Below are 127,317 nucleotides of genomic sequence, written 5' to 3'. Positions count from 1 at the left end.
GCTAAGGGGGTTTTCACAGGTGTGCTAACAGTTAGCACCACTTTGTGAATAAAGCCCTAGGTGTGGAATACTCAACACAAGACATGGCCAAGGTAAGAAAGGCTGAAAAACGGCCACCACTGAACAAGACACACAAGCTGAAATGTCAAGACTGGACCAAGAAATATCTCAAGACTGATTTTTCTAAGGTTTTATGGACTGATGAAATGAGAGTGAGTCTTGATGGGCCAGATGGATGGGCCCGTGGCTGAGTTGGTAAAGGGCAGAGAGCTCCAGTCCGACTCAGACGCCAGCAAGGTGGAGGTGGAGTACTAGTTTGGGCTGATATCATCAAAGATGAGCTTGTGGGGCCTTTTTGGGTTGAGGATGGAGTCAAGCTCAACTCCCAGTCCTACTGCCAGTTTCTGGAAGGCACTTTCTTCAAGCAGTGGTACAGGAAGAAGTCTGCATCCTTCAAGAAAAACATGATTTTCATGCAGGACAATGCTCCATCACATGTGTCCAAGTACTCCACAGCGTGGCTGGCAAAAAAGGGTATAAAAGAATAAAAACTAATGACATGGCCTCCTTGTTCACCTGAGAACCTGTGGTCCATCATAAAATGTGAGATTTACAAGGAGGGAAAACAGTACACCTCTCTGAACAGTGTCTGGGAGGCTGTGGTTGCTGCTGCACGCAATGTTGATGGTTAACAGATCAAAACACTGTCAGAATCCATGGATGGTGTAACGATCGGTGTAACACAGAGAGGATCTGATTATCGGTGATCTGCAGTATCACCGACAATACATATATATACCCTATTATAGATGATCTGCAGTATCACCGATAATCAGAAATATCTCTAACCTCTGGACACCTGAGTAATATGAGTGTTTGGTGCAACAGTAATACTTTGAGGAGAGCACCCCTATAGAGGGTGCAAGGCAGTAGGAGATACTGTCCAAAAAGCAGGTTCCTTCCACTGGTCTGAGGCTCCCCAAGGGGTGGACCCAGGCTGAGAGTAGGAAGGACCAGAGTGTGAGTGACACCAAAGGAGAAGTGTCACTGACAGGTCTGTGAACTATCCCAAAAGAGGGGAGATAGTTCTCGAGGTCGGACAGGCCAGGTCGGCAACAGACAGACAGATCAGATACAGAGACAGGAGACAGATACGTAATCCTAAGACAAGCAGGGTTCAGCAACAGAGTATCAGATATAGCGAAGTACCAAATCAGAGTTCAAGAGAGTGGTCAGGAAAGCAGGAAGTCATAACATTGCCTAGTCTGAGGTGTGAGCTCCGTGATCATCAACACCCTGGAACTAGTCTGATATATAACAGGATGGTAATACAGTTCCCTAGTCTTGGGTGTGAGTTCCTTGATCATCAACACCCTGGAACTAGTCTGATATATAACAGGATGGTAATACAGTTCCCTAGTCTTGGGTGTGAGTTCCTTAATCATCAACACCCTGGAACTAGTCTGAAGTATAACAGAATAACAATAACACAGATACTGACAAAAAGGTCTGAGTGCTACCACGTAGTGATCGCAACGGCAGACACCAGAGAAGTGACCAGCACCCAGTATATATACTATAGCGCTCTCCAGCGCCTCCCCTAAGTGCTGGACCAATCAGGAATGGTTGAATTGTCAGCTGACCGGCTTGGTCAGCTGACACCCTTCTGGCTGTCATAAAAGTTCTGCCTCTCCACGCGCGCGCGCGTCCTTCTGAATCTGTGCGGACCATCAGTCCCAGCCACACCAGACATGTGTTGCAATGTATCCGCTGTGCAGGGCGCGGAACCAGCCGCACCGCTATCCGAGCATGCGGCGGTTTCTCCTCGTTCAGCCGTGCTGACAGATGTAGGCCTATGCGTGCAAACCGCCACGTCAGATGCGGAATCCGCCGCTTTGGACGCGGAATCAGCCGCCTTGCTCGTAGCACCTGCGGCGGCTTTTCCGCGTTTTCTCACAGATGGCAGGCTTTTGAGTGTCCTTGCAAAGAAAGGTGGCTATATTGGTCACTGATTTGTTTTTGAATGTCAGAAATGTATATTTGTGAATGTTGAGATGTTATATTGGTTTCACTGGTAAAAATAAATAATTGAAATGGGTATATATTTGTTTGTTGTTAAGTTGCCTAATAATTATGCACAGTAATAGTCACCTGCACACACAGATATCCCCCTAAAATAGCTAAAACTAAAAACAAACTAAAAACTACTTATAAAAATATTCAGCTTTGATATTAATGAGTTTTTTTGGGTTCATTGAGAACATGGTTGTTGTTCAATAATAAAATTATTCCTCAAAAATACCACTTGCCTAATAATTCTGCACTCCCTGTATTGCACCGCTGACACGTTGCTTGCACACTCCGCTACACAAGCCAGGGGACACAGGTAGTGAGTGCACTCTGCATACCATGTTGCAGGGGATGTGGGGCATGGATACAGCAGGGAGGCAGCTGGTAAGATAAGGATCACTAGTGCACAATCCTTATGCTCCTCTGCCAGTAACAAAACCTGCTCCCCCATCCATTCTGCACCACTGACTCACATATAAGCCGAGTGGGTAACTTTTCAGCACATTTTCTGTGATGAAAAATTAGGCTTATATGCGAGTACATACAGTAAGGGCTGGGGCACACCGAGCGGGTTTTTATGCTTTTTTGCGTACACTTGGTCAATGTATCTCAATGGGGTGGGTCACACAGAGCAGGAGGCGTTTTGCTGAAACGCATACTCCCGGGGTGAGGCATTTTTTGGATTGCGGAGGCGTTTCTGCCTCCAATGTAAAGTATAGGAAAAACGCAAACCGCTCTGAAAAATGGCAGTTCAGAGCGGTTTTGCAGGCGTTTTTGTTACAGTAGCTGTTCAGTAACAGCTTTACTGTAACAATACATGAAATCTACTACACCAAAAACACTTCACAAAACCGCAAAATGCTAGGTGAAACGCTACAGAAAAATAAGAAAAAGCGTTTCAAAATCTGCTAGCATTTTGCGGATCTGCTAGCGGGTTTTGGTGTGCACCGGGCCTAAGTCTTTAATTTTTGATTTTTGGGGGAAGTACCATCCTTCCTGGAGAAACGTATGCCCCTTCTTCACTAAGCTCTTATCTCAACTTTTCAAAATCAGGTGCTAGAGGCTGTAAACCGTATATATAATTTGTTGAGGGCAGAGCTTACCTCAGGATGTGAGAAATTCAAATGTTACTTGTATGGTGTGCACCATGGCTTCCTAGACACACCAAATCTGATTTGAGTATGCGAACAAGTACTTGTTGGTCCTTCAGGATACCATTTCTAAAGCTGGTATTTATAGTCTGATCATACTATGTGACATCCTGTAGTAAAAGTGATATGTTGGCTGCCATATTTCCCTAAATGCTAATTGCCTGGCTATCCCACTTATCTTTCTGGTTTCATTAATGTCTGCATTAAACAAATGTATGCAGTAAGTGTGGAAAGACTTTAGTCAGAGCACCTGATCTGCATACTTGTTTTGGGTCTGTGGCCTAAAATGCAGCCAGGTAGTTGGCATTGTTTAAAGGGAACCTTAACTGAGTTAAAAAAAAACGTTTCACTTACCCAGGGCTTCCCCCAGCCCCCTGCAGACGTCCAGTGCCTGCGCGGTCACTCGCCAATGGCTCAGTTTTGTTTTCGGCGACTGTTTAGTCATCAAGCAGTGCGCCTGCGCGGCTCTGGCTGCTCGCATCCTCGATCACGCTCCCGTCCCTGTAGCCGTCTTACTACGTACATACTACGTATGTACGTAGTACACGTTCTGCAAAGGTGCAAGACGGCTACAGCTACTGGAGCACAATCGAGGGTAAGTGCAGCCATAGCCCTGTAGGCATACTACTAAAAACGAAACTGAGCCACAGTGGGGGACCGGATGATTGGTGAGTGACGGTGTGGGCGCAGGACTGCTGCAGGGGGTTGGGGGATGCCCCGGGTAAGTACATTTTTTTTTTTACTCCGTTAAGGTTCCCTATAAAGGAAATAAATACTGCAGCCTCTGTTATCCTTTCACTTCATGACCTACTAAATTATAAAATAAAACAAAAAAAACAGACATCAGGGCTAGCACTGCGTAGTCCAGCACAGCTGTGCATGTCTTGCCTTCCTCCCACCGATATATTCCGTAGTATATGGTTATGTCAAGGCTCCTCCCCTTCCACACACTCGCCGTATTGGAGCTATGACTACAGCTCTTATCCTGCATCCAAAAGTCCTAGCTTCCATTAATGCTAAGCCGTGCAATACATGTCTGCACCATTTCATGATTCTCTGTAGGGTCTGACATAATGCTAACATGTCATTTGGGTACCTGGGGGAAAAGGATGTGCATACCTTTTACTACAGCAAATAATAGCAGAAGTAGGTAAGATTGGCAGGGCGGTACTGAACAAGTCAGCACTAGTACTACTGTCTGCTTTATGTATTAACATTTAGCATGGGTTAAAGTGCTTTATTAGTCAAGTAGTACCTGGGATGACAATGGAAGAAACCATATTATAGGGCCACCCTGTGTACTGTGCCTGGAGTACATTGTCCCAGTCTATCAAAGCAGCCCTATATATGTTTTGTTTACATTACACATAGACTCTATGGCAGGGATGGCTAGCCTTGGCACTACAGCTAAGACAAAACTACAAATCCCATCATGCCTCTGCCTCCCTGAGTAATGCTTAGAGCTTTCAGAGTATTGCAATGCCTCATGGGATTTGTAGTTCAACCACAGCTGGAGTGCCAAGGTTAGCCATCACTGCTCTATAGCAAGGACACTGACAACGGAGGATACATATTTCCATACTTACCTCCTGCAATAAGTAATTGTTTCTAAACCGCACCCCCTTGTCTAATTGCCATTGCAGTGGAAGCATTCATTTCAGGTGTGTTACTCGGCCTCACCCTCTTGTGGGAGTTCCCATACATGACAATCCAGGACTGTCACTGTATGCGCAGGTAGAGTTGGGCGAACTGTTAGCGCAACTGCAGCCGAACTGTTCGGCTGCCCAACCTGTCATGTGGCTGTGGCTCTTACTACTTCCGGGTCGCAATGACCCGGAGTAGTACGTCTGCGCTGGCCCGGCGGAGCGCGTCCTAGATCGCGCTCCCATTGCCGGGCACTCTCTGCGCATGTGTGTGACGTCACTCATGACGTCACACACATGCGCAGAGAGTGCCCGGCAACGGGAGCGTGATCTAGGACGCGCTCCGCCGGGCCAGCGCAGACGTACTACTCCGGGTCATTGCGACCCAGAAGTAGTAAGAGCCACAGCCACATGACAGGTTGGGCAGCCGAACAGTTCGGCTGCAGTTGCGCTAACAGTTCGCCCAACTCTATGCGCAGGCACTGAATGGCCATGGAAAAGAACCTTCTGGCAAGAGGTGGCCAGAACTGACAGGGGATGAAAGTACGGCTATTCACACTTTTGGGATAAATGTCACCCAAATTGATCTTTCATGATGGCTCTGAGAGATAGTTTACCTACGATCAGTGTACAGATGTGGGGATAATGAGCAAGAGGAACTACAATAGCAGTCTGCTAAGTATTATCCAACTTGTTGAGTCAGGAATGGATTGAGAAGAGATGGAGCTCTAGGCAAGATATCAGTTTTTGCCCACCGTTGATGGTCGTCTGGCTTTTTTTTGGTATGATTTAGTGGGGGGCTAGCATCCACCAGACCCCTAGACTCTCTCCAGGCCCTAGGCAACTTCCTAGAATAGCCTTGCAGATGATCTGGCTCTGCTGGTGGCATTGGACCATGAATGTCTAGAAATGTTTTTTTTTAAATGTCCTACCCTTAACTTGATTGTACACCTGAACTGAGAGGGATATGGAGGCTGACATATTTATTTCATTTTAAACAATGCAGATTGCCTGGCTGTCCTGTTGAGCTTGTTTCTGATACTCTTAGACATAGACCCCAAAACAAGCACTGAAGTCCGAATGGATTAACTGCATGCTTGTTTCAGGTACTCACTATGAGATCAGCTAGGCTGCCAGGCAACTGGTATTGTTTAAAAGGAAACAAATATGGCCGCCTCCATATTCCTCTCGCTTCAGTTGTACTTTCGGTGTAAATGGTCAATTAGGCCAATGAGAAAATTTGGTGGACTAATTATATGTATTTCGTAGAGGAAGTAAGTGATTCTTTTTGCAGTTGGGAATCCGTTTTCCGAATCTGTCCATGTAGCTGTATTTGGAAGAAACATGATTATCCTTTATTTAGAGAGCAACAACATAATACATATTACTGTACATGAAATAAGGAGTCAATTACAAACTTTAGATAGAATCACAAAGACATGACGCAGAGGGAATGCCCAATTCCTGCAGATAAGCTTACAATCTGAGCGTTTGCCTGTTTATGGTTGAAGCAAACATTTTGAAAACTGTCCCACCGCAAGAAAAGAATCAGTTTGTCTGCCTTTGGAAATTAGTGATAGCGTTATGGCAGTGATCTGCAAACTTGGCTCTCCAGCTGTTAAGAAACTACAAGTCTCACACTGCATTTGCCTTCATGAACCATGACTGTGGCTGTCAGACTCCTGCAATGCATTGTGGGACTTGTAGTGCCTTAAAGGGACTCGGAGCAGTGATTAAAAACAAAATCTGAACTTTCCTGGGGCTTTCTCCAGCCCACCGTAGGTTGTGAGGTCCCTCTGCATCCTTCTGGCTCCTCTCCCGGTCCCTCCGCGTCCTTCTGGCTCCTCTCCCGGTCCCTCCGCAGAAATGGCACCCGGCGACACCGGGACCGAGTGTTGGGCTCCCTCTTCCTGAAAGATGACGTTAGTCGTCATCACGGCGGCCGCCTCGCGTCATCACGGCGGCTGGCGTGATGACGACCAACATCATCTTTCAGGAAGAGGGAGCCCGACACTCGGTCCCAGTGTCGCCGGGAGCCGCCGGGTGTCATTTCTGCGGAGGTACCGGGAGAGGAGCCAGAAGGACGCCGAGGGACTTCCCGACCTACGGTGGGCTGGAGAAAGCCCCAGGTAAGTTCAGATTTTGTTTTTAATCACTGCTCGGAGTCCCTTTCACAGCTGGGGAGCCAAGTTTGCAAATCACTGTGTTATAGCATGAGGAACAAACAGTCTCAACCATCATTCAATGCACTGACTTTTTTTCAATACAAAGGCTCAATGTTGGACCAGGCTGCAGACTGAAGGTAGCAATACACCTAGCCTAATCAAATCTGATTAGAGATATGTGAGCTGTCCATCCACCACAGGGCAATCCCTGGTCGATTTCAGCATGAAATCTCTCAGGAATCGTCTGAGTCCACCGCAATGGTGTATAGCACGTGGCGCGTGTGACATCATACACCCACCACACCGGCTGTGTGTATATCGATAATGGAGGAGCGGGGGATTCCGAAGACGGATGGGCACTGTGCGGTGGGCGACACAGGAGAGGCAATATATAAATACCCACACGGGGGGTACATTTATACACTGGGGAACAGTGCCCGGGGGTTTTGTCGCATTCGGCCCGATATCGCTCGCCGTTATCGTTGCGCACCTGATCGACCATGACAGCCCGACATCTTGCAGCATGTCTGATTGATACATGCGCCCAACTACGGCATCGTCGATCGGGCATGCACTTGGCTGCATGGTTTTCATAAGAAATATCAAATCAGATAGTCGATCGACTGCCAAGTCGAGAGATGTATGGCCACGTAAAGGTGCCTTCTCTGTGTGGGCGATAAGGACAAATATAATTACAGACGTACCGGTATATTTAACGGAATAGAAAAGACAGCATTTATGAGCATATAAGTACATGGTAACCTGCATTACTATGAACTGGCATGAGCTGGCTAGTGTTTGTTTCTTGTATCTCTTGGTTTCACCCAAAACTTTCCTTCAAAACACACAGATCAATAGATGGTCACTGCTTTTTAGATGGGTGCTTTGATAAGGTAACCAAAACAAACGCCTTGCCCCTAGGGGAATCCTCTGTACATCTTCTGTGTGAGAGGTAAAATGAACATGGACTCCCCTAACACACTGGAGCCATAGGGACCTAACATAACAGACTACAGACATTTGTCTGGTCCTTCTGTTCCCTGTGGGCTAACAGACAAGAGATCTAGGTAGAGATCTTGTAGAGGCAACTGAAATGGTCAGTACAAGAGATAACCATCACCCAAGCCAGGAGATGTGTACAGCTTCTGTGGGCATATCAGATAACAGCAGGCATAGAGTGGGTGAAGTTGTCTGCATTCTGACAAGGGCAGCTAAACATTTCTGTTAATTACACAAATACAGGGCCAGTGCATCCCTAAAAAAGAAAGTGTAATCGCAAACGCTCAGCGCTTTTTGAAGTGATTTTTCAAGGCGATTCTCGGCATGTGCCTAGCAAATTTTTTTCTATTTATACCTAGCGATTTTGGGAGCGTCTTTGTGTACCATTTCTCTTTTTTATGTACAGTACAGCTGCTAGTGTACTGGGTTTGTAACAAAAAATGCTTGGAAAATCGCTCTGATCTAGTGGTTTTCAGATTGATTTTCCACATTCCTGTACTTAACATTGAGGCTGAATCGCCTCACAAATCAGCCTTTTTCCACTGCACAGCTGAATTGCAAAATCGCAAGTGATTTTTAAATTACTAGAGTTGCTACTTTATCATAGAAATCATGAGAAGTATTTCCCACTATAATGATTCTATTTGTAAATCACAAATCGCTTTCTGGAGCGATTAAAAGGGATGATGCAATGCAATCGAATTACAAAATTAATGAAAAAACGCTGGCGTTTTGTGATTGCGATTGCTAGTGGAAAAGGGCCCAATGCTGCAGGACCCATGTTTGCGTTTGGCAAAAAAATCACATCGCTCTGGTGTGCTCCATCCCATTCAGATACATTAGCCAAGAACTTTTTAAAGCGCTAGCGTTTCTAAAAGCACTCAGAAACGCTCTTGGTGTGCCCACACAAAGACTTGGATAAAGAAGGACTGCAATAGGAAGGGCAATATACCTATTACTCAGTGCTTGGCATACGGCCGACCGCATCAGAAACTGGCTGGTATTGTTTAGCTTCCTGAAACAACTAAGCAAAAATGTCAATAAAGCAGTAGGAACTGATTCTGCATAATCCATACATGGTCAGGTGACAGTTGATCATCTTTGGACCACTCCAGTGAAAAAAAAAGTAATCAGTTAAAATCTGACAGAACCCGACAGGTTTTGGACTAGTCCATCTCTTCATGAGGGTTTTGTGGCCATGACATCACACTGTGGGAGGGGTTTCACCACCAGCCATACAGATCCTCCTGATGATCTATTCGAGAAAAGGTAAAGATTTCTCATAGTAAAGGGGGTATCAGCTACTGATTGGGATGAAGTTCAATGCTTGGCTAAAGTTCCTCTTGAACAGAACAGCTTACTTTTTTTTTTTTTTTTTTTTTTTTTGCTGGAGTGGTCCTTTAAAGGGAACCTGAAGCAAGAGGTATATGGAGGCTGCCATACTTATTTCCTTTTAAACAATACCAGTTGCCTGGCAGCCCAGCTGATCTATTCGGCTGCAGTAGTGTCTGATTACATCAGAAACAAGCATGCAGCTAATCTTGTCAGATCTGACAACAATGTCGGAAACATCTGATCTGCAAATGCTTCATCGGGGTCCAAGGCTTAAAGTATTAGAGGATCAGCAAGACAGCCCTGTAATTGGTATTGCTTAAAAGGAAATAAATATGGCAGCCTCCATACCCCTCCGTTCAGTTGTCCTTTAACTGCTTACTTTTCTCGCTGGAGTGGTCCTTTAACTAGCTCTCACATTGGCAATAGTATTGGATCTCAGGAACGACTGAATCTTGACATCCAGAATATGGTAATGCCAGACCTCTATAAGTGAATATATATATATATATATATATATATATATATATATATATATATATATATATATATATATATATATACACACACACACATATATATATACACATACACTTATTCCAGAGCTGGATGCAACATTCCCATTACTTTGCAAGCACATGTCCATGTCCCATTCATTGTAACTGCAGAGATAACAGCAGAGCCCTTGCATGCATTTCCCCTGTGTCCAGCTGTACTCCATATTCAGGAGATGAAGGATGAGGCTCAGTTGCTATGCAGGACCATGAATCCAGTTATGCAGTGTGCTCAGCATAGCCAGGACATCCATGCCAGCTCCAGTGCCAGGGCGTATCTGTGACTCCAGTCCTGCTCTGGGATGCCAGCTCCTTCCCATGATACTGTGCCCACCAGTGCCAGTCCATATCCCGGATGCAGAGTGTCCTCCATGCCAGTCTGTCAGATGGTAAGTCCTGTCTGCCAGGCTGAGTGCCATGCTGAGTGTGCCAGTTGTGCCAGTTGCCGCTGTCAGAGCCGAATCACATCCTAGCAGTCATCTGACAGCGCTTCCCAGAAACACGATCCCCTTTGGAACGCTGCGCCGTTCTACCTGTTCAGGCAGCCAATCAGCGCTCAGCGGGGCGTCCCGCCCCCCCAGCGGGGGAAGCCAGCAGCCAATCAGCATCGCCTCAGCACCTAAACCTTCCTCTCAATCACAGCCAAGCTCAAAAAGCGAGAAAAGCCGACTAAACCCGTTTGTGCGCCCGGGCTCGCAATACCCAGGAGACAGATCTGTCCCAACTAGAAAGTCCAGTTCCGCCGACACGGCCGACATGACACAAGACTACGACAAGTAAGTGATCCGCGGCCAGCAGCGACAGGTGTGTGTCCGGCGTGCTGCCCCACGCCCGGTGTCCGCTGCTGCATCGCCGGGGAGAGCAGCTCACATATGTGCTGGTGCTGCTGCTGAACCTCACTGGGGGGCTGAGTGTAGGAGATCACTACTTACATACAGGTGCACCTGCTCATCTATCTATCTATCTATCTATCTATCTATCTATCTATCTATCTATCTATCTATCTATCCCCATTAATGGTACTATTCTTTTCTTTTTCATCAGATGTGATGTTTAGACACACTTTTTATGATCAAAAATTGATGTTAATTGATTATGTGGTCGATTGGAACAGAAAATGTAATCGACCAAGTTGTATTTTTTACGATCGTATCTGAAGAGAGAAAATACCCTAATTGGCCAGTTTATGGAAACAATCGATAATTACATTCTGATTACTTATGAGTATGTGGAAAGATCGCCTTTGATAAAAAAAAATGTACTGTTAATGGGCACTTTAAAACTGTCCTCCTTTTCACATCTGTACAATTTTCCTCCTCAGCACCATAGCAACAGAAATGGTACTAAAAAGTTGTAAGAAAAGTTTTTTTGTGAATTTGGGATACGTTCTTTTTGAGGGCTTGTTTGTTTGTTTGGTGGAAGTTGAGAAGGGAATTTTATTGAGAAATAATAAAATATAAATAAATCTGTGAGTTGTGAGAAAAATCAAGCGAAGAGTTTATTGAATCAGTTCAAGCGTAGGACCTTTTTGTGTATTGAAGCATTGATGATTTCATATTTTGCTTGGCACACTCCTGAAACCGCCAGCATTGTGTAATCGGTTCTGGTTGAGGCACAGTGTAGTCCCTTCAGCACTTGCAGTCATTCTGGATGGGAGATTGTGGCTGTGACACATGGGATGTGTTGTGCCCTGTTGTGTTCGATTCATGGGATTACCGTAGTGGAATTTGATTATTTGCACTGTTGTGGGAGGTCACTTTTTTTTATTTGTTCCTATAACTTTTTTTACTATTCATTTCTGTGCTTAAGTTTGTCTTTTTAATGTTTACGGAGGTTTAAAGTGTCTCTAAAGACGCCCACACACTCCAGACAACTGCACTAAACCTGTCAGAGGTGTGCTGTATTTTTTTATTTCACAAAGGGTGTGTAAACGTATGTCTATTTATTTTCCTACAAAACACGTTGCTGAACATACACTAGGTACTGACGCTGAAGTGTGCTCTTAATTTGCCGGGTGTGTGTATGTGGGGGTGTTTGTTAGCGCCTTTTATTTATCTAGGGTGCTCCGCTATACATTTTTTCATTTTTGTATAAACTTTATTTAAAAGGACCTATTTATATTAGAATCTGGATACATATATATTTGTACATAAATCAGTTTCCATTGTGAAGCAAGAAGACAGTTGAAGGTGGATGAAATCTGAGACTTGCAAGGCGTTGGTCATAGTGAAAAGAATTGTACTTGAACAATTAGTGTCTGCCATCAGTTCGCAGTCCCCCAAATCCTTAGAAACTGAAACAAACACAAGCAGGGAATTTTATGGGTCTCATTTAGCTATGAGCTTGCTTGCTCTATAGTGAGTCTAGTCTTGGCTCTTACACAAGGAAGTTCCCCTTTCCACCTTGCTGTGACCCACTGTGGCCAAAAGTCAGCGCTTTATTAAATTCAGCCACAGCTACACCTACACGCCTTTATAAAGGCTTTGCTACTCCCTGCCCATTAGTGACTCAGTCCTTGGGGTGGATGTCATTTTAAGCAGCTTGCATGAAACCTAATAATAAACCGCGCACTTTGTAGTGATGATGACTTTAAGTGGTTGTAAAACGCTCAGACGCCGGTTTGTGGGTAACTGTAATAAATTTTAGCAGCACAGGTAATACAAAGCCTGTCTATTAGTGGTCACTTGTGGCTTCTCACTACTTACTTTAGAGTGGATAGAGATGCTAACGTTCTGATAGTGCCTGGGCGATGCAGAAGTGTTAAGAGAGTAGCACTCAGAATCAAAGTTTTACAATTAAAAATAATATAACCTATAAAGGTGCTTATTAATGATACCATTTTTAGCGATCACTTTTTTTGATTAAATCATTCACATCAAATTGTATATAACTAGATGGACCCAATTGAGCATTATTGATAATTTTCTGGAAGAACTGTTTGACCAGCATGGCAGATCTTTTTAGGCCCACTAGGGCCGGTTCGCACTCGGAAACTCATTCGCCTAGTAACTACACTGTGCAAATTTTCAGAATTTGCATTTTGCGATTCCCATTTGGGGCAGTGAGAATGGAAATGCAATCATGGCTGAAATGCTGCATGCAGTGCGTTTGTGATTTTACACAAATCGCGAATGCTGTAGTGAGAATGGTCCCATGGGGATACATTGTACACTGTTCTTTGCTCATTGCCAGCGATCAGCAAAGCGACAACACACTGTAGAAAAGTTTTTTTTTTTTTTGTATGTATGTTTTTCTGCCCCAGCCTTGACAAAGGGGACCGGATAGGCCCCGAAATGCACGTGTGTACGGTCAGATGTATGTGTGTGATGGGACAATAAACTTGAACTGTTCCATACTGAAATCTGTGTGCAGATCCTTCCTGCGGGTATAAGGAAATAAATAATTTAGCCTCCATATCCCTCTCAGTTCAGGTGGTGTTCAACTATAGAATCATTTATAAGAACATAAGAGAAGTACGGTACTAAAAATAAAAATGTAACTTTTGTGAAATGGAGACCACTTATTTAAGTACTTTATCACTTATTACTGAAGTTGTTACTGTTTTATATAAGCAAGAAAAAAAACGTGAAGCATAAATATAAATGTAGGCAAAATAAATAGTAAAATGGTTCCGGACATATCAGAGGTTCCAGTTACAGCATAGTGGTAATATTTCAGGCACTTCTTCAATGATCTATGCCAGGGGTCCCCAAACTTTTTCGGTTAAGGGTCGGGTCAACATACTACAGACTGCTGGGGGGCCGGAACATACATAAAATGATGTTACATTACATTGGATCTAGGTATTGATTCCCCCAATCATGCCCGGAGGAGAACTCCCAGCAGCAGCCATTCAGTCATGTGGCCCCCGAAGAATGTCTTTGTGCACCAGACAGTGAAGCATTCCCAGGTGACAACCTGCTGTCTAGTTGGCCAGCAGTGTCATCTGACGCAGAATTGGATTGGAAGCCAGCGAATGACTGCTTGCTGGCTCCTACAATATGTGGATGGGTGACACTAGCACTGCTATTCTATATGCGGGACGCCAATATTTAAAGGTGCAGTGGGTCACCTCTATAAAATATACAATTTGTGTTTGGGGGCCAGTGAAAAAGCCTTGGGGGCTGCATTCGGCCCACGGGCCATAGTTTGAGGACCACTGATCAATGCAAATACCTCCAACTGTCAACCACTCAATGATGCATGAAGTGATGGCTGCAGAATGCAGCCTTTCTTGTCAGTGCTCCGGCCCACTCCAGACATCAAGGGGACATATGAGGAAGGGGCACATCATAAGTGGGTGGAGATTTCACTGGTCAGAATAACCCTCCCTACATCTGTCAATCACTGAGACAGCTAAACTGTCTCAACTGTCACCCCCTGAGGCTGTACCCGGCATTGCGGCCAAAAAGAGCGGACTGTGCAGGTTAACCATTCTTTTTCTTTTTTTAGCGACAATCATAGCAATGACCCCGGAAGGGTTATCAGGAGTTCAGCGTTAATTCATAATTGAGAATGATCAATTAGCTGCAAATAATTTCATGTAAATTACTGGTACATGCAGCTTGAAATTGGACCAATTAGAATGACTTCCTTTCAATTTTTATTGGTCCATAATAATTACATTACATTTGAATGCAAGCAGAAATTACTTGCGTCTCATTTATTTCCTTTTAAACAATGCAGATTGCCCGGCTGTCCTGCTGATCCTCTGCTTCTAATAGTTTTAGCCATAGACCCTGAACAGGCATGCAGATCAGATGTTTGAATGGATGTACAGCACGCTTGTTTCCGGTGTGTGATTCACACACTACTGATGCCAGGAAGATCAGCAGGACGGCCGGGCAACTGGTTTAAAAGGAAATCAGTATGGCAGCCTCCATATTCCTCAGTTCAAGTGGATACATAAATGAATAGCTACATAATAATAATAATAATAATAATAATAAAAAAAATAATAATAACCATACAAAAAAAATAAAATAATATTAATAATGGCGATTAATAAATAATCATCAGTCTGACACCTGATTTAGAGAAATAGTTGAATAACTGTGTATTTACATTGAGTATTAATGATATAATTTTTATAGACCCCACACACGCGTAAGCATGAAATCACCGCCGGGAGACTTGGGCTCAGGATACAGCCAATATACAGCTTATCCTGCTGCTGCACAAGTCCTGATGGTGGTAATTACTATTCCCCCTCCAGGTCCATGTGGATGGTGGGGAATGATGTATTTCGGCTTCCAGCTATTGCTGGTGCTTGAATTACAGTGTTTTAAAAGGAACTTCAGCTCTGTCTTCTGACGGCGCCTATTACGGTCAGTGGTGGTGCCGGTTGCGCCCAAATCTCCTGCGCTGTATTAAATGTGTTATACACACTACACACACTACACACACACGTACACTATTCTGGCTGTTGAACTACCCATTGCCGTTCACTAAGTGCCTTTAAAAATAAAACTCTGAGAACCCCCTGTGAGGAGATGGGCTACTCCAACACCTGTCAGATTGTACTGCCTACTGTAAGTGACTGCAACATAAGAGACCTAATTTATAGCTCATTTTACTCTGGGAGAAATGTACTTATTTATGTTTTTTCATTTGTTAAAAACACACATTTTTAAAATGTTTCACAATAGTGGTCCTTTAAATACTCAATCCAGTCACAGTACGTGATCAGTCCGACTGCTGTTGTCTCTGCTCTTCTTCGCCATTTAAAGAGAACCTGTAACAAAAAAAAGTTCCCCTGGGGGGTACTCACCTTGGGAGGGGGAAGCCTCAGGGTCCCAAAGGGGCTTTCCCTGTAGCTGCAGGCAGTCCAGCGCTGGCTCCCCTGAAGTGTCCCGGAATCCTCCCTCGACAAGCCTGCTAAGTGCTGATTTATTTACCTTTCTCGGCTCCAGCGGGGGCTCTGTTGCGGCTCTCCGCACGGAGATAGGCGAAAATAACGATCTCCGTCGGGTCTGCGCAGGCGCAGTAGAGTGGCCTGACAGCGATCGGCTATTTCTGCCTATATCCGTGTGGAGAGCCGATGCTGCGCTGGAGCCCGGGTGGTAAATATTTACGTCGGCGCCATTCCGGGAGGATTTTTGCTGCCGCCGTGGGACCGAGGAGGACTGGGGACGCCTCAATAGGATCCTGAGGCTTCCCCCACCCGAGGTGAGTTTTTAAAGTTACAGGTTTTCTTTAAAGCAAGAATATACAACTGAAATGCTGGTATAAGACGTTCGTGAATGGGTCAGTTAAAAAAAAAAAAAAAAAAAAAATTGCCTGTGCATTGAATTGGCTGTTTGAAATGAACATTAACTGAACATGTTGTTAGTAAATTGCCCCCAGAGATAATTTCTTCACATCCTGAAGTAACATAAAGTATCTTGTTGCTTATTCAGTTGGTTTGCCCTTTAATTTTCTCAACCTACAAGTGCTGTGTGTGGGAAAGGCGTCTCTGCCAAACTATAGCTTGACTTCAGCTCTTCAAATGATCGTTCTGGCTTCGTTTGCAGCTTTTAAGACAGCAGATTACCTCCAAGGCATTTCTGTATTTCAACTGAATGTTCCAGTGGGAGGGTGCAGTACATAAACACCTGTTCCTGCAGCACTACAGCAGCCTGTCCAGAGAAACTTTGCTACAAGTTAGTGACTAGGTTTCAGCAACCAGTTATACCCTGGAAGACAGTCTACTCTGAGGCCTGGAACCCACTAGAACTTTTTTTGGAGTGCTTTCAATCGCTAGTGATTTCCCTAAAGGCTCTGCCAATGTAAATGGATGGGACAGATTCCACTACAGCGATTTGTGATTAAGGAAATCTAAATCGCAGGACATGCAGCATTTTGGGAGTGTTTCCAAGCTAATGAATTGCATTGGAGCAGGGAAATTGCTCCCAAAATTGCTTGCAAAATGCTATCACAAATCCAGGGCTGTGGAGTCAGTACAAAAATCTTCCGACTCCAACTCTGACTCCTCAGTTTCTGAAACCACGACTCCGACTCCGGGTATCCAAAATTGCTCAGACTCCGATTCCTCGACTCCGACTCTTTAGTCTAATACTTAACAGGGCTGTGGATTTTGTACAAAAATAATGCGACTCCGACTCCTCAGTTTCTGAAACCACGACTCCGACTCCGGTGCCCAAAATTGCCCCGACTCCTCGACTCCAACTCCACAGCCCTGCACAAATCGCTAGCGATAGCGTTTTGCGCTTTCTAGTGGGTTCCAGGCCTGACAGTGTCTCAGCCAGTAGTGCCACTATGCCCTGGAAGATAATATAGTATTATTAAGGTGTTGGACTGGCCCATCACTTCATGGGGGATTCTCAGGGTTTTCTTTATTTCAAAAGTTCTTAGTGAATGGCAGTTGCTCAGTCCAACTGCCAAAAGTGTGTGTGTGTGTGTGTGTGTGTGTGTGTGGTGGGCATCATCTTTGCATAGATCGTTTCTAGGGACTGCTTTTGTGAAGGACAAATTTAAATCCTGTGAATCCCCCATGAAGAGATGGACGAGTCAAAAACATGTTGGTTCTGCCAGATTTCTACAAACTACTGCAAGTGACAGAAAACATAGTAGAAAAGTAACTTGTATCTCATTTTACTTTATTTTATTATACTTTTATTATTTTATTTAGAAACATTCATTTTTTTTTTTTTTTATTTTGTATTTGTTTACAATTTCTCACGATAGTGGTCCTAAGTGCTTAATTTTGATCTGCATTAATTTTCTCATTTGTGCTGTTAATCTTGAGCGGCGGTGAAGAGCAACTGTGTAGATTTTGGATTTTATCCATGTACCGTCGGCATTAACGTAGCTTTTCACAAATATTTGTTTTGAAGGGCTCCATATAGCACAGAGTTCCAGCTAAAAAAAAAAACATGACTTGACATGGTTTAGAGAGATTTGTTCCAGTTTTCGTTCCTGTTGGAGCTGCGGCTGGGAGGGTCAGTTTCCTACTGTCAGGTGACTAGTATTTAGTAATTCTCCGGGTAGCCTCATTAGTCTAAAATGACAGCTTAAAGAGCAATATTACAAAGTTGGCTTTAGATGTGCTACAGGGAGTCTAACCTGAGGAGGATACAGAATGTGCCCTTGTGCCAACTTCCTTTTCCATTTCTCCTTGGTGGAGTCTTGTGCTGATTCTCTGCCTATTGTCATTTGTCTTAAAGGACAACTGAAGTGAGAAGAATGTGGAGGTGGTCATAGGTATCTCCTTTTAAGCAATACCGGTTACCTGGCTATCCTGCTGTTCCTCTGCCTCTGATACTTTCAACCATAGACCGTGAACAAGCATGCAGCAGATCAGGTGTTTCTGACATTGTCAAATCTGACAAGATTAGCTGTATGCTTGTTGCTGGTGTGATTCAGACACTACTGTGGCCAAATAGATCACAGGGCTGCCAGGCAACCGGTATTGTTTAAGAGGATATAAAAATGGCAGCCTCCGTATTCTTTTCACTTCAGGTGGACTTTAAAGAGAATCTGTATTGTTAAAATCGCACAAAAGTAAACATACCAGTGCGTTAGGGGACATCTCCTATTACCCTCTGTCACAATTTCGCCGCTCCTCGAAGCATTAAAAGTGGTTAAAAACAGTTTTAAAAAGTTTTTTTATAAACAAACAAAATGGCCACCAAAACAGGAAGTAGGTTGATGTACAGTATGTCCACACATAGAAAATACATTCATACACAAGCAGGCTGTATACAGCATTCCTTTTGAATCTCAAGAGATCATTTGTGTGTTTCTTTCCCCCTGCATCTCTCATGCACTGAAGTTTCAGGCTGCTCGTTTCTTCCTGCAAACAGCTTTGCCCTTGTTTGTAATTCCTCAGTATGTGAAAGCCCAGCCAGCTCAGAGGATGATTTATCCAGCTTGTAAAAGATAAGAGAGAAGTGAGAAGCTGCCCTAATCTAAATAATACACAGGCAGTGTGCATAGAGGGACCTGGAAGGGGGAGTTCATATCAGAACCACAACACTGAAGAACTTGGCAGCCTTCCAGACACAGGCCGACAAGTCTGACAGGGGAAAGATACATTGATTTATTACAGAGACTGTGATAGTAGAAAGTGCTGCAGTAAGCCAGAACACATTAGAATAGCTTTTGGAACTTGTAGGATGATAAAAAACAGGATGCAATTTTTGTTACGGAGTTTCTTTAAGTCTGCTGGCTGCATTCTCCATGCAGGTGGACATCCAAAACTACTGGAGTCACAATATCAGCATGGCGGCTAACCAGGCATTAATAATAAAAAATTAAAATTAAAAAAAAATTATATGAAGTTGGCAGTCTAAGTAACTAGTGATGGTTAAGATGTGTATAATTTCAAGTTAATGCAGGATTATGCAAGTTCTAATTTCAAATGTATGCGGCTTTAAAATGGGCCAATCAAATTCTACCGTGCTGTGAGTTGATGGGTCTGTATTCAGTTTACATCTTAGTAGAATTATTTGAATTTCAACACTGCTCAAAAGTAACTCGGGGACTTGGAAGAGAAGCTGCCTCCAATAGCGTAGCTTAGGAGCTCTGGGCCCCGCTGTGAGTTTTACATTGGGCCCCTCAAGGGCTCTGTACATAACAAGTGATGTGCCCAAGCCCTCCAAGGACATCTGTAGTGTCAGAGAAGGCCCTGACACACCAATTGGCGTTTTGCAGGTGTTTTTTTTGTTGTTGTTGTTGTTGTTTTTTGTTTTTTTTTTTTAAAGCCTCCATTGACTTACTTTAAAAATCACGTGTTTTTTTTTTTTTTTTTTTTTTTTTTGAAGCATCTCGATCACAACAATTTTGCCACAATTTTATGTGAGTCAATGGAAGCGTTTTTTGAATGAAATCGACCCCCACAATGCTATTTGGTTGTGTCAGGGCCCAGAGATGTAGGATGGGGAGGAGAACAGTCTATTAATGGTCACAACCAGGGTTTTGGAGTCAGTACAAAAATCATCCAACTCCGACTCCTCAGTTTATGAAACCTCCAACTCCGACTCCAGGTACCCAAAATAGCTCTGACTCCTCGACTCGACTCCTTAGGCTTATACTTTTCCAGGGCTGTGGATTTTGTGCAAAAATCATCCGACTCCTCAATTTATGATACCTCCTCCAACTCCGACTCCAGGTACCCAAAATTACTCAGACTCCACAGCCCTGGTTACAACGAATCAAAGCATATATAAAGGTGAACATTACCAGCATAGCAACAATAAAGGGCTAATAAAATGGTTGAAGGAGGGCCCCTCTGGTCCAGGGGCCCTGGTGCGGTCGCATCCTCTGCACCCCCTATTGCTTCCTTGAGTGATTTCTCACATAAGTATTTCATTTCATGACGGATTCCTCTCGCAGAGGTCCTGTGAGATTATTTTATTACCTATAATGCTGAAGTAACTGCAGAAGAGTGTGTGAAATTCCCTTCTATTGTGCTGCTAAAAATGGAGATTTCAGGAGCAGAAATCCATTACGTCAGCAAAGCCTGGGGTCACTTCTGGCAAACACAAGCATTAAGCCCTTGCAGTGTTATAGTGGGATCACCTTCCCTTACATGTAAGCTATACCCTGGGCTTTATTTAGGCTGTATTCAATAGATATTGGATTGCATTGCAGTTGTAGTCCCAGAGAAGGAATGTCCCAGATACAGGCTGGGAAGACAGACGTATTCCAGTGTATGCTAAGGGCCCTTCTCCACTATGAAAGTCAGGTGTTTCTGACTGAAGTCTGACTGGGTTTGCTACATGCTTGCTTTAGGTGTGTGACTCTGAAGCTACTGCAGCCAAAGAGATCAGCAGCGCTGCCAGGCAACTGGTATTGTTGTAATAGGAAATAAGTATGGCACCCACCATATCCATCTCACTTCAGGTGTACGTTAAACATTCTATGTTTAGTGACTTACCACTAGTATTGCGTGCAATGTGTCTGTTGGTCTAAATGTGTGCCGGGGGTGCGCTTTTCTTCACATTACGTTCTGTTCACATTACACGCATTGCCGTCCATATTTCAGACACGCTTGAACATCAGAAGTGCATAGACTGCACTGTCTGTTCACGCTGCATGCGTTCCGTACCAGTGTTGTGCGCGAACACATGCTGCACGCATTTTTTGCCAAAATGTGCGGATCAGCCATGCAAAGCATGCAAAAGCAGATGGCGTACGATCACACGCATTGCGGTCCGACCGCACAGCCATCGCCGTCTGATGATGTGAACGAGGCCTCAGGCCCGGTTCACACTGGCAGAAGAAAAAGTCTGTTTGCGGATCCTAACAGAACGGATGCGAACAGATCCAGTGTTAGCCTATGGATCACCGTTCACATTGGTCTGTCAGAACAGATCCATTCAGCACAGTCCGCTGAACGGACTGCAAATTTGGTTTTGCTGCAAATTTTCCGGACCACTGAGCCCAGCAGAGCGGAAGCTGAAGCGCTGCATTGGGGGCAGTGAGAAACGGATGGGGAACTTTGGTGGACATGGGGAAACGGAACAGAAGCAGCTGAATGGCAACAGTGTGAAAACGTATCCGATCGACAGGTAATCAGATCTGTTTTCACAGATCCGTTTGCCACTTAATTGCCAGTGTGAACCGGGCCTCATTCATTCAAGTGTTTTTTTTGTTCTGGCTGAATTCAGAAACTAGACTGGGATTTGCAGCTAAAGTGAATATCCATCGATCTGTATTTGTGACCTGGAAGAGCATTGCTATTTTCTCTGGACCATGCTAGTGTCCTGTGTCAGCTTCCCCTGCAGTGTTTCCTGGACAAGCTTTATGACTGGCCTGGAGTTGCTGTTTAATGTTCTGCCCTGTTTGGCGCAGATTATCCAATGCTGATGGGAGATAGAGGTCCAGTGTGGATTGTGTATTAATTCCACTATCAGGGTCCTGTATCTTTCAGCTGCCTGACTTTTACTGCAGGGGCCTGCGCTATGTATTTGATGTGCAAATGAGCATGAAACCAATCACTCTGGTCGCTGAGCACAGTGCAGACTGGTCACAATACGATTTATACTGATAATCAGGCTTTTATATTGGTGAGTGCTACGGCACAACAGCACTGCATTGTTGGCTGTTTAGTATAAACAAGCTCTATTCGTTGCTTGGGGAAACTCTGAGTGGGAGGCACCCCGCTCCATAATGAAGCCAGTTTCTGCTGTCATTGTTTTTTCACCCCCTGAAACCCCTGAAACTATTGGCCCAAAAACCATTCAGGTTACTGTTGGCAGATTCTATATAGATCTCTTGCATATGTATGGAAATATCGCTGCACCTCCTTCCTTGGCCCAGAAGCACACTATACATGCCTTATTTAGGGTTGGAGAGTTTTAGGGGTTCAGCAATGCTGGCCCGGATTTTATTTGCCCACCTAAGTGTCAAATTCCCAATCGTGGATAATTGCAGAGCTTTGCTGCAGTTTAGGCGCAGGTTGTGGCTCTCATCTAGGGCGTTTTCTGACTTTTTTCAAGATTGCCCACAAAACGCTTGTGCAATGAATCTCTGAGAAGGTTCATATCGGCGTGTTTTGTCTGCTTTGCGCTCCGCAAAGCAGTGCCTGTACAATTTATTTATTTTGGAGTGATTTCGGTCTAAAGGAAGGTATAGGATGAGCACTAAACGTTTACAAAATTGCTTTGTGCAGCGATTTGCGTTCGCAATTTTTAAGAATAAATGTATTTTCCGGGTCAAAGAGTTCACTCCCTGACTGACATCAGGAAGTGGGAAAAAAACGGAATCTATCTGCAAAAGCGTTTTGCACAAAGTCGCAAAACAAAATCGCAGTGGAGCACCGAAAAGGGAAAAAACACGCAAAAAAACGAAAATCGCTGCCATCAGCAATTTCGTCTTAGATGTGAACAGAGCCTAAGGCTAGGTACACACCATACAATTTTCTGTTAGATTTTCTCTTAGATTTACCTGCCAGATAGCTTTTTTCCATGTTGTAGGTAAATCTAACAGAAGAATCTAACAGAAAATTGTATGGTGTGTACCTAGCATAAGGGCCCATTTACACTTAATCAGTTGGAGTGCGTTAGTACGCATTTTTTCCATAGTGCATTGTGAAAAAGATTTCAGTTAAAATGCGTTAAGTGTGACAGGTGCCATAGGAAAACATGGGCATTACTTTGAAAATCTTTCAGTTATAACTGAGAGCAACTGATTAAAGGGAATGTCCAAGCAAAATAAAAAAATGTGTTTCACTTACCTGGGGCTTCTGCCAGCCCCATGTAGCCATCCTGTGCCCTCGTAGTCACTCACTGCTGCTCCAGTCCCCTGCTGGCAGCTTTCTGACCTCGGAGGTCGGCAGGACGCATTGCGTACATTTTTACGCATTCCCGCTAATGCAGGAACATTAACACATACATTTTTACGCATTACTGGTTTAATTAATTACAGGATTAATTAATTACAGGATTACGCATTACTGGTTTAATTACAGGGCACAGGATGGCTGCATGGGGCTGGCAGAAGCCCCAGGTAAGTGAAACACATTTTTTTTATTTTGCTTGAACCTTCCCTTTAAGTGTAAACGGGGCCTTATACTGTTTTACTCCAAAAATAAGACCGTGTCTTGTATTAATTTTTGCTCCAATAGTTGTGCTAGGGCTTATTTTCAGGGGATGTCTTTCTATTTCAGGGGATGATTTCTATCTGGAAGTGTCTGTCAGCAGAGCATTTCCTGTTCCTTTGTACTGTGTTGTCCCTGCATTTGAAGGTATGCTGCTGTACTGATCAGTTACCTGCCCTTTCATCCCTGCACACAGCTGATAACCTTGCTGTGTGCTGAGATGACAGGACTGGTACCCAATCAGCACTGCACCGCTGTTGCCGCTTGCTTGCTGCCTCTTCCTCCTTTTTAACTTCGGCTAGGGCTTATTTTCTGGGTAGGGCTAATATTTCAAGCATGCTCAAACTTCCAGTTAGGGCTTATTTTCAGGGTAGGTCTTATTTTCAGGGAAAGAGGGTAGCTGAAGCTTGTATTGCAAAAGGAACACAGCATTTATGGATGATGTGTACATAGTGCTTGGATACGATGCCAGGGGTGAGAACCTCCAGAAGGCGGATATTATTAAAGGATACCTGAAGGGACTTCTCATTGCAATGTGGTAAGCTGCGTTATAAGACTTTATAACACAGCTCCGCAAATGTCCTACTGTGAACCTAGCCTAATACTTTTATCCATAGACCCCGAACAAGCATGCAGCAAATCAGGTATTTCTGACATTGTTGTCAGATCTGACAAGGTTAGCTGCATGCTTGTTTCTGGTGTGATTCAGACACAACTGCAGCCATATATCAGCAGGGATGCCAGGAAACTGGTATTGTTTTAAAAGGAAATAAATGTCTAACACCGAAAACAAGCATGCAGCTAATCTTGTTTCTTATCTACTGAATGCTTGTTCTAAGTGTATGGTTATAAGTATTAGGCAGAGGATCAGCAGGGCTGCTAGGCAACTGGTATTGCTTAACAGGACATAAGTGTCAGCCTCCATATCACTCTCACTTCAGTTGTCCTTTTAAGTACTCAACGCAGTGTTGGCTTTATAACTGACTAAGGCCTCTTTTCAGTTGGGCAGTTGATAGGCAGTGAAATGCCTCCTAAACTCATAACTGCTCACTGCTGTCTGGTAACTGCTCACTGGTGGCTGGCAACTGCTTGCTGAGCACACAGTTCAAATGTCTGTGGAAAACAGCCCTTATTTCTGAGAGGGTTCTGCCTGAATGCTTGACCTTGCAGTATACCTCTAGTGTAAACAAACATCTGAAAGGGGGGCACTTTGCTTTGATTATCTTTTAGAATGTAGCAGATCCTGCAGCCCTGGCCAGCAATGTGAGGCGACAGTCTGCATTGGTAAAACCATGTTATTTAGATATGCAGAATACGACAGAAACTGAGGCCTGGTGCACACCGAGCGGTTTTTGAAGCGATCCGCAAACCGCTTCCGCCTTGGAAAACTCTTGGCTGATGTATTTCAATGGGCTGGTGCACACCGGCTGTTTTTAGCAAACCGCAAACGTTGGTCCTGCAGCACTTTTGCGGTTTGCAGAAGCGTTTTTGCCTCAATGTAAAATATAGCAAAAGCTCAAACCGCTCTGGAAAACGCTAGATCACAGCGGTTTTCCAGGTGTTTTTGTTACATAAGCTGTTCAGTAACAGCTTTTACTGTAACAATATTTGTAATCTGCTACACAAAAAAACGCTCCAAAAAACGCCAGGCATGTTTAGAAAATGTCTCTAAACATGTCTAGAGTCGCTCTGAAATCTGCTCCAAAAACCTCTAACGTTTTGAGGATCTGCTAGAGGTTTTGGTGTGCACTGGGCCTGAGAGAGCGTTTAGTTCAGGTTTCGGAGAGAGGTATTGTTGCTGCCTAGATCATGAATAATGCAGACTAGATATGAGATTCTGATAGTTTTGATTTGATGCAAATTTATGTTGATTTAGGTTGATGCACATTAATGCATCTTGGAAGAGGACCAGTTAATCTGATGGTTTTGACAAGTTCTCTTCAATTTCTGTGCTGCTGCTGAAATGTGCCTAAAACTAGCGTAAATTGTAGATCAACTCAAAATTAACCTCTCATTGCTCAACTGTAAGGGCCCATTCACACTTGTGCGTTTTCAGAGCGATTTCAGCTTTGCTGAAAACCGCTAGCGATTTGAAAAACGTGTGCACAATGAAAGTGTATGTAAGTGTTCTCATCTAAGCGTTTAGCGATTTGCTCAAACGCGTTGCATGCAGCGTTTTTCTGAGCGATTCCGGAGTGATTAGTGTTTCAATAAAAGTATTTGAATTGAACTAGAAATCGCAAAACGCTAATCGCTGGAAAAACGCTCTCTATACAGTGAAAAATCGCTAGGAAAAAACGCCAGAAAAACGCTCAGCGTTTTGCGTTAGCGTTTAGCGATTTCTAGTGTGAATGGGCCCTAAGGCATGCACACTATGCCAGGACATGCTAATGTGCTCCAGTAGCTGTGCCTATCTCATCAAATCTAACAGACTTCTCCCTCATCTGCAGCTTAAAGGCCAACTCAGAAGATCAATCTAAACATACCACCTAATAGCATTAGATTATTTCTTTGCCAAGCTGCATACAAATCAGAGATGGGTTGAGGTGAAATTGGGCCCTAGGCAAGTAAAAACTTTCGGCCTACCCTTGATGGCCACTTTTTATTTCGGGTAAGATTTGAAGGGGGCTAACGTGAATTGGGCCCCTATTGTCTCTCTGGGTCCTAGGCAACTTGTGAATGATCCAGGTTTTAATAAAATCACTGTAAAATGTGCAACCACTTGGAATTATTTGCATTTTATTGACTTGCTCTAGTGGACTGCAGCTACAGCAGTGTCTCAAAATTGCTTGTGCTGTAGTAGCAGTGTTGAGTTAATTTTTAAGCAGGTGGCTCTATGCTCAGCACAACAGTGAGACCTGCTCCCCAGCTACAGCATACCTCCTCAAGCTTTTGTGAGTGATCCTGGGTCACGTGACTGGCTTTCACTGAGGGAATTTCACTGGAAGGTCTGCATCAAATATGAAAATGGTGGTCTGCTATACCCCTTTTACTGACCATGAAACATCTGGGAAGGTGAGCTAGGGCTTGATGCTAGCCATACATGAGACAACGGTGGCATGCACCATTTGAGGAAATGCCAACATAACTGCTGGAACCACAGCACTGTTGTGTTTGTACTTCTTGATGCAATAGTCGGTTACATGGTCATAGTTTTTCTCGACTACTATTCGATTCACTTTTACCTCTGTTCATGATCACGTCAATAAGATATTGAAAAACCAGCAAGTTTGTTCTTAGTGATGGAGTCTGACCCATGCTCGACCATTGTTTACTTCCTATTATGTAGTGCCAACATCTTCCACAGCGATGTACAGAGTATATTGTCTTGTCACTAACTGTCCCTCAGAGGGGCTCACAATCTAGTCCCTATCATATTCCTATGTATGTAGCATGTAGTGTATGTATCATAGTCTAGGGCCAATTTAAGGGGATGCCAATTAACATCAGTATGTTTTACGGATGTGGGAGGAAACTGGAGTGCCTGGAGGAAGCCCCCACATACAAACTCCATGCCGATAGTGCCCTGGCTGGTATTGGGAGGGACTCAGCGCTGCAAATCCAGAGTGCTTACCACTACGCCACTGTGTTATGTCCCCTCAGTAGTTCGCAGAGATCAGTTTTGTGCCTGTACAGTCCAGTGTATTTGTGCAGAGTGGAAATCGGCTGCAATAACAAAAACATGAAACCACAAGGCCCTTATCCACGCTGAAGTCCCAGTGCCCAGATTGCAGTGCTAGGATTGTGGCAGTTGCAGCTAAAGTCATGCACTGAGATGAGCCAGTGTACTCTACACTCGTCAGTCTGCTGGCAGCATTCACACCACAGACAGTCGTTTCTTTTGGGAGTTGCCTGAGACCTGGATTCTTCCCATCACCATAGAATAAATTAAGAGGGTTCAGCTAGTTTATCTTTTATTTTGTCAGTGATTAAATCAACTGATAAGCACAAACTATTTGAGGTTTATTAAAGAGTAAAGTCAGCGGAGGTAGCCGTACATTCAGAGCCTGAGCTTTTCTCCTAATGTGATCTTTACACAGCTTCTCAATAAAATGCCTTTAAGCTGCCACCAAGCAAGAAATACTCAGAGTAATTTTTTTCAGTACTTTTTGGTACCTTTTCAATCAGAGTACTGAAAAGTTATTTTAAACAGAAGATGAAAAATGATCTCTTAGGAGAATAAGTGAATTAGAATTGATTGTCTTTAAAACGGACCTGAACTCAGAACTTCCTCTGCTCTAAGGCCTAGTGCACACCAGAGCGGTTCGGCTGCAGTTTGCGATCTGCTTGCGGGTGCTGATCCGCTAGGGTAATGTATTTCAATGGGCTGGTGCACACCAGAGCGGGAGGCGTTTTGCAGAAACGCATACTCCCGGGCTGCTGCAGATTTTGGATTGCGGATGCGTTTCTGCCTCAATGTTAAGTATAGGAAAAACGCAAACCTCTCTGAAAAACGGCACTTCAGAGCGATTTGCCAGGCGTTTTTGTTACAGTAGCTGTTCAGTAACAGCTTTACTGTAACAATACATGAAATCTACTATACCAAAACCGCTACACAAAACCGCAAAACGCTAGCTGAAACGCTGCAGAAAAATAAGAAAAAGCGTTTCAAAATCTGTTAGCATTTTGCGGATCTGCTAGCGGTTTTTGGTGTGCACCGGGCCTCAAAGATGAGCAACATCATAATATCATTGAAAAATAACATTTCTTTGGTACAGCTGATACAAATCATGTAATAAATCAGCAGTGTGTCTACTTCCTGTTTCATGAAAGCAGACATAGGATTAACATCCGGTGTTTACAAATTAGCTGCTCTGCCCTGCCAGTCAGCTGACACAACTGAGGAATCAAATTACAACTTGTTCTTAGTCACAGATGAGGGGGAATTAGACAGGCTAAACTGTCTAAATACATACAGGGTGCTTTTCTATACATTTTCCTTTTTGTCCTGTGCAAGAGTTCAGGTCCACTTTAAAGTGAACCCGAGGTGAAAATAAATTGATGAGATAAACAATTGTATTTATCCTCCTACTCAAATGTATGTATGTATGTATGTCTATCTCTCTATCTCATGGTTTTATTTTATATTTAAACATTTACAAAACAGATTGAATGTGTTATTGTCGCTGCTCAATGACAGTCTATTAAGTGCCCCAGGGTTAACATACATGAACTGTTGACCTTTTTTCTATCTCTCCCCTTCCCTGAGAAGTTGTATTCTGCCAGGAAAACTTTTTTTTTTTTTTTTTTTTTTTTTTTTTTTTTTTATGGCTGTCATTTGCTTATCAGTGAGGCTTACTATATTACCGAAAAGACTGAGGTTGACGCTTGCATGCCTGAAAATTAACTTTCAGGTATCAAAAAAAAAAATAGCTTGGTGTATATACATATGTATATCTCATGTCCCGTGTTGCCTCGACTACACTTTAAAGGATACCCTAGCCGAAGTGCTCTGTTACAATGGTGGCTACTGTGATGTGTGTGGGCATGTATTCTGATGCATTACAGCTCCTCCCGATCACTCCCATTGCAAAGCGTCATCGCCAACCTTTAACTCGGTCGTACTATCCCATCCACTCCCCACCTTGTACTGTACTGCATTCTGGATTATTATTTATATAGCTCTGAACTCTTCCGTGACGCTTCACAGAATGTATGGATGGGAGTGTCAGGAAGGCAGAGTGGTCATTGATGCAGTCTTTTTCCCTATACTAAAATTCTGTAATTGTAAATACATATGTCCTATCCATACATAATAAAAGCTTGTTCTAGACTCTAATGTCCCGTTCCTACCCATCTCTTCCCTGTCTAGTAAGCGGCCTGTGTTGGTGCTTCAGAATGAACAGATGTATCAGCCGAGGAGATCCTACACCAGCGATGACGAAGCCTGGAAGACCTTCCTGGAAAACCCCCTGACGGCGGCCACCAAGGCCATGATGAGCATCAATGGAGATGAAGACAGTGCGGCAGCGCTTGGCCTCCTCTATGACTACTATAAGGTACTTCTGTTCAAACAAACAACAAACGGAGAACTTCGAGTTATGTAAATAATTGAGGCGTTGAATGAGATGCTAATCCATTTTGGGTTGATGACAATTTTGAGTTGTCTTTATGCACCTTGGAATTGGACCAATCAAAACAATCATCACCTTTATTTGGTCCAATTCCATATATAAAATTATCATCAGCTCCATATTATTAGCATATCATTGACTCTATAAAGGACCAATTTACCAAGGGCCCTTTTCCACGAGCAGTTGATAGGCTGTGAAAATCCTGTCAAACCCTTAAAATGGTTGCTGCTACCTGGTAACTGCTCACTGAGCGCGCAGTTCAGACTCCTGTGGAAAAGGGCCCTAAAACTGAGCCTTCAGTTACTGGTAGATGCTGGAGCCATAAATCCCATAATGGTCATTTTATCTTCCAGGAAATCCAGTTGTGAGATATGTGCTTGAGTAACTAGGTCAACACACCCCCTGTTCCGCAATCTGGGTGTTCCACTCTAGTAGTCTGGTTTTCATTGTGTTGTAATACAGTTTAGCACTGGTAACACCCCATATAGGACACACAAAATGGGGAGAAAACAAGAACAAAAGTCAGAGGTCTTACTTCTGGAGCCCTAAAAAAAAATATGAATGACCAATAGGAAAACCTACTGTACCAAACTCTGTCTATAAGTGAAATGACCGTTTTTGTAGGAGGTTCGTAAAGGTTTTTGTAACAGAATACTGTAATAGTATGGGTTCTCTAAACACTTTGCACAGTTGGGTAAGACTGCATATTACTAGCTTAAAGAGAACCCGAGGTGTGTTTAAAGAATGTTATCTGCATACAGAGGCTGGATCTGCCTATACAGCCCAGCCTTTGTTGCTATCCCAAACCCCCCTAAGGTCCCCCTGCACTCTGCAATCCTTCATAAATCATAGCCGTGCTGTGAGGCTGTGTTTACATCTAAAGTGTCAGTCTCGGCTGCTCCCCCGCCTCCTGCATAGCTCCGGTCCCTGCCCCCATCCCTTCCCTCCAATCAGCAGGGAGGGAAGGGATGCAGGTGGGACCGGAGTTCTGCAGGAGGCGAGGAGAGCAGCAGACTGACACCATAGAGATAAACACAGCCAGCTCTGACAAGCTGTTTGTCAGCAGCGTGGCTGTGATTTATGAGGGATTGCAGAGTGCAGGGGGACCTTAGGGGGGTTTGGGATAGCAACAGAGGCTGGGCTGTATAGGCAGATCCAGCCTCTGTATGCAGATAATATTCTTCAAACCCACCTCGGGTTCTCTTTAAAGGTTAAGTCAATCTGTTTAGGGGGGACTTTCAAGGTTGTAGCTCCCACTAGATTCTGGCATGTCTGTGGGACTACAGTGATGTGATATTCACACACAAAAAAACAAATAGATCGGTCACTCTACTGGCAAGAGTAGCGCATTGCCCTTTAAGTGTAAAGCGAAGTGCACACATACAATAACTGTTGCCTGTCAGGCATTGGGAAACGATACTTCAGGCAACAATTCGAGAAAACCATGTTGTACAGACACATCCCTAGCCATGAGGCTAGTGATGTACTCTTGGGGTGGGGCAGAGGGACGACGACTGGCGCACTACAGAGCAGCTTCAATCAGTCTGGGAGGGGTGGAAATAACATGGCAATTAGTCGTGCTTGGGGATCGTTCAGGATCCAGCAAGATAGATCCTTAACAACGCCCAAGCATGATTGATCAGTGGCTGCTGTACACACACGATTGTCTGCTTATTTGGCAGACAATTACTGCATGTGTGTACGTACCTTCACTCCAGTCATAGAATTGCTTTTGTGATGCATTTGCTGTATACATGCATTGCCTTATGCTGTCTGACAGTCATGACCTCTTCCCACTGTGGCAAATCGGAGAATCTGCCCTCTGAGATCTCACATGGTTATGTTACCACAAGCCCAGTAGTTTTACAGGTGTTCTCGCCATCCCAGATCCAGCCAGGAATTTCTTCATTGGTGTATTGTCACAACATTCAAGACTGGGGGGGGGGGGGGTCTATGTGGAGGATATGAGGGATATTGTAATTCACCACAGAAATTCTGTATAATATTTCCGTGACTTGTGTGCTCTAACCAACATCCTAGTATTTTAATCAATGAAAATGTTTACCTGGGAATGTTCTGACATGCTCTGTGACCAACAGCCTGTGTCCCCAGGGGACCTATGAACAAATCAGATGGGGGATGCATACTGGTTTTCCTGCACTGTATTTCCACAAGCTCAGTATTTGCATTCATAATTACGGTTATACTTCCTGTTGGTGAGCAGTTTTGCATAATTACCTGTTGTACATTTTTTCAGGTTCCTAGAGACCGAAGACAGTCCAAACAAGACCATGATCATCCAGATACAGAGCACCATAAAAGGTTGGTAATAGATAACAAGGTATTTGGGTTTTACATCAAAATATATTCAAAAGGAACTGTACTGAAAATAGCATAATGAATACATTTTTTTTTTTTTTTTTACAACGTTAATTTATAAATCATTTGCATAAAATCTTTCCTCACCAATTTACAGTCTAATATTTTATCCCAGGTGGTGACATCTTGCACCATACTTGGGAGACCGAAAAACCATATCCTCAATGGTGCGACATATGTTGAAAAATGCAATTGTTTAAAAAGGTGACTTCGACTTGTATAGGAATAACCTTCTTCAGGCCTTCACAAACCATTGTAATCTGTAATATACAGGACAAAAATTGGGACGGGTACCATCTGGACAAAATCCAGCCAGGAAACCCCACTTAGACTACCATTGGACACGGCACCCAGGCAAGGTGCACCAGGAGAGAGCGGTGAAAGTTGTCGCCTTTTTAAACAATTGCATATTTCAACAGAAGTCTTTTGTACTTTGATAATGGGATGTTGTTTGCAAAGATGAATTCGCTTGAAGATGTGATACATTAATTTCGCTTTGAAGAATTTTTTGATACATTACAATTTAAGGTCATCTTGAAACGTCTTTGTCTCTTCAAATACTTTTTTACGATCTATCCTTGTACTTATATGGACATCTTGCACCATGTCAGCGTTGTGCTGACAGGTGCAGCTCTGCGGCATGTTTACGGATTTCCAAAGCCGGTAGAAAATATACCCTGTTTTCCCAGAATGCTTTGGAGGGGGAGAATTCAGCATTGCTTAACAATCTAGGTTGTGACCTCACTGGGAGGGTGGGGCTACATTCCAATCTACAGCGTAATATAGGTATAGGAAGTGTTTGTGATGGGCATAATGTCAGTCTGCAACCATCAGACTCCATGTAATATGAGATTTTACACACTAACACTCATTTAAAAGACTTGTGCTGCATCCATACAACCCCCAGGCACTCTCTCCCTCTGTTTTGTGGTCTATGGAATGCCAGATCTGTCCGCAACAAGCTCACATCCATCCATGAGCTCTTCCTCTCCAAATCCCTCACCTTCCTCGCCCTCACAGAGACATGGCTCACCCCCTCTGACTGTACCGCAGCCGCTGCGCTCTCCTATGGGGGACTGCATCTCAGTCACACCCCCAAACCTGACAACAGGTCTGGAGGAGGAGTGGGTCTGCTTCTCTCCGCACCCTGCACCTTCCGGGTCCTATCACCGCCACCTTCCCTGCACTTCTCATCCTTTGAGGCCCATGTAATCCGCCTGTACCAACCTCTCCCAGCCATCATTGCGGTCCTATACCACCCCCCATCTGCTCCAACTTCACTCTTCCTGGACAATCTGGCCTCCTGGCTCCCCCACATCCTGTCATCTGACCTCCCCACCATCATACTCGGGGATTTCAACTTACCTATCGATGAGCCTATCTCCACTGCTGCCAAGCAGCTACTCTCCCTCACCAAATCCCTTGGTCTCTCTCAGCACACAAATTCCTCCACCCACCGCGCTGGTCATACTCTTGACCTCATATTCTCAAAGTCCACCTCCCTCAGCAACCTGGACATCGCACCTTTCCCTATCTCTGACCATCACCTCCTCCCCTTCACCATCTCCCCACCAACAACTTCTCTCCCCACCCCTCAGCCTGGTCGATGGCAGAGAGACCTACGTAATCTCAGCCCAAATGTCCTAGCAAGTCCCCTTCTCTCCCTCTCCTCCCACCTACCCACCCTAACATGCCCCAATGAAGCGGCTGCACATTATAACCTTGCCCTCTCATCTGCTTTAGATCAAGCTGCTCCCTCAATCTTCCGCCCTAACAAGCCCCCCAACCCTGGCACAACACCCACACACGTAACCTCAGGAAAGAAACTCGAGCAGCCGAACGGAAATGGAGGAAATCACATCTGAATTCTGACTTCCTAGATTACAAGGCTAAACTTTTACACTTCCACACTGCCCTCTCTGAGGCTAAACAAAGGTACTTTGCAGCACTGATTGGAACCCAAGCTTCCAACCCTCGACAGCTTTTTGCTACCTTCAATTCCCTCCTCAACCCCACTCCTCCCCCTCCCAGCTCCTCCCTCTCAGCCAACGACTTTGCCAACCATTTCACCACTAAAATTGCAACAATACGCAATGAAATTTCCCTCCTCCATCCCTCCCTTCCCAATGCCTCTCAGGTTGTCCCCTTGCCTTCCCTCCCAGCTGCTCCCCTGTTTCATCCACCCCTCGCCTCTTTTGCTGCTGCCACCATCGATGAAGTCAACCTGATGCTAGTGGCTTCCCCCCCCACATCCTCTCCCTGTGATCCGGTACCTGCGAATACTCTTCGTCCCCACTTCCCTGACCTGGCCCCAGTCCTCACCTCCTTGTTCAATCTCTCTCTTTCCACAGGCATCTTCCCCAATGCATTCAAACAGGCCACTGTACTTCCCCTGCTGAAAAAACCCTCACTCGACCCATCCCTACCCTCAAACTACCGCCCAATCTCCCTCCTTCCCTATGCTTCTAAACTCCTCGAACGCCTAGTCCACCAGCGCATTACCCAATACATTAACACCAATACCCTACTTGACCCCCTACAGTCTGGATTTCGACCTGCACACTCAACTGAAACAGCCCTCGCCAAGGTGGTCAACGACCTTACCCTTGCCAGGGCCAAAGGCAGTTATTCCATCCTGCTCCTCCTTGACCTCTCTGCAGCATTTGACACTGTTGACCACTCCCTCCTCCTCCTCCAATCACTACAGTCCATGGGCATCCATGGTCTTGCCTTGGCCTGGATCTCCTCCTACCTATCCAATCGCTCCTTCATCACTTCCTTCAATGGCTCCTCCTCAACCCCTGCCCCCCTCTCAGTTGGGGTCCCCCAGGGCTCTGTTCTAGGCCCCCTTCTTTTCTCCATATACACTTCCTCAATTGGCAAGCTTATCTCCTCCCTGGGCTTCAATTACCACCTTTATGCAGATGACACTCAGATTTACCTCCATACCCCCAATCTCTCATCCACCACCATAAACAAGGTCTCCTCGTGTCTCTCAGCAATTTCCTCCTGGATGTCAGCTAGGTTCCTAAAGCTTAACCTAGACAAAACTGAGCTCCTGATCTTTCCACCCCATGCTGCTGCACCCATCCCAGATTTCCACCTCACAATCGACAACACAACCATTGTCCCTACCTCCCAGGCCCGCTGTCTGGGTGTCACCTTGGACTCTGACCTCTCCTTCATCCCACACATCCAAAACCTCACCAGAGCCTGCAATTTCCACCTCCGTAATATCTCCAAGATCCGCCCCTTCTTAACCCCGGACACGACCAAACTGCTCATCCATGCCCTCATCATCTCCCGCCTTCATTACTGTAATTCCCTCCTTTCTGGCCTCCCCCTGAAACGCACTGCCCCCCTTCAATCAGTGATGAACGCGGCTGCAAGACTCATCCATTCTTCGCACCGCTCTGCATCCACATCTCCCCTTTGTGAATCCCTGCACTGGCTCCCTATCCGTTTCAGGATAACTTTCAAGATTCTATGCCTGGCGTATAAATCTGTGCACAAAACCTGCCCTACCTACATCTCGGAGCTTGTTCACAAGTATACACCAGGTCGCCCCCTCCGTTCCTCCAACGACCTTCGCCTCACCACCCCACGCATTTCACACTCCCATGCCCGCCTGCAGGATTTCTCAAGAGCTGCCCCCACCCTCTGGAATGCCCTTCCACCCCCCATCAGACTTGCTCCCTCTTTCAACACATTCAAGCAAGCCCTCAAAACCCACCGCTTTATGATGGCCTACCCACCTCCTACCACACAGTAACTCTCTAAGGAATATTTAACAGCCCCCCCCTAGTGTTTCCACCCCTCCCTTTAGATTGTAAGCCTCTGGCAGGGTCCTCCACTCCCTAGTGTAATCTACAGGATCATGTGCTCCTGTCCTATGACAGCCTGTACTTGTATTACTGGGCCTACCTAACCAGCCCATATTGCATGATCATGTATTTTGTACAATTTGCATGTATAACTTTGTTCTATGTGTATAACCCTATGTATGTCATCCTTGTATCATTGTATATATTTATTGTCCAGCGCTGCGTAATATGTTGGCGCTTTATAAATACAATAAATAATAATAATAATTATGCAGACAGTATGGAATATTCATGTGTATTTATCTTGGGAGGGGTGTCTCCAAAAATGTATATACTGAATACAATAAATATGAGTAGCCAGACGATCTCTACAACCCGGAACCACATCTGCCTTAAAGTGAAACCGAGGTGAAGATAAACGATGAGATAAACAGTTGTATGTATTTTCCTACTCCTAAAAATGACTTTTTTTTATATATATATATATCCCATGGTTTTATTTTCTATTTAAACATTTACAAGATGGATTGAATGTTGTCTTTGCTCAGTGGCAGCATACTAAGTGACCCAGAGTTAAAATACATGACTATTGACCTTTTTTCTATCAGAAGTTTTATTCTGCCAGGAAAACTTTTGTGGCTGTCATTTTCTTATCAATGATGTTTACTATAGCCCCCAACAAGACAGAAGCTGTCACTTCCAGGCCTAAAAATTAACTTATTTTATTTTGCTGCCTGAGAAAAAAAAAAAGTAAAACGGCCTGGTTATTAATGTTTTGTACTGTGCATACACATGTTTATCTCATCATTTCACATGTTGCCTCGGGTACATTTTAAATAATTTCTTTAAAGTTGTAGTACACTTTAGCATGCTGAAAAGACCGTAACCACCCTGGCGTTTTGATTATTTGCGGCGCTCGGCCGCGGGTGGATTTTTGTTAACTTCTTCCTTTTTTTTTTTTTTTTTTTATCTTGTAGCTAGCCCTTCGCTAGCTACATGATTCCCCCCTCCCTGCGGCATCCCTCCCACCCCTCCGATCGCCGCTGGTGATCATACCCAACATGAAATCCTGCTTTGAACGGGATTTCCTGTTAGGGCTTCCCTCGTCACCATGGCGACTATCGGAATGACATCAGGGGGGAGTCCCGATCCACCCCATAGTGCAGCCTGGCGGTGATTGGCCAGGCTGCGCTGAGGGTCAGGGCGGGCCCTCTTTGGCGGCAAACCGCTCAGGTGGTTAAAATGAGGGGATCATCAATAATCCACTACTCTTTCATTAGTGAGTTTAGTTCTGTAAATACAAGTACACATGCCAGCCTGTCTGCTCATAATCTTTAAAATGTTTACATCATAAAAATGTCTCCTGTTTGGGCTGATAACATCTGCACAACAGGAGTGGAGAGGATGATTTGCAACCAGGGGGAGGGGGGGAATACTTCTAAAGCCACAGAAATAAGACATCAGCTCACACTAGTTTGCTAACCATGTGGGATTTGAGTAACAACTTATACAGTACACACTGGGTGAGCCAGAATCTTACACAGGGTGGAAAAAACAATCACGCTAGTATAATGCATTATTCATCCGGGCTCCCATTCAGGCCTTTTATGTACACTAAAGGATAACTGAAGTGAAAGAGATATGGAGGCTGCCATATTTATTTCCTCTTAAACAATACTAGTTGACTGGCAGTCCTGCTGATCCTCTGCCTTTAATGCTTATAGCCATAGACCCTGAACAAGCATAGAGATCAGGTGTGTCTGACATAATTGTCAATTCTGACAAGATTAGCTGCATGCTTGTTTCTGGTGTGGTTCAGTCACTACTGCAGCCAAATGGATCAGCGGGGACTACCAGGCAACTGGTATTGTTTAACAGCAAATCAATATGGCAACCACCATGTTCTTCTCACCTCACTTTTTCTTTAATGTAAATTTCTAATGCGCAGTTAAATATTTTACATGAATTAGTACAGTTGTAGAAACATCTGTTGACACCCATTCAGCCTGAACCCCCCCCCCCCTTTAATCACATGGCGATGCAGGGGGTGAATGATTTGCTCTTGTCAGCTGACACCACGCCCCCTTATTGTTAACTGACGGCCTATCATAGCTTCAGACTGAGAAGGTGGAGGGAGAGGGGCTGTGCACAGGCAGTTGGGAATTGCAGATAAATCAGTGAGAAGCTGTGATTTATGCTTTTTTGTTTTTTGGGGGTTTTATGCATAATTCACAGAAGACCATATAAAAAAAACTGTGCCTAAACCTGGTCTTTAAATATAGCTACACAAACATTTTTTTTATGTTTTTAATGAGAAGGCTATAGAGGCTTTCAGTAATTACTCCCTTCTGAACTCTACTGATTTGCAGATTGCATGACTCAGCCTCTGGCCATAATAGTTTTAGATAATTTTCCATTTATTCATTTGTTAATTATATTTTTATTTGTATCAGTTCTTTTTATTTACATTGTGGTGTTATGATTTAGTTTATGAATCATGACTATGTATATATAGCTCATGAATAGAGATGGTTAATGATCTGAAAATAACTCTATGTTGATGCAAATGTTTATGGTAATTTTTTGCTGGTGTGTGTAGCATGAAGGGGGGGGGGGGGGAGTTGAGAAGCTCTTGATCGTTTTTGTGTGTTAGTGCAATGTTTAGTAGTTCTCTAATGAAGACGCTACATTCTATATTGTCTCCCTGAGAAAATTCGACCTTTGGTGCAGCGTTCAGGACAACCCCGGGGAGTATGCTAATGCCTTATGCCCGCTGATCTCAGAGGAGGTTCATATCCGGTGAGCCCCACAAGTGTGTGGAAGAGAAGCACAGTGTGCCACATGGGTGCATTATGGGTGATAGGGGTGTGTGCTCACCAGTCACGGTTGTAGTGTATGGTGAATGGGATCTAAATGACTGTTGTTACACTATTTGATGGTTGCAGATAGTTCAGCAGGGATCCCAGGCAACTGGTATTGGTTAAAAAGGAAATAAATATGGCATCTATATCCTTCTCTCTTCAATTGTTCTATAAATAATGCTAAGAATATGGACAGTTTGGCCAAAGCAGGAGGGTCTGCCTCATAACCATAGATTTTCAGTAAGAAGGTTCCTTCGACATTATGCTAACAGAATATAGATGGGTGTCATGGCACCCAGTCCATTGTATCTCATGACGGGAAAATATTGCATCATGAAAGGGCTGCTTCCTGCTCTTTGATCCCATGGATGGCCCTCTGTATGATCACACTGTCAGCTTATCCTTCTTATTTCTACTAGTATAGGAATTAAGATGCATGCACTGATGTAACAGGTTGGCTGGCTAATCTGAACTGCTGTTTCTTCTTCTTCTGTTATGAGTCTAATTCCTTTGTTCTGTTTTTTAAAGAAATGGGCTGCCACAAGTGAATGAGCAGTCCTTGATCTGTGCGGGAGACAACAGAGTCCAGGTTCTGAAACCCAACGTGCCTTTTAATATTGTTGTTCCACTGGGAAACCATATGGACAAAAGAGGACATCTGACCACGCCAGACACCACTGCCACAGTCTCCATCACGTCCATGCCCACTCATGCAATCAAAACTGAAGCTCAGGGCCATTGCTTCACCGTGGCAGGTATCCCGCCAAATGTCTACCACCCCGAAGTCGTGGAACGCATTGTGACCTTTGACCGCAACGTCACTCCTGACCATTACAGCTCCAACAGTCAACCTCCCAGCTCTCAGAGGCGGACTCCAGACACCACCTTCTCAGAGACGTTCAAAGAAGATGTTCAGGAGGTAAACCATTCACAAGCTTTCTCGTAGTATCAAATGCACCTAATGGGATTTTCTTGTCTTTGGAATTCAGCTCTGTTGGTGGACTTGTTGTAGCTTTTGTTGAGACACTTATTTCAAAATTTATCACTGCCACCCTAGAGTTCTTGGATAAAGTCAGCATTTTGGTGGACTAGTACTAACAAATCAAATTGGCATTTGTGCTAGTTTAGAGGGGTCAAACACAAACAAGATCATTGATTGGTGTGTACATTTTTGTTTTTACACCTTTGTATCACATGAACTTGTGAATTTCTTTCAGTGGGTATGTTGAGCATAAATTATCTGTGTACACACATAATTGTATCCATACCCTTAGCTGAAGGTGCAGGGAGACCACCGAGAAAAGACAGGACCGTGATTTGGTGTCGTATTTATGGTGAGGAAGAGAAGCCCAATGAAATTGGAAGTACTCATGTAGTTTGAATTGGAGAGAGTTAAGTATAAAAATCTTTTAAGGGAACCCGAAGTGAGAAGGATATGGAGGCTGCCATATTTATTTCCTTGGAAACCATGCCAGTTGCCCGGCAGCCCCGTTGATCTTCTGGCGTAAGTAACGCCTGAGTCAAAACCCTGAAATAAGCATATGACTAATGCAGGTAAACCGGAGTCAGAGTACCTGATCTGCATATGCTTGTTCAGTCTCAGGCTGTAGATCAGCAGGATAGCCAGGCAACTGGTATTGATTAAAAGGAAAAATATGGCAGCTTCCATATCCCTTTCGAGGGCTGTGGAGTCGGTACAAAAATCTTCCGACTCCTCAGTTTATGAAACCTCCAACTCCGACTCCGGGTACCCACAATGGCTCCGACTCCTTCGTCTGATACTTACCAGGGCTGTGGATTTTGTACAAAATGATCCGACTCCTCCGTTTATGAAATCTCCGGGTACCCAAAATTACTCCGACTCCACAGCCCTGTCCCTTTCATTTCAGGTTCCCTTTTAAATGATCCCCTTACATGTACGGAGAAGAGAGAATCTGCATGCAAATTGCACCATGAGGTTATTGCCTCATAATACTTGAGATGCACGTATCCCTGTTGTCTGCTGTAATTTTCCATGTACCCTTTTGTTCAGCTTCATATACAAACTTTTCTCTTTTATCTATTTACTTTCTTAGGTTTTCTTTCCAGCTGATCTCAATTTACGGATCAGCAGCGTCAGCTCTGAAGAATATGTTTTCGATCCTGTTTCTGGGTAATTTTGAAATATTATTATTCCCTTTTTTATTCTATTTAAAAAAAGTATGAATCCTCCTTTACATTAACTGAGCTTTCCAAACCAGAATGCTTCAGGTGGGGGTGGGGGGGGCTAGAGGGTGCCTTGCACTTGCAGTTCTTATAAGTTGCAACTAGACCACCTGGGTACAAAGTTGCCCATTCCTAATTTCATACAGTATCATAGGCTTTACTCTGCAGCAGTGCAATATTTTTCCTATAGGTGGCAGTGCATCAGAAATCTGTAATGTGGTGCCTGACACACCTAGAACGTGGAACTTTTGGCGGAAAGGAATGAAATGTTGAGAAACTGTAAAAATAACATAACTGCTGTAATATGAACACATATTTGACAGTGTGTTATAATATTGTTTGTCTGATAGGCTAACGCAAATTAGACCAAAAGTGTCGTCCTGCTTGATGAAGTTTCACGGAGTGTCCATATCTTTAAGCAGCAGGGCCAGCCATACTATGCAAGGAAAAAACAGATACATACTTGTTTTACTTGCATAACAGATATTTCAGCTTCACACTGAACTGCACTCAGCCAGTCAGTGAGGAGCAGGAATGTGGGAGGGGAAATGTCAAGCTTCCCTCTCTCTCATGGGTGATGGCGAAAATAAAGCCAGGCTGACTGAGATAAGATTTATTACAGCAGAAACTTTCCTGAATAGATTGGAGTGCTTGCAATGCAGGGTCAGGTTTCATGTTACATTATAAACGCAGAGCAGTGGGTAAATAAAATTGGATTTTGTGGCTGACGATCCCCCCCCCCCTTTAAAGGGAGCCTGCAGCACATAACATGTGAATGTACAGTTCCAATGCTACATAAGACTAGTCGGCGTTTACCCCCCCCCCCCCCCCCCCCCTTCCTCATGTAAGGGTTAAGAATCCACAGCTCTGTGCAGCTACAGCTGAATTATCTTGCTAGTAACCTCTCAGATCATTACAGCACGTGTGCCAATGAAAGAGTAGCAAGCTCTCTTTTAATGTGACACAAATATTGATGCCTTATATTCATGTAATATGTTTTTTTTTTTTTTTTTTTTTTTTTTTTTTTTATGTAGGAATAATTTTGAATATACACTTGAAGCCTCTAAATCCCTGCGACCAAAGCCTGGAGACAGCACAATGACCTATCTAAACAAAGGCCAGTTTTACCCAATCACGCTAAAAGAGATTGGCAGCAATAAAGGGATACACCATCCAATCAGCAAAGTCCGGGTAAGTAACGTTCTCTCGGAGGGCAATGCATTGGACCTGCTCTACGTTGAACATCCTATTAGTCACCATAGCCGGCTGTACAAGCAGAAAGCAGAAATAAAAACTGTGGACAACAAATGGTGTACTTTAATTGCTTCCCCTTCTGCCATTAGCAGTTGTTCTTGAGCACTTTACTTTCAGCTTCAGTAACCAACCTGTGAATACCTGCAGAGCAATCTCTCCTTCTCATGTTGGTCATTCTGTCTCTTTTAGAGTGTCATCATGGTTGTGTTTGCTGATGATAAAAGCAGGGAGGACCAGTTGCGTCACTGGAAATACTGGCATTCCAGACAGCACACTGCCAAACAGAGATGCATCGATATAGGTATGTATTTTTTTTTTCTTCTTTATTGGGTAATAAACTATTAAAACTTAAAGGACATCAAAATCTAACTTGGGGTGTCTTTCTGTGATCCTCTGGGCAGCTGTATCTGCCTGTGATTAGTTGTATACGCTGCCACGGGCCACATGCTCCCTCATCCCACGCCCGTGCACGTCAGCATTCTGCACGTGAGTAGTACGTAAAAATCACTACTGCGCATGCACAGAATGCTTCCGGCCACAGGAGCGTGATCAGGATGCCCAGGGCCATGCATGGCGGGTGTCTAGGACTGGACTGGAAATGTACAGATTAATGTGTGAACCAAGCCTCATCTCTCCCTCATGTCTTCCTACCAACAAGAGTAGGCTCCGTTCTCACTTAAAGAGACACTGAAGCGAAGAAAAATTATGATATTATGATTTGTATGTGTAGTACAGCTAAGAAATAAAACATGAAGATCAGATACATCAGTGTAATTGTTTCCAGTACAGGAAGAGTTAAGAAACTACAGTTGTTATCTCTATGCAAAAAAGCCATTAATCTCTACGACTTTCAAAGTCGTGGAGAGGGCTGTCTTCTGACTTTTATTATCTCAACTATAAGTGAACAGTTTTCTTTTTATCTGCTAGAGGAGAGGTCATTAGTTCAGACTGCTCTGAAAGAATCATTTTGAATGCAGAGTGTTGTGTAATCTGCACATATTAGCCAGTTCACCCCCAAGGGTTTTTATCCTAACGGACCAGAGCAATTTTCAGTTGTCAGCGCTCCTCCCTTTTATTCCCTAATAACTTTATTACTACTTATCACAAGAAAATGATCTATACCTCGTTTTTTTCGCCACCAATTAGGCTTTCTGTGGATAGTACATTTTGCTAAGAATTTTTTTATTCTAAATGCATTTTAATGAGAAAAACAGAAAAAAAAAGAAAAAAAATCATTATTTCTCAGTGTTCAGCCTTTATAGTTTTAAAATTAAACATTCTCCTGTGGATAAAACAAACACGTTTTATTTGCCCAGTGGTCCCGATAATTAAACCGTTTAGATTATGTCCCTACCACAATGTATGGCGACAGTATATTATTTTGAAATATAAGTGGTTATTTTTCTGTTTGTTCTGGCCATAATTACAAGCCCCTATGTAATAAATTAAAATTAATTTTCCCCCATAAAATATAGAATAAAAAAAGCTGAGTCCCTAAGGCAACTATTTATTTATTTTTTTTAAGCTGATTTTTTTTTTTTACAAGTGTTTTTTTTGGGGGGGAGGGTTGGAAGTGTAATTTTATTAATGATGTGTATATACTTGAAAATTTATGTATTTTGTAGGTGTAATATACTTTTTGGCCACAAGATGGCGCTGGTGAACACTCATAGGACGTGTTCACTTTTTTTTTTTTTTTTTGTACACACTTTATTAAACTGTTACATTTCCTGTTTATGTGAATGGACGTAGCCGCTGTTCGCGGTCACGTCCATTCACTCCAGGCACTGCGATTGGGTAGAGGACTGTTCAGTCCTCTTCCCCAATCGCCCAGCACGGGATCCCGACGGTAATGGCGGCGGTAGCGGCGGACACACGGCGGTAGCAGCGGCGGGAATGCGCGACGTATTAAAACGTCATGTTGCTGTTAATAGCGGTAAGCATGACGTTTTAATACGTTAGGATGGCGGTAAATGGTTAGAGAATGATGCAATGTTAGAAAACACATATACCTGAAAATGCAAATATGAGGATATTTTCTTTGCTGCTAATCTACTAGTAATTATTCATAGTACACAACCAATTCATTATATCATTTTTTTTTTCAGTGTCTCTTTAAGCAGAGTAAGGGAAAAAATAAATAAATATATAAATATAAATATAAATAAATATATATATATATATATATATAATTTTTTTTATTTTTTTTTTTAATTATTATATATTTTTTTTTCCCATTCTCTGCTCCACAGTGAACTCTTTTATAAATAGGAGCTGTTCACAGTTGTCACGCAGCAATGGATCCACAGGTTCTGTTTCAGTAAGTGGACCGCACTTCTGTGCAGTCCATGATAATCCCGGGAACACGGATGTATTCACACACCCCCCCCCCCCCCTAAAGCCAATGGGGGAGCGCATCTGCCCCGGGCTACAGCCGGTCCACGGTGGATCATCGTCTCCTGCTGGCCGCACATGGTTGGCAACACAGCCTTACTGGCATTTGAGCTGCTCCCGCTGCTTTGTAGGTGAGAGTAAGGGGCATGACTCCGATCTCAAACTCAGGGCAATCAATGTCCCTGATAAATCTGAATCTTTCTGGACAGGAGAGGATCTGGATTTTCAGAAAAGTAGTCGTAGGGTCCTTGTGGTTCCTTGACTCCAGCTTCAGTGTCAGTTTACAGATGTGGAAACCCCTCCGGTTCACTGAAACAATCTTACAATGACTTTACAGGCTTTAAATAGCTTTTATGATCTGGTCTCTTAATTGGCCTTATGCAATTCACTTTTTCTTCTAAGTTTACTCCTAGGAGATCATTACATCTTTTTTTAGCACCCTGCAGTTGAAAAAGTACCAAAAAGTAGATAAAGTATTGTCAAAATTTATTTTCTTGCTTGCTGGTGGCTTAAAGGGCCTTTTTATGGACAAGGGTCCATATGCAATTCACTTTTCTCCTAAATGACATTTTCAAACTTGTCAATAAATTGTTTTTAAAATCGCCAACAAGAAAGAAAATACTGTACTTAAAATAATTTTCATAGTACTTTTCCACCTACTTTTTGGTACTTTATCAATTGTAAAATGCTGAAAAGGTCTTTTAAAGAGAAAATGAAAATTATCTCTTAAGAGAGAACTCAAGAAAAAGTTAATTGCACCGAGTTTTCTCCTAGGTGACAATATCACCTAGGAGAAAACTTAGGATGAAAAATGAATTTTAAGAAGGGCCAATGTCATCAAACTTTTAAGAAGTGATCTTGCCCTGCAGTCATACCCCTCCATACATATCAGTTTAGAGTAGATTGGCCCATAGAAGTATGAGGGGAAAGGGGGAGAGGGAAGAGTTCTTGTTTCTGTCACATGATTCTTTTGACTGACCCCGCACCATTTGACAAGGAAGTCAGTTTCCAGAAATCCCCCATTTTACCGGACTTCTGTGATTGTTTTACAGCCGACTACAAAGAGAGTTTCAACACCATCAGTAACATAGAAGAGATTGCCTATAATGCCATTTCCTTCACCTGGGACCTTAACGATGAAGGCAAGGTACGTGTAAATCTGAATTTTATATGGTTTCATTTCTACCCACATTAAACAGGGTGTGTTGAATTTATTACAATCCTACACTGTAATTAACTTATTATGCACTCCTTCATCAATATGTAGCCTGATTTATTACCACAGCGACTTAAGTACAGAGTATAGATTCGCATTTACATGTAAAACGCCATCTCCTCTCCCACACTTCCTGATGGAGATTTACCGGAATTATATTTCTCAATTTATACCTGTGAAATATTATAGATTATTTTGAGGTGTTTTTTTTTGTTTTGTTTTTTTTGTATGATTTGTCTGTCTTGTGGAACATCTCCCTAGCATTAGTTAATATTAATCTTCTTCGAAGTAGGTTCAGTTTGAAACTGCATAGGCCCATACCCACAGGAGAAATAGCAAAAACAAACAGTGACTGACTCATTGTTCAGATATACGGCATGAAAATTGTACCAATGGTTACTGGGGAACGTTTTTTGCGATGATTCCCGGGCATTTCAAGCGACCGTCATGACAGATCACATCCGCTGATAATTGTTCATAGCAGCAATGCATAAAGACCTATGAGGCAGGGGTCACACTTGTTGGCTTTTGTGTGCGTTTTCTGCACTGAACAACTGATTTCAACTGAGAACTCATGTTAATCAATGGGCTAGGTCACACTTGAATGGAAATTTTGTGTGCAGAAAAAAAGTGACATCTTGTGCAACTTGTCAGGTTTCTCTATAAATTACATTAGCTGGTGTAAGGCAGGGGTCACACTTGTCTTTCTGTTTTCTGAACAGTGTAGAAAACTGAAAGACAAGCGTGACCGCTGCCTGAACGATTATTAACCACTTCGCATCCAGACCTTGTTTAGCCCTTTATGGGCCAGAGCAGTATTTTTACATTTTAGCTATGTCCCTATTTAATCAGCAATAACTTTATCCCTACTTATGACACCTAAACAAAATATAATATATTGTTTCAAGACAAGCTAGACTTTCATTGTATGGCATTTTTCTCTCAAACAATTTTGTTTTCTGTGCACTATGAGGAAAAATAGAGGGAAAAATACATTATTTCTCAGTTTTAGCAATTCCAGTTTAAAAATAAAAAACGCTACTGAAGATGAACGCAAACTCTGTTTGGCTATTTCTACCGTTTACCACAAAACAATATTATGGTGAGGATATTTGGTAATAATGCTACAGTGTATTTTTGACTATGAACTGAGAAAGTATTTTTAATGGTAAAAATCAATCTTATTGACTCAGATAACATAAATTCTTTTTCACCAATAAGTGCTGCAGCAGATAGTGCCGGAGGTTTGCACAGGAGCAACCCCAATCAAGCACAGCACTGCTTCGCTACTAGATGTTTATCTACGTCCTCGTGGCTTAAATGAAGTCAGAGAGGACATAGTTATACTGTAGTAGTGGATAAAGTGGTTAAATTTTGTCCTGTCTACAGCACCTCACCATTGTTTAATGATCCTTATTGGCCCGTCTGTCTTACAAACAAATATGCAACATATTGTTTGCATCATGTCGTAAGATCATTTCTCAGTCATTTCATATGATCATTCCTCAGTCATTTCATATGATTCATCTTTCCGTGGGTACTTGGCTTTAAATCAATTGTGTTACTACCATATACATCATTCAAGCCCTACTGCACTGGCATACCAGAAAGGGAGGAATTAGTGCTACCTCCTGAAACAACTGTCTGTTGAAGAACTGGCACACAGCTGCCTTTGCATGACAAGTGGAAGTTTTTGAACTTGGGATTGTGTTTTTTGCTTTTATGCAGTCCTGTCCCCTTTCTGCTAATAAATATCTTAAGCTGTTCTACTAAAGTGGCGACTTGTCATGACGAAGCTGTATACGCTGCTTACTTGTAAACACAGCCAACTAATGGAAAGTTTTACTTCTGGGCCACCTCTCTGACTGAAGACGGTGAGTTTCTACCTCTGTGGATTGTAATGGGGCAGTTTGGGCTAGGAGGACCTGTGACAATGGGGTATAGAATAGCCCATGGAGAGTTTAGGCTTTGAGGCCTGAAAAAAAGGAGCCGCTCTGTTTCTTCTCCTCTCACGATAGATTGTTGTACTCGTTCACCTGTACTCTGAAGCCATGCTATTGTGAGGCGGCCGCTTGTAAGGAAACCGTGAGGTGAATGTCTGGGAGAGTTCATAAACAAACACTGTGGGGATTGTTGAACTTTCTTTCTCGTTAGTTCTCCAAATAGAAAGACAAGGGGGGAAAAGAAAGGAGATGTATGCTTAACCCATGCTTTGTTGGAAAGCTTCAGGCAACGGAGTGAAACGGCATTATGAATAAAACTTAAGGAAAGTGTGGCGGTTGCCCATAGCAACCAGTCAAACGTCAACTGGCATTTTAGAAAACAAGCTCTTGATTAGCTGTTACTAGCAATTGTCTGTCAGTAGTGCCTGCTGAATAGGTGCCGTGACTAATGTGCCCACAGTGGCTCCACAGCCAAAATCCTCCGATACACATGTTCTCAGAAAGCTCTAGAATCAACTTGGAGGTGATTTGATAGAAAGGAGCACAATAGCCTTACAGCCAAAATTGGTCTGAGTAAAGCTACAGTCCCTGAAAGCTACCAACACTGAAAGTTTTTGTGTGTGTATGTGATATATATATATATATCTCTATATCTTATATCTTAAAAAAAACGGTATATGGTCTGTTTAGTACTCACTAGTCCATCTACTAATGTGGCACACTCAGTGTGGTTTTCTTTCTTTCTTTCTTTCTTTCTTTCTTTCTTTCTTTCTTTCTTTCTTTCTTTCTTTTTTTCTTTCTTTCTCCTTCAATGGGAAGTTGTTACATAGGTTGTGCACCCTGTGAGATGTTGATCCTTATGGTCTATGGACCTGTGGGACATGGACCCCATGGGATGTCTCATACATCCTGGACCATAAGGGACTTTGCTCCGTATGTCAAGGAACTTGTGGGATGTTGTCACATATGGTTTATAGATCTGTGGAGTCTTGCCTCACACTCTTCATGGACATGTGAATGTATGTCCTATGCTGTTTGTGGGCCTGTGGAATGACAAAGGATGCCTACAGCAGGCATGTTACTATATGGGACCTTTTCAGGCCTCAATACAAAGCTGTAATGACCTATATATTTTGATTTCTGTGATTATTTTATTAATGACCCATTAATAAGACTGCTGGCCTACATGACCTCATCTGCATTCCATCACAAAGCACGATTAGCAGCTGTGATGATCGCTAGTCTTTTAGGTGACTGTTCCTCAACACGTTTCCAGAGTTGCGAAACATGTTTATTGTGGAAGTAAATTGGAGTGCTGTTCCCTTATAAATATTTGTGACTCCAGTCATCCAACGTGCAGGAGATGTGAAGGGGTTAATTGAGGTAATCGATTAGCTTTGTATCATGACTGTGAACATCAAGGCTTGTCACATTCACATGACTCTGAACATGAAGGCTTGTCAGTTAAAGGGATACCGCACTAATGAACCACCCTTTCTTAAAATAAGGCGTTGTCTATTATTTTTGTTTAGTATTACAGTGGTAGTTGCGTAGCTCCTATTGTGAAATGGAGTGGGAGAGGCCCCACATCATTTTATGGTGTCAGGGAAGCAAGGTAACACTATGTACAGGCTTTGGTGTTGGGCTTCTGCAGTCTTTTACGAGTACTTCGGTGACAAATTGGTGTTTGAGCTGGTTTCATACAGCATTGTTTACCCAGCTATGAGAAGTGTATTTAAAGGAAAAAATCAAATACAGCAGCTAATCATACAGCAGTTGCAGCAGTTATGTTTACCTTTTTAAAATGCAATACTAAAGAAAGCAAGCCAAGACCTACTAAGGAAATAAAAAAAGGGGATCCTAATAGGCCAACCTAGTGTAGCATTTAGGGCAGGCCTGGATTTATATCACAGAAGCCTATAGGCACAGATATCCTGAAACCCTAAACTTCGCCTTCCAGGAACCCACAACAAACCCCCGCTGAACCGCACCGCAAGGGTACAGTCACTTCTCCCTTAACCGTCATAGGTAGCTACAGGTTTCCCTTAGCATTAGGCAGCCAGAAGTACCCTCAATATTAAGTAGCTAGTGGTGCCCCAGCTGAAGGGAGAACTTGTCAGTGGAATGCTGAGAGCCAGGTGACTAAACTCTCATTTGCGCTCCGGGACTCTGCATAGGGAAGGGAGTGAGCCGCCCCTCCATCATCAGGCGCCTGTAGACCTGTGCCTACAGTGCCATATGTTAATCCAGCCCTGATTTAGGGTCTCTGAGAAATTGGCTGAAATTTGGATTTGCTGCATGCTTGTTTCACGTGTGATTCAGACTCTACTGGTACATGAAAGTTCTGAAGGATGCCAGGCAACTGTCCTTGTTTAAAAGGAAATTAATATGGCAGGCTCCTTATCCCTCTCACTTCCGAGACGCACAAACAATTCAAAACCGTTACTTGCCCTCCAGGATGAGATTATGATTTATATAGCGCTGACATCTTCTTCAGCGTTCTACAGAGTATATTGTCTTGTCACTTAGCGTTCCCTCAAAGGGGCTCACAATGTAATCCTACTAAAGTCTATGCAAGTCCCTACCATATATCTATGTAAGTATTGTGTAGTGTATGTATTGTGGCCTATTTTTAGGGGAAGCCAATCAACTTATCTGTATGTCTTTGGGGTGTGGGAGGAAATCAGAGTGCTCGGAGGAAACCCACACAGGCATGGGGGGGGGGACACACAAACTCTGTGCAGATAGTGCCATGGCCTGGACACAGAGCTGTAAGGTGAGAGTGCTAACCACTATGCCACCGTGCTGCCCACTGTGCTGAGATCACAGATAGGATGCTGATGAGGGTGCCCAAATGATTAGATGATAAAATGGTATAAAAAGGATTATTATTTATTTATATATCGCCAACATCTTCTGTAGCGCTGTACTTATTACACACAATGGGGAACAAATATACATGAGAAGTAAGACACTGTACAGTCATGACATTGAATAGAGTAAATACAGTTACATACATAGTTCGTGTGTAGTTGGTACATGTGCATACGTTAGAATTACAGCGGTATGAGAAACACTAGGAGGAGGTCCCTGCTCTTGCGAGCTCACACTCTATAGGTTTGAAAAGCCTCAGGCACCTGCTAGAAGGAACCAAGTACAACTGCCCAGAATGTGGTTTAAAGAATTGGCACACTGGAACTTTAAATGGCAGAAACAAACAAGTATACTGTTCCCTTCCTTACACTCAGGCTTAGTTTCCTAGAAACTGCATGTGATGAATCGTGAGGTTTCTGTGCGTGACTAGACTTTGCAATACTTGGTCTATTTGGTTTTGGTATTGAACTTTTCAATGATAAATTTTGCAGCTTCTACTCGACATCTACAGCTATGTGTCTTGTAGTTCACTGTTCTCCAACCCTGTCCTCCTGGGCCGCCAACAGTGCATGTTTTGTGGAAGTCCACAGAGGAAGTTATTCAGCTCAGACGACACTAATTACCCCACCTGTGGATATTTGTGTTTTGTTTTTTTGCAAAACCAGTGCTGTTGGTGGGCTCGGAGGACAGGGTTGGGGGACTCTGTAAATGTAGTTGACCTGAGTCTCATCATCCCTCCTACCATTACAGGTCAGTGGAATATGAAGAGTCCATTCCATCTTTCTGGCACAGTACTCTTCAGTGTATTCCATATTTCTGGCACTATCCTCTTCCAGTGTGTTTTGGCACAGTCCATTCTGGTAGATTACATGTTTCCGGCAAAGTCCCCTCCACTGTATTCCATGTTTTCGGCACAGTGGCCTCTGAGGCAACTACATTCACGCTGTGACAATTTGGGTTCTTAGTGGGGTTAGAAGTACAGAATTGTGTAGCAAGTGGCCGTAGGCCCACCAGATAGAACCATGAAAACACTAAACTAATGGAGACAAACGGACTGGTCTGGTTCAGCATGGCTGCAGTGTTTCCTGGACAGCATAATCCGTTTACTAAATGCTTTTACTTGTTACAGAAAGCTCTTTGAATATCAACACTGCAAACAATCGGAGAACTTTATGATCAGAACACTCCTGTATGTGTAACCTCTAGTGAACGTGTCTGCTGCTGGATACAGTTTCTTGTTTGTTCTTTACAGTCGTGAGACTCCTATCTAGTTTAAGCAGAATGAACTCTTCTAAGACTGGGGTGACTACAGACACACTACCTGTGTTTATTCCACCATGCAGGAGGAATGAGGATGAACCGGGTTATTGTGCTTTTGCTTTGCGTTTTGTTTTTGTTGGCCGTCCAGGGAAGAATCTTGCTAAACAAGCTGAAGATACTTTGAGGATTGTTTCTTGGGGTTGGGCCTGGGGCTGGCCAATAACTTCTTACCTGTTAATGTCACATACGGATGACTTCACTAACCAGTTTTACCACTTCTTTATAGCTGTCCCGAGCAAAGCGTATCTTCAGACTTCTCATCTTTTTTTTTTTTTCATATCTTTTTGATCTTTCAAAGGTGTTTTGTAGCTTTTTATTTATTTTGCCTTTTTTCTTTTTCTGAAGCGCACTGCAGAGAGAAGTGAGAATGAACATCATGCAGGCTAATATTATAAATAACAACCAGTGGAGTAGTAATAGGGGGTGCAGAGATTGCAACCGCACCAGGGCCCTTTGGCCAGAGGGGCCCCAAGTATTAACTTTTTATTGGTCCTGTGCTGGTAACTCTAACTGTTCCCCATCCCCTTCTTGCACTTGTGGTTGTCCTTGACTCATTCTGGTGTGTTGTATCAATTGTGTATAGAGAGATGGGGGGGAAGCCATGTAAAACTTGCATTCGGGCCCATACTTCCTTAGCTACATCACTGAGAACAGCTCTTACGATGTTTGGTACCCATAGTGTATCTTGTATATGTAAGAACTGGCACTGATGGTCACTGACTGGCCTACATAAATTAGACTTCAAAAGACATGGAAAGCTTTGTTTCTTATTTTTGGAACTTGTGGTCCGGCAAAGCTGGTAATTCTCACTGAGCTCCTAGTTCTCCAAACTTCAACCCCTGGGATCATAAGCTCCCCCCCCCCCCCCCCCTTCCCTTCACTCTTAACCTTCCCAAATGCCTCTTGTTTTGTTTAAAAAGGTCTTTGGGTTAATACAATCGTGAAATGAAAGCTGCAATCACTTGTAAAGTACTCTTTATCCTGTGGGACTCCAAGCCCATGGGGAGCTAAGGAGAGCTGTGGCCATTTATAGCAGGCACAGTGAGCCATCCTGGTTGTGTATAAGCTATGTGTTTGAACTCTGTGCTTGTAATCTACTACCCCTTCCTTAGTCTGGGATCAATTTTTTAGCGTTGTGCCAGTTGACTGACTGTTAAGTTTTTGAGAGTGAACCTTGCAAGAGTGTCTTGAGGAAATCATTGCAAACGAAACAGGGCTGTACAAGCAGACAGTGTCCAGTATTGCAGTTGAACCCAGGAATCTGGTGAGGTTAGAGTGCTAGCTGCTAAGCCACTGTGCTGACAATCATGTGGTATGACTTTAAAATGACACATGCTGCTCTAGGGCCCATCTTGCTAATAAAGTCGCGGCCCTAGGCTTACCAACTTAAAAGCAGTGACAGGTTCAATGTTAAATCTAACCCTTACACTGAAAGAGGCCAGAGACTAAGCTTTAGGTGACTTTATTAAAAAACACAACAACAAAAAAATCCTTTTTTACATTTTGGTGGTATTCAAGCATGAAGGCCGCAGCCTGATGACAGAATGCCCAGATAGCTCATGTTGACCCAAAACCAGTAGAGTGGAGTGGTTAAGCCTCTTACCAAAAAAGCAATGCTGCATAATTTTATGTTCTCAAAACAGAAGTAATTTGTAGTCGCTCACTTAAAGCTAAATTTGTGCAGTTTCCCATGGTGCATCATTCCCAAATATGCAAATCATCTTTTTATGCCCCTTAAAGGGACTCCGAGCACCTCTCATGGGCATGCCTTTAAGCCAGACGACTTCCAACAAAGTCGTGCTATGACCCCTCTGGAGGAGCCTCTTGCAATGGCCATGCGTGTCACTTCCTCTTACTGATTCATTCACTGATGCACTTCTCTAACAGAAAAGGCATGGGTGACCCTGAAGTTATAACATAGCCAAGATGGCAGTCGCGATTTGTAAATTGAAATTGAACAAAAACTATTTGGTGTAGAACGACGATTCAAATGAAAGAGGAGAGCACAAGCTACAGAAAGGTATGCATCTTTAAGTACTATGCAGTACTGGTCGGAGTCTTAAAGGCATGCCCATGAGGTGCTCGGAGTCCCTTTGAAGCCAAGCTTGCATCCAGAACCGCTAGTGTATAGTGAGCCTATAACTCATACATTTCAGAGCCACACCAATCCAACATATGTACAGCCAGTTTTCGTGCATGGTATGGATTCATATGGCTCTATTGGACAGGGCTTGGACCAGTACTACAGAATCCCTGGCGAGCTCATGGTGATCTTGAACCACTAAAATTATATGTTCAGCTGGGAGTGATGTGAGTACATCGCCACCTGGTGGTCCTTCTCTCCTAATACACTACAGAGTGAGCAGGTTCTATCATTGCTGTTTTCAAGCTCCCTGAATGCTAAAATGGTGTAACTGTGAAGTGAAATGGTGTACAAGTATTTCATATTGTTAGGTTGCTATAATTCCCTTTAGGGAGGATTCCCTCTAAGAGTTAAAGGGGAACTGAAGTAAGAGGTATATGGAGGTTGCCATATTTATTTCCTTTTAATCCATACCAGTTGCCTGGCAGCCCTGCTGGTCTATTTCTCTGCAGTGGTATCTGAATAACACCAGAAACAAGCATGCAGCTAGTCTTGTCAGTGCCAGTGAGCCTACCTAGAAGCAGCAGAGCGCTGCGATCGCGTAAGGCAACACTTCCCCCTCCCCCCCCTCCCTCCAGCAGCTGGGACCGTATATACACCATTGGTAAGCACGGAAGCACTTTGTTATGCATTGTACAGCAAATTAATTGCGTTATTGTTTCACCGCAAATTGGTTGGAATTGGTTTATTGACATGTTCACAGCAGGTTGTTAGTTAGACAGCACTCAGCACTTTGCATTTATAGACAAAAATGTTTTGGGTTGTTTATTTCTTTGACAGCTATGTAGGTAGTTCAATTTGTGGTATGTAAATGTAGGGATTTGTGCAATATATATGATATTTATTTTTGTGCACTAGTCACATATAGATTTGACACTTTATCCCAGTCCATGGAGAGATTTCTGATTACGATTGGCTTAAGAGGGTTGTTTAACCGTTTTTAATTCTTGATGTTTCTGTATAAGTCCTTAATAAACTTTTACATTTTACATCATAATCTAATGAATCGTATTGTCTATACATTGTCTCTGAGATTAGGCATCTTTTCTATAGATTTGTCAATTTCTGTTGTGCAGCCTTTTGGGGACACATTATCATGTGCATTTGATTAGCTCGACCAGTAAATTGCACAGATCTGACTTTAAAGTCTGAAACACCTGATCTGCTGCATGCTTGTTCAGGGGCTATGGCTAATATTATTAGAGGCTGAGGATCAACAGGGCTGCCAGGCAACTGGTATTGCTTAAAAGGAAATAAACATGGCAACCTCCATATACCTCTCTCTTCAGTTCCCCTTTAATGGCTATACTGTATGTACTATGGAAATGAGAATACATAACACTGTCCTGGATTTGTGCAATGAAAAAGAGTTCAGAAAAACATCTGAGCACTAGAAAGCCATAGTTAATAAATGTAATTTGATGAAGTGTTCTTGTTATATTAAAAAAATAATTGGACTTGGAAAAACATACTATTAGATTGCCTTGAGTTTTTTTTTTGTTTTGTTTTACTGTAATTATACTATATTCCCAAAATAAACCCATATTCAGGTACCAGATGACTGCCTGGTGACCATTTAAAGGGAACCTTAACTGAGAGGGATGTGGATGTTTCCTTTTAAACAATACTAGTTGCTTGTCAGTCCTGCTGTTCTCTGTGACTGCAGTAGTGGCTGAATCACACACCTGGAACTAGCATGCAGCTAATCCAGTCTGACTTCAGTCAGAGCACCTGATCTGCATGCTTGTTGAGGGGCTGTAGCTAAAGTATTAGAGACACAGGATCAGCAGGAGAGTCAGGCAACTAATAATATTTTAAAAGGAAAAATCCATATCCTTCACACTTCACACTCCAGCTTAAAGGGGAGCTAAACTGAGAAGACTCAAATATAAGTCAGTGCAAGAAGTGACTATTTACACATCCCCTTAACAAATGGTTTATGCCCACCCACAATTGACCCCCAGATTATCTTCATAAAAACATGTAAAGGGTACCCAGGACCTGATCCAATTCACTTTTTTTTTCTCCTAGGAAAGATTTTAACTTTTCAGCACTCTGCTATTGAAAGAGTACCAAAAAGGAAGATGAAAAAGTACTGCCACCATTATTCTGAGTGTTTTGTTGCTTGCTGGTGACTTAAAGGGCATTTTATTGATAAATGTGAAAATATCACTTAAGAGAAAAGGTGAATCGGATCAGGCCCCCAATATTTGTGTTACTTTGCACTTGAGATATTTTGTGTATGCTGAGTATATGAATAGACCTGTCTACATGACTGTTTGACATAAATGTGAATTAAATTTGCCATGTAAAAGTCTAAGACTGTCTTCCCTGTGCAGTGCTGACCTGCTGTATCTTCCTCACTACAGGTGTTTATCTCTGTGAACTGTCTGAGCACAGATTTCTCTTCTCAGAAAGGGGTGAAAGGGCTGCCGCTAAACATCCAGATCGATACATACAGCTACAACAACAGAAGCAACAAGCCCATCCATCGAGCCTACTGCCAGATCAAAGTCTTCTGTGATAAGGTAAACCTCATGGGGCTTGCTCAGCTGCCCAGTCTGTGAATCCTCGAGTGGGAGCTCTGCTGCTCAATGTAGGGGGGTTACCTGGTGTAAGGCTTGTAATGGGAGTTCAGACATCCAAGGACAGCCACATGCGCAGTTGCAATCTGGTTGTACTTAGGGCAGTCATCCAAAACGTGGAGAATAAAATGATGCTCTGCTTTCCCAAGCCTTACCCATTATTCTGTGATGGGGGAGAGGGGGCCTGGCCTTGTTACCCATCAGTGACTCCAGTTTATATGGCATAGGGGGGAGTAGCAACAGAATAATGGTCACTTTTCCCTGATGGCACTATATAAGTCAGTGGTATAGTTGGAAATCATATAAATCATGGAGTTCAATGCTAAATATGATTTTTTTTTTTTTTTTTTGTAACAGGACTTTTTGAGCCCCATTATAGTATCCCAGGGGATCTGGGTCACTGTGAGCTATCTGGGTATTCTGGCGTCCATAGCAAAACATTTGATGGTACCCCAAAACTTGGGTATCATTTTAAACATACCTTCCCCTACTCTATGGGTATACAAACATGGTTATGTAAACTCTCATGCATTGTGCAGTGCATACAGAACATGTTTATGACATAAAGAATGGGAGGAGAAAAGTTATTATTGTAAAATACAAAAATATTAATCACTACAATACAAAATTATTAATTAAAATGACCAGAGCACACATCTGGGTGAAGCTACCTCAGGATTTGGGGCCACTAATAGTGGTTCCAATCACTGCATTGAAAAAATCCTATGGTATAAGAACTAGCTAGTTCAAAAAGGTATTGGGGATCCCCTATGTAAAAAAAGTCTAAAACTCAATTCTTAGGTGATACACAGTTCACAGCTGGGAACCCTTTCCAAGTGCATTTAACACAGAAAAAATCGTTGTAGAGTAATTGACCACTGAATTGTGAGTCCAGGTATCCGGGACCTATATGCAGATACACTAAGGTGCAGTCCTTATACAGGATCCATAATGGTACATATGATTATAATCCAGATCAGATAGGAAAAACCACCAAGGTATAATCTTTGTATCAATTCCAACAGATAGAGTCCGCCAGGATATGATCCTTATGCAGGTGCTGTCTCAATATATTCTTGATTGGACACCACAAAATTGGAAAAGAAAACCAGGTCTGCCAACATTCAGTCCTTATCCAAGTTCTATCTGGTTATTGGTATATGTATGACTGGTAAAGGATATCCGCTCTTATAAAGACACAATTCACGTGGTGGGCACTTTAAGAGAACATGCAGGTATACAAAAAAAAGCGTATTTCTATACTTAAGAAATACACTTTTTTTTGCGTATTATCTGATCTGGATTATAATCATATGTACCATTATGGATCCTGTATGAGGACTGCACCTTGGTGTATCTGCATATAGGTCCCGGATACCTGGACTCACAATTCAGTGGTCAATTACTCTACAATGATTTTTTCCTGTGTTAAATGCACTTGGAAAGGGTTCCCAGCTGTGAACTGTGTATCACCTAAGAATTGAGTTTTATAGAATTTTTTTTTTACATAGGGGATCCCCAATACCTTTTTGAACTAGCTAGTTCTTATACCATAGGATTTTTTTATTGTAGTGATTGGAACCACTATTAGTGGCCCCAAATCCTGAGGTAGCTTCACCCGGATGTGTGCTCTGGTCATTTTTAATTATTTTGTATTGTGGTGATTAATAAAATATTTTTGTATTTTACAATAACTTTTCTCCTCCCATTCTTTGTAATAAACTGTTACTTTGGAAGTCTCAGACTTGGGAAGGTTTACCGCTATTAAGAACTATTACAGGACCTAGTTGTCTCATATTGCATACAGAACATGGACATAAAGTTATACATTCAAAAAGGGTAGGAGACTAGAAAGGTTAAAAGAATTAACACAACATGGACCACCTGGGCACCAATTCTCCAGCACCCAATAGCAGGTGTCTGATGCTTGCAATGTAGACAGTCGTCTCGTGGCTGTACATCTTAATTTATGGGCTTGCTTATAATATGTGAAAATTTACTTTTTCTTTTAGTAAATGGCACCTTAATTAAAATTTAATGATGTATAAAATTGGGGAAAAGCAGATAAAAATAAAAATAAGATAAGCAAATATAATATTGAGGACAGCTTTACACTGATGTATATCGGTAAAAAAATTCAGGCACGAATGAGGTGTAAATTCAAGTTTAGTCAAATACCCTCATGAGCATTTTCTCTAGTTCTTTCTCACCTTGAAGCTCTAGAGTGTTGGGATTAGTTCATGGCCTGAATGTTATGATGGTGGAATTTGTATATTCCTCCTGTATTGCAGAAAATGTTAATGTTGTATATATAAAAGCATAGTTATCACTGTGTCCGTGCAATCAGCATCTCCGATTGTTTGTACTTTTTAAGCTAAAGTTCAATGTTGTAAATCTCAAAATACGTTTTCTCTGTTTTCAGGGTGCTGAGCGTAAAATCCGAGACGAGGAGCGCAAACAGAGCAAGCGAAAAGGCAAGTGTAGTGAGCCCAGCTCCCAGATCACTGCTTGTAAGTAGCAATTAGAGGGGTGTTTGAAGACTGTTATGCTGTGCTAAGGCTGGGATGTATACAGTGCATGGAGGCTACTGCAACAGATACATTTACTGTACAGTACAAGCGATCTCGAGAAAATGTTGCGCATATATTTCAAGTGGCTGTTCTTATCCACCTTGCTTTAACTTGTTGACAAGAATGCAAGCTGTATTATATAAGTCAGACAAATAAGACCATGTGTGGGGTAGAAAAAAGGCAAACATGTCTCTCAAAAGTAACATTTTCTGCTGTGACTCCTCCCTCTAGCTCCGGCTACTGTCACAAGTGAGGCTCTATTGACCTATGTGAGTCCCCATTGGATTTGGCCACCAACTCCTTCTCCTCTCCCCATGTGATTGCTGTCTGGACTGGTATAGTGGAGAGGTGATGTTGCCATCTGGAGGTTGGGAAGGTGTGTAATCAATGTTAGAGGGTTGCAGAATGGGCAGAAGTATGGCAGTGGAAAGGAGGAGGCATAGCCGTGTACTGGGCATGGTGCAGCTTCCAAACCAGAATGTCCAGCCAAACACCAAGACTAACTGGGGCTCCTCAGACGCGACACGTCATGGGAGTAGTGGCACAGCAGTGCTCCTCCCATTGAAGCCAAGCCTCCCTAATCATTATCTGTCTAATGTCCATTGGCTGGCAGTCAGTACTGTAAGGCGTGGCTACAGCTGGGGACTACAGTCAGTAATCCCTGCCTCATGACATTATCCTACTCTGTGCTAGAAGGGGGCACAAAAGGGAAACAGTAGGGGAAGGGGCCAGTTGCACTTATGCCAACCAAAACTTAGTGACAGCTTGCAGCCTAAACTTTTGATTTTTATGAACGGCAATAGAACTTTTATTTTTTATATAATTGCACTTTTATGAAATGCAATAAATAAAATGTGCCTTAAAGTGAACATGAGGTGAGAATGATATGGAGGCTAACATATGTTTCCTTTTAAACAATACCAGTTGCCTGGCTGTCCAGCTGGGCTATTTGTCAGCAGTAGCGTTTGAACAACACCAGAAACAAGCATGCAGCTAATCTTGTCAGTTCTGACAATATTATCAGAAACCACTGATCTGCCTGCTTGCTCAGTGTTTATGGCTAAAAGTATTGGAGGCAGAGGATCAGTAGAATAGCAGGCAACTGGTATTGCTTAAATAAATATGGCAGCCTCCATATAACTCACACCTCGGGTTCACTTCACTTTTATCTAAGTTTTTAATATCCTCCTCTGTCGCTTTATAATGAAATGAGAAAGGTTCCAAAACAGAGCCTTGTGGTACTCCACTTACTGTGTTGGACCAGTCAGTGTGTTGATTATTGGTTGTGACTAGATATGGTCAATTAGATGCCAATAAGTGTGGCTTGCATAAAGATTTAATTTCCTGTTCTCTTTTCTCCTTTAAACTCAGCACGTTTAAGTAATTCCCCAACTAAAGGTACACTTAGATATTTTCAGTGCCGTACTTCGATGTTTGGCAGTGCTCACATCATTATGTGTATATTGTGGAGTACTTATACAATTTATGTAAGATTAGTCGTCTCTTGTGTAGCTAATGTGTGGAGTGTGTAAATATGTACACTCTCTCCTACTCCACATTTCTCTTCTGACTAGTTATTTACATTCCGTTGTGCATGGAACACAAAACAATCGTCGTTATGTATATTTTTCCAATGATTGTTTTGTAAATGAACACTGGATTTCTGGCTATAATGTCTTGAAGCAAACCTAAATCTTGTGCTTATTATGTTTACTTGCAATGCCCAGTTTCTTGTTGTGAAAACCCTGTATAATGTATACATTCATACTGCAGCATGTGCAGCTCTTGTTAACGTTGTTTGGCTTTTGTCCTGGTATATTTCGCTTTAAGTAGTAAACAAGTATTTTTTGGTTTATTTCCTGCGCACTATACATCTTTACCCTTGTGCACATATGCTATGAATGGATGTGGCGGATGGCATTGCGGCGGTTTCTAAACTGTAGTGTTTGGCCTATTAGAAGACTATAGACTTCCTGTCCGGGCAGTCATGTGATGCAAGATGTCCACAATCTACTTCCTTCCTAGCTATGGCTACTCCTCAAGCTTCTGATGTCTAATTTCTCACAGAAATCCAGCTTTTCTAGACTATAAACGAATATCTATGCTATAGTATATTGAGTTATATTGAGTTGAAATGAGTCATTGATAATCAGACATCAGTATTTTATAAAATCTTGCATCATCTGATAAGATTTTGTAGTAGTTTAGACTTGGTTTAAATTCAGTCTTTGGATTGATTTATTCATGGATTGTGTTCTGCAGTTACAGATGTAAAAGGGGCACTTCTTCCCACCCACAAAAGGACAGACATCACTGTGTTCAAACCCATGCAGGACATGGACACACAGCCTGTCCTTTTCATTCCTGATGTTCACTTTGCCAACCTCCAGCGCACCACTCATGTAAGTATCTATCTCTAGCTGCCACAAAATATCCTAAATGTTAGGGGGCATCAGGTTTAAAGAGTAACTCCGGTGAAAATAATGTAATAAAAAAGTGCTTAATTTTTACAACAATTATGTATAAATGAGTTTGCCTGTTTGTAAAATCTTTACTCTATCTGACTTGCATTCTGTCATTTATCACATGGTGAAATTTTTACTGCGGGCAAGTGATGTCAGTGGAAGGAGATGCTGCTTGCTTTTTTTGGCAAACGCCTGTAAACAGCCACAATGCAATGAGGTTCACTGACAGGAAACTGTCAGGACCATGTTCCTGACATCACACTGTGGGAGGGGTTTCACCACAATATTAGAGACACACGCTACACACACACACGCTACACACACACACACACACGCTACACACACACACACGCTACACACACACACACGCTACACACACACACACGCTACACACACACACACGCTACACACACACACACGCTACACACACACACACGCTACACACACACGCTACACACACACGCTACACACACACACACACACACGCTACACACACACACACACACACACGCTACACACACACACACACACACACACACGCTACACACACACACACACACACACACACGCTACACACACACACACGCTACACACACGCTACACACACACACACACACACACGCTACACACACACACACACACACACACACACGATGATCCGTTTGAGAAAAGGAATAGATTTCTCATGTAAAAGGGGGTATCAGCTACTGATTGGAATGAAGTTCAATTCTTGGTCACGGTTTCTCTTTAAAGCATTAACCCTTTAATAGCCAGTTTATTTAGAGGCTCGCAAGTGCTCAAGGCCAATTTCTTTTAGCACATTTTTGTTATTACTACTTTGTTACAATTGTTTGCTTCTAATTAGTACTGCTGTAACCTGTATTTATGGCCCCACAGGAGCATCTGGAGAGTGCAGCCTTTTTATGCCTATCTCTAATCATTAGCGTGCGCACACATGCGTAATGTAATATTGACTGTACTTTTACTTACATGTACTTACATGATCTTGTTTGACATTGCTTATAGGTGCTTCCCCTGACATCAGAAGAGATGGAAGGAGAGAGGTAATTTTATTTCTTTTCTTTGAATGTTTTTTTAATTGATTGGAGGGGTTCTATAGAAAGGCAGAGAAGAAAAGTGTCATCTTTGTGGAAAAACTAAACAGAGAGATGAGAAGCTGCCCAGGGCATCCAGTCAAGCTGAGCTATTTAATGGAAGGATTCTGGAATACTGGAACGCTACTCCGATTTTCTTTGTCCCTCCATTTTAAGCTCCATGTGTGTCTGCATTATGGAGATGCAGGATGCGTTGTGAATGCTGGTTGGTTGCAGGACATTGTGCAGTGTGATCACCTGCAGAACCTATGGAGCAAGCACAGCTCTGGTAACAGTGCATGTTTATTCTCCAAAATGCAGCTGTAAATTAAGGCTAACATGTCAATGGAAAGATGCCTTGTTGTTAAAGGCCCTGACCTGCTTTTATGGGGGATCAAGATAACGGGTGCTTCCAAAATGTTTTATCTGTTCGCGTCTGTCCCTCGAAGAAATTTCCTCACTTGATCTGTGATGATAAAGCCTCACAGAATGGACACTCTTTTTTTTTTCAATTATGATTGGCCAATCACTGACCAATTTTACCACCTCCCTGTAGTATGAAGGCCAAGAGACTTGGAACACTATGAGCAGATGGTGTAGGCAAGCACTCTTACTACATGGAGGGGGTAACATTGGTCAGTGATTGGCAATACATAATTGAAAGTGTGTACCAGGCTTTACAGTTTGCTAATGACTACCACTGTTCACAGCACATAGAGAGGTGATCATTACTAGCATAGAACCAATGAAGAGCTAATACAGCATTTGAGGGAGGGCCCTTGATGGGCCCCTCAGGTCCAGGAGCCCTGGTGCAGTAGCCATTTCTGCACCCCCTATTGCTATCCCACTGTCTGTAACTGCTAAACAGTGGTAAAAACAAAATAACGTACAACACCCAGGTTGCATCAAACTGCAAATGTAGACCTGATCCGATAAGCTTTCACTTGGCTGTGTAATACGACAGATTGATATACCTCAGGCTTTATTCCTTTCAGCACTGGTATGAAGAGAGTATCGTACAGCCCTGAAGAAGAGTTCGGGACACCTCCCCCGAAGATTCCAAGAATTGATGAACCAAAGAGAGGTATACATTGTTATAGTTTTACTCTTCTGGCGCCTCTGCATTGTTATAGTTAGGGCTGTTTCACATCTGAAATTGCGTCAGTGACAGATCAACACACGTTTTGATATATGCATTTTCATGCGGGGTTATATTCGTTGTGGTGTGTTTTTACCTCAGCGAGTATGCGTTTTTAATGCATTTCCAATCCGTCACAGCACATAGTAAAACGCAGGTAATTTTCTTATTTTTTGATTTGCAACTGTAACTGCGTGCGTGAAAACGTTTTAATTGAAACGTTTTAATAATGTATGTTCTTCTCAGAGCTTGCGTTTTATATTGACTTCCATTGGAACATGTAGCAAGCGTTGCACAATTAAGAGCTCCAGTGGACGTTGAACCGCACGCATGAAAACGCAGCAATAGATGTGAAAGTTAGTCTATGGATTTTCATTTTACCCTAGAAAACGCACACAATGGCCAAAACAGCCAAAATCATCCCTGATGTGAAATTGGCCTTAGTAATGCACCAAAAATGTACTCGGCATGTGAATAACTCAGTTACATCCTGCGCCAATGACGGATGTCTGTGAATGCAGAAATGCTGTTTACTTTTTTTTTTTTTTTAAAGTGGGACTCCAAGCATCTCCTAAAATGCACCTATGCAAAAAGGGGGCCTCTAAAGCCAAAACATAAAAAAAGTGTGTGTATATATGTGTGTATGTGTATGTGTGTGTATATATATATATATATATATATATATATATATATATATATATATATATATATATATATATATATATATATATATATATATATATATATATATATATATATATATATATATATCCATCAAATATAGAATGAAATACTGCATTATTCCTTAAAGGATACCAGAAGCCAAAAGGCTCTGGTAAAATTAAACTTGCACTGGATAGGGAGAGAAAATTAGATACTTACAGTTTTTGTCGTTCCCCCGCTGTCAGCCGTCGTTTTTCTCCCATTCCTCCCAGTGTCCTGGTGACTCTCCTGACCTTTAACCTGGATTATCTTCGCTTCTGCCCATCGCATAATGACGGTCAGAAGTACGCACACTCCCCGCCTCCTCCGTCCTAGCGTCTGCGCTTCACTGACAAGCAAGCGTCAGATGCTAATCACTTAGCGTCTGACACTTGCTTTTCAGTGGAGCGCAGACGCTAGGACGGAGGAGGCGGGGAGTGTGCGTACTTCTGACCGTCATGCGACATGCGGAAGCAAAGAAAATCCAGGGTAAAGGTCAGGAGAGTCACCAGGACACTGGGAGGAATGGGAGAAAATGGCGGTGGGGAACGACAGAAGCGGAAAGTATCACATTTTTTTTTTTTTCTCCCTACTCAGTGCAGGTTTCATTACGTAAAAAAAAAAAGGTTTCATGAGGTAAAAATCTTAATGCATTGTCATGCAGTTTTTTGATAAATTACAGAACTATTGGAAAGATTAGTGAATTTGGAATAAAAAGTCTGAAACGGCAAATGCAGTATTTTACTGAACCTTTATTTATTTTTTAATGAATGTGTCCCTGTAAATAGAAGTTAATGGAGCTGATGGGTTCTCCCCGGGGCATAACTATTAATCATGGAGCCCCAGCAAAAGTTTGATGGAGACCCCCAATGTTCACACCCCCTGTTCTTTGATTTCACAGATTGGGAGTCCATCTTTCAAGGGTCGTAAAACATGTGTGGGCATCATAATGTTCATGCCCATAACAAGTGTAGCCACAAACACACCTGATCTGAAGGATGGACCCCTTTATCAGAGGAAGTGAAGTAGTAGTTGGGCCCTCCTGTAGTGGAGTAACTTAGGGGCGTAATCCCCGTGTTCTCGCCATGCCACTGAGGGGGTATTCTGTGGGTGTAATGAGCCAATGGGAATGCAGCAGTTTTGATTTTATTCTCCTCAATCCATTAATTTTAAAAAGAAAGCTAAAGTGTTGCCATTTCCTGTTCTGTTGCAGTGCTGCTTTATGTGCGGAGGGAGACTGAGGAAGTGTTTGATGCTCTCATGTTGAAATCTCCGTCGTTAAAGGGACTGATGGAAGCTGTAAGTATTCTGGCATACGTGACTTTTCACACAAAGGTTTGCTGTTTTATACAGAGAGATGATGAAAACTGGGCAACTTTTTAAATTTTAAATCCAGCATTATAAAGCAATGCTAATGAGTGCTGGTGTATTACGGATTAATATAAACACTGGATGGTTTGAGAGGTGGCAAACAGCCCTTTTTCTTCTGATCTAGGCGGAGGAGGAGCTTTGCTTTGCTCCAGTCATGTGAAATGAAACCTAACCAACATTATCAAGGACTCCCAAGACAAATTAATCAGAATATGGGACCCCTGAAATAAATTGTAACACCTCCCACATGGAAGAACTCTTCATTGACCAGCCTATAGAGGAGAACCTTGTTCTCTTCCCTTCCTTCCTGCTCTACAAGATATGCTAAGTGCAGAACATTTATTTCAATCCAATAGATAGAACCAAACCACAAACATGTTCATAAAGGGATAAAACCAGAATATGAACTCTCATAGGGGGTTCCATATCACAGGGTTCCCCAATCCATAGAAAACAATATAAACTTTAAAAACTAGATGCTGTTGGTCTCCTACCGACCGGTTTCGCTTCCTAGGTGTGGGGTACACTAGTGGAATAGTGATCATCTGGATTGAATATAAGAGATTGTCAGCGCGGGAATATTTAAAAATTGACTGATTTGATATACTGGGATGTGTGAATTCCGGCTGCTGTCATCTCTTGATTGTTTTCAATTTGTGTGTATTTGGCGCTGGTGACCGTACTAACTTATGATGAAAAAACGTATATTCTGACAATACCTACAGCAAGATCTTCCAGACTAAATTTTCCAATTGTTTGAGAGGTGAAAGCAAATGAAATAAGCCAAAGTAGATCTTGTAGAAAGACGAGCTTTCCTCCTTAGCTTCCCTGCTGGTCCGAAAAACATCCACCACATTAAAAGGCCATTAGGAAGGTTGAGGTTAAGGGGTCCCCCCCCCCCCTTCCTCTGACATGCATGGTAAGATTACTAATTTGCATATCATTCTTCTGGATGTAGCTCTGAACAAAATCCTTTTGTCATACTGTTTTCACTGAAGGTGACCTCTGACATAATTCTTTATCATATGCTTAATTTATATACGATATGTTAGGCTCATAATGATTAGTTTAAAGCGGATAAAGTCTCTATCGGCACAAATGCTGCTTCTAACTTGTTTTTATTTTGTCCTCTCTAATAACACATCTAGATTCTCCAATTTTTTAATGTTTAAAAAAGGTTGCCTAAAATCCTGTTTCGAGCCACAGAGCAATAACTTTTTCTATAGTTTGAAGTACTCTTGTGATTTAACGTTTCACTTTTGTGATTTATCAGTCACTTTGTTTTCTTGCTTGTTTAGATTTCAGAAAAATATGAAGTTCCTTTTGAGAAAATTGGGAAAATTTTTAAGAAATGCAAAAAAGGGTGAGTACTAGTTGCGTGTTTAGCTGAAAGTAATTTAAAGTTGTCTAAGTATTTAAGCATATCATTGGCTGCCAAGAATACCATGAGCCCATTTTCATTCTGTATTTATGTGGCACTCATATATTTTTCACTTTGAAAACACACACCACCATCCTGAGCTGTTTCCTGCATTTAGAGGAGATTTCTTGCAGTGTAAATGGCCTCTTATGTATACTGCAGGTGTAAGATCATTAGATGACAGCTGTGAGTTGTTGCCCCGAGAAAAGCCACCTACAAGTGACTAAAGGCTCGTACACACGCCGTACTAAAGGCAACAACGGGTCCGTCGTCACCTCCCGCTGGGCGGGTTTTCAGCAGACAGTAGAGCGTGTGTACAGTCTGTCGGTGGACTGATGAGGCTGTTTCTGAGCGGTCCACCCGGCGGATCATTCAGAAACAGCCTTATCAGTCCGCCGACAGACTGTACACACGCTGTACTGTCTGCTGAAAACCCGCCCGGCGGGAGGTGACGTCAGTTGCCTTTAGTACGGCGTGTGTACGAGCCTTTAAAGCTGACTAGCAGTGGGGGATGCAGATTTTGCAACCACACCCAAGCCCACTATGGCTCCATGTTCACCTGCTGTATTAGCTCTTCATTGGCTTCATTGGTGTTGGTAATGATCTCTTATGTATGTGTTTTGAACAGTGTTGACCATTGGCTTGGTAGGCAAGAAAAAGATTATAGAATTTGGCATGGTACAGAACTTGGTTGCATGCCAGAGTAGGGAGATTTATGTAAAGGAACATAAAAACTGTCTGGAAAGGGGTTGTAAGTACCATACCTCCCAACATTTTGAGATGAGAAAGAGGGACACTTAAGCCACGCCTCTGCCACACCCCTTATCACGCCCCCGTCACACCCCTAGTCACGCATACCATAAAGATTTCCTAAGAAAAATATGTGGTTTTATAATTCAAACCACACTGGTCCTTTCTATCCTGGTTCATTTTCCTTCATATTAACATTTTAAAATTAGTAATATATCAATTTAAAGTATCTCCACAGTATATGTAGCCAGGTGTTTAGGTGTCCCCAGTATATGCAGCCAGGTGTATAGGTCTCCCCAGTATATGTAGCCAGGTGTATAGGTGTCCCCAGTAGATGTAGCCAGGTGTATAGGTCTCCCCAGTATATGCAGCCAGGTGTATAGGTGCCTCCAGTATATGCAGCCAGATGTATAGGTCTCCCCAGTATATAGAGCTAGGTGTATAGGTCTCCCCAGTATATGCAGCCAGGTGTATAGGTCTCCCCAGTATATGCAGCCAGGTGTATAGGTGTCCCCAGTATATGCAGCCAGGTGTATAGGTGCCTCCAGTATATGCAGCTAGGTGTATAGGTCTCCCCAGTATATGCAGCCAGGTCTATAGGTCTCCCCAGTATATGCAGCCAGGTGTATAGGTGCCCCCAGTATAAGCAGCCAGGTGTATAGGGGCCCCCAGTATATGCAGCCAGTTGTATAGGTCTCCCCAGTATATGCAGCGAGGTGTATAGGTCTCCACAGTATATGCAGCCAGGTGTATAGGTGCCCCCAGTATATGCAGCTAGGTGTATAGGTCTCCCCAGTATATGCAGCCAGGTCTATAGGTCTCCCCAGTATATGCAGCCAGGTGTATAGGTGCCCCCAGTATAAGCAGCCATGTGTATAGGGGCCCCCAGTATATGCAGCCAGTTGTATAGGTCTCCCCAGTATATGCAGCCAGGTGTATAGGTCTCCACAGTATATGCAGCCAGGTGTATAGGTCTCCCCAGTATATGCAGCCAGGTGTATAGGTGCCCCCAGTATATGCAGCCAGGTGTATAGGTGCCCCCAGTATATGTAGCCAGGTGTATAGGTCTCCCAAGTATAGCCAGGCGTATAGGTCTCCCCAGTATATGCAGCCAGGTGTATAGGTGCCCCCAGTATATGCAGCCAGGTGTATAGGTCTCCCAAGTATAGCCAGGCGTATAGGTCTCCCCAGTATATGCAGCCAGGTGTATAGGTGCCCCCAGTATATGCAGCCAGGTGTATAGCTGCCCCCAGTATATGCAGCCAGGTGTATTTAGGTGCCCCCAGTATATGCAGCCAGGTGTATTTAGGTGCCCCCAGTATATGTAGCCAGCTGTATAGGTGCCCCCAGTATAGCCAGGTGTATAGGTGCCCCCAGGAAAGGAGAGTGATAGCGGGTGCAGAGGACTTACCGATGTCCTTCCAGCCGGCAGAGGGAGCTGTGATCTGTGCGCCGCTAGTCTGGTCTTGAGTAGACCAGACTTGCGGGCGGCGCACAGATCACAGCTCTCTCCGGCGGCTGCGTAACAGCAGTAAGTCATCCCCGCCCGCTGTCAGCCGCTGCGCCATCGGAGAGAGACACATTAATCCGGAAGGGAGAGCCAGGAAAGGGAGTACCAAGGTGAGGGGAGACTTCCCCCCCCCCCCCCCCCCCTTCTCCGCCGCTTTGCCACCAGCTCCCTTTCACTGGCTGCCTCCCTTCCTGCGCAAACAGTCCGCCCCTGCGTCTGACCCCCCAGCCAGCCGGGACACTGAGGGGTCATAGCGGGATAGCGGGAGAGCCCTCCCAAATCGTGCCAGTCCCGACGAAAACGGGACGGTTGGGGACTATGGTAAGTACACTGATTAAAGCAGAGGGTCCCAAGTATAAAAATTTTTTTAAATGGGAGAGTAAGATCTCCTTAACTCCCAATGTATGTCGTAGATTACATTCTCACTTTGCAAAGGGAGAGAGGGCAATGCTGGCACTGCAATTCAGGAATTGTAGAAAGTTTAAAAACTTAGTCAGCGGTGGTGGGCAATACAGATAGTGGCTAGGTGGGCGCCAGGTCAGATGCCTTCTCAAATGTTTGAGTAACGAGTAAGCGCAAGCGGTGCGAAACAGAAGCTTGAGAAGGCATCTGACCTGGCGCCCACCTAGCCACTATCTGTATTGCCCACCACCGCTGACTGTAAGTTTTTAAACTTTCTACAATAAATTCCTGAATTGCAGTGCTAGCATTGTCCTCTATCTCCCTTTGCAACGCATACTACTGCATCTATTGCTAGAGCACGTATTCTTAAAGGAGCAGTGTCTAACAGTCCAGCTAGTCACATGGGCATGTCTGATCCCCTGTCTGAGTGAGCCAAGACTGCTGGAGTCTACTCCTCTACTAAATTATTTTTGCTTCATAGGCTTAGTTGCCTTGCCAATGCCCGGTAAGCTCACAAATTTTCCTGATTACTAATTTTTAGAGAGCAGACTAAGGTACCGATACAGAGGAAATGTGCCAATCCATACATTACCGCCGAAAATAAACACTGTTTTTGTTCAAAAACAGTGTTCTTAAATAGAGAATCTCCCGCCATGATTTCCACAGGTTTCCATCACCCGATCATTAATTTTATGAATGGGAACAATGTTCCTATATAGCGTACTTGTGCATAGAATTTTACTCAGTGGGGACATCTTGTGTTGAAATAGTAAAATACACCTACTGACTATAGGGGAAAAAAGATCTATGTGAAGAGGGCCTATAATTATTAAATAATGGACTAAAGATTAGTGAGGGATGTAAAACTGAAAAAATGCACCTTTTTATTTCCAAATAAAATATTGTCACCATACATTATACTAGAGATATAATTTTAAAGTTACAATAACCGGGACAAATGGCCAAATAAAATGTGTGGATTTTAATTGTGGTAGCATGAATGATTTTAAAAAATATAATGGCTGAAAACTGTTTTTTTTCTTCTTATTATTCAGATTATAATGCATTTAAAATAAAATAAAATAATTCTTAGCATAATGTACCACCCAAAGTAAGCCTAGTTGGTGGTGGAAAAAAAACAAGGTATAGATAATTTAGTTGTGATAAAGTTATTGGGGAATGAATGGGAGAAGCACTGAAATGTGAAAATTCCTCTCGTCCATAAGATGAAAAATACTCGCGGGCTGAAATGGTTAATCTAACACGAGTGTTTTTTTTTTTTGTTTTTTTTTTGGGGGGAGGGGGGGGGGGGGCGGGGTGTGAGCAAGCTTCAGATAATTTTTCCTTGGTAAATAACTTTTTTAGTTAACTGGATATTAACATATGGTAATAGCTGCTCCTCAACATTGCTGCACTTTGAGCTGGGCGAACTAGGGTTTTAATTTATTTATATACACACACCAACATAATTTTGGAACCAAAAAAGGTAGTATAGCCATATGGGCAATAAGGAGTTAACCCACTTTAACCCTACCAGCCATGTTTAGGGTTCTTAATATTTTTGCTGTCCTGCGTTTGATTTCTAAATCTGTCTCTCCATTTCCTTTAGGATTCTTGTGAACATGGATGACAACATCATTCGGCACTATTCAAATGAAGACACCTTCCAGCTTCAGATTGAGGAGTCTGGGGGGACCTACAAGCTCACGCTGACTGAAATCTAGCCTCGTCTCTTGCGATAGACTGGACTATTGAGGCAAATGTTCACCATTCGCTATGCAAGGGCACAGATCAGCTTTCATGAAGAAAGTCAGACTGCTGTTACAAGTGCATCCCACGGAATGTCCACTGATCGGTTTCGCCTACAATCAGCACTTGCACAACTCCACCATGTACAGAAAAAATTGTCATCCGTGAGATCTAACATGTTGCAGGTCCCCTTTTTTCTAATGGTGGAAAGGCTCAGGTCCTTCAACAAACTAGGGCAACATGTTACGCTATTGTATCTGCGAGTACAAGAAGTTAAAAAAAAAGTTAGTGTGACCTCTTTGGTTGGGTTGACGGAATGTTATTGGGTCCTGTGATAAGAGGAGAGGGGTCTGCAACGTAATATCGCACAAGGAGCCCTATTGCCTTAAGAATTTTTAAATCTGTCTTGTATATGAAGAACAATAATGGGTTTTGTTGCGAAAAACCAGCGCCCACAAAGCTGCAATGTATATAAGAAGTGCAATATCTATTTTTTGTAACTACTTCCTGTTTGTAAATGTGTATACATGAGCTTACAGCATATATAATATATAGAACTTACAGTATGAGAATATTTTTGTATATATGGTGATGATTTGTCTTATGTATGTATATATGGTGAGTATTGGTCTGAGGTGCCAAAAAATTGGCTTCAGTGAATAAATATCTGTCAAGCCGTCACAAGGTACAAGAGGTGGTCCTCCTCCTCAGGAATTGGGGAAGCCATATTTGTATCCAGTCAGTGTATTATGTGCTCTACTATCAGAAGTAACTGAGCTTAACCGTGTAAGAGCATGCAGGCCAATTGCAGTGTAATAAAAAACCCAACAACCAATGATTTTTCAGTTTATTGTATAGTGAGGGCCAGTGAAAGATTTATTTTGATTGGTTGCTATGGATTACTGCATTGTGTATACTGCAAATGGACAATAAAGTAATTTATTTTTGTTTCATACCTCCAGGCTAGAAATTTTCTACAAAGCTTTATTTAAAAAATGCCACGAATACAAAATGGCTAACAAACATGCAAATTTTACTATTTCTGCTGCTTAGGATCCTGCACCATCCATTTTTTATTTTGTTTGTTTTCCTAGACAAGAAGTTGCCACAATGACGCTGCCAGTTTAACCAAATTAAAGAACAAATGAAGTGAGAAAAAGAGGCAGGCATATTTATTTCCTTTTAAACTATACCAGTTACCTGTAAGCCGTGCTGATCTATTTGGCTGCAGTAGTGTCTGAATCACACCAGAAACAAGCATGTAGCTAACCTTGTCATCTGACAACCTTGTCAAACACCTGATCTTCTGCATGCTTGTTGAGTCTATGGCTAAAAGTATTAGAGGCAGAGAATCAGCAGGACTGCCAGGCAACTGATCTTGTTTAAAAGGAAATATGACAGCCTACATATTTTTCTGGCTTCGGTTGTCCTTAAGCTATACAGGCAGGAAACTATTTTTAGTTAATAATTTAACTATAATTCTTTGTAAAACACTCCAATGGTTACAGCAATTCACATCAGGCGTTCAGCCTTTTATCTGGGCTTCCTGATCTGCATTCTTGTTTTGAAGCAAGTAACTCAGAAAGGACTGTAACCACAGGATCAGCATTACACACCGGAAATGTTTCTGAGAGTAGGATGTCTTCATAGTTCTGACAGATGTACTTTTACATGGGGACAGCCTTTTTTTTTTTTTTTTTTTTTTTTTTTTTTTTAAAGCTTTAGATTAGAGTTTAGAGAATCTGTATCAGTTGATTGGGCAAAATTTAAAAATAAGATTCTCCTCCCCCTGTCCATTACGTTGATAAATTGTAAAAATGTATAGTCCTTATAGTGAACCTCCGGACTAAAAATCTACTCAGCAGAACTGAAAAGGCTTGGTGTTTCTTTAACCGTTTCACAGCATCAGAACTTTGTTTTTCTTACCAAAGCATATTTTTTAGCTGCATTTTTAGCTAAGCTCCACCCATCAAAGAAAACAAGCCCGGGCTTTTTTTCCCTGATGCTGTGCAGAGCATGATGGGATTTCTTATGTTGTTCACGTTGCCTAGCAACTGGGAGAGGTGTCACCTCCTTTCAACCAAAAAGATGGCTGCCATCATGAAATCAAACATTTGCCTGTTCTTTTAAAACAGTGTGGGTAAGGGATTATATTACCTATCTATTTTAATTAACATAACTAATGTAACTTAATGACAGTATGTTTGTTTAGGCTGGAGTTCCTCTTTAAATAGATTTGTCCTGCTGAAAATACGGACTTAAGTTTTTTTGCCCAATTTAGACTTTTAGATCATTTTGGGCGACTGTTTTCAAATGATCATTGTACACACATGCTCCCACCTGTTCTGAGCAGCACATACTATCCTCCAGAGAGGATGGGAGAGAGCCACTGGCAGATACAAGTGATCAATAAAACAGTGGTCCATCGGGGATGTCCAGCACAGAAGAATGCTGAAGAGGAAGATGCTGACTTTTGGGCAGGAGGGGGGGACACCGAAACAGAGTAGATGGTCACCTGCTATAATCGCAAATGATCATATTGTGTTACATAGGCCTTCTGTGTACACATATCGGATGATCTCATGAAGGTGCTCAGGAGGCGGATACTCAAGCAGAGCCAACCAATCAGTGGTTCTGACCGGACTCTGTTCCAACCCGCCTCCTCAGCACTGATTACATGGCTGGCTGCTGGAAGATGCTTATCAGGGCTTTTCAGAAATAATTTCAGCAGGGTTAGGTGGAGAGTCTGTGACGATAGTGGGGGTCTGAGATGCCAGTAATTCTTGCGTGCAAATTTTATGCAGCCTTTAATGCAATTTCAGTAGGAAGTGATCTCATTAGTCCAAGCTGCATACAATTTGCATTAGCTCATTTTGCATGGGAACCTCTGCTCCCTTTAAGGAACAGAGGCTTTTTTTTTCATGTTTTCACTTCCCAGTCACTGTGATTGGCTCACAGTGATCAGGAGGTCAGGACCCAATGAAAACTGCTCCTGACCTAGTTATGGAGCTCTCTCTTCAGACAGCTGAGTTCTGAGCCAGCAGGGACACGCTATTGTGTCCTGTGTTCAGGATCGAGTGAAGGGAAAACTATGGCGCATCAGGCTTAACCTCCTTAGGGGTAATCCTGAGTCACGCTCGGGGTGGAAATCTGCAGCCCAGAACTGTAATCCTGTGCCTGAGTGAGGCCCAGTGCACACCAAAAACCTCTAGCAGATCTGCAAAATGCTAGAGGTTTTTGAAGCAGATTTCAGAGCAATTCTAGGCGCGTTTAGAGACGTTTTCTAAACATGCCTAGTATTTTTGGAGCGTTTTTGTGTGGCAGATTTCATATATTGTTACAGTAAAAGCTGTTACTGAACAGCTTCTGTAACAAAAACACCTGGAAAACCGCTCTGATCTAACGTTTTTCAGAGCAATTTTCCACTTTCCTATACTTTAACATTGAGGCAGAAATGCCTCAGAAATCTAAAAAATGCTGCAGCCCCCGAGTTTGCGTTTTGTGGAAAAAACCACCTGCCGTGGTGTGCACCATCCCATTCACTTTCATTAGCCAAGCGGTTTTCCCCCTGCAAGCATTTTAAAAAGCTTCAGAACTGCTCTGGTGTGCACCAGCCCTGAGTTATATGCAGGAGCTGCTGCAGATCTCTCTGTAGTATGTTTTTATTTTTTTTTCTTTCTTTCTTGTTTTTAGGGTCTAAAAGCTTGTGAAAAAAAATTGCACGTCTTTTAGAACAGATATCTGGAAATGATCATAACGCCAGGGAGGTTGAGCAGCCACAAGAGCAGTGTAGTTTAAACTACACGCAGTCCAGAACTGGTTAAAGTTGCTTTCATACATTAATTATTGGCATCTTAAATCTGGTACACACATCCTATTTTGATCGGCCAATTTTACCACCTCCATGTCGTAGGAGGCCCAACAGACCAAAGTCTAATATACTGAATGTGGTATTTTCCCGACCAGATATATATATTTTTTCCGCACAGCATTTTATGAATCGACCCCTTTGAATACTATTGGCAGATTATGTGGGATGCTCTTCACTACATGGAGGTGGTAAAATCCACCAATCCTTGGCCAACCCAAATTGGATGCGAGTACCAGACTTTATGGACCATCTCTTGTGATCACATCATTGAAACAAAGTATTTTATTTTTTTGTTTTTGTTTTGTTTTTATCCCAGGACAATCTAATCTTCCTTCATTGTTATAAGTTGTTGCGATTTCTTGCTATGGAGACCTCAGATTATTCTGCACTATACATCTGAGTGTACAGACACTGGAACATTTTTGGTTTTGTACATAAATTTATATATTACGTTTTTTATTGGTCGGTTTAACAGAATATTAGTGAGGGTTTCTGTTTTTGCCATCTTCAGGGATATAATTTAAAAATCATGTGTAAAAAAAAAAAAAAAAAAAAAAATAAAAAAAAAAAAAAAATGTAAATTGTATTGATATCTTGTTGTGGACTGCGGCAGAAGGATTTGGTTGGAGGTTGCATTATAGTGGATGATGGTATGTTGTAGTGTGTTTTTTGTTTTTTAAGGAAAAAAAAAAGTCCCTGTTCTGTTACATCTGTTATGTATGCTTTTTAACTAAACAAATATATTTTATATACCTTTTCTGAAATCAAGTGTATTTATTTTTGGGATTTTTTTGGGGGGAGGGGGAAACTTCTTTGCAGCTAGGGGCATAACTACAAATCTCGCTTCTCCCCCAGAAAGCCTTTGCTGAGTCCCTCCATTGGTCATACCACTTCTCTCCTCCCCCTTTGGTTAGCCTCCCGGGGGTCCTATAAGGGGTGTGGCCACCATGATTTCCCCCCCATACAAAGTATGATCACAATAAGGGGAGTATGAATATGTACGCTGCCGGTGAGTTTGGCACAGGGTGAGCAGATTGAGGACTCTCTCTGCTGCCTTTCAAATTCTGGGCAGCGTTAAATACTATTCCCACTCCAAGGCATAGCAACAATTTCAAGGGAGGAGTTATTTTGGGTCCAGCGATCGCCGGAACCCTGAATTGCACGTGCAGTAGTATGTTTTTATTTTTTTTTCTTTCTTTCTTGTTTTTAGGGTCTAAAAGCTTGTGAAAAAAAATTGCACGTCTTTTAGAACAGATATCTGGAAATGATCATAACGCCAGGGAGGTTGAGCAGCCACAAGAGCAGTGTAGTTTAAACTACACGCAGTCCAGAACTGGTTAAAGTTGCTTTCATACATTAATTATTGGCATCTTAAATCTGGTACACACATCCTATTTTGATCGGCCAATTTTACCACCTCCATGTCGTAGGAGGCCCAACAGACCAAAGTCTAATATACTGAATGTGGTATTTTCCCGACCAGATATATATATTTTTTCCGCACAGCATTTTATGAATCGACCCCTTTGAATACTATTGGCAGATTATGTGGGATGCTCTTCACTACATGGAGGTGGTAAAATCCACCAATCCTTGGCCAACCCAAATTGGATGCGAGTACCAGACTTTATGGACCATCTCTTGTGATCACATCATTGAAACAAAGTATTTTATTTTTTTGTTTTTGTTTTGTTTTTATCCCAGGACAATCTAATCTTCCTTCATTGTTATAAGTTGTTGCGATTTCTTGCTATGGAGACCTCAGATTATTCTGCACTATACATCTGAGTGTACAGACACTGGAACATTTTTGGTTTTGTACATAAATTTATATATTACGTTTTTTATTGGTCGGTTTAACAGAATATTAGTGAGGGTTTCTGTTTTTGCCATCTTCAGGGATATAATTTAAAAATCATGTGTAAAAAAAAAAAAAAAAAAAAAAAAAAAAATGTAAATTGTATTGATATCTTGTTGTGGACTGCGGCAGAAGGATTTGGTTGGAGGTTGCATTATAGTGGATGATGGTATGTTGTAGTGTGTTTTTTGTTTTTTAAGGAAAAAAAAAAGTCCCTGTTCTGTTACATCTGTTATGTATGCTTTTTAACTAAACAAATATATTTTATATACCTTTTCTGAAATCAAGTGTATTTATTTTTGGGATTTTTTTGGGGGGAGGGGGAAACTTCTTTGCAGCTAGGGGCATAACTACAAATCTCGCTTCTCCCCCAGAAAGCCTTTGCTGGGTCCCTCCATTGGTCATACCACTTCTCTCCTCCCCCTTTGGTTAGCCTCCCGGGGGTCCTATAAGGGGTGTGGCCACCATGATTTCCCCCCCATACAAAGTATGATCACAATAAGGGGAGTATGAATATGTACGCTGCCGGTGAGTTTGGCACAGGGTGAGCAGATTGAGGACTCTCTCTGCTGCCTTTCAAATTCTGGGCAGCGTTAAATACTATTCCCACTCCAAGGCATAGCAACAATTTCAAGGGAGGAGTTATTTTGGGTCCAGCGATCGCCGGAACCCTGAATTGCACGTGCACACAGCGCCAAAACTACCGGATTTGCAATAAGGGTCCTTCCCCACTGTGCGTGTTGCAGTACGTTGCTCGCTAGATGAGCGGTCTGTCCATACAGTAAAGCATACAGTACAATGAAAGTATGCTTTACTGCCATCTGGACCTGCCGCAGAGCACCCAATGTGAATGTACCATAGAAATATCAATGCGTCACTTTGGCAACAGTTTGACTGAACACAACGGATTCAGTGTGAAAGGGCCCTAGCACTAGTGATGACATCCTGGTTTAGCACATGATCATGACTAGCAAATCCGAACCTTGCATATCATCTGACCAAACTGATCACATGCTTCTCCATGAGCTCTCCTAGACATGACCATCACTACCTAAACCTGGGGGTGCAGGCAGCAGCAGTCCTTCAGTGAGTGCTCATCTGTTGCCGTTTGTATGTTTTTTGAGTCCTATGGAAGGAAAGCACTTTACAGATGTGGTGTTGTCTTTGTACCTGCGGTCATGTTTTACAAAAGCAGCACTGACGGCCCTGCAGCCTTCCATCTAGTCAAAGATATGTTAGAAGTGTTTTTTTTGTAGACTTAATGAAAGCTGAACTGGGGTTCCTAATGGTTTAACTTTTTTTTTGTTTTTAATTTAGGAAAATTCCACTCTTTAATGTATTTGGATACTGTTTTAAAGCAAACTTGCGTTAAAAAAAAAAAAGATACTTACCTCAGTCAGTAGGCATCCCAGGTCCTCCTCCAGACCACCGCTTCTTGCCAGGACCCTCCCACCACTCCTCTATCCATGAACGAGCAGGGACGCACTGTGCAGCTGCAGGACCGCTTATGCTGTGCAGTAGCACAAAGCCGCTCGTACACAGCGGAAATACCGGAGGTGCTCCATACTACTGTGCAGACGCAAGCTGTCCTCCACCTGCGCTCGGACACAGATGGGAGCATGGCTGCTGGATATGAATTTTGGACACCTCCATCCCACCCCCAGATGCACTTAATTTTTGTTTTTCATTTTATGTTAAGACCTCTTTCGGTTTCAGTGTGCTGCTATTTAAGAATATGGCCATGTTTTTGCAGACTTGGCAACAGTACTTTCTGCTCTGTTAGACGTACTGTTGCCATGTAAGGGTGCATACACACATGCAATCTTGATTTGCCAATCATTTAGCAATTTTACTGCTTCCATGTATGAGGGCACACAGATTTTGAATACTATGAACAAATTGTGCCAGTAAGCGCTCATACTACATGGTGGCGGTGGTACAATTGGCCAATCGTTACCCAATCAAAATTGGATGTGTGCTCCAAGCTTAAAGCTAAGCTTACAGTGGCTCATTGCATTGCAAATACAGGATTGCAATACAACGGAGGGGAAAAGTCACATCACACGTTATGCATGCTTTGTGAGTATTGTCCGACGCAATGCTTCACTGTGAATGTAGCCTGAGGGTGACTACACATCCAATTTTGATTGGCCAATCTTACCTTCCATGGGAAAGAAAAAAGAAAAAAACTCTTTCCATAAAATGGTCTGCAGGGAAGCCTATTGGCAAATTTAAAGGCACAGCAACGTGCACCCAAATCTACAGTACCAGTATTTGCAAGGGCTAAACCAATTACACTACCTCCGCTAAACCAGTGTTCCCCAACCCTGTCCTCGAGGCCCACCAACAGTGCATGTTTTGTGGAAATCCACAGAGGTAGTTAATCAGCTCTGCTGCAACACTAATTACCCCACCTTTGTGTGTGATTTCCTGCAAGACACGTACTGTTGGTGGGCCAGAGGACAGGGTTGGGGAACGCTTCTCTAAACTATAAGGGCCCATTCACACTTGCTGATCGCAAAACGCTAGCGATTTTGCTCTGGCGTTTTTTGGCGATTAACGCCCCCAAAAAATTACCAATCACACCTGGCGAATTTTTTTTTTTTGCGATCGTGTTTTGCGCTTCTGTAGCACTAAAACACGATCGCCGGTAAATCGCCTGAAAATGGTGCAGGCTACGCATTTGCATTTAGCGGTTTTGGGCAATTTGCGGTGATTAGCGCAAATTGCCCAAATGAGAACGGGCCCATAGATTTTGTTACCCTAGCGCTTTGAAAAGCGCTAGCGTTTGAGCGTTATGCCGAAATCGCCGGCAAAACGCTCAAGTGTGAATGGGCCCTAAGGAGATATTTAGTTTCACATACTACTGCAATTTCAGGATAGCAGAGACAGACAGTCTCAAGTCCCTGTCCTACCACTATGTGACTTGAGAGCTAATTCAGGCCTAGTTCACGCTCCAAACGCAAATAGTGGTCATGATTTTTTTGTTGCCATTTTACCACGATATGCGTTGTGATTCCCGTTAAACAGAATCCCATTGCGATCACCCCCAAAGCGCTGCCCAGTATTCTTCTCTCAGGACGCCCCATCCATGGTTAGTAGGCGCAGTCTCACATGCACTTCTGCCATTGTGAGCATGCACAGTCCAGTGTCCCGGAGGTGGCCAGGAGTGCAGACGTGGTGGCCAAGGGTTTCTAAGTGTGCAGGTGCATGTGCAGCTTGCTGAACTGTGCAGGTGCGGTGTGTAATGCGCAGTACTGCTTCTGGGTCAATGATGGCGATGCACTGGGAGGGTTGAGGCCTGGTCTGGAGACTTTCACCACAGATGGAGGCAATCTGGGGGAAAAGGAGGATTCAGTTCGCATCCCAGATACTTTATGCAGAATATAAGGTAAAAACTTTTATTCAACCATGTTGCCTCGGTTATCGTTTACGCAGGTGTCTAAGCAAGTACTTTTTAAGGGGATAAAGGTGATAGATGTAGAAAGGTTTCTGGAGTCTCCGATTTTCCCCATAAACTCTTCTGCCAATGTCCTCACCTGAGAGCAGGAAACCCTAAGCTTTGGACATGACCACCATATGAAGAAGATCTCCAGTGATCGTAAGACATCTCCAGCATTTTTCGGAAATGACATTAGAGATTTTATGCAGTTTAGCCGGGGTCCGATACCAGTCAGATAAGTTTAGAATTTTGTTTGCGGGTAATAATATTGAGTGAACTCTTGTGGACTAGTTCACATGTCCTATGTCACTGCTCATCTGAGAATTAAGTACCTAGCCAGGTCTCCCACTTATGTTTGAACAGGTAACGGCAACTGTTTTGAAGCATGCATGGTGAAAACCGTGCAGGAGATTAGGGCGCAGCCAGCACCACCATAGGTTGTAATAGGATTTACGGCTATATCGGCGCTCAGTGAGTAATTTGGGTGCCGTCAAAAGATGGAGCACAAATTACTACAGAAACACTGTCATTCTGCTGCCAGCAATAGCTGGAAGCCACATTAACCTCCTGAGCGTTACGCCGCTCAGGAGGTTTTCCGGTTAGTCTCCCTGAAGATTGTAAAAGATTTCTTGCCCCCACAAGCTGTAGCTAACACAAGCAGCCGGAACCCTCCGATCGCCGCCGCTCCCCCGATTATACTTTACCCAGCCTGGATCCTGGATCCAGTGATCAGTGCAGCCTCTCCGCACAGCTCCGGTCATCACTATGGGGAGGATCACTCATGATGTCATTCGCAGACTCAATCCTCCCCATAGAGTGACCTGAGCTGTGAGCTGTGCAGAAAGGCTGCGCTGATCGCAGGAGTCGGGGGGGGCGAATGTATTAAGTGGCTGGATCGAAGGGATCGGGGCGATCAGAGGATGCCGGGCCTTTTGACTAGCTAGCCTATTGCTAGCTACAGCTTGTGGGGCCATTACATATTTTACAATTTTTGTGGGGGAATTGTAATTCAAGGAAGCGGAATGCCCAACACAGTGTCGGGCATACCGCTAAGGAGGTTTAAGTCTTTCCCCACCAACCACAATGACCCGGAGGGGGAATAGTAATTAGCTCCGCCGGGGCTTATGCAGGAGCAGAGTAAGCCATATATCTGCTGTATCCTGCACCTAAGTGCAGTGGCCGTTTAATAGGTACGTGTTTTGGAGTGATACAGGTGCACTTTTTCCATGTTGTTTTTTTTATACTATATCAATAATTACAAGCCCTTATTTGTAAAAATAACAGTACTATACCCTCATGGCATACATAATTTAAAAAAAAAAGATGAGTCCCTAAGGTAATTATTTATGTATATACTGTATATTTTTTAATTTATTTTTTTACAAGTTGTTGTGGTAACTGGAGGGGGGGAGGGGTCATAGAAAGGGGTAATAACTATAGGAGATTTTGTTTTTTTATGTCTGTGAATTTATGAATACTTTTTTCTCTTCTAAATGCCCCTACTCTTTGTCCTTTGTACTTACAACAGTACACAGGGACTGAGTATGTGTGTGCTTACGTTCCATTTTTTTTTTTTTTATGATTGGTCACTGGCTTCTCACTAATGCCAGTGATCATTCATTCACAGGCACTTTGATCAGCTTTGGGAACACATGTTTCCATTCACCAATCAACACAAAGCAGGGGGCACAATTGCGTATGGTGACAAAACACTGCAGTGTGTAGAGATGGATCGAACCTCCAATTTTCGGTTTGCGAACCTTGAACCTGAACCTCCGCAAAAAGTTCGGTTCACGTAAACTTTTGCGAACCGCAATAGACTTTAATGGGGAGGCGAACTTCGAAAATTAGAAACATTTATGCTGGCCACAAAAGTGATGGAAAAGATGTTTCAAGGGGTCTAACATCTGAGTTTTTGCATGGAGGAGTGGGATACACGCCAAAAGTCCTTGGGAAAAATCTGGATCTGATGCAAAGCAGCGTTTTAAGGGCAGAAATCACATTGCATGCTAAATTGGAGGCCTAAAGTGCTTTAAAACATCTTGCATGTGTATACATCAATCAGGTAGTGTAATTAGTGTACTGCTTCACACTGACAGACCAAACTCACTGTGTAACGCACCGCAAACAACTGTTTGTGTAGTGACGGCCGTGCTGGACTGGTGCACACCATGACGAGAGCGCTGGTGATGGCGGCTTTCCAAGCCCATATGGTCGCCGGGCTGAGGTAGCTCAATGACAGAACAGTGACTGTCCAGCTGATCAAATTTGGTCTGCCCACAATGAAGCAACAACCTTACTATCTTGGGTGTGCCCCAACCCCCACCTCCCCGAGACACTCATATAGCCGGCAGTCATTGCTTCATTGTGATACGCAAGACCCTTCACCACGGCAAGGTAACAATCACGAAGGGGAATTGACACATGTACATGCCTTTTGTTTTGTTGTTGCAGCTGCAGTGCAAATATTAGACAGGCATGTACATGCACCAGAAAACTACTTATAGCTTAAAAATTCAGGAATCCGCCTGGAGTCCTGGACCCTGTTGGTGGTGGCGGAGAAGGCAGTCAAGCAGCCTGCAGGCAGAGATGCTGTGTGGGGACCGACTTAGTCAGGGGCGCCGCCAGGCACCAAGCAGACCAAGCGGCTGCTTGGGGCCTCATGTTTTTAGGGGCCTCGGAGTCTCCGTGACGTCGTTATGACGTCACACCGTCACTGTCCTGCCGCAGCGGCTTCTTGGTACGGGCTCAGGGGGCGGGCAGACTCCGGCGAGGGGAAGGCTCTGTCCCTGCCCACCCACCAATAGAGCGGCTGCTTGGCCGCTTTAGTTCCGCCCCCGCCCACTGCTCTGCCCACCCTCCCTGAAGCCGGGTGTATGCGCCGCATACTTCCGGTTCTGCGTTCCACATGGACTGCAGGAACCGGAAGTACAAATGGTGCATGACTCCCGGCAAAGCCACCAATCTCCTTGCCCGCCTGTCTGCCTTCTACCCCTGCTCCCTGCCCGCTCGCTATCTATGGGGGCACCTACTTATGCCTAGCTATCTACCTATGGGGGCACCTAGCTACCTTTAGGGGCACCTAGCTATGCCTAGCTACCTATGGGGCACCTACCTACGCCTAGCTACCTATGGGGCACCAACCTACACCTAGCTACCTATAGTGGCACCTAGCTACCTATACTGGGACTCCTACCTACCTATGGAGCACCTACCTACACCTAGCTACCTACAGGGGGCACCTACCTATGCCTAGCTACCTATGGGGCACCTACCTACCTATGGGGGAACCTACCTACGCCTAGCTACCTATGGGGCACCTCCCTACGCCTAGCTACCTACAGGGGGCACCTACCGACGCCTAGCTACCTATGGGGCACCTACCTATACCTAGCTGCCTATGGAGCACCTACCTATGGGGCACCTACCTACCTATGGGGGAACCTACCTATGCCTAGCTACCTATAGGGGCACCTAGCTACACCTAGATACCTATGGGGGCACCTAGCTACACCTAGCTACCTATGGGGGCACCTACCTATGCCTAGCTACCTACAGGGGGCACCTACTGATGCCTAGCTACCTATGGGGCACCTACCTACGCCTAGCTGCCTATGGGGGCACCTACCTACGCCTAGCTACCTATAGGGGCACCTAGCTATGCCTAGCTACCTATGGGGCACCTACCCACGCCTAGCTACCTATGGGGCACCTACCTATGCCTAGCTACCTATGGGGCACCTACCTACGCCTAGCTACCTATAGTGGCACCTAGCTACCTATACTGGGACTCCTACCTACCTATGGAGCACCTACCTACGCCTAGCTACCTACAGGGGGCACCTACCTATGACTAGCTACCTATGGGGCACCTACCTACCTATGGGGGAACCTACCTACACCTAGCTACCTATGGGGCACCTCCCTACGCCTAGCTACCTACAGGGGGCACCTACCGACGCCTAGCTACCTATGGGGCACCTACCTACACCTAGCTGCCTATGGAGCACCTACCTATGGGGCACCTACCTACCTATGGGGGAACCTACCTATGCCTAGCTACCTATAGGGGCACCTAGCTACACCTAGCTACCTATAGGGGCACCTAGCTACCTATGGGGGCACCTACCTATGCCTAGCTACCTACAGGGGGCACCTACCTACGCCTAGCTACCTATGGGGCACCTACCTACGCCTAGCTACCTATAGGGGCACCTACCTACGCCTAGCTACTTACGGGGGTGCCTATTTACGCCTAGCTACCTTTACTGGGACACCTACCTATTACACTCCTCCCCACTTAGTGTCTGTCACCCTCCTCCACACCCCATTAGTATCACCCACCTCCCAACCCAGTCAGTGTCACCCTCTCCCCACCCAGTGTTATCCTCCTCCCCACCTAGTGTCATCCTCCTCCCCAACTAGTGTCATCCTCCTCCCCTTCCAGGCAATGTCACCCTCCTTCCGCCCAGTGTCGCCCTCTCAGCCGCATCCAGTTTCACTATCCCACCCTACTCAGCAGCTCCATCCCGCCAGCACCCAGTGGGCCAGAACATTTAATTAAATTATGTCTAAGGTAACATTTGCTGCATTTTTATATGTGTATTTTTCATGTGTGGGTGGATAATGCTTACTGAATTTTAACGTGTGGGAGGTAATATTTTCCTAATTTCCGATTTGATGCATTTCATATGTCAAAAGTAACGTTTGCTGTATTCCGTGTGTTAGGGAAATCATTTGCTGCATTCATTTGTCGGAAGTTGGGGTTGTTGCATATCATGTTTCAGATGTAATGGTTCTTGCATTTCATGCATTGGAGGTAATAGTTGTTGCTTATTATGTGTCGGAAGTAAGGTTTTTGCATACCATGTGTGAGAAGTAGGGGTTGTTGCCAGGGCTATGGAGTCGGAGTCGAGGAGTCGGGGCAATTTTGGGCACCTGGAGTTGGAGTCGTTGATTTCATAAACTGAGGAGTCGGAGTCAGGAGTCGGATGATTTTTGTACAAAATCCACAGCCCTGTTAAGTATTAGACTAAGGAGTCGGAGTCAGAGCCATTTTGGGTACCCGGAGTCGGAGTTGGAGTCGGGAGTCGTGGTTTCATAAACTGAGGAGTCTGAATCGGAAGATTTTTGTACCGACTCCACAGCCCTGGTTGTTGCATATCATGTGTCAGAGGTAATGGTTCTTGCATTTGATGTGTCGGAGGTAACGGTTGTTGCAGTTTATATGTCAGAGGTAATGGTTGCTGCATTTATTACTTGATGGTCATAGTTGGCTACATTTGCTGCTTTGGGATCATTGTTGCAGCATTTGACATTCTTTTGTCATCTCATGATTACTAAATGGTATGCTAATAAATAGCAGTTTCTGCTGATTTATCATCTGCGCATCCATGATGCAAATCTTCTTTCTCACCACATCATGGCAGAAACACTGCTTCCTTATAGTTTGTGGCATGTCTAATTACTCTTAGGCTCCCTGCACACTGCATGTGATTCCGATTTTTAATCGTTACTGCATGCTGTTTTTTCTGCGTTATTCTGTTGCTAGCATTCAGGGAAAATTGGAATCGCAAATCGGATTTGCAGTGTGCAGGGAGCCTTATGCTGGGTACACACTATGAGATTTTCTGGTCGATTTACTGTCAGATGGATTATTTCCAACATGTCCGATTTGCTTTTCGATTGTTTTCCGAGCATTTTCCGATCGATTTCCGTGCACTTTAATATGAAATCGATCGGAAAGCAAATCGAACATGTTGGAAATAATCCATCTGACAGTAAATCGACCAGAAAATCTCAGTGTGTACCCATCATTAGAGTAACTTTGCCTAACTGTTGTGGGAGGAAACTCTGGCCTGCCGCCTCACTGTTATGCGTTACCTATGTTAGCCCCGCTCACATGATGTCATGACCATGCCCATTTTTTTGCAGCGGCGCGCTACGCGCGCCGCACTGACGTACCTTAGCACCTATACTGTTGGCTGCGATCATGCTTGGGGCTGGTGTACCGGGCTGGCTGTGTGCTCTGTTGTGCATGCTTGGCCGTGTTTGCTCCTGCATATCACAGCGTTCTGTGCTAGTGCATTACCACCGCCGTGACCTCTTGTGCAGCACTTTACAAAGTACATAGCCATGTCACTGACTGCTCTCAGAGGAGCTCCCCATTTAATCCCTACCATAGTCTAATGTCCTACTTATGTATTTTTTGTTTATGTATTTTTTTTTCTTTTTTAGGGGGGGGGGGGGGGGGGTAAAGTCTACCGCTTTCTACATTGAAATGTTTGTTTTGTTTTTTTGGTCCATATTGACATGTAAGCATCATGCAGTTGGCTCCACTCACATGTCATGGCCACACCCTGGCTCCACCCACATGTCATGTCACGCCCACTTTCCCGCGCAATGAACACACCCCTTTTTTCGGCAGGTTGTGGGCCTCGGCCTGCAGTCCGCTTGGGGCCACAAAAACTTTAGCTGCACCCCTGGACTTAGTCATGGGGCAGGCAGTCACAGGGCGTGCAGGCAGAGATGCTGTGTGTGGGGGCTGACTTAGTCTTTGGGCAGGCCTGACCGTGCTTTGCAGACCACATAGTCAGAGGGACCCTTGACCCAATGCTGTGTGCCAGAGATGACACCACTTGCCTTTCAACATCACTGTACAGTTTGGGTATCACCTTTTTTGAGAAATAATTGCTGATGGTATCTTCCACTGCGGTGTGTGGCTTTGCTTTTGTGTGCTGCTTTTCCTCAGGTGGTCATCCCATTGCAGTTTGTGCTTTGTCATCATGTGCCTTCGTAAGGAAGTTGTCCCTACGCGGGTCTTGGTCTTTCCACGGCTCAATTTTTGGTGGCAGAGAGTACAGATGGCATTGCTCTCATCTGAGGCAGACACACAAAAAAATGTCCACACCGCTGAGCCCTGGGGTGATGGCACTTTGGTGGTGGCGGGCAACTGAGTATTAAGTGGGGTGCCAGATTCAGAGCAGGAGGAGGAAGATATGTCACACTTCCATGTGGAAGCTGAGGAAGATGAGGTGTTGCGTGTTAAATAGTCAACTACATCCTGACAATCTTGGGGGTTGATGGCACGCGCCTTCTGAACACTGTACTCTGGTCCAGGGCCACATGAAACCACATTAGCACGACCTCAAACAGACCTGCCGGGTGGCCTGCCTCTGCCTGTTTTGCCCATATTGGGGTGGGATGAAGTGAAAGGTATGTGCACTGACTTGACTAATACAATGTGCAGTCACACAGGTGCAGTGAACAGGTATGCAGTGACTGGTATCAATACAATGTGCAGCTGTCACACACACAGGTACCGTGAACTGGTGCAGTGACACTGTGTGCGCTCACGTAGGTTGGTAGGTGTGCTGAACAGGTGGATATGCAGTGATTGGTATTACAAATGTGCAGCTGTCACACAGGTAGTCACTAAATGTGCTGGGCCTGGCAGTGTCACAGTAGAAATTACCAAGGGGCCAAGGTCCCACCAGCAGCTGCGTCTGACTGACAGGGCTGTATATGCAACACAAGTGTCTGTGGGACACACACACACACACACACACACACACACACACTCACACTCACACTCACACTCACACTCACACTCACACTCACACTCACACTCACACACTCACTCTCACACACTCACTCTCACACACTCACTCTCACACACTCTCACACACTCTCACACACTCTCACACACTCTCACACACTCTCACACACTCTCACACTCACTCACTCACTCTCTCTCAAAAGAGCTGTTGAGGATGAGGAGTGCTTTTTAGCAATAAGATCAGCAAGAAGGAGCAACCTAACAAGCCTAACACAAGAGCCTAACTAAGCTTTTCCTATGTCAGCAGGCTTCTCTAGTTACTGCAGCCACACGAGTGAGTGAAAAGGCTGATGCTGCCTGCGTTTTATAAGGGGGGGGGGCTCTAGGAGGGAGTGTAGCCTGATTGGCTACCCTGTGCCTGCTGTCTGTGATGTAAAGGGTCAAAGTTAACCCTAATGATGTAGCATAGGGGGTGGGTTGAACTCACTCGCATATAGTTTGCGCTTCACCGCGAACGTGAACCACCGAATTTTTGCGTGAATAAGTTCGCGGGTGAACCGTTCGGGCCATCTCTAGCAGTGTGTACAGTCCTGACCAAAAGTTTTGAGACTGTCAAAAATATTAGTTTTCACAAAGTTTGCTGCTAAACTGCTTTTAGATCTTTGTTTCAGTTGTTTATGTGATGTACTGAAATATAATTATAAGCACTTCAAACGTTTCAAAAGCTTTTATTGACAATTACATGAGATTTATGCGAAGAGTCAGTATTTGCAGTGTTGGCCCTCTTTTTTCAGGACCTCTGCAATTCGACTGGGCATGCTCTCAATCAACTTCTGGGCCAAATCCTGACTGACAGCAACCCATTCTTTCATAATCACTTCTTTGAGTTTCTCAGAATTAGTTGGTTTTTGTTTGTCCACCCACCTCTTGAGGAATGACCACAAGTTCACAATGGGATTAAGATCTGGGGAGTTTCCAGGCCATGGACCCAAAATTTCAACGTTTTGGCCCCCGACCCCGAGCCACTTAGTTATCACTTTTGCCTTATGACACGGTTTTTCCAGATGCCCCAAACAATCGGAAAGGGAATATGAGTTTGCCCCAGTCCTCAGCAGTCCATTCAACATACTTTCTGCAGAAGAACAATCTGTCCCTGATATTTTTTGGGAGAGAAGTGTTTGTTTTGCTGCCCTTCTTGACACCAGGCCATCTTCCAAAAGTCTTCGCCTCACTGTGCGTGCAGATGCGCTCACACCTGCCTGCTGCCATTCCTGAGCAACCTCTACACTGGTTGCACTTGGATCCCGCAGCTGAATCCTCTTTAGGAGACGATCCTGGCACTTGCTGGACTTTCTTTGACGCCCTGAAGCCTTCTTAAGAAGAATTGAACCTCTTTCCTTGAAGTTCTTGATGATCCTATAAATTGTTGATTTAGGTGCAATCATCATAGTAACCACAATACCCTTGCCTGTGAAGCCATTTTTATGCAACGCAATGATGGCTGCATAAGTTTCTTTGCTGGTCACCATGGTTAACAATGGAAGATCAATGATTTCAAGCATCACCCTCCTTTTAACATGTCAAGTCTGCCATTCTAACCCAATCAGCCAGTGGCGTAGCTAAGGATCTGTGGGCCCCGATGCAAGTTTTACAATGGGGCCCCCCAAGCACTCTATACATAAAAATTGGCACGGTGCACCAAAACCTGCCAATGGCAACTACAGTGTCAGAGGTGCAAGAAGGGGATGGGGAACAGTTTGTTAATGATAGCCACTATTCAAAGTATCTATAGAAGTGATTATTATGAGCACAGGACCAATAGAGAGCTAATACTGTAGTTGAGGAAGGGCCCTTCAAGGCCCCTCTGACCCAAGGACCCCGATGCTGTCGCTACCTCTGCAACCCCTATTGCTACGCCCCTGCAATCAGCCTTACAGAATGATCTCCAGCCATGTGCTCATCAACATTCTCACCTGAGTTAACAAGATGATTACTGAAATAATCTCAGCAGGTCCTTTAACCTGCCTGGCGTTCTATTAAGATCGCCAGGCAGGCTGCGGGAGGGTTTTTTTTTAATAAAAAAAAAACTATTTCATGCAGCCAACTGAAAGTTGGCTGCATGAAAGCCCACTAGAGGGCGCTCCGGAGGCGTTCTTCCGATCGCCTCCGGCGCCCAGAATAAATGAGCGGCCTTCCTTGTTTTGCTTACATCGTCGCCATAGCGACGAGCGGAGTGACGTCATCGACGTCAGCCGACGTCCTGACGTCAGCCGCCTCCGATCCAGCCCTTAGCGCTGGCCGGAACTTTTTGTTCCGGCTACGCTGGGCTCAGGCGGCTGGGGGGACCCTCTTTCGCCGCTGCTCGCGGCGGATCGCCGCAGAGCGGCGGCGATCAGGCAGCACACGCGGCTGGCAAAGTGCCGGCTGCGTGTGCTGCTTTTTATTTCAGCCAAATCGGCCCAGCAGGGCCTGAGCGGCAGGCTCCGGCGGTACTGGACGAGCTGAGCTCGTCCAGACCGCCCAGCAGGTTAATGACAGCAATTAAATGCAGCAGAAAGGTTTTTTGGGGGATTCAGTTCATTTTCATGGCAAAGGAGGACTATGTAATTCATCTGAACTCTCTTCATAACATTCTGGAGTATATGCAAATTGCTATTATAAAAATGTAAGCACCAACTTTTCTAATTTGCAATATTTTTGACAGTCTCAAAACTTTTGGCCAGGACTATATATATACGCCCTTGATCCCGATGTGAAGCTTTCAGGGGCATATATTATATATATATATATATATATATATATATATATATATATATATATATATATATATATATATATATATATATATATATACACGATGCAAGGATCTGGAACGAGTTAAACATACTAAATTGACACTAACTTGTCCCTGATTCACAACATAATTGTAAACGATCACTAACTGCTCCCCAGCAAAGACTGGAGATTCCCTTGCTATTGTTTACAAACACTTCCCATATATGCACCTCAGAGGTGTAACTGCCATGTACGGAGCCCCCATGCAAAAAAAGTTTGCATGGGTCTCTCTAGGTCCATAGCCCCCCCCCCCCCCCCCCAAAAAAAAAGACTAGCCACCCTGTATGATAGCCCGATGTGCCCCCTCTCTCACCCCCAGTATAATACCCAGATGTGCCCACCTCCCTCACCCCCAGTATAACAGCCAGATGTGCCCCCCTCCCTCACCCCCAGTATGATAGCCCGATGTGCCCCCTCTCTCACCCCCAGTATAATACCTAGATGTGCCCCATATCCCATATAGATACATATGGGGGCCACGTATACAAGACTTTTCAAATGCCTTTCCCATCCTCTGGAAGTCCCTTCCAAATCACACCCATCATTTTTCAACCCCTGAAACCGTTATGTGCTCCCTTAAAATGCCCATTTTCAGACAAACATATGATCTGACCTAGATGGCTCCCCTTCAGCCTCTGGCCAAGCTGTGCTCCTTTCTGCATATGAGCCAAAAATACATCAAATCTATGTGTTTAATACAAAACCAAATATACATATAATATGTATTTTACAGAGCATCGCCTCTGGATATACACATTGCATATTGCCAAACACTGCTACTGCCTGAGCACGCCCTAGTGGCTGCAGGTAGGGGCCCCATAGCAAAACGTTCATTGGGCCCTCAGATGTAGGCACTCTGAAATGCTACCTGTCCATACCCTATTGATATGAGTTAATTGCGCCATTTACAATTTTATCCAATCAACACTGCACACAGTTCATGGACAAAGTCAGGGAGTGGAGAAACTGGTAAATGCATTAAAGAGAACCCGAAGTGGGCAGATGGGGGGGGGGGGGGGCAGAGGCATGTTCTCTGCCTCATGACATGCCTCTGTGTCCCCCACACCGCCGTGCTATAGCCCCCCGAGATTAGCGACAATATTTGTCGCTATCTCGGAGATAAACAAAGGGAGAGGGATTCCCTGTTCAAAATGCAGGCAGGGGCGTTCTTACACACACAGTCTCTCCTTGCAGCGTCGTGACCTATAGGTCATGAATGTGAAAGTGGGCCAGTGCAGCCCACAGGAGCACCGTTTTTTTTTTGGGCTACCTGATCCACTCAGCCCCCTGGATCAGGTAGTCTACTTTTTTTTTTTACATTTGATCCCACCTCGGGCTCTCTTTAAGTCCCCCCCGCCCCCCCGTCCCCCCTCCTCCCCCCCCCCCCTGCTCCAGGGCCTCATAGCACCTGCTATGGCTATTGCTATGCCCCTGAGCTCTGGTGCTTTGAGTCTACCAGGAGAGAAAAAGTACAATATAAATGTTCTGTGTCTTGTCCAGTTCAATATGAATCTACAGTAGAATAGTACAAATACAGAGTAGTTTGCTTAGATATCATGTCATATTCATTATTCGCCACCAGAGGGAACCCTATGACTTAGAGCTCCTGCACCTTATTCATGATCATGAGAGCTGAACACATACTAGTGTAGCTGAACCAGTGACTATTTTCATTCAGCTTGCCTTAGTGTGTTGTTGATGTGTTGCCAGTGTAGTGATACCAATTAAATATTGTATTTCTAGGGCCTGCCTAACATTACTGCTGGAACTGGTTACGTGCAGTTTGGTCAGCTAAAGCATCAGATTCCTTTAGTTTTAACAAAGTCCATTCCATTCCCTCATTATTTTTATTATTAGTGCCGGATACGGAATCGCAACAAAATGTTGCTGAAGACTGAAGTGACCAATGATGATATCACATACCGTATTATTCGCTACATCAGATGCACCTGACCATAAAATGCACCATAAGATATAGGTTTAGGCTACTTGCACACTAAGACGTTGCGTTAGGTGCCACGTTAAGGTCGCATAACGTGCACCTAACGCGACGCCTGGTGCTCTCCGTTCTGGACGTCAGAGTGAGCCGCGTTGTGCAGCTCACTCTGGCGTCCGTGATGCGTACTCTTGTGCGCTTTTGGCATCACGTGGTCTCGCCGGCCAATCACCGTACAGAGCGGCCGCTCCTGGAAGTAAACACTGCACGTCACAACGTGCAGTGAATATTAATTAGCCATGTGCCTGGCCGCTCTCCGCTCCTCCCCAACATGACTGCGCATGTGCAGACAGTCTAACGCGGCTTAAGCCGCTCTAACGCCGTAGCATGCTGCACCTTCTTAAGAACGTGCAGCGTTACATGTAACCCAACGTGGGCAGTGTGAACAGCCCACTTGTGTTACATTGCTGTGCGTTGGGGAGCGTTACAGGCTGCACTAACGTGCGCCTGTAACGTCTAAGTGTGTAAGCAGCCTAAAGGAGGAAAACCAGAAAACAATGCTCTAAACCTGTTCATCTTCAGAGTGCAGCAAGTTCAAAGGTTTTTCCAATACGCCAGATCAGGTGTCTTCCTAACTACATGTGTTATGGGTTTGGAGATCCTGAATGATCACACTTCACACTTGCTTTATGATCCTTGAAAGCTCTTCTCTCTAAAAACACTCAGGGTGTATGTCTCTCTGTTTTACTTGTGTCCTATGCAAGAATTCAGGTCCACTTTAACCTGCCTGGCGTTCTATTAAGATCGCCAGGCTGGCGACCGGACGTTTTTTTTTTAATAAAAAAAAAAAAACTATTTCATGCAGCCAACTGAAAGTTGGCTGCATGAAAGCCCATTAGAGGGCGCTCCTAATCCGCACAGAAATAACAAGAAGGGCCGCGATGAGCGGCCCTTCTTGTTTTGCTTTCCTCGTCGCCATGGCGACGAGCTGAGTGACGTCATGGACCAGCCCTTAGCGCTGGCCGGAATTGTTTGGTCCGGCTGCGCTGGGCTCGGGCGGCTGGGGGTACCCTCTTTCGCCGCTGCACGCTGCAGCGGCGATCAGGTAGCACACGCGGCTGGCAAAGTGCCGGCTGCGTGTGCTCCTTTTTATTTTGTCTAAATCGGCCCAGCAGGGCCTGAGCGGCACCCTCCGGCGTCTCTGGACGAGCTCAGCTCGTCCAGAACGCTCATCAGGTTAAAGGGATTCCAAGCACCTCTCATGGGTATGCCTTTAAGACTCCGACCAGTACTGCAAAGAACTTAACCTCTTTAGGACCACAGGCTTTACCCTCCCTCTAAAGACCAGGCCATTTTTATTGAAATAGGCCACTGCAGCTTTAAGGTCAAGCTGCAGGACCGCACAACACAGCACTCAAGTGATTTCCCCCCCCCCCTTTCTCCCCACCAACAGAGCTCTCTGTTAGTGGCATCAGATCGCCCCCCAAATGTTTGTTTGTTTATTAATATTTGTTTGTTTTTTTAATAAATGTTGCAGTTTTTTTAATATTTAGATATTCCCTCCTCCCTCCCCCCCGCCAGCCAATCCCCGTGATCAGCTGTCATAGGCTTCAGCTTATGACAGCCGATCACCGCCGAGACTCAGGAGATGACAGCCGTGTCACACAGCTGCCCCCAGTACAGCGCTGCTGTAGATCGCAGTGCTGTACATAGTATTTAGACGGCTAACAGTCTCTGAGCGCCGATCGCCGCTGGGAGACTGAAGCTCCCAGCTCCGCCTACCAAGCAGGAGATGCGCGCGCAGCCTGTGCGCGATCTCCTGCAGACTGCAGCCCCAGGACTTTACGCCGATCGTCATTAGGCGTCCTGGGGCTGCTGCAGCGGCCACGCCCATCGGGGTGACGCGGTTGGCAAGCAGTTAAAGATGCATACCTTTCTGTAGTTTGTGCTCTCCTCTTTCATTTGATTCCTGAATCGCGGTTCTACACCAAATAGTTTTTCTTCGATTTCAATTTAAAAATCGCGGCTGCCATCTTGGCTATGTTATAACTTCCGGGTCACCCCTGTCTTCTCTGTTAGAGAAGTGCATCACTGAATGAAGCAGGAAGAGGAAGTGACACGCATGGCCATTGCAAGAGGCTCCTCCAGAGGGGTCATAGCATGACTTTGTTGGAAGTCGTCTGGCTTAAAGGCATGCCCATGAGAGGTGCTCGGAGTCCCTTTAACTTAGAATTAAAAGTTCGAACAGGGTTTTTGACCCTCCAGAGTTGGCACGTTAATATATCATAAGCCAGTTTTTCCTGTGGTTTGGAGCAGGTGGATAGACTATAGCTGATTTATTTACAGTTGTATCATGTCTGGCCTTCCAGTTCACAGCACGTGACCTAACAAACTACTTTGTGTATTTGTGTTTTACACTTTAGCCCCAGCTGCTGCGTTGGAGACTTATTAACGTCTGTGCAGCACCTGCTTAGTAACTTGTCCCCACTTTAACCTGCTATTGGCTTGTTTGCCAGGTCTCACGTGCTGATGACATGCTCTAGTTAGCATAGCAATGAAGAGGACAGGGAGGATCTCCCAGACTGCAGGGCTGAAACCCACAACGTCATGTGCAAAGTGATGGAGAGACTGACAGATAATTGTGTAAGCCGACGTGACACTGTGCATCCTACCCCGGAAACTACAGCCTCATCCGCCAGAGGAGTAATAACCACATACACACTCCCAATACCCAATAAACATTTGCAGGGTGTTAATATGGCTTAAGATGAACCTATTATTGGAGATTCCGCAGAGCTGCCGCAGATAAAAGCTGCGTACACACCTAGGATAATTGTCTCCATAAACAACCATTCCTGATTGTTTCACATTTATCTGCAGACTGGGGTGGGGAGAGACAGCAGGGCCGGTTTTAGACTTTCTGCTTTCTGATGCAAAATTTGGAGGAAGTGATGCCCCCTCTTCCTGCCCTCTTCCTGATCAGTAAGCCAGCACCTATTCAGTGAGGAGACCTTGGGCGAGACTCCCTAACATTTCTACTGCCTACAGAGCGTGCCTCAGTGGCTGCAGCCAGTGGCGTAGCTAGAAATTATGGGGCCCCTAGCAAAACTTTCATGGGGCCCTCAGGACTAGGCACTCTTTAGGTATACCACCTGCCCCTACCCTATGGATATGAGTTCATTGGCAATTTACATTCTCATGCAATCTACACTGCATATAGTCCATGGACACTGATAGAAGGTGGAGGGACACAAGAAAGTTAATAGTGAATACCACAAGTGCTACCTAGGCCCCCTCTGTCCCAGGGCCCCATAGCAGCTGTACGGCTATTGCTACATCCCTGCTGCTGATCTCATTGTGTGTACCAGGCATAAACAAAAACAGAGAAGGCAGAGAAGTGAATTTCTTCAGCAATGGTAGGTCAAATACATTTCATAGTGTGCTGTGCAAGAGTTTGGGTCCCCTTAAACATTGTTGTGATGGACTAATAAAGTTTGATGACCATGGATTTCATGGTCTGGCGTGATAATTCGACCCTCTTGATTTTCATCTCACAAAATTATTATTTGTAATCGTATTGGGTTAAATCATAGTACAGTATGTGAACAGGTCTCCTCCGTGACCTCTACTCCTGCGATTAGAAGGAAAATCCTCAACTGGTGGCATTGTTGTCCCTGCCCTGCAGTAGACAAGGCAAGACACAGAACATTTATATCACATATTTCTCCAGGTGGACCCAAAGCACCAGAGCTGCAGAATGGTTGCATGGCCATATAGCTTTTCATCCTTCTCACCCTTGCCCTGGAATCTTCCAGACTTCAAATTGCTGTCCTTTGCTGTGTGTGTTACACCAGCATCATCCAGGGGGGCACATGATCTTTCTGAAGTCTTGAATTGAAGCCTGTAAGCAGTATCACTATGTGTCCCACTGCTTTCATCTAGCAAATTAGGCAAATATGCAACCTCATTTTTCTTTTGGGTATATCGCATTCGATTCCTGGCCAATGTATTTGAGCTTGCTTTTGACATCCTACAAATCCCTGGAAGACAAGATCCATGAACAGTTAGGGCATCCCCCACACCTGCTGAGGAGAGAGAGAGAGAGAGGGAGAGCGAGAGAGAGCGAGAGCGAGAGAGAGAAAGAGAGTTTTAGCTTTCAAAATGGTTTGGAAGCATTTTAAAGACCACTTCCGGTTTTCAATCCAGATATCCGAATCCGACCGGATATTGGGTTCGAATATCCTATTCTACTCGGATACCCAAAAGTTCGGATTCGGATATCCGATTTCGGATCCGGATATCTGGGTATCCGGATCCCAATCTATTCGGATTTTAAAAATTGGTATCGGAGCACCCCTGTAGGGAAAGGCTGAGCTTTCATTTGCTTTCAGTGGCTTTTGCTGGCTTTCAAATGCCTTCTAGAAGCTGCATGTTGCTTATGAGACGCCGGGATCAACTGCCAGGCTTTCATGAAAGCCTGCAAAAGCTCCTACTAAACGCTCCCATTCACTTGCACGGAGTAGATCCCTAAAAACGTTACTTTTAAAATGCTGCATTTAATGCCAGCTAAATGTCAGTGTGAACCAGCCCTTACTGGTAAAATTTGATTGGCTAACTATATATATATATATATATATATATATAAATGTGAGAAAGTATTACATCCTTCCTCCCCTTCCTTTAAGATAACACTCCCGGCATTTTATATATCATACTACTTCCTCCCAGGATGTGACAGATCAGCGGGATTAGTAGGATTCCAGGGTTTTCACTCGCTACGGCTATCCGGTGTGCCAATGTTGGCAATTGTGTTTGCCCGCAGTAATACCCGCAGTAACATGCAGTGTGATCATTATGCTTATATTTTAGATGCTATTTCACTGTCGTATGGATGAAGTCTATTTATTGTTGTGGTTATTTGTTACCTTAAATTGACATCATATTTGGATCGATGTTATATCTATTCCTGAGATATTTAGAATCTGAAGACATAATAACAAAAGTTGTTTATGTGATACCTTTAATAATGACTAACAAGATTTCATTGCAAGCTTTCGAAACTTTACGTTTCGTCGTCAGGCATGTTACAGAACGGGATCAGAACCAGTTTTGTCTCAGGTTCCTTTTAACCATTTCCTGGAGAGTCAGAAATCTTGGGTCCTCCTTAATATTGAACATTTCAATTTCAGTGTTTGCCATAGGCGCTATATTGTCTACATACCCCCTGCAAATGCAAATACCTTCTGTTTTAAGAAGGCAAAATTACATTTGTAAACATTTGTGTGTTTCATTTGACCAAAATATCCAGTTGATGGATACCTTGAAGCAACAGTAATAGTCTGCTCATGTGTGAAAGCTGCTCTGCACATAGGCTTTTATTGGTCTCAATTCTGGTAGAGTTATCAAACAAATTACCTCATGTGAGGTAATTTACCACATGAGGTAATGACATTTAGCCATGTTTTACCTCATGAGGTAAATTAGGAGGTAATTTGCAGTCATTCTACCAAAAATAGCTATTCTCATGGAAATTAGGGAGCATGTTGGCACATAATTTACCGATCAGTTTCCTGCCTGTACCTGGAGGTAAAGTCAATTTGTATGCAGCATTTTGCAGTTTTTAGTGGAGTTCCTATTCCTGTTTTAGTGGAATTCCTATTCAGGCTGTGTAATAGAAAAGAATAGTAGAAATAAAACTCCAAATATTAACTGGATTTTTTTTTATAAGGGATGCCTATAAATATACTTTTCATAGGTTGCTACATAATCAAATACACCTTCCCCCCTTAAAAAAAAAAATCTTCCAAAGATCTTCCTAACTTATGGAAGACAATTAAAGACTACTATTATTTATTTACTGCATGCTTACCGCTGAAATACCTCATGTTTTACCTCAATGTATGCATTTACCTCATGTTTTACCTCATCTTTTACCTCATGTTTGGAAATGGAGAAAAATCTTTCAGAATTGATTAAAAAAAAAAAAAAAAAAAAAAGAGGAAAATACAGCATGTGATATTTTACCTACAAAAAAAAATATTTACCTCACATAGCTACCAGAATTGAGGCCATTTTGCTGCTCACTAGGAGCCTGGGATCTGTATAACTCTGGGTTTGACATCTCATGAATGTTCATTACAGGCTTATAGTGCTCTGACCCAGGTGCAAATATTGAATTGCTATTGTCTGCGTTGCCAAGTTTTGTTGATCTCTGGGCATCACCGCTTGCCCTGACCTGCTTGTCTGCCAAGTTGGATTCTTGCTGACCTACATTTGCAACTTGATTAATCATAGTAAGAACAGTTGTGCTCTTCTGTTCAAGTTTTTTAGCAGTATTGATAACTTCTGGGGAGGCGCTAGAGATGAACTCTAGGCTTGGTTCACACATAAATCTGTACATTTCCAGTCCAGTCCAGTCCTGTCCTGTCAGTTTTGCTTTCTATTGGTTTTACCTGACTGGACCTAAAATGTACACTTTTATCTGTGAACACACCCATAGAAACACATACAAAACTGCCAGTACTGGGCAGGACTGGAAACATACCTTTTATGTATGGACACAGACATAGAAACACATACAAAACTAATGCCAACTGTCAAAAACGGACAGGAAAGGACTGGACACCTTTTTATGTATGAACCAAGCCTTCTAAAACTTAGAACCCCTGGATCTTGTGCCTGAGTATATCTGGCCATGGACGCATCTTATTCACACATATACACATATCATTGTACCCTAAATTTTAAATCCAATAACAACTTTTGGGAGGAGGCACTCAGAATAATAGAATACACAAAAAAATTCAAAAGCCAGATTACTGAAATTATATTGATATTAAATGCACGACGACTATGCGTTTTGATGGTTGACCCTGCTTCCTCAGGTCAGTAACAAATTGTGCCTTGTGGCATGAACAAGATGCCTCCTCCTAAGAGTTGGTATAATTTACACCCTTAAATCTAAGGTTGCATTTTTTAGTTAGTCCCTGGTTAAGAGTCTGTCTGTTAGTACTACCAACATCTGGGAACCTAATTATCTGAAGAGAGATTACCAAGGGTGGACACCCCAACACATACAACTTGAGTACAGTGCATTGCAAAAGTATTCAGTGTGCAATCTAAAGCTGTTTACCCACCATGCGATTTTCCCGATGACCGGCGATACTGTAAGCTATGAGCTATCACTTCCGAAATGAGCGATGTGGTTACAGGCGTACATTCATGCGGATGTACTTTAGAAAGGGAACCAGGGGCGTTGCTAGGATCCTCAGAGATCCAGAGCACTTCAGCCAGAAAATGGGTGTGGCCATGCACCAAATGTGGGTGTGGCCATGGGTGGAGCCAAATTTACATGAACTTAACAGCAGTCTAAGTAGGCCTGCTCAGCAAAATGTTGGATGAAGCCCCACCTCCCCCCAATTAATACAAAAAAAATGCAGCATATCACATAAATGGGCAGTGACACTTAAACATAACTAGGCAGAGTACTGGCGGGCTGGCTTTCTGCTGGGCAGGCTAGCATGCTGCCAGTCCTCCCATATCATTCCCTGACCTTCTAGTGGACCACCTCCCATGCTCCCATGGGCCTCCCACTAAGGCACCACAACTCCCAGCATGCTCTCATAGAAGAACCACAGCTCCCCGCATGCTTCCATAAAGGCATCACATTGACACACATGGCACCACAGCACCCATTATGCCCACATAGAGGTAGTACAGCACCCAACATGCCCATGATTGATGCACCACAGCTCCCAGCATGCCCTCCATTGAGGCCCCACTGTTGACCTTGCCTGGGGAACATCTGGGGCACCCCAGAATAGATGTGGGGCACATGCCACTGATCTGTGGGGCTAGCAACGCCCCTGGAGGGAACTGCTTTGCGTTGAGGGAAAGACAGATGGTGCTAAATACAGGCTTATTCTTGAGACAAACCTGCGCCTGTGTGTCAGTGATTTGAGACTGGGACAGAGATTCACCTTCCAGCAGGGGAATGACACAATAAGCATACAACTAAACCAATGCTTGAGTGGTTTAAGGGGAAACATTTAAATGTGCAAATATAGCCTAGTCAAAGTCCAGACTTCAACCCAATAGAGAACCTGTGGTGAGACTTGAAGATTGCTATGTGATTAGTTTTAAATAGTAAGCTCACAAGGGCAGGGCTCTCTCCTTTTGTGGTTTGGAATTTGCTATATGTTCATCATGTTACATTTGTCACTGTGATCACTATGTCGACCAATTCTGCATTATGTATACCATTGTTTGTATTATTATGTATTCCATGTATGTTTCTTACTCTGTGCTTTATTATGTTGGCGCTTTAAATATCAATAGTATTAATAATAATAATTCCTATTCCTAATTCCTATTATGATGCTCAGATCCCTTTCTCAATGTATGCAGCCGTTAGTTTAGAGCTGTTCATTTTGGTTCATAGAGATCTTCTCTCCAGAGCCCCTGACTGAGGTGAGAAATCACCAGGAAATCAGTTTATGGAGAGGGCAGCATGGTGCCGTAGTGGTTAGTGCTCTTGCCTTGCAGCGCTGGGACCCCGGTTCATGTCCCAGACAAGCCACTATAAGCACAGAGTTTGTATGTTCTACCCCTGTTTGCATGGGTTTCCTCCCAGGGGCATAGCAATAGGGGTTGCAGAGGTTGCAACCGCATCGGGGCCCTTTGAATAGTAGTAACAAACTGCTCCCCATTCCCTTCTTGCACCTCTGACACTGTAGTTGCCATTGGCAGGTTTTGTTGCACCGTATCAATTGTTATGTATAGAGTGCTTGGGTGCCCCAAACTAAAACTTACATCGGGGCCCGCAGCTCCTTAGCTACGCCACTTTTTCCTTCCACATCCCAAATACATACACAGTAGCGTAACAATAGGGCCTGCAGTCCCTGCACTCGCAGGGGGGCCTGGGGCCCGCTCAGGGCCGTTTTGGGAGGCAGGAGGGGTCGCAGCATGAGAGGAGCATCCATGCAGGGGGACCCGGTGATTTAGTTACGATTTAGTTAGTTACGCCCCTGAACATACAGATAAGTTCATTGGCTTCCTCCTAAATTGGCCCTAGACTGATATATACATTACACGATATGTACATATGACTATGACTATGGAAGGGACTAGATCATGAACCCCTCTGAGGGACAATTAAGTGACAAGACCATATACTCTGTACAGAGCTACGGAAGAGGTCAGTGCTATATAAATACTAAATAATAATAACTGACCATTTAATTCCAGCAGACATTACATAAGGTTTGTTGTCATGTCCGCCATGTGTCATGCTGTGTCTAGTCCTGACCTCTCAGCTCTGTGGACAATGCTCCTGGTCACTGGTTAATCAATAACAGGACAGCGATTAGTCAACAGCTGGGACAGTTATTTCTTGCTTTAATTATTTAGCATTCCAAAAAGTCATAAATCAGCTGTCCAGCTAAATGTACTTGCCTTTAGGAAGTGTCAGTATGTATTATCCTTCACTGACATTCTCTCACCTCCTCTAGATTCATTATATAAGGTGATTCCTACCAGGAACACATCACTAGTGAGTAACTGACTGAATGCCGCAGCTATAACGGTAATGGCCCCTAGCATAGCTCTGTTGCTAGCTGCTACAATGGAGGGGACCCCAGGACACTAGAGCTGCGGCAAGGGACACATAAGCTGCCAGGGGCTGGAAGAAGCCCCAGGTGAGTAGATTTGCTTCTTTTAAATACCGCAGATGTTTCCTTTAAGGGCTCGTTCACACTATGGTTAACTATGTTCACTAAACTATGACAACTCAAATATCACACCTTATCAAAGATCACACCTTATGAAAAGATATCACACCTTATAATAAGATATCACACCTTATCAAAGTTAACACGCCTTATCAAAGTTATAACGCCTTATCAGAGTAGCATAGCAAGCGCTACGAACCCGCAGGGGCTCAGGGCAGGAAGAGTGCCATTGCCAATTAGCAGTCATAAGTTGCTACTCTGATAAGGTGTGTTAGCTTTGATAAGGTGTGCTATCTTTGATACGGTGTGATATCTTTTCATAAGGTGTGATATCTTTTCCTAAGGTGTGATACTTTGATAAGGTGTGATATTTGAGTTATCACGGTTTAATGAATCAAGCCCTGTGAGTGTTTGCAGGGATTTTTTTAAGCGCTGGCGATTTTACAAATCGCCCCAAAAGCGTTTGTGCAACAATTCCCTATGAGAGTGTTCACATGTAAGCGTTTCGATTTAATTGAAATCGCAAACACGCTACATTACCATTTACTGAGCGCTTTGGCTCAGTGGAAGGTATAGGGAAATTGCAAAGCGCTTAAACAAGTGCTTTGTATAGTGCTTTGTATAGCAATTTCCTGAGCGCTTCTATGAATAAATACATTGGGCTTGATTCACAAAGCCGTGCAAACTGTTTAGCACGGGTGTGCTAAACAGTTAGCACGTGAAGTGCCGTTCACGGACTTTTGCGCGCGCAAAAGTCTGCAATCGTGTGAATCGTGGCACTTTGCACGCGCAAAAGTCCGCGAACGGCACTTCACGTGCTAACTGTTTAGCACACCCGTGCTAACCAGTTTGCACGGCTTTGTGAATCAAGCCCATTGTATTTATTCATTTCCGGGTGAAAGAGTTCACGTCCAGACTGACGTCAGGAAGTGAAACAACAAATCGCTCTGCTAAAGCGCTCAGAAAATCACTTTTCTAAGCGCAAAAACGAAGGGAAAAGCACTTAAAAAACTCTCAATAAATCGCTCAGCGCTTGCGATAGCGTTGGCGATTTATAATGTGAACATAGCCTAAGAGCTTTCCCTCTACTTAGGTATGTATCTAACCTAAAGTGAGTTTCCTCACTCCAGGGGCTTGATTCACTAAACCGTGATAACTCAAATATCACACCTTATCAACAATATCACACCATATCAGAGCATAGCGAGCGCTACGAACCCGCAGGGGCTCAGGGCAGGACGAGTGCCTTTGCCAATTAGCAGTCATAAGTTTGTAGCGCTCGCTATGCTTCTCTGATAAGGCGTGTACCCTTTGATAAGGTGTGATATCGTTGATAAGGTGTGATATCTTTGATAAGGTGTGATATCTTTGATAAGGTGTGATATTGTTGATAAGGTGTGATATCTTTGATATGGTGTGATACCGTTAATAAGGCGTGATATTTGAGTTATCACAGTTTAGTGAATCAAGCCCCAGGTTTGCTTTACAGAAGCTTGTGCTGTGATGAGAACAAGCTCTGTCAGGAGTCATCCATGAATCAGACAGAACAGAGTCGAAGTAATGTAATTAAACATTCTAATCAGCCCTGCTTGATGATTCCGGATCTTCATTAATTCTCATTACATAAGCTGCCTGGGAGAGAGAGCAGCACTGGATTTCATTTCACAGAATTCTGTATCCGCTCAGTGTGACTCTCTGTACAGCATCGCCTCCGCAACTGAGAACTGCGATTCCCAGAAAATCCTGTCTCTATCACAAAATTACACAATATTAGCTTTAGCTGGATATCCGAAAATCAAACAAGGTCGGGGCACAAATAAACACGACCGGGTAAACAGCAGAGTAATAATTACCCAGGGCTGCTCTTACATTGTATCTGCAGTGTGTACAAATCTCTGCAGTGGAAGAAAAATCCCTGGAATACATCTATTATTATTATTATTATTTTGTAGATATAAATAGATGAAGGTCCCTTTTACACAGGAAAATGCAATCAGAGTTGCAAAGAGCCGCAATTGCGATTCTATTCTTTCACACTGTCCTTGTTTTGACACAATTATCGCGTTTACACTGTGCAATGCCATCCACAATTTCCTGACAAAAAAAAAAAAGATTTCACCAATTGCAAACTCCAGAAAAATTCCGCATAAGGTCCTGTTCACATTAAGGTTTTTTTTTCGGGTCCGACCGTACGGATCCGACCATCTGGATCCCGTCTAACGGTCCGTTTTTACAGCCAGTGTGCTGTAAACCAGAGTTCCCCAACCCGGTCCTCAAGTACCACCAACAGTACGTTTTGCAGAAAACCACAAACATGCACAGGTGAGGTAATCAGTGTCTCAGCAGAGCTGATTAACTACCTGTGTGGATTTGCACAAAACATGCTCTGTTGGTGAGCCTTGAGGACAGGGTTGGGGAACACTGCAGTGTAAACGTCTGTTTTCCATAGATTCCTATTGAGCTGCAAAACCTTCCGTTTTCGTTCCACTGGGCACAAAATGGTCCGCAAAATTAGGGCCTGCAGCATTTTTTTGTCCATTCAGCAGAACAAACATTGGAACGGCCAGATCGGCTGCTAAAAGCTAATGTGAACTGGGCCCTATCGTATTATTGTTATTACTGATTTATAAAGCACCAACATATTCCATGGTGTTGTACAGAATAAAGCCCTACAAGGCATGTTGCCGGCGAAGGATTGTGACCCAATGCCTTGATATTGCGTGGCCAACGCTGCACAGATGGGTTGCTAGCCTGTAGGCTAGCGACGTATACTGTTGCTATGCGAGTGGGAGGAGGGCTGACTCACATTGGGCGAGTGGGGAAAACAAACCCAACCCGTTACTTGGTCGAAACGATCCCCCAGGCAGATCAGTGGCTGAAGGGGATCAAGGGCTGCTATACACACTCTAGATACTCAACAGAGGAGGTCATTATCAGTCTCCTCATCTGAGTTTCAACAAGCATGTGCATGGGGCTGAAGAAACAAACAAGGGGCTGAAGAAACAATACAGACAGTGGTATACAGAAAATAGACATTGGTACATAACACAGAATAGGTAGACATCATTGTATTATATGGATAGCAATTTCCAAGCCACAAATAGGATGAGAGAGCCCTGCCCTTGCGAGCAGGTCTCTGGGTCAGAGGTCTCAGGGGTCTCTGGGTTACCTAAACTGGTCTACACCACAGGTGTCAGAATCCTGTCTGTCTTCGAGGACCAGATCCATGCTAGTGTTTAGGATGCACTGGCGTAACAATAGGGCCTGCAGCCCCTGCCCCATGGGGGGGCATTTTGGGGGGCTGGAGGGGTCGCAGCATGAGGGGAAAGCCATGCTGCACTTCGGCGGGGAGGGGGGACGATCCCCCCTCCCTCACCTTGGGCTCTCCCCTCTGTGCTCCCCTCCAGCATTAATAAGATTGTGTGAGCAGCGGCGGGCAGCGGCAAATACATACCTTCCGTGCGCTCCAGCGTGGATATTTCTCTCTCTAGTGTCTGACGCGACTTCCTGTTTATACAGGAAGTCGCGTCAGAAGCTAGAGAGAGGAACATCCACGCTGGAGCGCACGGAAGGTATGTATCTGCCGCTGCACACACAATCGTATTGATGCTGGAGGGGAGCGCAGAGGGGAGAGCCCGAGGTGAGGGAGGGGGGACCGTCCCCCCCTCCCCGCCGAAGTGCAGCATGGCTTTCCCCTCATGCTGCGACCCCTCCAGCCCCCAAAACGGCCCCGAGTGGGCCCCAGGGGGGAGGGGCCCGCTCAGAATTTCTGCAGGGGGGCCCGGTGGGACCTAATTATGCCCCTGTTAGGATGGACAGAGAAATGGAGAGATAAGTTCTACTTGATGAGCCACGCCTTTCCTGATTCAGTCACATCAATTAATGTGAATTGTGCCCAAAAATGTGTGAAGACCTCGGCCCTTGAGGACTGGAGATCAACATCCCTGAATACCATCATTTTTGTTTACCTCTCCCTCCCAACATCACTTAATAGTGCTCCCCTAAGGCCCGGTTCACATTAGCGTTTGCCAACGGAACCGGCCGTACAGATCCGTGGACCCAATTTTCCGGACCGTTTCTCTCAGCGGAACGGAACCGGAAGGTTTTGCAGCATATAGGAACCAATGAAAACGGACGTTTTACAACACACTGGCTGTAAAACGGACCGTTTTCACTGGATCCAGCTGGCCTGATCTGTATGTCCGGTTCCGTAAAACAACGCTAATGTGAACCGGGCCTTACACTCTCATGTGTCCTCTGCACTGTTACAGCCACTTTCCTCACCTCAGTACAGGAAATAGCAGAGGGTGTGGTTTTAGTAAAACATACAAGGTGGCTGGTGGTGTAGTAACATGGTATTGGGGGTTTATGGGATGCAGCACAGGAAATGGAATGAAAGGTTTAGCAGGTGGCTGAATTAAGTGGTGAAGTCTGCTATGACATTGGATGGCATGGTACAGGAAGCAGTGACTGGGCAGAGGCTTGTTTTTGAGCCACATCTCCACCACAGCATTTCCCAATCAGCAATCACTTTGCAGTTAGATAACCTTCCCCACTAAAGGTAACAGCTAGGTGGATTCAGAGAAGGTTCTATGACCTGTCTGTAGCTGGGAGAGTTGCCAGACTGCTTTCTAAGTGGTTGGGCAATGGCTTATCAACGCCTGGAAATGGTTCCAAGCGTTTTGATAAGAAGTTGCTGAATAGAATGAGTAGAAGTTCAATTTATCTTACATGACTTAATTGTTATGTATGATGAAGCATGTCTCTCTGATTGGCTGGTCATGGTGACCTGTCGCCTCTGCATCTTGCTGATACTGATCATCTAGTGAGTATCTGCCAAGGATTGCCTTATGGATGATCTGGCTCTACCTTGAGGTCCCTGATAGAGATGGCCCGAACCTCCGATTCTAGGTTCACGAACTTCCGCAAAAGGTTCGGTTCGCGTCAACTTTCGCGAACCGCAATAGACTTCAATGGGGATGCGAACTTTGAAAACTAGAAACATTTATGCTGGCCACAAAAGTGATGGAAAAGATGTTTGAAGGGGTCTAACACCTGGAGGGGGGCATGGCGGAGTGGGATACATGCCAAAAGTCCCGGGGAAAAATCTGGATTTGACACAAAGCATCGTTTTAAAGGGCAGAAATCACATTGAATGCTAAATTGCAGGCCTAAAGTGCTTTCAAACATCTTGCATGTGTATCCATCAATCAGGGAGTGTAATTAGAGTACTGCTTCACACTGACACACCAAACTCACTGTGTAACGCACCGCAAACAGCTGTTTGCGTACTGACGGCCGTGTTGGACTGGTGCGCACCATGGCGAGAGTGCAGGCAATGGCGGTGTTCAAGCCCATATGGTCGCCAGGCTGTGGTAGCTCAATGATAGAACAACAGGTTTTTTATATATCATTTTTTGGTAATTTTTTTTTTTGACTCATTGAGGTAAGATTTGGGTGCAGATGGGTTCTGCTTTTGCTCTTGTTTTCTTTAAACCCAAGTCATACATTTTTTATGTACATCTGTATAACCAGGAGTGGATTGATGTTGTTTGAATCGCATATACAATTCCAGCCCCAGTAGTTAGCTAGGCATAGGTAGTAGTCCCAGTATAGGTAGGTAGGCATAGGTAGGTGTCCCAGTATAGGTAGGTAGGCATAGGTAGGTGTCCCAGTTTAGGTAGATAGGCATAGGTAGGTGCCCCAGTAGTTAGCTAGGCATAGGTAGGAGTCCCAGTATAGGTAGGTAGGCTTAGGTAGGTGTCCCAGTATAGGTAGATAGGCATAGGTAGGTGCCCCAGTAGTTAGCTAGGCATAGGTCGGAGTCCTAGTATAGGTAGGTAGGCATAGGTAGGTGCCCCAGTAGTTAGCTAGGCATAGGTAGGAGTCCCAGTATAGGTAGGTAGGCATAGGTAGGTGTCCCAGTAGTTAGCTAGGCATAGGTAGGAGTCCCAGTACAGGTAGGTAGGCATAGGTAGGTGCCCCAGTAGTTAGCTAGGCATAGGTAGGAGTCCCAGTATAGGTAGGTAGGCATAGGTAGGTGCCCCAGTATAGGTAGGTAGGCATAGGTAGGTGCCCCAGTAGTTAGCTATGCATAGGTAGGTGCCCCAGTAGTTAGCTATGCATATGTAGGAGTCCCAGTATAGGTAGGTAGGCATAGGTAGGTGTCCCCGTATAGGTAAGTAGGTGCCCAAGTAGTTAGGTAGGCATAGGTAGGTGTCCTAGTATAGATAGTTAGGCAGGGCCTGGCTGGCACAGTAATAGCAATTACCAAGGTCCAGCTGTAACAGATAGGGCTGTATAATGCAGTGGCAGTGGGCAACACAAAAAAAACAACACATCAGGAGAACATTAGCTCTCAAAAGAGCTGTTGAGGGGTGTGGTTTTAGCAATAACAATCAGCCAGGAGCAAGCTAACAAGCTTACAAGAGCCTAACTAATCTTTCCCTATGAGAGTCTGCCAGCAGCTGTCCCTTCACTAATTAATGCAGGCACACGAGTGAGTGTAATGGCCAGCGCTGTCTGCCTTTTATAAGGGGGGGGGGGAGTGGCTCCAGGAGAGAGTGTAGCCTAATTGCCTACAATGTGCCTGCTGACTGTGATGTAGAGGGTCAAAGCTGACCCTAATGGCGCACTATGGGGGTGAATCGAACTTCCGCAAAAGTTCGCCTTCGCTGGCGAACACGATCCACCGAAAGTTTGCCTGGAACCGTTCGCAGGCGGACCGTTCAGGCCATCTCTAGTCCCTGAATTGTTACCCGAGGGATTGTTTACTGATCCCTGACAGGCAGGCCCGGATTTACAACAGAGGAGCCTATAGGCACAGATTTACTCAAAATAATTTTATTGGATACTCCAAATAAAGTGCAACGCGTTTCGCGGGGTACAAACCCGCTTCATCGGGCAATAACAGATAGAAGTAAACAGCATCTACCAGTATCATCAACACTGGCTGAAAATCCACAGTCATATGTTCTGCTTGGAGGAGGTAAGTCCACCACTACCTCCTCTATTACCAAGATGGGTTTTTATGTTCTTTTAGTGTTTTTTTATCCTGTTGGCGCCTCTGTTATCCTATTATCTACATCAGCGTTTTTCAACCAGTGTTGGAACGTTGCCTGGTGTGCCGTCCTCTTATCCCCCCTCCCGCACGTCCCCGCGGCCGCCGCTGCTATTACCTTAGCAGCGGCCACTCTCCCCTCTCCAGCGCATGTTTTTATTCTAGCAGCATATCTCCCGGCTGCTCTGTGTGTGATGCGCAGTAGGCAGGGCTCGGTTTCCATAGTAACGGCGATACATATCGCCGTTACAGGAAGCCGCTGCCCTGCCTCCTTCCGCATCACACAGAGCAGCCGGAGATACGCTGCTTGAAATATACACGCGCCGGAGAGTGGAGGGGCGGCAGCTGTTAAGGTAATAACAGCGGCGGGGACGGGCAGGGGGAACTATCCTGGGGCACTATACTGGCTATCCTGGGGCACTATACTGGCTATACTGGGGCACTATTCTGGGGCACTATTCTGGCTATACTGGGGCACTATACTAGCTACACTGGGGAGCTATACTGGGGCACTATACTGGCTATACTGACTATACTGGGGCACTATTCTGGCTATACTGGGGCACTATACTAGCTATACTGGGGCACTATACTGGCTATACTGACTATACTGGGGCACTATACTGGGGCACTATTCTGGATATACTGGGGCACTATTCTGGCTATACTGGGGCACTATACTAGCTATACTGGGGGCTATACTGGGGCACTATACTGGGGCACTATACTGGCTATACTGACTATACTGGGGCACTATACTGGGGCACTATACTGGCTATACTGGGGCACTATTCTGGGGCACTATACTAGCTATACTGGGGCACTATTCTGGCTATACTGGGGAACTATACTGGCTATACTGGGGCACTATACTGGGGCACTATACTGGCTATACTGGGGCACTATTCTGGGGCACTATACTAGCTATACTGGGGCACTATACTGGGGCACTATTCTGGCTATACTGGGGCACTATACTGGCTATACTGGGGCACTATACTAGCTATACTGGGGCACTATACTGGGGCACTATACTGGCTATACTGGGGCGCTATACTGGGGCACTATACTGGCTATACTGGGGCACTATACTAGCTATACTGGGGGGCTATACTGGGGCACTATACTGGCTATACTGGGGCACTATACTAGCTATACTGGGGGGCTATACTGGGGCACTATACTAGCTATACTGGGGGGCTATACTGGGGCACTATACTGGCTATACTGGGGCACTATACTAGCTATACTGGGGGGCTATACTGGGGCACTATACTAGCTATACTGGGGCACTATACTGGGGCACTATACTAGCTATACTGGGGCACTATACTGGGGCACTATACTGGGGCACTATACTAGCTACACTGAGGCAACTAAACTCCCTACACTGGGGCAACTACGCTAGCTATGCAGCCGCACCCCAGGCCCCCCCCCATAGCCCACTGCGCACGGCACTGTCCACTAGGTCGCGCAAACAACCGGGGGCCGCATCCCCCCCCCCCCCCAACCCCCGCGCGCCGTTCCCCGGAGAAAAATTTGGTCAGACAGTGTTCCCCGGGCCGGAAAAGGTTGGGAACCACTGCACTAGGTCGCGCAAACAACCGGGGGCCGCATCCCCCCCCCCCCCCCCCCCGCGCCGTTCCCCGGAGAAAAATTTGGTCAGACAGTGTTCCCCGGGCCGGAAAAGGTTGGGAACCACTGATCTACATCAAGTCCACCCTTGGTGGAGGGTTGTACCCTTCCTTCTTCTACTACAGAGAGCGACTTTTTAATCCTGAGTGGGGTCAGGACAATCTCCCCACCTGCTTTGACAGTGGTTGCCTAATTGGTAACCCTGGTTTGTGAGTATTAAATTAATATTATTACTCTTCCAATGATACATTACCAGTACATACTACACTATATTGGGCTTTTGGTGTTCTGTCTTTTTCCTATAGGCACAGATGTTTTGGCACTAGACTTCGCCCTCCATGAACCTACATACAGCCAAACTGCACCACAAATGTGCTGGCTGTCCCAGCTGTCACTTCTCCCTTACTTCCCTTGCCCATCATAGGTAGCTACAGGCGTCCCTTAGCATTAGGTAGCCAGAGTTACCCTCAGTATTAAGTAACTAGTGGCACCCCCGACTGAAGGGAGATCTCATCAGTAGAAAGCTGAGAGTAGTGGAGTAACCTCTGATTTACGCTCTGCTTGGAGGGAGGGAGGCACTAGGGGAGGGGAGGAAGCCGCCTTCCTGAATCAGAATAGATTTTATTCACCAAGTACATGATCATACAAGGAATTGTTGTTGTTCATCATCAGACACCTGTAGGCACGTGCCTACAGTGCCTTATGGTAAATCTGGCCCTGCGGACATGCAACTTATCGCATGTGTGTACTTAGCTTTAGAGGATGTGTAAGTTAATCACCAGTATGGGACACTATGGGGGAGCACTACAATCAGGAAGCCTATAATAGCGTAACTATAAAGGAGGCAATATAATGGGGGCAATATAATCGGAGGTAATATAATGAGAGCACTATAAAACACGTGCCTGTGCATGTGTGTGTGTGTGTGCCTGTGTGTGTGTGCCTGTGTGTGTGTGCCTGCGTGCCTGTGTGTGTGTGCGCCTGCGTGCCTGTGTGTGTGTGTGCATGCGTGTGTGTGCGCCTGCGTGCCTGTGTGTTTGTGCCTGCGTGCGTGCCTGTGTGTGCGCCTGTGTGCCTGCGTGTGTGTGTGCCTGCGTGTGTGTGCCTGCGTGTGTGTGTGCGTGTGTGTGTGCCTGCGTGTGTGTGTGTGTGTGCCTGCGTGTGTGTGTGCGTGTGTGTGTGCCTGCCTGCGTGCGTGCCTGTGTGTGTGTGCCTGCGTGCGTGCCTGTGTGTGTGCGCCTGCGTGCCTGTGTGTGCCTGCGTGCTTGTGTGTGTGTGCCTGCGTGTGTGTGTGCCTGTGTGTGTGCCTGCGTGTGTGTGTGCGTGTGTGTGTGCCTGCGTGCGTGCCTGTGTGCGCCTGCGTGCCTGTGTGTGCCTGCGTGCTTGTGTGTGTGTGCCTGCGTGTGTGTGTGCCTGTGTGTGTGCCTGCGTGTGTGTGCCTGCGTGTGTGTGTGTGTGCCTGCGTGTGTGTGTGCCTGCGTCTGTGTGTGTGTGCCTGCGTGTGTGTGTGTGCCTGTGTGTGTGTGCCTGCGTGTGTGTGTGTGCCTGCGTCTGTGTGTGTGTGTGTGTGCCTGCGTGTGTGTGTGCCTGCGTGTGTGTGCCTGCGTGTGTGCCTGCGTGTGTGTGTGTGTGCCTGCGTGTGTGTGCCTGTGTGTGTGTGTGCCTGCGTGTGTGTGTGCCTGCGTGTGTGTGTGTGCCTGCGTCTGTGTGTGTGTGTGCCTGTGTGTGCGTGTGTGCCTGCGTGTGTGTGTGCCTGCGTCTGTGTGTGTGTGTGTGTGTGCCTGCGTGTGTGTGTGCCTGCGTGCCTGTGTGTGTGTGCCTGCGTGTGTGTGTGTGCCTGCGTGTGAACATAGAGCACAGAGGAACACAGTGGAGGCTGCCTGCATCCTACACTATCCAGGGCTTTTGATGTCTGCTCTTCAGGGACCTGCAATGCTGCTACTCCTCAGGACACCTTAATATTTGCTGCTGCACGCAGTGGCGTAGCTAAGGATTTGTGGGCCCTGATGCAAGTTTTATAATGGGGCCCCCCCAAGCACTCTATTCATAAGAATTGATACTGCGCACCAAAACTTGCCAATGGCAACTACAGTGTCAGAGGTGCAAGAAGGGGATGGGGAACAGTTTGTTAATGATTACCACTATTCAAAGTATCTATAGAAGTGATTATTATGAGCACCGATGCGGTCGCAACCTCTGCAACCCCTATTGCTACGCCCCTGGCTGCACGCACATAGCAGAAGCAGGGATTAGAACACTCATGTGGATGGAGCTTAATCAGGGGGCGGTGCTCTGTTCTGGGGCAGGGCTTAATCCAGTGGCATCGAGCCCCTCTCCCCCCCCCCCCCCAGGACCAATGGCACTCCAAGTAGTGGCCTGGATTGCCTTTGCCTAAAAACAGCCCTGACCACCACACCCGCTTTAATTTTACCATAACTCTAACATTTTTAAAATTGCACCTCTCCTCCCCCATTCCACCAAGAAGATCTTCACTTTTCTGGAATAGCCATGCATTACGCCCTGAACCGTCACACTGGGTGACAGCAATATGTGTGTCTGAGGCTAGTGTAGGTTGTGAGATGTGACATGTCTTTGTTTTGCACAATTAGGACACAAAGGCTCACAGAGAGGGAGTTTATAGCCTGTGACCAATGAAATCACAAGTGTGACTTGGTAATGAGGCTTCTCTGGAGCAGGGAGGACACTCTCACAGTAGTGCAGCGTCAGTGAGGGAGTCCAGCTGGCAGGAGAGCTCAGCCCATTTCAGTAGTGGGGCCGGGAACGGATTCAAGCTACCAAGCTTTACGCTTGGCCGACAGTCAAAGTCCACCAGAATCACAATCTGCAATGTACTGCAACACTGTGTTCATCAACACAAGCCGGAGATGAAGCAACTGGGTGTTCTGTCCTCACCCTGCAATTACCTTTCCAAATGTAATGTTAGATTGGGATAAATCAGGTCACTGTGATTGAGACATTGGGCAAGAACTGTGTCACTGACATGAGGTCCTCTCCATGCTACCTCTGATTCTTACTATGTAACCTTATCAGACGTCACTGACTGACTTCACAGGAATCATTACATGCACGGTACAAAGCTGTGTTATATATAAAATATCAAAATATTGCTCCATATAAAATATATAGTCAATGACCTGACCTTTTTACTTTTGGTTGCCGCCAAACTCGGTTTATATAATTTTTTAACAAATGAGGCCTGTTACAGTCAACATCCATCCTTGTTGCGTCACTCCTGACCAAAAATCTTGTCACTACACATAGTGCGGTTCCAGAATCCCTCTCCCCCTTCCCCTCCCTGATCCCCAAGCAAAATAAAGCAGAGTTCCCCCTTAAATCCCCAAACATTGGGCAGCACGGTGGCATAGTAGTTAGCGCTCTCTCCTTGCAGTGCTGGGTCCCTTGTTCAAATCCCAGCCAAATCAACATATGCAAGGCGTTTGTTTGTTCTCCCTGTGTCTGCGTGGGTTTACTCTGGGCATTCCGGTTTCTTCCCGCATCCCAAAACCATACAGATAAGTTAATTGGCTTCCCCCTAAATTGGCCCTAGACTACAATACATACACTACACAATACAAACATAGACATTTGACTATGGTAGGGACTAGATTGTGAGCCCTCTAAGAGGGACAGTTAGTGACAAGACAATATTTATACTGTACAGCACTGTGTAATAGGTCGGCGCTATATAAATACTAAATAATAATAAAAATAATAAACATACTTAGGCAGAGATCCTCCCCACCCCCTTCCCAAATCTCAAAAAATAATTAGTCCCTACCCCAAATATAATTAGGCATAGTCCCCACTCTAAATCCTCAAACATTATCAGCCAGAGCTCCCTCACGGTAAAACCTCAAAAATAATTTGAGTGCCCCTCCAAAAAAAAACCCCAACTAGTCTCTCCCTAAAGACAGAGAACTGCACAAATCCACAATGATGTCAGTGATGGGCACCTACAAATAGAAATAAACACAGGATATTCACCTGTAACACAGTCTTCAGCAGGTTAGCCAGTGAATGTTCTCAAGTTGTGCTTTGATGATGTCCCGGGTGGTGCAGCTACAGCACATATCTATCCGCATCACCCTAGACTGTCATTATAGACAGACATTACGGTTGATCACTCTACTGCCATTTTGCATGTAGTCCGCACAGAGAGGATCTTGAGAGGGAGTATTTAGTCTTGTGAAATGATCAGGGCTTCATTGCTGAGATTTGGGTCCTGTGCCCTGAATCTCTAGCCTAACGACACACCTGGCAATGGAAACTGTGTAAGAAGATGCCTGATGGGAAAGATTAACCCCCCCTCGGCCACCCGCACAGCTGCTGTAATTAGTAGGATAAAATTTGAATAACCCTATTTGAATTTCATCCGAATTCGAAATTGAGAGCATCCCTGTTTGTGATACACATTGCACAGATAGCAGATCATTGAAGACATAGGGTGAGGGACAAGTCCTTCACAGGAGTGCCTAGAGTGCCGCAGGCAGGCTAACCTGGCTAGGGGAGCTGGAGTTCAGTAGATGGACAGTCTAATGGTCCATACTCACGGGGTACAATTGTCGCCTCAACCACGTAGCATGCGCGTATTGCGGCGACAGGTCGCCCGTGAGTATGGCGCGCGTGCCCCAAACCGTCGCTCATCGCTGCTGTCACCAGGTGATTGGCGCGGTCAATTGCCTGGTGACAGTTGGTGCTGCAACTTCGCCGCAGCTGTTGCTAGTCCGCGTGTGTATGCGGACTAGCGACAGCAACCAATACGCAGTGCACTGAGTTTCCGGCAGGGGGGAGGAACGTCGGCGACAGCTTCCGTCGCACCACTAATCCCTCTTCCGCAGTGTGTATGCGGAGGGACCCAGCGACAAGCTGTCGCCGATCTGTTGCGCACACGCTCCCGTGTGCTAGCGACGAGCTACATTTGTAGCTCATGAGTATGGGCCATAAGGGGAGAAGGTGCTCCTGCACCTGGTGGTTCTGGAGGGGATGGCTCTAAAGCGGCTGCCCAATGGAAGGAGCTTAAAGAAATGATTGTCAGTGTGGGAGGGGTCGTGTGAAATCCTGGTGACCTTGTCCTCATTCAGGTGTTATGGGGAGATCTAGAGGTGGCATGGGCTCCTATATAGTTACATAGTTATTTTGGTTGAAAAAAGACATACGTCCATCGAGTTCAACCAGTATAAAATGATGATCTTTTCCGCAGCACTAATTAATGCTATGAAATTTGTACTTGTCGCTTGCGGTTGCCCTTGCTTTCAAGATGATGAGGGAGGAGCAGAGGATGGATTCAACAGTGACGGTGTAAAAGCTCATGTGGGATACCAAATTGTTTCATAAAATAATAACCTCTGCGTCACCTTGTTCTGAATTCCAGTGGTGTTCTGTCTCCATCTAAGATCGTTCTTTATGGTCATGCCAAAGACCCGGATGCATTGGCACCCTGGAGACTTCTGACTCTCCAATAAGTACTGGGTGGAGGGTGGAAGGATATGGATGGCTATGACAAGGAATAGATTATGAGCCCCTCTGAGAGACAGTTAAAGGGGTTCTGTTGACCTTTAAAAAGAAAAAAAAATGCCACTTACCTGGGGCTTCTATTAGCCCCCTGCAGCTGGAATGTCCCGTGCTGTCCTCTTCCGATGCGCTGTTCTCCGCCGCCGGCACCGGCTGGATAGTGTAATGGTTAAGGGCTCTGCCTCTGACACAGGAGACCTGGGTTCAAATCTCGGCTCTGCCTGTTCAGTAAGCCAGCACCTATTCAATAAGGGGTTTCTTGGGCAAATCTCCTTAACACTGTTACTGCCTACTGAGTGCGCTCTAGTGGCTGCCTCGCAAGCGCTTTGAGTCCGACAGGAGAAAGGCGCTATATACAAATACTGCAATTATTATTATTATTTGTCTAACTAGACGAATAGAAATGCGGCTGAGTGTGCTCGCTCCCACGCGCGTCAGCGGGAGCTTACTGCGCAGTACAGGAAAACTTCGTACTGTGCCTGCGCAGTAAGCCCCCGCTGACGCACGCGTCTGTGGCCGCGCAGCCGCACTTCTACTTGTCTAGTTAGACAAATAATTACACTGGTGCCTACGGCGGGGAACAGCGCTTCGGAAGAGGATGGCGCGGGACATTTCAGCTGGGGTGGGCCAATAGAAGCCCCAGGTAAGTGGGAGTTTTTTGTTTTTTAAAAGGTCAACAGAACCCCTTTAAGTGACAAGACAATATACTCTGTACAGCTGTGTGGAAGATGTCAGCGCTATTATAAATACTAAATAATAATAATACATTCTGAAGACTGTATTAGAAGACATGCAGTGAAACAAGGCTCTTATTCAAAATCAATATGTGAAGTGCTTTTCAGATGAGATGACCATATCAGTCAGTATGCACAGCTCCGAATGGGATCTCTGGTTTCAGGATGAGGTATAATGAGAGAGGAGTCAATTTACTATTTATAGGCAATAACAGATCTGTGAACAGCCTGCCAGTGCCCACAGGGAAGGGCAGTTCCTCCAGCCATTGTGCTTCCTCCACAGGGGGCTTCCCTTGCCTGTGTGCTGAGGGATGAGTCATCCAATCTCCAGAGGTTTCCACCAACTTCACCTACAGGATGCTGATGTTACCCATAGGACAGTCTTCCCTCCTAAAGATTAGGTTTTGTTTTGTAGTGAAGGTTTTTTTTTTCTCTGTACATTGTCATTAGTAAACACTGAGGCCTGGAACCCACTAGAGCGCTTTTTTGAGTGATTAGGGAGCGCTTTAAATTACTAGCGATAAACGCTCTGCCAATGTAAATAAATGTAACAAATTCCACAGAAGAGATTGCGATTAGCAAAATCGCAATCGCAGGACATGCAGCATTTTGGGAGTGTTTGCGCTTCCATGTATTGAAGTATTGAAACGGTGGCAAACCGCTCATAAATCGCTAGACAGTGATTTGTGGGAGATTTTAAATTGCTGCAAACTGTAAAAAAATTATAATCATTTGAAAGGACCACTCAAAATTAAACAGTGAAAAATGGCGCCGGTTGAATAATGGTGCCCCCTTCTGCCCGATATTTGTTTAAAACGATATTTATCGTTTTAAAGGTTAAAATAGTGCAGACCTTGTGAACGTAATTTATCGTTTTAAAACCTGTTTTTTTTTTGTCCTGCCTGAACGATATTTATCGTTTTAAGCCCTTTTGGAAAATGTCTGCCCGCCGACTTTAACGTTTAATAGCACAGCCCCCTTAAAAGCTAGAAACACCAAAAATGTTATACTTACCTGTACCTTTAAAAAAAAGATCCCACGGCGACAGTATCCTCTAACTTGCGATCTTCTTTACATTGATTGAAGATCTCCGCCGCCCGACACCACACAGGCTGCCGCCGCATCCTATGCGACGCATTACCGCCGGCTCCTGCTGCCCTCCCTGCCTCCACCCACCTGTCACCCTCACCCATGCTGGCACCCAATGCACCCATGGGTGCCAGCATGGGTGAGAGTGACAGGTGTAAGAGAGGCAGGGAGGGCAGAGGGAGCCGGCGGTAATGTGTCCGCATAGGACGTGCTCTCAGCTATACTGTATTAAATTTTAGCTCCAAGACTCCCCATTGGTTCCTTATCGACCAATGGGGATCCTCCTGATCCCCATTGGTCTGTTAAGGAACCAATGGGGAGCATTGGAGCCAAAATTTAAAGATGCTTTTTGCTCTCAGCTATACTATAGGTGAGAGCAGTTCGGCGGGGTCGGCGTGTGTGTCGGCGGGTGCGCGCAGTGATCTTCAATAAAGATGTAACAGAAGATCGCAAGATAGAGGATATTGCCGTGGGAACTTTTCTGAGGATATTGGCATGGGAACTTTTTCTTAAAGGTACAGGTAAGTATTTCTGAAGATCGCAAGATATATGGCTGCAAAGCAGGGCTTAAAACGATAAATAACATTGAGGCAGGACAAAAAAAAGCAGGTTTTAAAACGATAAATTACGTTCACAAGGTCTGCGCCATTTTTTAACCTTAAAAACGATAAATATCATCCGACAATGCAAGTTAATGGGGCGCCATTTTTTTACTCATCGGCACTGTGCGCCATTTTTAACTGATCAGCCCTGGCGGCCTCTTAACCATTTCAGCCTGCAGGGATTTTTCACCTTATGCATCAGAGCAATTTTCACCTCCCATTCATTCGCTAATAACTTTATCACTACTTAACACAATTTATTGATCTATATCTTGTTTTTTTCCACCACTAATTAGGCTTTCTTTGGGTGGTACATTTTGCTAAGAATTATTTTTTTATAAATGCATTTTAACCACTTGAGGACCACAGTCTTTTCGCCCCTTAAGGACCAGAGCCTTTTTCTCCATTCAGACCACTGCAGCTTTCACGGTTTATTGCTCGCTCATACAACCTACCACCTAAATGAATTTTGGCTCCTTTTCTTGTCACTAATAAAGCTTTCTTTTGGTGCTATTTGATTGCTCCTGCAATTTTTACTTTTTATTATATTCAGCAAAAAAGACATGAATTTTGGCAAAAAAAATGATTTTTTTTTTAACTTTCTGTGCTGACATTTTTCAAATAAAGTAAAATTTCCTATACATTTGAGCGCGAAAGTTATTCTGCTACATGTCTTTGATTAAAAAAAAACCATTCAGTGTATATTTATTGGATTGGGTAAAAGTTATAGCGTTTACAAACTATGGTGCCAAAAGTGAATTTTCCCATTTTCAAGCATCTCTGACTTTTCTGCGCACCTGTCAGGTTTCATGAGGGGCTAAAATTCCAGGATAGTACAAATACCCCCCAAATGACCCCATTTTGGAAAGAAGACATCCCAAAGTATTCAGTGAGAGGCATGGTGCGTTCATAGAAGATTTTATTTTTTGTCACAAGTTAGCGGAAAATGACACTTTCTGACAAAAAAGAAAAAAAAAACAGTTTCCATTTCTTCTAACTTGCGACAAAAAAAAATGAAATCTGCCACGGACTCACTATGCTCCTCTCTGAATACCTTGAAGTGTCTACTTTCCAAAATGGGGTCATTTGTGGGGTGTGTTCACTGTCCTGGCATTTTGGGGGGTGCCTAATTGTAAGCACCCCTGTAAAGCCTAAAGATGCTCATTGGACTTTGGGCCCCTTAGCGCAGTTAGGCTTCAAAAAAGTGCCACACATGTGGTATTGCCGTACTCAGGAGAAGTAGTATAATGTGTTTTGGGGTGTATTTTTACACATACCCATGCTGGGTGGGAGAAATATCTCCGTAAATGACAATTTTTTATTTTTTTTTAACCACAATTGTCTATTTATAGAGATATTTCTCCCACTCAGCATGGGTATGTGGAAAAATACACCCCAAAACACATTATACTACTTCTCCTGAGTACGGCGATACCACATGTGTGGCACTTTTTTGCACCCTAACTGCGCTAAGGGGCCCAAAGTCCAATGAGTACCTTTAGGATTTCACAGGTCATTTTGAGAAATTTGGTTTCAAGACTACTCCTCACGGTTTAGGGCCCCTAAAATGCCAGGACAGTATAGGAACCCCACAAATTACCCCATTTTAGAAAGAAGACACCCCAAGGTATTCCGTTAGGAGTATGGTGAGTTCATAGAAGATTTTTTTTTTTTGTCACAAGTTAGCAGAAATTGATTTTAATTTTTTTTTTCACAAAGTGTCATTTTCCGCTAACTTGTGACAAAAAATAAAATCCTCTATGAACTCACCGTACTCCTAACGGAATACCTTGGGGTGTCTTCTTTCTAAAATGGGGTCATTTGTGGGATTCCTATACTGCCCTGGCATTTTAGGGGCCCTAAACCGTGAGGAGTAGTCTTGAAACCAAATGTCACAAAATGACCTGTGAAATCCTAAAGGTACTCATTGGACTTTGGGCCCCTTAGCGCAGTTAGGGTGCAAAAAAGTGCCACACATGTGGTATCGCCGTACTCGGGAGAAGTATTATAATGTGTTTTGGGGTGTATTTTTACACATACCCATGCTGGGTGGGAGAAATATCTCTGTAAATGACAATTATTTGATTTTTTTTACACACAATTGTCCATTTACAGAGAGATTTCTCCCACCCAGCATGGGTATGTATAAAAATACACCCCAAAACACATTATACTACTTCTTCTGAGTACGGCGATACCACATGTGTGACACTTTTTTGCAGCCTAGGTGCGCTAAGGGGCCCAACGTCCTATTCACAGGTCATTTTGAGGCATTTGTTTTCTAGACTACTCCTCACGGTTTAGGGCCCCTAAAATGCCAGGGCAGTATAGGAACCCCACAAGTGACCCCATTTTAGAAAGAAGACACCCCAAGGTATTCTGTTAGGAGTATGGTGAGTTCGTAGAAGATTTTTTTTTTGTCACAAGTTGGCGGAAAATGACACTTTGTGACAAAAAAAACAATACATATCAATTTCCGCTAACTTGTGACAAAAAATAAAATCTTCTATGAACTCACCGTACTTCTAACGGAATACCTTGGGGTGTAGTCTTTCCAAAATGGGGTCACTTGTGGGGTTCCTATACTGCCCTGGCATTTTAGGGGCCCTAAACCGTGAGGAGTAGTCTTGAAACCAAATGTCTCAAAATGACCTGTGAAATCCTAAAGGTACTCATTGGACTTTGGGCCCCTTAGCACAGTTAGGCTGCAAAAAAGTGTCACACATGTGGTATCGCCGTACTCAGAAGAAGTAGTATAATGTGTTTTGTGGTGTATTTTTACATATAACCATGCTGGGTGGGAGAAATATCTCTGTAAATGACACATTTTTGATTTTTTTTTACATACAATTGTCCATTTACAGAGAGATTTCTCCCACCCAGCATGGGTATGTGTAAAATTACACCACAAAACACATTATACTACTTCTCCTGAGTATGGCGATACCACATGTGTGACACTTTTTTGCAGCCTAGGTGCGCTAAGGGGCCCAACGTCCTATTCACAGGTCATTTTGAGGCATTTGTTTTCTAGACTACTTCTCACGGTTTAGGGCCCCTAAAATGCCAGGGCAGTATAGGAACCCCACAAGTGACCCCATTTTAGAAAGAAGACACCCCAAGGTATTCCGTTAGGGGTATGGTGAGTTCGTAGAAGATTTTATTTTTTGTCACAAGTTAGTGAAAAATGACACTTTGTGAAAAAAACAATAAAAATCCAATTTCCGCTAACTTTTGACAAAAAATAAAATCTTCTATGAACTCATCATACACCTAACAGAATACCTTGGGGTGTCTTCTTTCTAAAATGGGGTCACTTGTGGGGTTCCTATACTGCCCTGGCATTTTAGGGGCCCTAAACCGCGAGGAGTAGTCTAGAAAACAAATGCCTCAAAATGACTGTTCAGGGGTATAAGCATCTGCAAATTTTGATGACAGGTGGTCTATGAGGGGGCAAATTTTGTGGAACCGGTCATAAGCAGGGTGGCCTCTTAGATGACAGGATGTATTGGGCCTGTTCTGATGGATAGGAGTGCTAGGGGGGTGACAGGAGGTGATTGATGGGTGTCTCAGGGGGCGGTTAGAGGGGAAAATAGATGCAATCAATGCACTGGGGAGGTGATCGGAAGGGGGTCTGAGGGGGATCTGAGGGTTTGGCCGAGTGATCAGGAGCCCACACGGGGCAAATTAGGGCCTGATCTGATGGGTAGGTGTGCTAGGGGGTGACAGGAGGTGATTGATGGGTGTCTCAAGGTGTGATTAGAGGGGGGAAATAGATGCAAGCAATGCACTGGCGAGGTGATCAGGGCTGGGGTCTGAGGGCGTTCTGAGGTGTGGGCGGGTGATTGGGTGCCCTAGGGGCAGATTAGGGTCTAATCTGATGGGTAACAGTGACAGGTGGTGATAGGGGGTGATTGATGGGTGATTAGTGGGTGTTTAGAGGAGAGAAGAGATATAAACACTGCACTTGGGAGGTGATCTGATGTCGGACCTGCGGGCGATCTATTGGTGTGGGTGGGTGATCAGATTGCCCGCAAGGGGCAGGTTAGGGGCTGATTGATGGGTGGCAGTGCCAGGGGGTGATTGATGGGTGACAGTGACAGGGGGTTATTGATGGGTGATTGACAGGTGATCAGTGGGTTATTACAGGGAATAACAGATGTAAATATTTCACTGGCGAATTGATAAGGGGGGGTCTGAGGGCAATCTGAGCGTGTGGGTGGGTGATTGGGTGCCCGCAAGGGGCAGATTAGGGTCTAATCTGATGGGTAACAGTGACAGGTGGTGATAGGGGGTGATTGATGGGTGATTGATGGGTAATTAGTGGGTGTTTAGAGGAGAGAATAGATGTAAACACTGCGCTTGGGTGGTGATCTGATGTCGGACCTGCGGGCGATCTATTGGTGTGGGTGGGTGATCAGATTGCCCGCAAGGGGCAGGTTAGGGGCTGATTGATGGGTGGCAGTGCCAGGGGGTGATTGATGGGTGGCAGTGACAGGGGGTGATTGATGGGTGATTGACAGGTGATCAGTGGGTTATTACAGGGAATAACAGATGTAAATATTGCACTGGCGAATTGATAAGGGGGGGTCTGAGGGCAATCTGAGCGTGTGGGCGGGTGATTGGGTGCCCGCAAGGGGCAGATTAGGGTCTAATCTGATGGGTAACAGTGACAGGTGGTGATAGGGGGTGATTGATGGGTGATTGATGGGTAATTAGTGGGTGTTTAGAGGAGAGAAGAGATGTAAACACTGCATTTGGGAGGTGATCTGATGTCGGATCTGCGGGCGATCTATTGGTGTGGGTGGGTGATCAGATTGCCCGCAAGGGGCAGGTTAGGGGCTGATTGATGGGTGGCAGTGACAGGGGGTGATTGATGGGTGATTGACGGGTGATTGACAGGTGATTGACAGGTGATCAGGGGGGATAGATGCATACAGTACACGGGGGGGGGGGGGGGTCTGGGGAGAATCTGAGGGGTGGGGGGGTGATCAGGAGGGAGTAGGGGGCAGATCAGGGACTAAAAAAAAAAATAGCGTTGACAGATAGTGACAGGGAGTGATTGATGGGTGATTAGGGGGGTGATTGGGTGCAAACAGTGGTCTGGGGGGTGGGCAGGGGGGGGTCCTGAGGGGTGCTGTGGGCGATCAGGGGGCAGGGGGGGGAATCAGTGTGCTTGGGTGCAGACTAGGGTGGCTGCAGCCTGCCCTGGTGGTCCCTCGGACACTGGGACCACCAGGGCAGGAGGCAGCCAGTATAATAGGCTTTGTATACATTACAAAGCCTATTATACACTTTCCGTGCGGCGATCGGGCAGCTAGTAACCCGCTGGCGCTTCCGAACGGCCGGCGGGTTACAGCGAGCGGTGGGCGGAGCCAGTCCCTGGCGGCTGATCGCGTCACAAATGACGCGATCGCCGCATAGCCACTCCCGCAGCCGCCCCCGCCGATGGGCGTATTGCTGTCGTTTGGGCCCGGACTTTGCCGCCGCCCATCGGCTGGGGGCGGTCCTTAAGTGGTTAACAGGATTAATAAGAAAAAAAAATGGAAAAATTCATTATTTATCAGTTTTCGTCCATTATAGCTTTAAAATAATCCACGCTACCATAATTAAAACCTATGTATTTGATTTGCCCATTTGTCTCGGTTATGACACCATTTAAATTTTGTCCCTATCACAATGTATGGCGCCAATATTTTATTTGGAAATAAAGGTGCATTTTTTCCGTTTTGCGTCCATCACTATTTACAAGCTTATAATTTAAAAAAAATGTTCGTAGTATACCCCCTTCAAATGCATATTTAAAAAGTTCAGACCCTTAGGTAACTATTTGTCTTTTTTTTTTTTCAATTGTAATTTTTTTTTCCCATTAAAAATTTCATTTGGGTAATATTTTGGTGTAGAAAATAAACAGTTAATTTTTAATGTTATTATATGTGTAAATTGTAATGTAAAAAAATATGTAGATGTAGTTTTACTATTTGGCCACAAGATGGCCACCTTGAGGTTTTTTTTTTCTCCTTGTGCTTCTCGCTAACCGGAAGCACATGGAGGACGCGTAAAATTTTATGTGCAGAAAGACTGAAGCCTCTAGTAAGAGCGCTTCGGTTTTTCTGCTGGGGACATGGATCGGTGATCGGGAACCATGTTCCCGTTCACTGATCCCAGGGCTACCGGGGGACAGAAGGGGGTGTGCCCGCAATCACGCGTGGGAGCGCGCCATTGCAGCAGGGCAGCCGCCTGGACGTGAGCATCACGTCCGGGCGGCAGAAATGGTTAATCTAATTGCAATCAGTGTGCGACGGCTGGGGTGGGAGGGATGGAGGGGCGCACTTTGGGGTCTCAGCCTTGGGTGCTGGAGGACCTTGTTCCGGCTCTGGGAGTGCCCACTCATACAACTACATGCATGGTAACGCAGGTATGCATTTGTGTTAAATAGGGTACTTCCGCCACAGCGCATCGCAGGCAATGTGAACTACCCCATTGACTTACATTGCCCTAGCGGTAGGCTGCGGTAAAATGCTGCACCGTGCCAGTGTGAAAGGGACTCTAGGGCCCGTTCCCACTGGGAATGGGCCCTACACAAATTCACATACCAGTGAATTTCTATGTGTTTCTCTGTCTGTCCATTAGATGAGAATTTCACATCCAGAAAAAAAAACAACAGCAGTGTTACTATTTTTTGGATGCTGCGCGCTGTTTTGGTGTGCAATTTTGCGTGTTTTCACTTTAGCAATCAGTAACGTCAATGTGAATTCTTCATGGATCTCTTTGGAGAAAAATGAAAACACAAAAAAAGATTATGCGAATGTACATGCAAATTCACATAAAAACACTGCATATGGGGCGGCGGAGCTTGGACTCGATGCTGAGAGGACGCATGGCGGAGTAGCTCCGGCATCTTCGGCCCTAATCACCCTTCCTCCTCCTTGCTAAACCCCGCGATTCAGCACTGCTTACCCCTAGTAAGCTGCACCACACTCCGGAGATGGGTCCCAAGCGGCAACAAACGGAAAGCGACCCCGGGATCCCTGAGATGTTTACCCGCAAGCTAAAGCAGGCAGGGAACCAAGATGGCGCCCAGGCCTCCGAGACTGAGATACATGAGCCAGACACCGCTACTGCTGCCGCCAATACAGCTACGAAAGCGGACTTAAAGGTACTGTACCAAAACATTGAAAAGCTTGTGAAGGCTTCTAACACAGCAGCGGTTAAGGAAATAAGATCAGAAATCTCATGCCTAGGGGAACGTATCTACGAACTAGAGGGGGAGCTGGAGGAGGTTAAGGCCTATTGCACACAAGCAGACCGGGACTTTGCTGATATCCGTACAGACATACAATCCCTGAAAGATGCCCGAGAGGACCAGGAAAACAGGGATAGGAGGAGCAATATTCGCATCAGGGGCATACCTGAAACTATTCTGGAACTTGATCCCTATCTCGAAGCACTTTTTACCTCTCTGCTTCCTAATCTACCGACAGCGGATCTCCGCATGGACAGAGCCCATAGGGCCCTTAGGTCCAAACCTAAAGATGGAGAACCACCTCGAGATGTAATCATACGATTTCACTATTATTCTACCAGAGAAGCTGTTCTTTCTGCAGCAAGTTGTGACCCGGACTTTCTTCACGGGGACGACACCCTTTAATTTTTTCCGGACCTGTCTCCCATAACTTTAGCGAGGCGTAAGGAACTGAAGCCATTAACCGCCGTACTGATACGACATAAGATAAA

The 127,317-nt window shown here is 44.4% G+C and overlaps 1 protein-coding gene across 3 annotated transcripts; it reads left to right on the top strand.

The window, feature by feature from the left end:
* Positions 1–10,554: 10,554 nt before the first annotated feature.
* On the top strand, positions 10,555–77,700 carry GRHL1 (grainyhead like transcription factor 1). Of its 3 annotated transcripts, none has more exons than XM_068280312.1 (16): positions 10,555–10,690; positions 29,270–29,456; positions 31,789–31,853; positions 39,124–39,514; positions 40,671–40,747; positions 41,835–41,991; positions 42,244–42,355; positions 45,501–45,595; positions 56,314–56,472; positions 58,952–59,003; positions 61,362–61,501; positions 62,591–62,628; positions 63,654–63,742; positions 65,712–65,797; positions 67,168–67,232; positions 71,561–77,700. In XM_068280312.1, exons 1-16 carry the CDS (start codon positions 10,671–10,673, stop codon positions 71,673–71,675), a joined length of 1,848 nt encoding a protein of 615 aa, XP_068136413.1. In that variant the 5' UTR covers positions 10,555–10,670; the 3' UTR covers positions 71,676–77,700. The 3 variants fall into 3 exon arrangements, with proteins under 3 accessions (XP_068136413.1, XP_068136412.1, XP_068136414.1); XM_068280311.1 differs by having other exon boundaries at positions 58,952–59,039; XM_068280313.1 differs by lacking the exon at positions 10,555–10,690 and adding an exon at positions 10,788–10,852 and having other exon boundaries at positions 58,952–59,039.
* The last annotated feature ends 49,617 nt before the right edge of the window (positions 77,701–127,317 follow it).

The sequence above is a fragment of the Hyperolius riggenbachi genome, chromosome 4 (assembly GCF_040937935.1).
Source record: "Hyperolius riggenbachi isolate aHypRig1 chromosome 4, aHypRig1.pri, whole genome shotgun sequence".
NCBI classification, from domain to species: domain Eukaryota; kingdom Metazoa; phylum Chordata; class Amphibia; order Anura; family Hyperoliidae; genus Hyperolius; species Hyperolius riggenbachi.
The sequence above is the reverse complement of the archived record's forward strand: the minus strand, read 5'-3'. Positions and strand labels throughout refer to the sequence as shown.

Coding starts and splice junctions, on each gene's coding strand:
- GRHL1 (XM_068280311.1), top strand. CDS start 10,671: ATGACACAAGACTACGACAA. Junction 10,691..29,269: donor ATGACACAAGACTACGACAA/GTAAGTGATCCG, acceptor TTCCCTGTCTAG/TAAGCGGCCTGTGTTGGTGC. Junction 40,748..41,834: donor GTTTTCGATCCTGTTTCTGG/GTAATTTTGAAA, acceptor TTTTTTATGTAG/GAATAATTTTGAATATACAC.